The sequence below is a fragment of the Oncorhynchus keta genome, chromosome 10 (assembly GCF_023373465.1).
Source record: "Oncorhynchus keta strain PuntledgeMale-10-30-2019 chromosome 10, Oket_V2, whole genome shotgun sequence".
Lineage (NCBI taxonomy): Eukaryota > Metazoa > Chordata > Actinopteri > Salmoniformes > Salmonidae > Oncorhynchus > Oncorhynchus keta.
Window position 1 is genome coordinate 10629270 of NC_068430.1, and position 144179 is coordinate 10773448.

Sequence of the window (144179 nt, forward strand, 5' to 3'; positions counted from 1 at the left end):
AATGTATTTATCACTATCTTGATGACCTACTGACCTTAAGGTCAGGGTTAAAGGGCATATGTTATATTGTATTACCTCACATGCCATAAAGTTACATAGTAGTGTGCTTCATTTGATCTCACTCTATCGCATTACCTCTCCTCCCCTCTCCCTCTCTCCCCACCCCCTCCATCCCTCTATCATCATCTGGAGAAGCCGGCCACCCTCAACGCCAATGTTCAGCCCAGTGTGGACACGTCCCCGCTGCAGCAGGGAACAACCTGTATGGTGAGCGACTGGGGGGGGTCACTAACATCTTCAGCTACAACCTGTATGGTGAGCGACTGGGGGGGTCACTAACATCTTCAGCTACAACCTGTATGGTGAGCGACTGGGGGGGGTCACTAACATCTTCAGCTACAACCTGTATGGTGAGCGACTGGGGGGGTCACTAACATCTTCAGCTACAACCTGTATGGTGAGCGACTGTGGGGTCACTAACATCTTCAGCTACAACCTGTATGGTGAGCGACTGGGGGGGTCACTAACATCTTCAGCTACAACCTGTATGGTGAGCGACTGGGGGTCACTAACATCTTCAGCTACAACCTGTATGGTGAGCGACTGGGGGGGTCACTAACATCTTCAGCTACAACCTGTATGGTGAGCGACTGGGGGGGTCACTAACATCTTCAGCTACAACCTGTATGGTGAGCGACTGGGGGGGTCACTAACATCTTCAGCTACAACCTGTATGGTGAGCGACTGGGGGGGTCACTAACATCTTCAGCTACAACCTGTATGGTGAGCGACTGGGGGGTCACTAACATCTTCAGCTACAACCTGTATGGTGAGCGACTGGGGGGGTCACTAACATCTTCAGCTACAACCTGTATGGTGAGCGACTGGGGGTCACTAACATCTTCAGCTACAACCTGTATGGTGAGCGACTGGGGGGGTCACTAACATCTTCAGCTACAACCTGTATGGTGAGCGACTGGGGGGGTCACTAACATCTTCAGCTACAACCTGTCCCCGTGACCTGAGCTGTGGACGTCATCACCAACTCTCATATGCACATACTGTATTCTATTCTATACTTCTTAGTCTATACCGCTCTAAATTGCTCATCTATATATCTATATATTCTTATGAATTTACCACAGGTGGAATCCAATCAAGTTGTAGAGACATCTCAAGGATGATCAATGGAAACAGGCTGCACCTGAGCTCGATTTACTTATTCTCTATTTCTTAATTCTTATCAATAACTCTCCAGTTCGTAGTGAGTATTTCATCACATAACAATATCATCCTTTTTACACTGTAAAGTGTACACTTAAAGCTTGGTTTCAATCTGGAGCAGGGGCGTGTAAGGGTGTCAAATCCAATGTTTCAAGGTTCATATCGGTTTTGCAATTTCTGACTACCCATCATAAGGAACTGTTTCACGAACCCATCTGACTAAGCATTATAGTGAAGCAAGCCTGCGATGTACATACAGTATGATGTAGTTCTGTCTGTCCAAGGTCTACACTTCTGTAGATTATTTCCTCAGTCAGCATTGGAATTTAGTCAGTCAGAATTTAGTCATTCAGTCAGAATTTAGTTATTCAGTCAGAATTGAGTCATTCAGTCAGAATTGAGTCATTCCGTCAGTCAGTTAAAGTGGGCAAGAAGCCTTTTTGTGCACAAGTATAACTAACAGTCAGTAAATCAGAGTTTCAATAACGTTGATCGGAGGGGAGACCATCTAAACTAAGCTATGTCCGTGGCGTAAAGACGTGCTTTTAGCCAAACAGAGTAATTAGCATATTGGCCTGTTAGTAATGGTCAATTCATCCTTTGATTTAGCCTTGAACTTCAGTATAACATTTAGTGTCAACAACAGTCAGGCTAAGAGAGGTGGCAAACAAGTTGGTCAACAACAAGCTTGATCAAAGTAATATTAGAGTTTGTCTAGCGAGCCCATAGCCTTCTGTCTGTTATTCAAAAGGCTCATATTTGTAACCTTCTCAAGGACAAATGTATTTAAAGGACAAACGGCCTTATAGTCACCAAAAGGATTGCCGTTTTGTCATTGTTGGTCAACTACTCTGTCAATCATCAACTGTTGGAAGTTCTTTAGAGGCATACTTTCCATCTGAAACAGTTTGGAAGAGTTTGTGTATACATTGTGATGACATTGTGTGACGTTTTTGGCGTTTTGGGACTTCGGTGAGGTTATTTTTCTTTGGCTGTTCGGGCACAATATTTTTTCTCGAAACCGGCCGAAGTTCTAGGAGCCGAAATCTCAGCACCTTCGTCCGTGATTGGTCACCTGTAGAGATTCTTCAATAAAGTAATTGTTGTCATTAAACGAGAAACGACTCGTTTTCATACACATTTTTTTTATTGAGAAATACTGCACCAAACATGTTAGATGTACAATTGCGCGACTTAGATCTTTCTCTGCAGAAAAATCTTTTTTTTGAGTTATTTTAGGTTAATTCTGACTATTTTTGAGGAAATGTATACTGGCTACGGCATCGCAAATATGACAAACAGTACAATTAACCTTTTTCAAGCGAAGGTCTTTTAAGGGAGTATGGGAGTACACTCGTTCGGTTCGCTAACCGACTTCGGCTAGCAGTCAGCCGAACTGAAGCATGCTGACCAGCGTGGAAAAAATACTAAATTGTCATACTTGAGTAAAAGTAAAGATACCTTAATAGAACACGACTTCAGTAAAAATGAAAGTCACCCAGTAAAATACTACTTGATTAAAAGTCTGAAAGCATTTGGTTTTAAATATACTTTAGTATCAAATTTGGTTTTAAATATACTTTAGTGTCAAGAGTAAATGGAATTGCTAAAATATACGTAAGTATTAAAAGTCGAAGTATAAATCATTTCAAATTCCTTATACAAAGCAAACCAGACGGCCATATTTATTCTTTTTAATTGATGAATAGCCAGGGGCACACTCCGACACTCCAACTCTCCTACACTCAGACATCATTTACAAACAAAGCATTTGTGTTTAGTGAGTCTGCCAGATGAAAGGCAGTAGATGACCAGGGATGTTCTGTGTTTAGTGAGTCTGCCAGATGAAAGGCAGTAGATGACCAGGGATGTTCTGTGTTTAGTGAGTCTGCCAGATGAAAGGCAGTAGATGACCAGGGATGTTCTGTGTTTAGTGAGTCTGCCAGATGAAAGGCAGTAGATGACCAGGGATGTTCTGTGTTTAGTGAGTCTGCCAGATGAAAGGCAGTAGATGACCAGGGATGTTCTGTGTTTAGTGAGTCTGCCAGATGAAAGGCAGTAGATGACCAGGGATGTTCTGTGTTTAGTGAGTCTGCCAGATGAAAGGCAGTAGATGACCAGGGATGTTCTGTGTTTAGTGAGTCTGCCAGATGAAAGGCAGTAGATGACCAGGGATGTTCTGTGTTTAGTGAGTCTGCCAGATGAAAGGCAGTAGATGACCAGGGATGTTCTGTGTTTAGTGAGTCTGCCAGATGAAAGGCAGTAGATGACCAGGGATGTTCTGTGTTTAGTGAGTCTGCCAGATGAAAGGCAGTAGATGACCAGGGATGTTCTCTTGATGAATGACTATTTGTATGACTGTGTATGACTAGTTTCCTGTTCTGCTGAGCATTCAAAATGTAACGAGTACTTTTGTGTGTCAGGGAAAATGTATGGAATAAAAAGTACATCATTTTCTTTAGGAATGTAGTGAAGTAGAAGTAAAAGATGGCAAAAATATGAATAGTAACGTACAGATACCAACGTACAAAACGACTTAAGTAGTATTTTAAAGTATTTTTACATAAATACTTTACACCACCGATACTGACGACATGGAAATGAGTGCTGCAAAAAGGCAGAGATGATTTCATGTGTTATATTCCGTACAATTGAAAGAATCAATAAAAAAAAAATCAAATCAAATGATTGATCAATTAATCAAGCTCATTAGAGGGGACAGGTGAGACTTCTCTTCAGCTCTGCCTGCTCGACCTGAGTGTGTACCTTAGTACCGTCTGTCTACCAAAACCTACTACTGTGTACCTTAGTACCGTCTGTCTACCAAAACCTACTACTGTGTACCTTAGCACCTTCTGTCTACCAAAACCTACTACTGTGTACCTTAGTACCTTCTGTCCAAAACCTACTACTGTGTACCTTAGTACCGTCTGTCTACCAAAACCTACTACTGTGTACCTTAGTACCTTCTGTCCAAAACCTACTACTGTGTACCTTAGCACCTTCTGTCTACCAAAACCTACTACTGTGTACCTTAGTACCTCCTGTCCAAAACCTACTACTGTGTACCTTAGTACCGTCTGTCTACTGTTGCATCTGTAAAGCAGGGTCAGAGGGTTACAGGAGCTTCAAGGCCATCGCTATCGCCAGTTCATGTCGTAGGTGCTCTTGGAACTGTTCTAGTTTAACGTCATCAAATCTCTTCCATTTTTCACCGCTCTAATGCTGCCCCCTAGTGTCAGGAACGTGCTATAACGTCTTGATAACAGTCAAGCGTTCTCAAACAACTGTGTTAGCGTGGCATAGTGCAGTGTGCCAAGGATATACATTTTATTTTCATCAACTGTATTGTAAAATGTCTTGTATCTATAATATCTGCAGTGACTTAATCGACCAATTCATCTCATCATGCGGTGGCTGCAGACAGTTCATGACACGCACTTTTAAACAACCTGTGTGCCTTTGGAATGTTAATTGCTTAATTAACTCAGAAAACACACCTGTGTGGAAGCATCTGCTTTGTATCAAGTATTTCCTTTATTTTGTCAGTTACCTGTAAATCATTGAAATATAGTAGATTGAGGGTGACTGGATGTAGAATTAGAATCTAGAAAAAGGACCTATTTTTGTAGCATGTGTGGACGGGAAAGGAATGATACGCCAAAGGTCAATGAGTGTATGTTTATGCATTTTCATTGTTAATGTATATAAAAATGGTAAATAACGTTACATATTTAAGTGCATTGATCAATTTGTTGTGTATTAAATAAATACGTCAAATGTTTGTCTCATTCAGCTGGTATTATTCTTCAATCTAATTCTGTGAGTGATAGATTTAGAAGAAGTGTATTTGTGTTAGGAAGCATATAGACAATATGAAATATGTATGAACAGCACATCAAATAATTATATATTATTCACATTTTCACAAATAAACAGTACATACAAGTATTTTAAAATGGTCTACAATACTACCGATTCTCCCAAACAGCTGATGTAAAACATTAAAGGGGCAGTGCAGTTTTTTTATGGAAGGGGGTGGGCTCTAGATCGTCCTACCAGCCAATCAGGGTTGTGTATGTAAATATCTTTGAATTTGTTGCCTAACGCCCACATGATCAGACTGAACATTTCAAAGGCCACAGAAGGCTCCATTAATAAATAGTACCCACAAAACACCAGTCTCAACGTCAACAGTGAAGAGGCGACTCTGGGATGCTGACCTTCTAGGCTGAGTTGCAAATAAAAAGCCATATCTCAGACTGGCCAATAAAAAGAAAATATTAAAATGGGCAAAAGAACACAGACACTGGACAGAGGTACTGCCTAGAAGACCAGCATCCCGGAGTCGCTTCTTCAATGTTGATGTTGAGACTGGTGTTTTGCGGGTTCTATTTAATGAAGCTGAAGTTGAGTACTTGTGAGGCGTCTGTTTCTCAAACTAGACACTAATGTACCTGTCCTTTTGCTCAGTTGTGCATCGGGGCCTCCCACTCTTTTTATTCTGGGTAGAGACGTTTGTGCTGTTCTGTGAAGGGAGTAGTACACAGCGTTGTACGAGATCTTCAGTTTCTTGGCAATTTCTCGCATGGAATAGCCTTCATTTCTCAGAACAAGAATATACTGACGAGTTTCAGAAGAAAGTTCTTTGTTTCTTGCCATTTTGAGCCTGTAATTAAACCCACAAATGCTGGTGCTCCAGATACTCAACTAGTCTAAATAAGGCCAGTTTTATTGCTTCTTTAAATCAGGACAACAGTTTTCAGCTGTGGTAACATAATTGCAAAAGAGTTTTCTAATGATCAATTAGATTTTAAAATGATAAACTTGGATTAGCCTATGCAACGTTCCATTGGAACACAGGAGTGATGGTTGCTAATAATGGGCCTCTGTACACCTGTGTATCCATTTAAAAAAGAATCTGCCAATTCCAACTACAATAGTCATTTTCAATATTAACAATATCTACACTGTATTTCTGAGCAATTTCATGTTATTTTAATGGACAAAAAATGTGCTTATCTTTCAAAAACAATGACATTTTTAGGTGACCCCAAACTTTTGAACGGAAACCTGTATATATGAAGTGGGAAGTTTACATGCTCCTTAGCCAAATACATTTAAACTCAGTTTTTCACAATTCCTGACATTTAATCCTAGTAAAAATTCCCTGTTTTAGGACTGTTAGGATCACCACTTTATTTTAAGAATGTGAAATGTCAGAATAATAGTAGAGAGAATGATTTATTTCATTCATCACATTCCCAGTGGGTCAGAAGTTTACATACACTCAATTAGTATTTGGTAGCATTGCCTTTAAATTGTTGAACTTGGGTCAAACCTTTTGGGTAGCCTTTCACAAGCTTCCCACAATAAGTTGGGTGAATTGTGGCCCATTCCTCCTGACAGAGCTGGTGGAACTAGGTCAGGTTGTAGGCCTCCTTGCACACACTTTTTCAGTTCTGCCCATACATTTTCTATAGGATTGAGGTCAGGGCTTTGTGATGGCCACTCCAATACCTTGACTTTGTTGTTTCTTAAGCCATTTTGCCACAACTTTGGAAGTATGCTTGGGGTCATTGTCCATTTGGAAGACCCATTTGCGACCAAGCTTCAACTTCAAGACTGATGTCTTGAGATGTTTCAATATATCCACGTAATTTTCCCTCCTCATGCTGCCATCTATTTTGTGAAGTGCACCAGTCCCTCCTGCAGCAAAGCACCCTCACAACATGATGCTGCCACCCCCGTGCTTCACGGTTGGGATGGTGTTCTTGGGCTTGCAAGTCTCCCCCTTTTTCCTCCAAACATAACCATTATGGCCATTATGTTTGGTCATTTTTGTTTGGTCATTATGGCCAAACAGTTCTATTATTGTTTCATCAGACCAGAGGACATTTCTCCAAAAAGTAGGATCTTTCTCCCCAGCCTTTCAGGTTATGTCGATATTGGACTCGTTTTACTGTGGATATAGATACTTTTGTACCTGTTTCACACAAAAAATAACATTAGCTATGCAGCTGTAATTCAATTTTAAAAACACAGAATTATTATTATTATTAAGATCCCCTCTTGACCTGGTCTATTTGAACTGGTCCTTTGTGTGCAACTTGGTACATAATCTAGGGGGAACAACTGCTACACGTAGATCATCCGCTCACCTACTCTGCATCTCACAAAGACACGGCGGTTGGAACCAAAAATCTCACATTTGGACTCCAGACCAAAGGACAGATTTCTAAGAATCTAATGTCCATTGCTCGTGTTTCTTGGCCCAAGAAAATCTCTTCTTATTATCGGTGTCCTTTAGTAGTGGTTTCTTTGCAGCAATTTGACCATGAAGGTCTGATTCACATAGTCTCCTCTGAACAGTTAATGTTGAGATGTGTCTGTTACTTAAACTCTGTGAAGCATTTATTTGGGCTGCAATCTGAGGTGTAGTTAACTAGTGAACTTATCCTCTGCAGCAGAGGTAGCTCTGGGTCTTCCTTTCCTGTGGCGGTCCTCATGAGAGCCAGTTTCATCATTTTGCTTGATGGTTTTTGCGACTGCACTTGAAAACTTTGAAAGTTATTGAATATTCTGCATTGACTGACCTTCATGTCTTAAAGTAATGATGGACTGTCATTTCTCTTTGCTTATTTAAGCGGTTCTTGCCGTAAAACAGGCTCTTTTACCCAATAGGGCTCTTCTGTATTCCACCCCTACCTTGTCACAACAGAACTGATTTGCTCAAAGACATTAAGAAATTAAAATAAAAAAAATTAAAGAAGAAATTAAGAACACAAAAACAAATTAACTTTCAACAAAAGCATCCCTTATTATTGAAATGCATTCCAGGTGACTTCCTCATGAAGCTGGTTGAGAGAATGCCAAGAGTGTGCAAAGCTGTCATCAAGGCAAAGGGTGGCTACTTTGAATAATCTGTTTAACACCGTTTTGGTTACGACATGATTCCATTTATGTTATTTTATAGTTTTGATGTCTTTCACTACTGGGAAATCGCACACAACAAAAAAATCCATAGGCTATCATAGTCCTCCCTAGTAGAATACCTAAATCTGTAGGCTATCATAGTCCTCTCCCTAGTAGAATACCTAAATCTGTAGGCTATCATAGTCCTCTCCCTAGTAGAATACCTAAATCTGTAGGCTATCATAGTCCTCTCCCTAGTAGAATACCTAAATCTGTAGGCTATCATAGTCCTCTCCCTAGTAGAATACCTAAATCTGTAGGCTATCATAGTCCTCTCCCTAGTAGAATACCTAAATCTGTAGGCTATCATAGTCCTCTCCCTAGTAGAATACCTAAATCTGTAGGCTATCATAGTCCTCTCCCTAGTAGAATACCTAAATCTGTAGGCTATCATAGTCCTCTCCCTAGTAGAATACCTAAATCTGTAGGCTATCATAGTCCTCTCCCTAGTAGAATACCTAAATCTGTAGGCTATCATAGTCCTCCCTAGTAGAATACCTAAATCTGTAGGCTATCATAGTCCTCCCTAGTAGAATACCTAAATCTGTAGGCTATCATAGTCCTCCCTAGTAGAATACCTAAATCCGTAGGCTATCATAGTCCTCCCTAGTAGAATACCTAAATCCGTAGGCTATCATAGTCCTCCCTAGTAGAATACCTAAATCCGTAGGCTATCATAGTCCTCCCTAGTAGAATACCTAAATCCATAGTCCTCCCTAGGCTATCATAGTCCTCCCTAGTAGAATACCTAAATCCGTAGGCTATCATAGTCCTCCCTAGTAGAATACCTAAATCCGTAGGCTATCATAGTCCTCCCTAGTAGAATACCTAAATATGTAGGCTATCATAGTCCTCCCTAGTAGAATACCTAAATATGTAGGCTATCATAGTCCTCCCTAGTAGAATACCTAAATATGTAGGCTATCATAGTCCTCCCTAGTAGAATACCTAAATATGTAGGCTATCATAGTCCTCCCTAGTAGAATACCTAAATATGTAGGCTATCATAGTCCTCCCTAGTAGAATACCTAAATATGTAGGCTATCATAGTCCTCCCTAGTAGAATACCTAAATATGTAGGCTATCATAGTCCTCCCTAGTAGAATACCTAAATATGTAGGCTATCATAGTCCTCCCTAGTAGAATACCTAAATATGTAGGCTATCATAGTCCTCCCTAGTAGAATACCTAAATATGTAGGCTATCATAGTCCTCCCTAGTAGAATACCTAAATATGTAGGCTATCATAGTCCTCCCTAGTAGAATACCTAAATCCGTAGGCTATCATAGTCCTCCCTAGTAGAATACCTAAATCCGTAGGCTAATAGTCCTCCCTAGTAGAATACCTAAATCATAGTCCTCCCTAGTAGAATACCTAAATATGTAGGCTATCATAGTCCTCCCTAGTAGAATACCTAAATATGTAGGCTATCATAGTCCTCCCTAGTAGAATACCTAAATATGTAGGCTATCATAGTCCTCCCTAGTAGAATACCTAAATATGTAGGCTATCATAGTCCTCCCTAGTAGAATACCTAAATATGTAGGCTATCATAGTCCTCCCTAGTAGAATACCTAAATATGTAGGCTATCATAGTCCTCCCTAGTAGAATACCTAAATATGTAGGCTATCATAGTCCTCCCTAGTAGAATACCTAAATATGTCCTCCCTAGTAGAATACCTAAATCATATAGTCCTCCCTAGTAGAATACCTAAATATGTAGGCTATCATAGTCCTCCCTAGTAGAATACCTAAATATGTAGGCTATCATAGTCCTCCCTAGTAGAATACCTAAATATGTAGGCTATCATAGTCCTCCCTAGTAGAATACCTAAATATGTAGGCTATCATAGTCCTCCCTAGTAGAATACCTAAATATGTAGGCTATCATAGTCCTCCCTAGTAGAATACCTAAATATGTAGGCTATCATAGTCCTCCCTAGTAGAATACCTAAATATGTAGGCTATCATAGTCCTCCCTAGTAGAATACCTAAATATGTAGGCTATCATAGTCCTCCCTAGTAGAATACCTAAATATGTAGGCTATCATAGTCCTCCCTAGTAGAATACCTAAAATATAAATATGTAGGCTATCATAGTCCTCCCTAGTAGAATACCTAAATATGTAGGCTATCATAGTCCTCCCTAGTAGAATACCTAAATATGTAGGCTATCATAGTCCTCCCTAGTAGAATACCTAAATATGTAGGCTATCATAGTCCTCCCTAGTAGAATACCTAAATATGTAGGCTATCATAGTCCTCCCTAGTAGAATACCTAAATATGTAGGCTATCATAGTCCTCCCTAGTAGAATACCTAAATATGTAGGCTATCATAGTCCTCCCTAGTAGAATACCTAAATATGTAGGCTATCATAGTCCTCCCTAGTAGAATACCTAAATATGTAGGCTATCATAGTCCTCCCTAGTAGAATACCTAAATATGTAGGCTATCATAGTCCTCCCTAGTAGAATACCTAAATATGTAGGCTATCATAGTCCTCCCTAGTAGAATACCTAAATATGTAGGCTATCATAGTCCTAAATATGTAGGCTATCATAGTCCCTAGTAGAATACCTAAATATGTAGGCTATCATAGTCCTCCCTAGTAGAATACCTAAATATGTAGGCTATCATAGTCCTCCCTAGTAGAATACCTAAATATGTAGGCTATCATAGTCCTCCCTAGTAGAATACCTAAATATGTAGGCTATCATAGTCCTCCCTAGTAGAATACCTAAATACCTGTAGGCTATCATAGTCCTCCCTAGTAGAATACCTAAATATGTAGGCTATCATAGTCCTCCCTAGTAGAATACCTAAATATGTAGGCTATCATAGTCCTCCCTAGTAGAATACCTAAATATGTAGGCTATCATAGTCCTCCCTAGTAGAATACCTAAATATGTAGGCTATCATAGTCCTCCCTAGTAGAATACCTAAATATGTAGGCTATCATAGTCCTCCCTAGTAGAATACCTAAATATGTAGGCTATCATAGTCCTCCCTAGTAGAATACCTAAATATGTAGGCTATCATAGTCCTCCCTAGTAGAATACCTAAATATGTAGGCTATCATAGTCCTCCCTAGTAGAATACCTAAATATGTAGGCTATCATAGTCCTCCCTAGTAGAATACCTAAATATGTAGGCTATCATAGTCCTCCCTAGTAGAATACCTAAATATGTAGGCTATCATAGTCCTCCCTAGTAGAATACCTAAATATGTAGGCTATCATAGTCCTCCCCTAGTAGAATACCTAAATATGTAGGCTATCATAGTCCTCCCTAGTAGAATACCTAAATATGTAGGCTATCATAGTCCTCCCTAGTAGAATACCTAAATATGTAGGCTATCATAGTCCTCCCTAGTAGAATACCTAAATATGTAGGCTATCATAGTCCTCCCTAGTAGAATACCTAAATATGTAGGCTATCATAGTCCTCCCTAGTAGAATACCTAAATATGTAGGCTATCATAGTCCTCCCTAGTAGAATACCTAAATATGTAGGCTATCATAGTCCTCCCTAGTAGAATACCTAAATATGTAGGCTATCATAGTCCTCCCTAGTAGAATACCTAAATATGTAGGCTATCATAGTCCTCCCTAGTAGAATACCTAAATATGTAGGCTATCATAGTCCTCCCTAGTAGAATACCTAAATATGTAGGCTATCATAGTCCTCCCTAGTAGAATATACCTAAATATGTAGGCTATACCTAAATATGTAGGCTATCATAGTCCTCCCTAGTAGAATACCTAAATATGTAGGCTATCATAGTCCTCCCTAGTAGAATACCTAAATATGTAGGCTATCATAGTCCTCCCTAGTAGAATACCTAAATATGTAGGCTATCATAGTCCTCCCTAGTAGAATACCTAAATATGTAGGCTATCATAGTCCTCCCCTAAATATGTAGGCTAGTCCTCCCTAATACCTAAATATGTAGGCTATCATAGTCCTCCCTAGTAGAATACCTAAATATGTAGGCTATCATAGTCCTCCCTAGTAGAATACCTAAATATGTAGGCTATCATAGTCCTCCCTAGTAGAATACCTAAATATGTAGGCTATCATAGTCCTCCCTAGTAGAATACCTAAATATGTAGGCTATCATAGTCCTCCCTAGTAGAATACCTAAATATGTAGGCTATCATAGTCCTCCCTAGTAGAATACCTAAATATGTAGGCTATCATAGTCCTCCCTAGTAGAATACCTAAATATGTAGGCTATCATAGTCCTCCCCTAGTAGAATACCTAAATATGTAGGCTATCATAGTCCTCCCTAGTAGAATACCTAAATATGTAGGCTATCATAGTCCTCCCTAGTAGAATACCTAAATATGTAGGCTATCATAGTCCTCCCTAGTAGAATACCTAAATATGTAGGCTATCATAGTCCTCCCTAGTAGAATACCTAAATATGTAGGCTATCATAGTCCTCCATAGTCCTCCCTAGTAGAATACCTAAATATGTAGGCTATCATAGTCCTCCCTAGTAGAATACCTAAATATGTAGGCTATCATAGTCCTCCCTAGTAGAATACCTAAATATGTAGGCTATCATAGTCCTCCCTAGTAGAATACCTAAATATGTAGGCTATCATAGTCCTCCCTAGTAGAATACCTAAATATGTAGGCTATCATAGTCCTCCCTAGTAGAATACCTAAATATGTAGGCTATCATAGTCCTCCCTAGTAGAATACCTAAATATGTAGGCTATCATAGTCCTCCCTAGTAGAATACCTAAATATGTAGGCTATCATAGTCCTCCCTAGTAGAATACCTAAATATGTAGGCTATCATAGTCCTCCCTAGTAGAATACCTAAATATGTAGGCTATCATAGTCCTCCCTAGTAGAATACCTAAATATGTAGGCTATCATAGTCCTCCCTAGTAGAATACCTAAATATGTAGGCTATCATAGTCCTCCCTAGTAGAATACCTAAATATGTAGGCTATCATAGTCCTCCCTAGTAGAATACCTAAATAAATATAGTCCTCCCTAGTAGGCTATCATAGTCCTCCCTAGTAGAATACCTAAATATGTAGGCTATCATAGTCCTCCCTAGTAGAATACCTAAATATGTAGGCTATCATAGTCCTCCCTAGTAGAATACCTAAATATGTAGGCTATCATAGTCCTCCCTAGTAGAATACCTAAATATGTAGGCTATCATAGTCCTCCCTAGTAGAATACCTAAATATGTAGGCTATCATAGTCCTCCCTAGTAGAATACCTAAATATGTAGGCATCATAGTCCTCCCTAGTAGAATACCTAAATATGTAGGCTATCATAGTCCTCCCTAGTAGAATACCTAAATATGTAGGCTATCATAGTCCTCCCTAGTAGAATACCTAAATATGTAGGCTATCATAGTCCTCCCTAGTAGAATACCTAAATATGTAGGCTATCATAGTCCTCCCTAGTAGAATACCTAAATATGTAGGCTATCATAGTCCTCCCTAGTAGAATACCTAAATATGTAGGCTATCATAGTCCTCCCTAGTAGAATACCTAAATATGTAGGCTATCATAGTCCTCCCTAGTAGAATACCTAAATATGTAGGCTATCATAGTCCTCCCTAGTAGAATACCTAAATATGTAGGCTATCATAGTCCTCCCTAGTAGAATACCTAAATATGTAGTCCTCCCTAGCTATCATAGTCCTCCCTAGTAGAATACCCTAAATATGTAGGCTATCATAGTCCTCCCTAGTAGAATACCTAAATATGTAGGCTATCATAGTCCTCCCTAGTAGAATACCTAAATATGTAGGCTATCATAGTCCTCCCTAGTAGAATACCTAAATATGTAGGCTATCATAGTCCTCCCTAGTAGAATACCTAAATATGTAGGCTATCATAGTCCTCCCTAGTAGAATACCTAAATATGTAGGCTATCATAGTCCTCCCTAGTAGAATACCTAAATATGTAGGCTATCATAGTCCTCCCTAGTAGAATACCTAAATATGTAGGCTATCATAGTCCTCCCTAGTAGAATACCTAAATATGTAGGCTATCATAGTCCTCCCTAGTAGAATACCTAAATATGTAGGCCATAGTCCTCCCTAGTAGAATACCTAAATATGTAGGCTATCATAGTCCTCCCTAGTAGAATACCTAAATATGTAGGCTATCATAGTCCTCCCTAGTAGAATACCTAAATATGTAGGCTATCATAGTCCTCCCTAGTAGAATACCTAAATATGTAGGCTATCATAGTCCTCCCTAGTAGAATACCTAAATATGTAGGCTATCATAGTCCTCCCTAGTAGAATACCTAAATATGTAGGCTATCATAGTCCTCCCTAGTAGAATACCTAAATATGTAGGCTATCATAGTCCTCCCTAGTAGAATACCTAAATATGTAGGCTATCATAGTCCTCCCTAGTAGAATACCTAAATATAGTCCTCCCTAGGCTAAATCATAGTCCTCCCTAGTAGAATACCTAAATATGTAGGCTATCATAGTCCTCCCTAGTAGAATACCTAAATATGTAGGCTATCATAGTCCTCCCTAGTAGAATACCTAAATATGTAGGCTATCATAGTCCTCCCTAGTAGAATACCTAAATATGTAGGCTATCATAGTCCTCCCTAGTAGAATACCTAAATATGTAGGCTATCATAGTCCTCCCTAGTAGAATACCTAAATATGTAGGCTATCATAGTCCTCCCTAGTAGAATACCTAAATATGTAGGCTATCATAGTCCTCCCTAGTAGAATACCTAAATATGTAGGCTATCATAGTCCTCCCTAGTAGAATACCTAAATATGTAGGCTATCATAGTCCTCCCTAGTAGAATACCTAAATATGTAGGCTATCATAGTCCTCCCTAGTAGAATACCTAAATATGTAGGCTATCATAGTCCTCCCTAGTAGAATACCTAAATATGTAGGCTATCATAGTCCTCCCTAGTAGAATACCTAAATATGTAGGCTATCATAGTCCTCCCTAGTAGAATACCTAAATATGTAGGCTATCATAGTCCTCCCTAGTAGAATACCTAAATATGTAGGCTATCATAGTCCTCCCTAGTAGAATACCTAAATATGTAGGCTATCATAGTCCTCCCTAGTAGAATCATAGTCCTCCCTAGTAGAATACCTAAATATGTAGGCTATCATAGTCCTCCCTAGTAGAATACCTAAATATGTAGGCTATCATAGTCCTCCCTAGTAGAATACCTAAATATGTAGGCTATCATAGTCCTCCCTAGTAGAATACCTAAATATGTAGGCTATCATAGTCCTCCCTAGTAGAATACCTAAATATGTAGGCTATCATAGTCCTCCCTAGTAGAATACCTAAATATGTAGGCTATCATAGTCCTCCCTAGTAGAATACCTAAATATGTAGGCTATCATAGTCCTCCCTAGTAGAATACCTAAATATGTAGGCTATCATAGTCCTCCCTAGTAGAATACCTAAATATGTAGGCTATCATAGTCCTCCCTAGTAGAATACCTAAATATGTAGGCTATCATAGTCCTCCCTAGTAGAATACCTAAATATGTAGGCTATCATAGTCCTCCCTAAATATGTAGGCTATCATAGTCCTCCCTAAGAATACCTAAATATGTAGGCTATCATAGTCCTCCCTAGTAGAATACCTAAAATACCTAAATATGTAGGCTATCATAGTCCTCCCTAGTAGAATACCTAAATATGTAGGCTATCATAGTCCTCCCTAGTAGAATACCTAAATATGTAGGCTATCATAGTCCTCCCTAGTAGAATACCTAAATATGTAGGCTATCATAGTCCTCCCTAGTAGAATACCTAAATATGTAGGCTATCATAGTCCTCCCTAGTAGAATACCTAAATATGTAGGCTATCATAGTCCTCCCTAGTAGAATACCTAAATATGTAGGCTATCATAGTCCTCCCTAGTAGAATACCTAAATATGTAGGCTATCATAGTCCTCCCTAGTAGAATACCTAAATATGTAGGCTATCATAGTCCTCCCTAGTAGAATACCTAAATATGTAGGCTATCATAGTCCTCCCTAGTAGAATACCTAAATATGTAGGCTATCATAGTCCTCCCTAGTAGAATACCTAAATATGTAGGCTATCATAGTCCTCCCTAGTAGAATACCTAAATATGTAGGCTATCATAGTCCTCCCTAGTAGAATACCTAAATATGTAGGCTATCATAGTCCTCCCTAGTAGAATACCTAAATATGTAGGCTATCATAGTCCTCCCTAGTAGAATACCTAAATATGTAGGCTATCATAGTCCTCCCTAGTAGAATACCTAAATATGTAGTAGTCCTCCCTAGTAGAATACCTAAATATGTAGGCTATCATAGTCCTCCCTAGTAGAATACCTAAATATGTAGGCTATCATAGTCCTCCCTAGTAGAATACCTAAATATGTAGGCTATCATAGTCCTCCCTAGTAGAATACCTAAATATGTAGGCTATCATAGTCCTCCCTAGTAGAATACCTAAATATGTAGGCTATCATAGTCCTCCCTAGTAGAATACCTAAATACCTAAATGTAGGCTATCATAGTCCTCCCTAGTAGAATACCTAAATATGTAGGCTATCATAGTCCTCCCTAGTAGAATACCTAAATATGTAGGCTATCATAGTCCTCCCTAGTAGAATACCTAAATATGTAGGCTATCATAGTCCTCCCTAGTAGAATACCTAAATATGTAGGCTATCATAGTCCTCCCTAGTAGAATACCTAAATATGTAGGCTATCATAGTCCTCCCTAGTAGAATACCTAAATATGTAGGCTATCATAGTCCATAGTCCTCCCTAGTAGAATACCTAAATATGTAGGCTATCATAGTCCTCCCTAGTAGAATACCTAAATATGTAGGCTATCATAGTCCTCCCTAGTAGAATACCTAAATATGTAGGCTATCATAGTCCTCCCTAGTAGAATACCTAAATATGTAGGCTATCATAGTCCTCCCTAGTAGAATACCTAAATATGTAGGCTATCATAGTCCTCCCTAGTAGAATACCTATACCTAAGAATACCTAAATATGTAGCTATCATAGTCCTCTCCCTAGTAGAATACCTAAATCTGTAGGCTATCATAGTCCTCCCTAGTAGAATACCTAAATCTGTAGGCTATCATAGTCCTCCCTAGTAGAATACCTAAATCTGTAGGCTATCATAGTCCTCCCTAGTAGAATACCTAAATATGTAATATAATTTAAAATTAGAGTAGGCCTAGATAATGGTGATTTTATTACTTACAGGTATGTTTGATTAGGCTACATGTTATGTTGTGCACATACACACAGCACACAAGCCCTTTATTGAAAACATAAACGATGCTGGATATGTCTCCTGTCTGATGTCATTATTTTTACAGTCTATGGTCGAATCCTTTTAACGAAGCTGACTATGAAGTAGCCTAACAAGGAACCCAAACCGGCTGCAAGCGTGCGCTATCGTGCATAAATGTATTTTGTCCTCCAACACCAAACGCGATCACGACACGCAGGTTAACATATCAAAGCAAACTCTGAACCAATGACATTAATTTGGGGACAGGTCGAAAAGCATTAAACATGTATGGCAATTTAGCTAGTTAGCGTGCTGTTGCTAGCTAACGTTAATTTGTCCTATTTAGCTAGCTTGCACTTGCTAGCTAACGTTAATTTGTCCTATTTAACTAGTGTGCTGTTGCTAGCTAATTTATCCTGGGATATAAACATTGAGTTGTAATTTTACCTGAAATGCACAAGGTCCTTTACGCTGACAATTAATCCAGTCATTCTAGTCATCTCTCCTCCTTCCTGGCTTTTGTTCTTAATGGTCCTGAATGTGTCCACCAGAGGGAGCCACCTGATAAATCAGGCCTTTTGTTCTTAATGGTCCTGAATGTGTCCACCAGAGGGAGCCACCTGATAAATCAGGCCTTTTGTTCTTAATTGGTCCTGAATGTGTCCACCAGAGGGAGCCACCTGATAAATCAGGCCTTTTGTTCTCAATGGTCCTGAATGTGTGATCCACTAGAGGGCGCCACCTGATAAATCCATGTCAGGCCTTTTGTTCTTAATGGTCCTGAATGTGTGATCCACTAGAGGGCGCCACCTGATAAATCCATGTCAGGCCTTTTGGCTCCTCCACATTCCCTTTCTACCTTTTTATGATTCATAATTTTTTTCACGTGCAAAATATAAACAAAACCAAAATGCAGTCAAAATAAAAACATTTATTTCATCTTCAAGTCTATGGTTTTATCTCCAATATTGACAAATGAATAAAATAGATGATGTAGAAAACATTAAAGTAATGTCTATCATGACGTTACAGCACAAATTAAACCTGAGGGAAATGGATCACCGCAGGCCCTGGATGAATACAGCAAGGAAGAATGACAGAGCAGACAGGCCAGTTCTGAAAAATAACAGCCTTTATTTTCTAACAGTGGTATTAACAGGTGACCTGCTCTCATGGTTCTGAATGTGGGGAATCATTAAAGTACAAAGTAAACATGGTCTGTCTGTTAAAAACATATTAATCAAATAAACAACCATAACAATAGCAAAATAACGTAACCAACACTCATTGCATGATCAGCCAGATTATAAATAGTCATTTTATCTTCATTCTGCAGGATAATTGCTGTGACACACACAGAGAGAGAGAGACAGAGAGACAGAGAGAGAGAGAGAGAGAGAGAGAGAGAGAGAGAGAGACAGAGAGAGAGACAGAGAGAGAGACAGAGAGAGAGACAGAGACAGAGAGAGAGACAGAGAGAGAGACAGAGAGCTGGTTGGAGCTGGTTGGAGGACAATAACTATGTTACTGTGTCAATACAATGTTTGAGGTTTCTGTGTTACCCCTCTCTCTGTGTTACCCCTCTCTCTGTGTTACCCTCCAGCATCCTGCTGCTGTAAACATGAAAACACAAGGCTGTATCACAAAGCAGGATCAATGGGTCAGGCAACACACGTTCCTACACGATCAGAAATATCTTTCCAACATTAAGACTTGAAATGGGCATGCTATAACTGACTTGACAGTCCCAACAACTCTTAGATTTTTAAATGAGCCAGACAATCAAGAGCTGCGGTTCTAATCATTAATCCAAACAGTTGCGTTTTGCAACGAAAACAACATTTTCTATTCGACAAGTTCAGGTAGGTCCCGCCCAGTTTCATTAGCTTCCGTTACGGTTTTTAATAGTGAACTAATGAATACACCCCGGCTGTAGGCCTATCTGTTAGTGATCCTGCTATGATACAGCCCTCAAGTGGACACTCACTGATTTACACAGAAAGACCACAGCTCTGTATGTCACGAGTCTATGTTCAGAATGCAGCAAATGGTAAAACAAACATTTTGAAACATGCAATTAGAAAGCTCATTTGTTTCAAAAACGTTTTCTCCAGTTTTATGCCGAATGAACACAGAGAGACAGCTGGGGGAAGAGCTATAGGGATGGGTTCAAGTCCATTTGAAATAAATTGACTAAATAAATAAAATGACTTTGACACTGATTTTGATAGGTAGTCTACTGCTTCACAGACCCAGAAAAATCCCCACCATGAGCAGTCATAAAATAATATTAAATACAAAGTAGTTACTGTGTTAAGATTCAGGCATTGCTTTGTCTTTAACTGGAAGAGATTCTGAATATTGTCTGGTTTGAGCGCTGTACTGTATCAATTAGAAGAGATTCTGAATATTGTCTGGTTTGAGCGCTGTACTGTATACATTAGAAGAGATTCTGAATATTGTCTGGTTTGAGCGCTGTACTGTATACATTAGAAGAGATTCTGAATATTGTCTGGTTTGAGCGCTGTACTGTATACATTAGAAGAGATTCTGAATATTGTCTGGTTTGAGCGCTGTACTGTATCAATTAGAAGAGATTCTGAATATTGTCTGGTTTGAGCGCTGTACTGTATACATTAGAAGAGATAAATATGGTGATCGCTCTATGGGAATAATCACAGTACATCCTATATGGCAATATATTCCCTATTTAGTGCACTACTTTTTGACAGGTCCCTATGAGATCTGGTCCAAAATAGTGCACTATATAAGGAATAATGTGCTATTTTGGCATGCACTCAGAGACTCCCATGTACACATGAAAATATAAAAAGGGGTTAAATACAGTAGGGGGTGCTAGCATCCCACACATTTAATAGAACAGAATAACAAGATACACCTACGGACATACAGTTATTTAAAAATACATTTCAATATGATTGAAATCACATTGTCAACAACCAGGAGTGGGAATCCAGTGATTTCTGAAGACTATAGATTCCTAGAATGTTACTAATAGGATCTCTATGCCTATAGCCATCTAATGCTCACACTCTGAACCTCAAAGCCCTGCACAGAGCAGACACTCTGGAGACTTGGGGAAACCCATTCTGATTTCAGCATCAGTTTTGTGATACGGGGATGGAGGATTTTAAATACATTCTATTAAATAACATTTTGTGACAGTCACATTACCTCTCCACTCAGTTTTAATCAGACTACACAGAGGACAGGACAGAGCTCAAGGAGGCAATGATACAACAACGGAGTGAACAAAGAAACAGACAGAGACGGGTAGAAAAATGGATAAGATAAGAGGCAGGATAAGAGGCAGGATAAGAGGCAGGATAAGAGGCAGGTTAAGAGGCAGGATAAGAGGCAGGATAAGAGGCAGGATAAGAGGCAGGATAAGAGGCAGGTTAAGAGGCAGGATAAGAGGCAGGTTAAGAGGCAGGTTAAGAGGCAGGATAAGAGGCAGGATAAGAGGCAGGATAAGAGGCAGGATAAGAGGCAGGATAAGAGGCAGGATAAGAGGCAGGATAAGAGGCAGGATAAGAGGCAGGATAAGAGGCAGGTTAAGAGGCAGGATAAGAGGCAGGATAAGAGGCAGGATAAGAGGCAGGATAAGAGGCAGGATAAGAGGCAGGATAAGAGGCAGGATAAGAGGCAGGATAAGAGGCAGGATAAGAGGCAGGATAAGAGGCAGGATAAGAGGCAGGATAAGAGGCAGGTTAAGAGGCAGGATAAGAGGCAGGATAAGAGACAGGATAAGAGGCAGGTTAAGAGGCAGGATAAGAGGCAGGATAAGAGGCAGGATAAGCGAATAAACTACCAAGCCCCTCCCCCCTCCCTCTTTCTGGGTGATTGACTTAGAGAGAAAAGATGAATGTCAAAACTTCCACTATGATTAAAGTTAAAACTGGTGTACATTCTAATGGAATAATATTTAATAACAATCCCTCTGAGTATGGAACCTGCCAGTCTCTCCTAAAGGAATGCGAAGGGGCAACGTTCTAAGCCTTGAGGGTTCTATGTGCTCTATGATAATAGGGACTTCTAGGCAGTATTACTATTGGTGCACAGTATCATTTATTTACAAGAGGGCAGCCTTATTTACACATCTAAAACCCTGCCAGGCATAACAACAGCGTACAGTTTGACAACCGAGACAAGGTTTTGTCGTAGACGAGCAGGTCATGACCACTGTTGTATTTCCTACAGACTTCTATCCAAAAGGCTATAAACTACAGACCATAAATAACGGCTCCATAAGTGCAGTGGTTTGTTGGGTAAACCATGTGATTGTTTTTGCGATATTGAACGTTAAAATCTGAGCACCTTTTCCAGGAATTTAGGTAGTTTTTGGCAAATAATGTGACTTAATAAACTCTAAACACACAAACACTAGATAATATATTACAAAGTCATTTCCCCAATTCTTCCCAGGGACCCAATCAAAGACGATATAATACAGCAAGCAGGAGGAGGGTGTAGGGGGAGTCACCTTTGACCCTTGACCTCTAACCCCAGAAATGAATGACGGCAGGCACTTGAATGTCGTGGCTTCCTGTTTGTTTGTTTGAACTAGTCTGGTGAGTTGATAGTCCTCCCACAAGGTTGCGTGCTCCGGATGTAAGTTGTATCTAAGTACAGATCTAGGATCAGCTTACCCCCAGATCCTAACCTAAACCATTAGGGGATGAAATACAAAACTGGCCCTAGATCAATGTCTACATGCAACTTCTTCCTCACAGTTCAGTAAGAGAAGGAGGCGGGACTAGCAATGACTTCACCCTCGTCCCCTCAGGACTCCATCTCGTCTCCATCGAATGGCAGGGGCTCGAAACTGCAAACCTCCTCATACGTCAACCCTGGAGACAAGAGAATCAGAGGTCAGTAGACTTGTACAGCACCGAGTTAAAGAAGAGTATTTTGTTATGGCCACCTACTTTTCCACTCCTCTATCTCCAGCTCTCTGCTCTCGAAGCTCTGGTCGTATGGCTCGGACTCTGGCTCATCGTCAGGGTCATGGTACTGGGAGAAGTAGGGGTGGGCCAGGGCCTCGGACGCTGTGATTCGCGTATCAGTGTCCAGAACCAGCATCTTCTCTAACAGATCCACCGCTAGTGGCAGAGAAGGGGGTGGGTGGGACAAAGGGAAAGGGATTGTAAACAGAGTGCGTCTGATTAGACAGTGTGAGTGACTGCGTCTGATTAGACTGTGTGAGGGAGTGCGTCTGATTAGACAGTGTGAGTGACTGCGTCTGATTAGACAGTGTGAGTGACTGCGTCTGATTAGACAGTGTGAGTGACTGCGTCTGATTAGACAGTGTGAGTGACTGCGTCTGATTAGACGGTGTGAGGGAGTGCGTCTGATTAGACAGTGTGAGTGAGTGCGTCTGATTAGACAGTGTGAGGGAGTGCGTCTGATTAGACAGTGTGAGGGAGTGCGTCTGATTAGACAGTGTGAGTGACTGCGTCTGATTAGACAGTGTGAGTGACTGCGTCTGATTAGACAGTGTGAGGGAGTGCGTCTGATTAGACAGTGGGAGGGAGTGCGTCTGATTAGACAGTGTGAGGGAGTGCGTCTGATTAGACAGTGGGAGGGAGTGCGTCTGATTAGACAGTGTGAGGGAGTGCGTCTGATTAGACAGTGGGAGGGAGTGCGTCTGATTAGACAGTGTGAGGGAGTGCGTCTGATTAGACAGTGGGAGGGAGTGCGTCTGATTAGACAGTGGGAGGGAGTGCGTCTGATTAGACAGTGGGAGGGAGTGCGTCTGATTAGACAGTGGGAGGGAGTGCGTCTGATTAGACAGTGGGAGGGAGTGCGTCTGATTAGACAGTGGGAGGGAGTGCGTCTGATTAGACAGTGTGAGGGAGTGCGTCTGATTAGACAGTGGGAGGGAGTGCGTCTGATTAGACAGTGGGAGGGAGTGCGTCTGATTAGACAGTGGGAGGGAGTGCGTCTGATTAGACAGTGGGAGGGAGTGCGTCTGATTAGACAGTGGGAGGGAGTGCGTCTGATTAGACAGTGGGAGGGAGTGCGTCTGATTAGACAGTGGGATTAGACAGTGGGAGGGAGTGCGTCTGATTAGTGGGAGGGAGTGCAGTGGGAGGGAGTGCGTCTGATTAGACAGTGGGAGTGGGACAGTGGAAGGGAGTGCGTCTGATTAGACAGTGGGAGGGAGTGCGTCTGATTAGACAGTGGGAGGGAGTGCGTCTGATTAGACGGTGTGAGGGAGTGCGTCTGATTAGACAGTGGGAGGGAGTGCGTCTGATTAGACAGTGTGAGGGAGTGCGTCTGATTAGACAGTGTGAGTGACTGCGTCTGATTAGACAGTGTGAGTGACTGCGTCTGATTAGAGGGAGTGACTGCGTCTGATTAGACGGTGTGAGGGAGTGCATCTGATTAGACAGTGGGAGGGAGTGCGTCTGATTAGACAGTGTGAGGGAGTGCGTCTGATTGATTACAGTGTGAGGGAGTGCGTCTGATTAGACAGTGGGAGGCGTCTGATTAGACAGTGGGAGGGAGTGCATTAGACAGTGGGAGGGAGTGCGTCTGATTAGACAGTGGGAGGGAGTTAGCGTCTGATTAGACAGTGGGAGGGAGTGCGTCTGATTAGACAGTGTGAGGGAGTGCGTCTGATTAGACAGTGGGAGGGAGTGCGTCTGATTAGACAGTGTGAGGGAGTGCGTCTGATTAGACAGTGGGAGGGAGTGGGAGGGAGTGCGTCTGATTAGACAGTGGGAGGGAGTGCGTCTGATTAGACAGTGTGAGTGAGTTCTGATTAGACAGTGGAGTGGAGTGCGTCTGATTGATTAGACAGTGGGAGGGAGTGCGTCTGATTAGACAGTGGAGGGAGTGTGATTAGACCGTGTGAGGAGTGCGTCTGATTAGACAGTGGGAGGGAGTGCGTCTGATTAGACAGTGGGAGGGAGTGCGTCTGATTAGACAGTGGGAGGGAGAGGACAGAGTGCGTCTGATTAGACAGTGTGAGGGAGTGCGTCTGATTAGACAGTGGGAGGGAGTGCGTCTGATTAGACAGTGGGAGGGAGTGCGTCTGATTAGACAGTGTGAGGGAGTGCGTCTGATTAGACAGTGGGAGGGAGTGCGTCTGATTAGACCGTGGGAGGGAGTGCGTCTGATTAGACAGTGGGAGGGAGTGCGTCTGATTAGACAGTGTGAGGAGTGCGTCTGATTAGACCGTGTGAGGGAGTGCGTCTGATTAGACCGTGTGAGGGAGTGCGTCTGATTAGACAGTGGGAGGGAGTGTGTCTGATTAGACAGTGTGAGTGAGTGTGTCTGATTAGACAGTGGGAGGGAGTGCGTCTGATTAGACCGTGTGAGGGAGTGCGTCTGATTAGACCGTGTGAGGGAGTGCGTCTGATTAGACCGTGTGAGGGAGTGCGTCTGATTAGACAGTGGGAGGGAGTGTGTCTGATTAGACAGTGTGAGTGAGTGTGTCTGATTAGACAGTGGGAGGGAGTGCGTCTGATTAGACCGTGTGAGGGAGTGCGTCTGATTAGACAGTGGGAGGGAGTGCGTCTGATTAGACCGTGTGAGGGAGTGTGAACATTCCACTAGACAGACAGACAACCTTCTTTCTTACTGGGTAATATCAAAAGATGGACAGTATAAATGAAATGCTGTGTGTTAAACAGTGTGTATGTGTGTACATATATTACACTACACAGACTAGCCCATTATTACCTAGTGGGTTAGCGCCAACAAAAACATCAGCAAAGTTCCTCTTGAGCATCTGGGGAAGGGAGTTGATGTAGTTTCTGGCCTGTCAAAGATACACACATAGCGGCTCAAAAACACACTGGATAGAGAACACAGAATTGACTTCAACACTTCCCACTGTTTCTGAAATCACGTGATCCCCACAGGACGGCTGTGAAGAAAGCTTTCTGTACACTTAGGGCCAAAACTTGATCAGAATGCGTAAATCATGCAATGATGCCAATGGGAGGAGGACGTGTCAGTTACGGGCACAGTGGATGTACGGGTAACTGCCAAAATAAAGGAAACACTTGATGTAAACAAAGGGATAAAAAGTATATTGAAAGCAGGTGCTTCCACGCAGGTGTGGTTCCTGAGTTAATTAAGCAATTAATATCCCATCATGCTTAGGGTCATCTATCAAAAAATAAATCACCTAATCATATTTAATGAAATGTTTATCCATGTTAAATTCTTATACCACATTTCCAAACTTTTTAGGAGATCATGTCAACAACTTCCTTGTTTTTATACTTTTGGAGATTTTACTTTTTGGAACTTTGTGCTCCATTCTGCCTGACTGCTGCCTCAAACAGTCACTGCTCAAAATGATAAGTGCATCTTCTCTTTGGGCATGCTTGGAATCCAATAATATATGCATGGACTATCATTTTTCTGGGCAGGTATGCATATTGAAGTATCAACTCAACCTTAAATAGCTTTACTGATAAAAAAACAAACAAACTGAGATCTCAGTGACTTTAAAATGGGGGTCTCAAAGGAGCACAGGGGGGTTTAAAGGGTGTGTGTGTGTGTGCGTCTCAGTCATCAGATCTCAACCCAATTGAACACTAATAGAAGATTCTGGAAGCAGCACCTGAGACAGCGTTTTCCACCACCATCAACAAAACACCAAATTCTGGAATTTCTTGTGGAAGAATGGTGTCACATCCCTCCAATAGAGTTCCAGACACTTGTAGAATATATATAAAGGTGCATTGATGCTGTTCTGGCTCGTGGTGAGCCGACGCCCTATTAAGACACTTTATGTTGGCGTTTCCTTTATTTTTTGACAGTTACCAGGAATTAGGGCTTTCTGGGAAATGGTGAGATTACATCAGAGACAAAAGGCAGACTTGTGCAGAGAGAGGGTGGGAAGAGCTCTGCAGAGTGGAACAATTCTAGGGGAATATTGTCATCAAACAAAAAATAGCAAGGTTGATTGGCTTTCAGAGGGAAAAGGGCTTGGTTGATGACTCCATTTCTGTCTCTGACTGGGTTCCGTGGACAGAGAGCAATATCAAATCAAAGTTTGTCACATGACAGAATACAACAGGTGTAAACCATACAGTGAAATGCTTACGTACAAGCCCTTCCTCAACAATAAAGAGTTCAAGATCAAAAGGTGAGAAACAATCTATTTTATCTTAAAGACATGCTACGAAGGTTTTTTTTTCTTAAACATCCCACATTGGTCTGGATGTGTCAATGTGCAGTTCACACAAACATAATCTATGAGCAGAATTACTGACTTACCTCAATTAGCCACGAAATCCCTAGTTTGAAAGAGAGTGTTTTCTGGAATCTCTGCGTTATTATTTCCACCCACATGGGCCAGCCCCCTAGCAATTAGTTTCAACCAATGAGCTTCAGCCCCTCGCCATCTGAGCGACAGCTAGCAAGACGCACACGCAGCAGAGTGAGAGAGGGCATTGACGTGGTGCACATACAGTGTCTATAGAAAATATACACCCCTTTTAACTTTTTTCACATTTTGTTGAGTTGCAAAGTGGGATTGAAATATATTTAATTGCAATTATTTTGTCATTGAGCTACAGTACACAAAATACTCCGAGTCAAAGTGAAAGAAAATACTACACACTTTTACAAATTAAATAACTAAAATATAGTTTTGTTTAGACAAGAAAATAAACAGGCACCAGCAAAATCCTACAGCAAATCTTCAGTCTGCTTTACACCAGACATGGGGAGATGAATTTACCAGGACAATAACCTACAACACAAAGACAAATCTACACTGGAGTTGCTTACCAAGAAGACAGTGAATGTTCCTGAGTGGCCAAGTTACAGTTTTGAATTAAATCTGCTTGAGAATCTATGGCAAGACATGAAGAATTTTGAAAAGAATAACAGGCAAATATTGCACAATCCAGGTGTGCAAAGCTCTTATGAAACTCCCAAGAGTACTTATCTAACCAAGGTATAATAGAATTTTAATTTTCATTCACCTTTATTTAACTTTTTAAAATCTATTTTTCTTCCACTTTGACAAGAGTATTTTGTGTAGATTGTTTACAAAAAAATTACAATTAAATACATTTTCATCCCACTAAGTAAGACAATAAAATGCCCCAAGGGGGGGGATGTAGACTTTCTATGGGCACTGTATCGGCACATATGTGACGTAGTACGCAATTTCCGGGGACCACGTTTGCCCCGTGAGCTTTCAGAACTACTGGCTAAAAAGTATACAAAAGTACTGGAGAATCTCTTTAAAAAAGGAAACAACATGGGACTTGTGGGAAGCTGCAGCCTGGATGAAGTGGATGGACCTGGGAAGGCCTGCTGCAGCCTGGATGAAGTGGAGGGACCTGGGAAGGCCTGCTGCAGCCTGGATGAAGTGGAGGGACCTGGGAAGGCCTGCTGCAGCCTGGATGAAGTGGAGGGACCTGGGAAGGCCTGCTGCAGCCTGGATGAAGTGGAGGGACCTGGGAAGGCCTGCTGCAGCCTGGATGAAGTGGAGGGACCTGGGAAGGCCTGCTGCAGCCTGGATGAAGTGGAGGGACCTGGGAAGGCCTGCTGCAGCCTGGATGAAGTGGAGGGACCTGGGAAGGCCTGCTGCAGCCTGGATGAAGTGGAGGGACCTGGGAAGGCCTGCTGCAGCCTGGATGAAGGTGGAGGGACCTGGGAAGGCCTGCTGCAGCCTGGATGAAGTGGAGGGACCTGGGAAGGCCTGCTGCAGCCTGGATGAAGTGGAGGGACCTGGGAAGGCCTGCTGCAGCCTGTATGAAGTGGAGGGACCTGGGAAGGCCTGCTGCAGCCTGTGAAGTGGAGGGACCTGGGAAGTGGCCTGTAGGGACCTGGGAAGGCCTGCTGCAGCCTGGATGAAGTGGAGGGACCTGGGAAGGCCTGCTGCAGCCTGGATGAAGTGGAGGGACCTGGGAAGGCCTGCTGCAGCCTGGATGAAGTGGAGGGACCTGGGAAGGCCTGCTGCAGCCTGTATGAAGTAGAGGGACCTGGGAAGGCCTGCTGCAGCCTGGATGAAGTGGAGAGACCTGGGAAGGCCTGCTGCAGCCTGTATGAAGTGGAGGGACCTGGGAAGGCCTGCTGCAGCCTGTATGAAGTGGAGGGACCTGGGAAGGACATGTCGTAGTGCCTCACCTCGTGGCTGGGCATCTGGCTAATGAGACAGGCCGGGGGCGTTCCTGTCAGCCTCATGATCTGCTGCAGCTGGTTTATATCTTTCAGGCTCAGGGTCAAGGGTCACACACCATTCTGTCACACAGGTCAAAGTGTCCCTAAACTACAGTTGAAGTCAGAGGTTTACATACACTTAGGTTGGAGTCATTAAAAAAAACTCATTTTTCAACCACTCCACAAATATCTTGTTAACAAACTATAATTATGGCAAGTCGGTTAGGACATCTACTTTGTGCATGACACAAGTCATTTTTCCAACAATTGTTTACAGACATATTATTTCACTTATATTTCACTGTGTCACAATTCCAGTGGATCAGAAGTTTACATACACTAAGTTGACTGTGCCTTTAAACATCTTGGAAAATTCCAGAATATGATGTCATGGCTTTAGAAGCTTCTGATAGGCTAATTGACATAATTTGAGTCAATTGGAGGTGGATGTATTTCAAGGCCTACCTTCAAACTCAGTGCCTCTTTGCTTGACATCATGGGAAAATCTAAAGAAATCAGCCAAGACCTCAGAAAATAAATTGTAGACCTCCACAAGTCTGGTTCATCCTTGGGAGCAATTTCCAAACTCCTGAAGGTACCACGTTCATCTGTACAAACAATAGTACGCAAGTATAAACACCATGGGACCACGCAGCCGTCATACCGCTCAGGAAGGAGATGAGTTCTGTCTTTTAGAGATGAATGCACTTTGGTGTGAAAAGTGCAAATCAATCCCAGAGCAACAGCAAAGGACCCTGTGAAGATGCTGGAGGAAACAAGTACAAAAGTGTATATATCCACAGTAAAACCAGTCCTATATCGACATAACATGAAAAGCCGCTGAGCAAGGAAGAAGCCACTGCTCCAAAACCGGCATAAAAAAGCCAGACTACGGTTTGCAACTGCACATGGAGACAAAGATCGTACTTTTTGGAGAAATTTCCTCTGGTCTGATGAAACAAAAATAGAACTGTTTGGCCATAACAACCATCGTTATGTTTGGAGGAAAAAGGGGGAGGCTTGCAAGCCCAAGAACACCATCCCAACCGTGAAGCACGGGGGCGGAGGCATCATGTTGTGGGGGCGGAGGCATCATGTTGTGGGGGCGGAGGCATCATGTTGTGGGGGCGGAGGCATCATGTTGTGGGGGCGGAGGCATCATGTTGTGGGGGCAAGCCATCATGTTGAACACCATCCCATGTTGTGGGGCGGAGTGAGCATCATGTTGTGGGGCGGAGGCATCATGTTGTGGGGCGGAGGCATCATGTTGTGGGGCGGAGGCATCATGTTGTGGGGGCGGAGGCATCATGTTGTGGGGGCGGAGGCATCATGTTGTGGGGGCGGAGGCATCATGTTGTGGGGGCGGAGGCATCATGTTGTGGGGGCGGAGGCATCATGTTGTAGGGGCGGAGGCATCATGTTGTGGGGGCGGAGGCATCATGTTGTGGGGGCGGAGGCATCATGTTGTGGGGGCGGAGGCATCATGTTGTGGGGATGCTTTGCTGCAGGAGGGACTAGATAAGTGTTTCCCAACTCTGATCCTCCAGGACCCCCCACTTCACAAAATAGATGGCATCATGAGGGAGGAAAATCACGTGGATATATTGAAGCAACATCTCAAGACATCAGTCAGGAAGTTAAAGCTTGGTCGCAAATGGGTTTCCAAATGGACAATGACCCCAAGCACACTTCCAAAGTTGTGGCAAAATGGCTTTTAGAACAACAAAGCCCTGACCTCAATCCTATAGAACATTTGTGGGCAGAACTGAAAAAGTGTGTGCGAGCAAGGAGGCCTACTAACCTGACTCAGTTACACCAGCTCTGTCAGGAGGAATGGGCCAAAATTCACCCAACTTATTGTGGGAAGCTTGTGGAAGGCTACCTGAAATGTTTGACCCAAGTTAAACAATTTACAGGCAATGCTACCAAATACTAATTGAGTGTATTTAAACTTCTGACCCACTGGGAATGTGACGAAATAAATAAAAGCTGAAATAAATAACTACTATTATTCTGACATTTCACATTCTTCAAATAAAGTGGTGATCCTAACTGACCTAAGACAGGGAATGTTTACTAGGATTAAATGTCAGGAATTGTGAAAAACTGAGTTTAAATGTATTTGGCTAAGGAGCATGTAAACTTCCGACTTCAACTGTAAATACTGAATAAATGTTTTCCTATTTTTGTGTGTGTGAGTGTGGGTTGATGGCGGGGTAGAGAATAAGATGAGGCGATGAGAGTAAATATAGGGAGAGGAGGGAGGGGGGTAGAGAGGACTGAGAGCCATGCGGTGCTATTGAATAGAGACAACATGCTTTTAGATCACAGCCAGCAGAGAAACATGTCAGAGGAACACAGAAACATGTCAGAGGAACAGAGAAACATGTCAGAGGAACAGAGAAACATGTCAGAGAAACAGAGAAACATGTCAGAGGAACAGAGAAACATGTCAGAGGAACAGAGAAACATGTCAGAGGAACAGAGAAACATGTCAGAGGAACAGAGAAACATGTCAGAGGAACAGAGAAACATGTCAGAGGAACAGAGAAACATGTCAGAGGAACAGAGAAACATGTCAGAGGAACAGAGAAACATGTCAGAGGAACAGAGAAACATGTCAGAGGAACAGAGAAACATGTCAGAGGAACAGAGAAACATGTCAGAGGAACAGAGAAACATGTCAGAGGAACAGAGAAACATGTCAGAGGAACAGAGAAACATGTCAGAGGAACAGAGAAACATGTCAGAGGAACAGAGAAACATGTCAGAGGAACAGAGAAACATGTCAGAGGAACAGAGAAACATGTCAGAGGAACAGAGTTTCATGTCAGAGGAAGGTTCAGTTGAATCTCTGTTTCACCGTGGAACAGAGCCTCTCCTTGTAACATCTCTGTTTCAGAGGGTATGAGGTGCCTCTCCTTGTATCTCTGTTTCACCGTGGGTATGAGGTTCCTCTCCTTGTACATCTCTGTTTCACCGTGGGTATGAGGTTCCTCTCCTTGTATCTCTGTTTCACCGTGGGTATGAGGTTCCTCTCCTTGTATCTCTGTTTCACCGTGGGTATGAGGTTCCTCTCCTTGTATCTCTGTTTCACCGTGGGTATGAGGTGCCTCTCCTTGTATCTCTGTTTCACCGTGGTATGAGGTGCCTCTCCTTGTATCTCTGTTTCACCGTGGGTATGAGGTGCCTCTCCTTGTATCTCTGTTTCACCGTGGGTATGAGATTCCTCTCCTTGCATCTCTGTTTCACCGTGGGTATGAGGTGCCTCTCCTTGTATCATCTCTGTTTCACCGTGGGTATGAGGTGCCTCTCCTTGTATCTCTGTTTCACCGTGGGTATGAGGTGCCTCTCCTTGTATCTCTGTTTCACCGTGGGTATGAGGTTCCTCTCCTTGTTGCATCTCTGTTTCACCGTGGGTATGAGGTGCCTCTCCTTGTATACATCTCTGTTTCACCGTGGGTATGAGGTGCCTCTCCTTGTATCTCTGTTTCACCGTGGGTATGAGGTTCCTCTCCTTGTATACATCTCTGTTTCACCGTGGGTATGAGGTTCCTCTCCTTGTATCTCTGTTTCACCGTGGGTATGAGGTGCCTCTCCTTGTATCTCTGTTTCACCGTGGGTATGAGGTTCCTCTCCTTGTATCTCTGTTTCACCGTGGGTATGAGGTTCCTCTCCTTGTATCTCTGTTTCACCGTGGGTATGAGGTGCCTCTCCTTGTATCTCTGTTTCACCGTGGGTATGAGGTGCCTCTCCTTGTATCTCTGTTTCACCGTGGGTATGAGGTGCCTCTCCTTGTATCTCTGTTTCACCGTGGGTATGAGGTTCCTCTCCTTGTATCTCTGTTTCACCGTGGGTATGAGGTTCCTCTCCTTGTATCTCTGTTTCACCGTGGGTATGAGGTTCCTCTCCTTGTATCTCTGTTTCACCGTGGGTATGAGGTGCCTCTCCTTGTATCTCTGTTTCACCGTGGGTATGAGGTGCCTCTCCTTGTATGCATCTCTGTTTCGACGCCAAACATGCCGATGCTCTATCTGACCAAAACTTTACATTTTGGTCTCATCTGACGCACCTTCTTCCAGTCATAAGTTAAATGAGGTTTGGCAAACTCCAAGTTCCTGTGCCTGTGTCTTGGGGTCAGAAAGGGGTTTCTTCTAGCAGCCCTTCCAAAGAGCCTGTGAAGGTAGCGTCTGAATGGTTCTTCTTGAAACCCGGTGTCCCTAAGACCCCACCAAGGTCTGCAAATCTTCCAGTGATTCTTGTGGATTTTGTTGCTTCTCTCACGATCCTCCTCCCTATCCTGGGGGGCAAAATGCATGTGTCCTCTACCCGTGAGGTTTTCCATATCTTTAGAATTTGTAAATAATTCCCCTGACAGTTCTCAGTGGAATATTCAATTGTTTGTGGATCTTCTTGTAGCCATGACCAGATTTATGAAGGTCTACGACCATCTTTCTCTTTTCAACTGCCAGTTCTTTTGTTTTCTTCATGGTTTTGGACGACAAAGGGATATTGCATGTGTGTTCTAGTTTTTATACCCAAGTGAAACAGGAAGTGATGTAATGGCTCAATATAGTTCCTTAAAGACTTCATGGTTTAATTTTGGTAGATGTTATTTACAATAATCTTTAAGGGTGCCATTAATTGTGAAACCTTGATTGAGAGGACATTGACTTTGAATTAAATTAATAAATTATTTTGGTTGGTTCCATTGAAACATGAATAAAGTACAGTATTTTTCACATGTTGGAATTTTGAGTCTCTATAATCATATTGTTTATATTTTTTAAGGACTGTTTGTGCATTGCCAGTCAGGGGTGCCAGTAATTGTGTAGGCCCATGAACTGTCGGCCCATAAACATGTATATGTATATATAGGCCCATTAAAATGTACACATACTTCCTATCTTGTTTTAGATGTTCAAGAGTGGGCTGATTTTTTCTCTCTCTATTTTTTTACCCCCTTTTTCGATCTTGTTTCATCGTTGCAACTTTCCAACGGACTCGGGAGACGAAGATCGAGTCATGCGTCCTCCAAAACATGACCCGCCTGACCCGGAAGCCAACCGCACCAATGTGTCGGAGGAAACACCATTCAACTGACGACCAAGGATCAGCCTGCAGGCACAAGGCCCACCACAAGGAGTCGCTATGAGCCAAGTAAAGCCACCCCCACCCGGCCAAACCCTCCCACGCTGGGCCAATTGTACGCCGCCCTATGGGGCTCCCGATCACGGCCGGTTGTGATATAGCCCCGGTTCGAACCCGGGTCTGTAGTGACACCTCTAGCACTGCAATGCCCCCAAAAATCGTATTTTCCCCCAAATAATCATTTCCCAAACAAACAAAACAATGAAACCTCCCCCCATATTGATCGCGGGCAAGATCCATATGTTACCCACCCTTGATGTAGGGGTTAGGGGTCAATATTGAATTTGTCCATTAGAACTTTTCTCCGTCACCATGACGACAGTGAAAGGATACGGTCGGTGCCGGGGAATAACGCCCGTCCAGTGAGCAGCTCTGCCATGATGCAGCCGACTGACCAGATGTCCACTACAACAACAAAAACATTGTTACCATCCATTCATGTAGTTGTCGGTTTTCTTGTGTGTGTGTGTGTGTGTGTGTGTGTGTGTACTAGATGAGTATGTACCAGGTGTGTGTTGTATCTGTCATGTTGTAGTGATAGTTAGTATATCATTACCTGACATGTAGTAGTGATAGTTAGTATATCATTACCTGTCATGTTGTAGTGCATCCAGTTCAACATGATCTCGGGGGCGCGGTACCACCTGGTCGCTACATAACCAGTCATCTCATCATCAGTGTGTCGCGCCAAACCAAAGTCCAGGATCTGACGGATAAATGAAGAGATAGGGGTGTGTGTGTGTGTTGTATATGCGTGGGTGTATGTGAAGATAGGGTTAGCTTTAAACAAACTCCACAGCAGATTAAATCCTATGCTTCTAACCTCGTGTGTGTGGGTGGAGTGTATTAAAGCCACTCTAATAATAATGAACACACAGTACTGTAAACAGTACTATCCAACAAGAACTATTACTGCTGGTACAAATTGTGTTATTACATGATTTCTGTTGCTGATCTGAATGTTGGCGACTGTCAGGTGTTTAATTATTATTATATATATATTTTTAAAGACAACTACAGTAACATATTGCTTTCTAGCTGGAGAAGAGGAGCTGATCAGAGCAGATGCTATATCTTAATTTGTCCCTGCTTCTCACAGCACCAAGATAATTCTGCAGCAACAGGAAATGTGAATTATTATGTGGATTATAATTAATGGCCATTGTTGAAGAGGTTGATACATTTTTCGTTAGGGATAATCAAGCCTGACATTTTAAACCTTTCATACACTACAACAGAGTGATCAGATTAAGACAGCAGATCTATAGGCACTAAGCAGGGTACAGTAGGCCAATAGTTTATTTTTTTTATTTTTACCTTGAGCTCACAGTCCTCATTCACTGCCAGATTACTCGGCTTCAAATCCTGTGGAGAGAGGGAGGGAGGGAGAAGAGAGAGAGAGAGGGAGGGAGAGAGAGGGAGGGAGAGAGGGAGGGAGGGAGGGAGGGAGGGAGGGAGGGAGAAGAGAGAGAGAGAGGGAGGGAGAAGAGAGAGAGAGAGGGAGGGAGAAGAGAGAGAGGGAGGGAGGGAGAAGAGAGAGGGGGAGGGAGGGAGAAGAGAGAGAGGGAGAAGAGAGAGAGGGAGAAGGAGGGAGGGAGAGAGAAGGGAGGGAGGAGAAGAGGGAGGGAGGGAGGGAGGGAGGGAGAAGAGGGAGGGAGGGAGAGAGAGAGAGGGAGGGAGAGAGAGAGAGAGGGAGGGAGAAGAGAGAGAGAGGGAGGGAGAAGAGAGAGAGAGGGAGGGAGAAGAGAGAGAGAGAGAGAGGGAGAAGAGAGAGAGGGAGAAGAGAGAGAGGGAGAAGAGAGAAGAGGGAGGGAGAAGAGAGAAGAGGGAGGGAGAAGAGAGAGAGGGAGGGAGGGAGAAGAGAGAGAGGGAGGGAGAAGAGAGAGAGAGAGGGAGGGAGAAGAGAGGGAGGGAGGGAGAAGAGAGAGAGAGGGAGGGAGGGAGAAGAGAGAGAGAGGGGAGGGAGAAGAGAGAGAGGGAGAAGAGAGAGAGGGAGAAGAGAGAGAGGGAGGGAGAAGAGAGAGAGAGGGAGGGAGAAGAGAGAGAGAGGGAGGGAGAAGAGAGAGAGGGGGGGAGGGAGAAGAGAGAGAGGGAGGGAGGGAGAAGAGAGAGAGGAGAGAGAGAGAGGGAGAAGAGAGAGAGGGGGGGAGGGAGAAGAGAGAGAGAGGGAGAAGAGAGAGAGAGGGAGAAGAGAGAGAGAGGGAGAAGAGAGAGAGAGGGAGAAGAGAGAGAGAGGGAGAAGAGAGAGAGAGGGAGAAGAGAGAGAGAGGGAGAAGAGAGAGAGGGGGAGAAGAGAGAGAGAGGGAGAAGAGAGAGAGGGGGAGAAGAGAGAGAGGGGGAGAAGAGAGAGAGGGAGGGAGAAGAGAGAGCGAGGGAGGGAGAAGAGAGAGCGAGGGAGGGAGAAGAGAGAGAGGGAGGGAGAAGAGAGAGAGGGAGGGAGAAGAGAGAGAGGGAGGGAGGGAGAAGAGAGAGAGGGAGGGAGGGAGAAGAGAGAGAGGGAGGGAGGGAGAAGAGAGAATAGAGGGAGGGAGGAGATGGAGAGAGAGAGAGGGACGGAGGGTAGAATAAGGAAGGTATTGAGTAATATTCCCACCCTCCACCCCATGCAAGCATCTTGATTTAAATATGAAATGTAAATATGATGTAACTTACTCTGTGGATGATGTCTGCTGAATGGATATACTGCAAAACAAAACAACAATTAAGAACACTGCATACCTACGGAACCGTTACCTACTGCAGCTATGGAAAAACACAGACCAGACAGACAGACAGACAGACAAACAAGACAGACAGGACAGACAGACAAACAAACAAGACAGACAGGACAGACAGGACAGACAGGACAGAAAGACAGACAAACAGACAAGACAGACAGGACAGACAGGACAGACAGGACAGACAGGACAGACAGGACAGACAGACCTTGAGACCCCTGAGGATCTGGTATATGAGGAATTGCACATGGTCGTCTGTCAGCTTCTGACACTTCACTATGTTGTTGAGGTCCGCCCCCATCAGGTGGGTCACCAGGTAACTACCAATCAAAAAAGAAAATGAAAAAAAAAGGAAGACAAGTTGTCACCATGGCAACACAACAAGAGAGAGTATGAAAGAGAGAGAGCAGGTCTCCTTTGCCAGCACTACGAATTTCAAGCCATAAACACTGCTAAAAGCTTTACATATCCTTTAGGGTGATCCAGGGAGAGCGTTGTGTGTGTGTGTGTTTTTTATTTTACCTTTATTTAACCAGGCAAGTCAGTTAAGAACAAATTCTTATTTTCAATGACGGCCTAGGAACAGTGGGTTAACTGCCTGTTCAGGGGCAGAATGACAGATTTGTACCTTGTCAGCTCAGGGGTTTTAACTTGCAGCCTTCCGGTTACTAGTCCAACGCTCTAACCACTAGGCTACCCTGCCGCTACCCTGTGTGTGTGTGTGTGTGTGTGTGTGTGTGTGTGTGTGTGTGTGTGTGTGTGTGATATGAAGTGAAGGATATTGCGTCAGTATTCTGCACACACACTGGCAGCCATGGAGAAAGTGGAATGGTTGTTACCATGGAAATAAGGAATAATGTGTGGATGTGGTAATCCTGCATGTTCCTTAGTGAGATGAACCACACAACAAACCATACGAAATAAAGATCTGCATAAATGGGTTTGTTTAAATAAACCATTATATTCCACATGCATGTGTGTGTGTGTGTGTGTGTGTGTGCATCCGCGCATGCGTTCTGCTAGGCAATTCAAACTCCACGTGCTATACGAACTGCCAGAGAGAGAGGGGGGGTAGAAGGAGAGAAAGAAAGTGATTACTCACACGTCGTTGAATTCCTCTAGGCTGGTGGCAGGCGTGAACACATCCAACAGACCAATCACCTAACAGCAAAGGTCAAAAGGTTACACAACATTCTACACACAACAGACACGACTCACACTGGAGATAAAGGTCACACAAGAAAAAAATATTGCCCGTGTCTGAATAACCGTACTGGCGTTCTAAATTCCAAGCAGACCACCATAGTCCCTGTGCCCAAAGAAGCGAAGGTAACCTGCCTGGTGCTTTGATAGGTGCTTTGATAGGCTGGTCATGGCTCACATCAACAGCATCCTCCCGGACACCCTAGACACACTCTAATACGCATACCACCCCAACAGATCCACAGATGACGCAATCTCAATCGTACTCCATACTGCCCTTTCCCATCTGGACAAGAGGAACACCCATGTGAGAATGCTTTTCATTGACTACAGCTCAGTGTTCAACACCATAATGCCCATGAAGCACATCACTAAGCAAAGGACCCTGGGACTAAACACTTCCCTCTGCAACTGGATCCTGGACTTCCTGACGGGCCGCCCCCAGGTGGTAAGAGTAGGCAACAACACGTCTGCCACACTGATCCTTAACACTGGAGCCCCTTAGGGGTGTGCACTTAGTCCCCTCCTGTATTCCCTGTTCACCCACGACTGCATGGCCAAACGACTCCAACACCATCATTAAGTTTGACGACACAGCTGTGGTAGGTCTGATCACCGACAAAGATGAGACGGCCTATAGAGAGGAGGTCAGAGAAGTGTGGTGCCAGGACAACAACCTCTCTCAAAGTGAGCAAGACAAAGGAGCTGATCGTGGACTACAGGTAAAGGCAGGCTGAACAGGTCCCATTAACATCGATGGGGCTGTTAGTGGAGCTGATCGTGGACTACAGGTAAAGGCAGGCTGAACAGGCCCCCATTAACATCGATGGGGCTGTTAGTGGAGCTGATCGTGGACTACAGGTAAAGGCAGGCTGAACAGGCCCCCATTAACATCGATGGGGCTGTTAGTGGAGCTGATCGTGGACTACAGGTAAAGGCAGGCTGAACAGGCCCCCATTAACATCGACTACAGGGCTTAACATTGTTAGTGGAGCTGATCGTGGACTACAGGTAAAGGCAGGCTGAACAGGCCCCCATTAACATTGACGGGCTGTTAGTGGAGCTGATCGTGGACTACAGGTAAAGGCAGGCTGAACAGGCCCCCATTAACATCGACGGGGCTGTTAGTGGAGCTGATCGTGGACTACAGGTAAAGGCAGGCTGAACAGGCCCCCATTAACATTGACGGGGCTGTTAGTGGAGCTGATCGTGGACTACAGGTAAAGGCAGGCCGAACAGGCCCCCATTAACATCGATGGGGCTGTTAGTGGAGCTGATCGTGGACTACAGGTAAAGGCAGGCTGAACAGGCCCCCATTAACATCGATGGGGCTGTTAGTGGAGCTGATCGTGGACTACAGGTAAAGGCAGGCTGAACAGGCCCCCATTAACATCGATGGGGCTGTTAGTGGAGCTGATCGTGGACTACAGGTAAAGGCAGGCTGAACAGGTCCCATTAACATCGATGGGGCTGTTAGTGGAGCTGATCGTGGACTACAGGTAAAGGCAGGCTGAACAGGCCCCCATTAACATCGATGGGGCTGTTAGTGGAGCTGATCGTGGACTACAGGTAAAGGCAGGCTGAACAGGCCCCCATTAACATTGACGGGGCTGTTAGTGGAGCTGATCGTGGACTACAGGTAAAGGCAGGCTGAACAGGCCCCCATTAACATCGATGGGGCTGTTAGTGGAGCTGATCGTGGACTACAGGTAAAGGCAGGCCGAACAGGCCCCATTAACATCGATGGGGCTGTTAGTGGAGCTGATCGTGGACTACAGGTAAAGGCAGGCTGAACAGGCCCCCATTAACATCGACGGGGCTGTTAGTGGAGCTGATCGTGGACTACAGGTAAAGGCAGGCTGAACAGGTCCCATTAACATCGACGGGGCTGTTAGTGGAGCTGATCGTGGACTACAGGTAAAGGCAGGCCGAACAGGCCCCATTAACATCGATGGGGCTGTTAGTGGAGCTGATCGTGGACTACAGGTAAAGGCAGGCTGAACAGGCCCCCATTAACATCGACGGGGCTGTTAGTGGAGCTGATCGTGGACTACAGGTAAAGGCAGGCTGAACAGGTCCCATTAACATCGACGGGGCTGTTAGTGGAGCGGGGAGAGTTTCAAGTGCCTTGGTGTCCAACATCACCAGTGAACTAACATCACCAGTGAACTAACATGACCAGTGAACTAACATGACCAGTGAACTAACATGACCAGTGAACTAACATGACCAGTGAACTAACATGACCAGTGAACTAACATAACCAGTGAACTAACATGACCAGTGAACTAACATGACCAGTGAACTAACATAACAAAAATTCTATAGTGAAAACATCACCTAATGGACATGATGAAATCAGTGAACTAACATGACCAGTGAACTAACAAAACATAACCAGTGAACTAACATGACCAGTGAACTAACATGACCAGTGAACTAACATGACCAGTGAACTAACATGACCAGTGAACTAACATGACCAGTGAACTAACATGACCAGTGAACTAACATGACCAGTGAACTAACATGACCAGTGAACTAACATGACCAGTGAACTAACATGACCAGTGAACTAACATGACCAGTGAACTAACATCACCAGTGAACTAACATGACCAGTGAACTAACATCACCAGTGAACTAACATGACCAGTGAACTAACATGACCAGTGAACTAACATCACCAGTGAACTAACATGACCAGTGAACTAACATCACCAGTGAACTAACATCACCAGTGAACTAACATGGTCCAAACATACCAAGACAGTTGTGAAGAGGACAGTCGTGAAGAGGACAGTCGTGAAGAGGACACGTCAAAACCTTTTCCCTCTCAGGAGACTGAAAAGATTTGGCATGGGTCCCCAGATCCTCAAAAGGTCCTACAGCTGCAACATTGAGAGCATCCTGCCCGGTTGCATCACTGCCTTTAGATTTGTTTAACACTTTTATGGTTACTACTTGATTCCATATGTGTTATTTCATAGTTTTGATGTCTTCACTATTAATTCTACAATGTAGAAATAGTCCAAATAAATTTAAAAACCCTTGAATGAATAGGTGTGTCCAAACTTTTTACTGGTTCTGTATATTTTAGACTGCTTGTCGGATCTTGGTCGACCAACAGCCTATCGACCAGTTGACTAAATGGGGTCAGCCCTAAGGACGATTATCACACCGTATGTAACTTTAGTAAGTAGTAGGCAAGACCGATTCGGACATGGCCATTGACACTGACACAAAACAAACATGTGGTCTTTTTTCAATTGCTAAAAACCCTTCAGGGTGAATGAGGCAATGTGCAGAGTGCACAAATAGAGGGGATGGTTTCCAACGTGGTCTCTCAAGGAAAACAAGCAACGTCATGGTGAGACTGTGCTACCACCCGGTGTCCTTGAAATGATCTATCACTTTGTTTTAACTGACAACATCACGTTTCATTTAAACAAAGATGATGGATTTTAGACTCCAGTAACGTGGGGTTGTTCTCAAAGTTCTGGAACAGCCTACACCACCGTTCTCCTCTCCTCACAAGGCAGAACATCCAATCAAATGTTATCGTAGGTGCAGCGAAATTCTTGCGTTTCTAGCTCCAACAGTGCAGTAACACCTAGCAATACCTAGCAACACCTAGCAATACACACAACAGAACGAAATAGCAGAACGAGCAATGTCAGGAATATAAAACAGTATGTGGACACCCCTTCAAATGAGTGGCTATTTCAGCCACAACCTTTGCTGACAAGCACACAACCATACAATCTCCATAGACAAAAATTGGCAGAAGAATGGCCTTATGGAAGAGCTCAGTTACTTTCAAACCGCCTCTGGAAGCATCGTCAGCACAATAACTGTTTGTCGGGAACATCATGAAATGGGTTTCCATGGCTGAGCCTAAAATCACCATGCACAATGCCAAGCGTCGGCTGGAGTGGGGTTAAGCTCACCGCCATTGGACTCTGGAGCAATGGAAACGCTTTCTCTGGAGTGATGAATCACGCTTCACCCTCTGGCAGTCCGACCGACAAATCTGTGTTTGGTGGATGCCAGGAGAACGCTACCTTCTCGCATGCATAGTGCCAACTGTAAAGTTTGGTGGAGGAGGAATAATGGTCTGGGGCTGGTTTTCATGGTTCGAGCTAGGCCTCAGTTCCAGTGAAGGGAAATTTTACGCTACAACATACAATGACATTCTAGACGATTCTGTGCTTCCAACTTTGTGGCAACAGTTTGGGGAAGGCCCTTTCCTGTTTCAGCATGACAATGCCCCCGTTCACAGAGCGAGGTCCATAAAGAAATGGTTTGTCAAGATCTGTGTGGAAGAACTTGACTGACCTGCACAGAGCCCTGACCTCAACCCCATCGAACACCTTTGGGATTAATTGTAACGCAGACTGCGAGCCAGGCCTAATCACCCAACATCAGTGCCCGACCTCACTCAGCAATGTTCCAACATCTAGTAGAAAGCCTTCCCAGAAGAGTGGAGGCTGTTATAGCAGAAAAAGGAGGGACCAACTCCATATTGATGTTCATGATTTTGGAGAGCAGGTTACATAGTTTTGGCCATGTATATAAACGAAATATAAACAAATAAATATAAAGGCAACATGTAAAGTGTTGGTTCCATGTTTCATGACCTGAAATAAATTATCACAGAAATGTTCCATACGCACAAAAAATGTATTTCTCTCAAATTCTGGGAACAAATTTGTTTACATTCCCTGACAGGTGTGGCATATCAAGAAGCTGATTAAACAGCATGATCCTTACACAGGTGCACTTTGTGCTGGGGACAATAAAAAGGCCACTCTAAAATGCACAGTTTTGTCACACTAAACAATGCCACAGACACCTCAGGTTTTGAGCGATCGTGTAATTGGCATGCTGACTGTATGAATGTCCACCAGTGTTGTTGCCAGAGAATTGAATGTTCACTTTCTATCATAAGCCACCTCTGTCATTTTTTAAAATTTGGTGGTACGTCCAACCTGCCTTACAACCGCAGATCACGTGTGACCACTCTAGCCAGGGACCTCCACATCCTGCTTCTTCACTTGCTGGATCATCTGAGACGAGCCACCCGGATAGCTGATGCAAATAAAGAGTATTTCTGTCTGTAATAAAGCCCTTTTGTGGGGAAAAACAAATTCTGATTGGCTGTGCCTGTCTCTCCAGTGGGTGGGCCTATGTACTCTCACTCTCCTATGCACCACCCATGGCTGGGTACCTGCCCAGTCATGTGAAATCTATAGGTTAGAGGCTAATGAATTTATTTCAATTTTCTGATTTCCTTATATGAACTGTAACTTAGTACAATTGTTGAATATACATGTTTGTTCAGTATAGTATTAGTGTGTGTAGATTTTAATCTAAAATTGATTAAATTAGTGTTCCTCATCAATCTACACACAATAACCCATGATGATACATTTCAGAACCTGTTTTGGGTTATGAAAAATGAAAAACAGAAATACCTTACTTATATAAATATTCAGACCCTTTGCTATGAGACTCAAAATTGAGCTCAGGTGCCTCCTGTTTCCATTGATCGTCCTTGAGATGTTTCTACATCTTGTTTGGAGTCCACCTGTGGTAAATTAAATTGATTGGACATGATTTGATAAGGCACGCACCTGTCTATAAGGTCCCACAGTTGTCAGTGCATGTCAGAGCAAAAACCAAGCCATGAGGTTGAAGGAATTGTCCATAGAGCTACGAGATAAGAGTGTGTCGAGGCACAGATCTGGGGAAGGGTACCAAAACATTTCTGCAGGATTGAAGGTCCCAAAGAACACAGTGGCCTCCATCATTCTTAAATGGAAGAAGTTTGGAACCACCAAGACTCTTCCTAGAGCTGGCCGCCTGGCCAAACTGAGCAATCTGGGGAGAAGGGCCTTGGTCCGGGAGGTGACCCGATGACAGATCTCCAGAATGCCTCTGTGGAGATGGGAGAACCTTCCAGAAGGACAACCATCTCTGCAGCACTTCACCAGTCAGGCCTTTATGATAAGAGTGGGCAGGCGGAAGCCACTCCTCAGTAAAAGGCACATGACAGGCCGCTTGGAGTTTGCCAAAAGGCACCTAAAGACTCTCAGATCATAAGAAACAATATTCTCTGGTCTGATGAAACCAAGATTGAACTTTCGCCTGAATGCCAAGTCTCAAGTCTCAATGTCTGGAAGAAAGCTGGCACCATCCCTATGTTGAAGCATGGTGGTGGCAGCATCATGCTGTGGGGATGTTTTTCAGCAGCAGGGCCTGGGAGACTAGTCTGGATCGAGGGAAAGATTAACAGAGCAAAGTACTGAGAGATCCTTGATAAAAACCTGCTCCAGAGTGCTCAGGACCGTAGACTGGGGTGAAGGTTCACCTTCCAACAGGACAACAACCCTAAGTACACAGCCAAGAAAAATGCAGGAGAAGCTTCGGGACAAGTATCTGAATGTCCTTGAGTGGCCCAGCCAGAGAGACTTGAACCCAATCAAATATCTCTGGAGACCTGAAAATAGCTGGGCAGCGAGGCTCCCCAGCCAACCTGACAGAGCTTGAGAGGATCTGCAGAGAAAAATGAGAGAAACTCCCCAAATACAGGTGTGCCAAGCTTGTAGCGTCATGAAGACTCAAGGCTCTAATCGCTGCCAAACGTGCTTCAACAAAGTACTGAGTAAAGGGTCTGTATAATGATGTATTATGGGGTATTGTGTGTAGATTGATAAGGGATAAAAAATGATTTAATCCATTCTACAATAAGGCTGTAATGTAACAAAATGTGGAAAAAGTCAAGGGGTCTGAATACTTTCTGAATGCACTGTGTGTGTGTGTGTAAATATATATATACACAGTGCCTTGCGAAAGTATTCGGCCCCCTTGAACTTTGCGAACTTTTGCCACATTTCAGGCTTCAATCATAAAGATATAAAACTGTATTTTTTTGTGAAGAATCAACAACAAGTGGGACACAATCATGAAGTGGAACGACATTTATTGGATATTTCAAACTTTTTTAACAGCCCCTTTACTTTCAGTGCAGCAAACTCTCTCCAGAAGTTCAGTGAGGATCTCTGAATGATCCAATGTTGACCCAAATGACTCTCCGTATAAATGCACCTGCACTGTGATAGTCTCAGAGGTCCGTTAAAAGCGCAGAGAGCATCATGAAGAACAAGGAACACACCAGGCAGGTCCGAGATACTGTTGTGAAGAAGTTTAAAGCCGGAATTGTATACAAAAAGATTTCCCAAGTTTTAAACATCCCAAGGAGCACTGTGCAAGCGATAATATTGAAATGGAAGGAGTATCAGACCACTGCAAATCTACCAAGACCTGGCCATCCCTCTAAACTTTCAGCTCATACAAGGAGAAGACTGATCAGAGATGCAGCCAAGAGGCCCATGATCACTCTGGATGAACTGCAGAGATCTACAGCTGAGGTGGGACACTCTGTCCATAGGACAACAATCAGTCGTATATTGCACAAATCTGGCCTTTATGGAAGAGTGGCAAGAAGAAAGCCATTTCTTAAAGATATCCATAAAAAGTGTTGTTTAAAGTTTGCCACAAGCCACCTGGGGAAGACACCAAACATGTGGAAGAAGGTGCTCTGGTCAGATGAAACCAAAATTGAACTTTTTGGCAACAATGCAAAACGTTATGTTTGGCGTAAAAGCAACACAGCTCATCACCCTGAACACACCATCCCCACTGTCAAACATGGTGGTGGCAGCATCATGGTTTGGGCCTGCTTTTATTCAGCAGGGACAGGGAAGATGGTTAAAATTGATGGGAAGATGGATGGAGCCAAATACAGGACTATTCTGGAAGAAAACCTGATGGAGTCTGCAAAAGACCTGAGACTGGGACGGAGATTTGTCTTCCAACAAGACAATGATCCAAAACATAAAGCAAAATCTACAATGGAATGGTTCAAAAATAAACATATCCAGGTGTTAGAATGGCCAAGTCAAAGTCCAGACCTGAATCCAATCGAGAATCTGTGGAAAGAACTGAAAACTGCTGTTCACAAATGCTCTCCATCCAACCTCACTGAGCACTGAGCTTCTAGATGGTAGCGGGATGAAGAAGCTGTGGCTCAAGAGGCTGAGGTCCTTGATGATCTTCTAGATGGTAGCGGGATGAACAAGCTGTGGCTCGAGAGGCTGAGGTCCTTGATGATCTTCTAGATGGTAGCGGGATGAACAGGCTGTGGCTCGAGAGGCTGAGGTCCTTGATGATCTTCTTGGCCTTCCTGTGACATCGGGTGTGTGCCCCCCGGTGATGTGTTGGGCTGACCGCACCACCCTCTGGAGAGCCCTGCTGCTGCAGACGGTGCAATTGCCGTACCAGGCGGCGAAACAGCCCGACAGGATGCTCTCAATGGTGGATCTCTAGAAGTTTGTAATGGTCTTAGGGGCCGAGCCAAACCTCTTTTGCCTCCTGAGGTTGTAGAGGAGCTGTTGCGTCTTCTTCGCCACACTGTCAGTGTGGAGGCAACATTTCAGGTCCTCAATGATGTGCACACAGAGGAACTTGAAGCTCTTGACCCTCTACACTGCGGCTCCGAAAGATGTGGATGGGAGCATGCTCTCTCTGTTGTCTCCTGTCGTCCACGATCAGCTCCTTTATTTTGTTGACTTTGAGGGAGAGGTTATTTTCCTGGCACCACCTTGCCAGGGCCCTCACCTCCTCCCTGTAGGCTGTCTCATCGTTGTTGGTAATATGGCCTACTAATGTTGTGTTGACAGCAAACTTGATGATTGATTTGGAGATGTGAAGCAAATGTTTGCTGTGTGTGTGGACGTGTTTAACTAGTCTTGTGGGGACCAAAAGTTACGAGCTATGGTTAGTTTTAGAGTTAGGAGCTACGGTTAGTTTTAGAGTGAGGGTTAGGAGCTGGGTTAAGGTTAGGTTTTTTGTTTAGGGTTAAGAGTACAGGTTACGGTAACTAGGTTTTGAATGGGACTGAATTATGTGTGAGGCTGTTAACACATAGGGAAAGTAATGAATGAACTCAGAACAGGAAAATCATCCAGAATGCAAATAGAGAGAGAGGCCGTGGAGAGAGAAAAAGACATGGGGAGAGTGTGTGAGCAGAGCAAGCATGCAGGCAGAGTGTGAGCAGAGCTAGCATGCAGGTAGAGTGTGAGCAGAGCTAGCATGCAGGCAGAGTATGAGCAGAGCAAGCATGCAGGCAGAGTGTGAGCAGAGCTAGCATGCAGGCAGAGTGTGAGCAGAGCTAGCATGCAGGCAGAGTGTGAGCAGAGCTAGCATGCAGGCAGTGTGAGCAGAGCTAGCATGCAGGCAGAGTGTGAGCAGAGCTAGCATGCAGGCAGTGTGAGCAGAGCTAGCATGCAGGCAGAGTGTGAGCAGAGCTAGCATGCAGGCAGTGTGTGGGTGACTAGAGAGGGGGGGAGAAAAGGAGACATCGTGCCAGACCCAGTGTGCCCCCTTCTAGAGAAAGGGACTGCGGTGGGTGGGTTTCATAACAACACGGCTCCACACCGCCCACGCAGGGTAGTGACCGCTGCGATTGGTGGACTCCAGCCAAAGCAAACAGTGATTGGCAGACTCAGGCTTTCCAAAAAAGCATAACCAACCGTGTAACCAGGCAACAGTGGGGAAATCAGCTCAAAGAATAACCGGGTCAAGAGCTGCGTCAGGTAGATCAGTGTTTTGTACTGTTACCTCACCCTGCTGCTGAGAGAGTTACCTCACCCTGCTGCTGAGAGAGTTACCTCACCCTGCTGCTGAGAGAGTTACCTCACCCTGCTGCTGAGAGAGTTACCTCACCCTGCTGCTGAGAGAGTTACCTCACCCTGCTGCTGAGAGAGTTACCTCACCCTGCTGCTGAGAGAGTTACCTCACCCTGCTGCTGAGAGAGTTACCTCACCCTGCTGCTGAGAGTTACCTCACCCTGCTGCTGAGAGTTACCTCACCCTGCTACTGAGAGTTACCTCACCCTGCTGCTGAGAGTTACCTCACCCTGCTGCTGAGAGTTACCTCACCCTGCTACTGAGAGTTACCTCAACTCAGAGAGAGGTTTTTAAAACTTTTAAAAACTTAAACACACACTCTTTCTGTCAGGTGTAGCGTACTATTTTGTAGCATACTATCAAACACACACACTCTCTGTGGATCATACTGTATTCTCCTGTCCCTTCCTGCAGCTGAGTTACCTCAACTCACAGAGAGACAAGTTTGAAAGTTTGGGTAGACCTTCTGCACAATCACCACCAACATTGTCAGATTCAGATTATTAGTTAAACTCCGACTTCACGCTCACACACAGCGGTTGACCCAGTGTGTTACCGTTGTAAACACCCCTGAAGCATTCAGTGAAACCACACACCCCTGAAGGAAGAGAACGGTGTTGTTTACTCCTGATCTACAGAAAACTTCCCTTCACACCAGAAGCACGGCTTTAACAGGGCTGAGGGGGCTTTGTCGGTTCTAGTGATTGTGGTTCTATGGATGTGACACAGATCTGTTGACGGCTGAGAGAAGCTACACTGTTAGAAGCTAGAGGATCATGTATCAGCTCAGAGAGAAGCTACACTGTTAGAAGCTAGAGGATCATGTATCAGCTCAGAGAGAAGCTACACTGTTAGAAGCTAGAGGATCATGTATCAGCTCAGAGAGAAGCTACACTGTTAGAAGCTAGAGGATCATGTATCAGCTCAGAGAGAAGCTACACTGTTAGAAGCTAGAGGATCATGTATCAGCTCAGAGAGAAGCTACACTGTTAGAAGCTAGAGGATCATGTATCAGCTCAGAGAGAAGCTACACTGTTAGAAGCTAGAGGATCATGTATCAGCTCAGAGAGAAGCTACACTGTTAGAAGCTAGAGGATCATGTATCAGCTCAGAGAGAAGCTACACTGTTAGAAGCTAGAGGATCATGTATCAGCTCAGAGAGAAGCTACACTGTTAGAAGCTAGAGGATCATGTATCAGCTCAGAGAGAAGCTACACTGTTAGAAGCTAGAGGATCATGTATCAGCTCAGAGAGAAGCTACACTGTTAGAAGCTAGAGGATCATGTATCAGCTCAGAGAGAAGCTACACTGTTAGAAGCTAGAGGATCATGTATCAGCTCAGAGAGAAGCTACACTGTTAGAAGCTAGAGGATCATGTATCAGCTCAGAGAGAAGCTACACTGTTAAAAGCTAGAGGATCATGTATCAGCTCAGAGAGAAGCTACACTGTTAGAAGCTAGAGGATCATGTGTCAGCTCTGAGAGAAGCTACACTGTTAGAAGCTAGAGGATCATGTAACAAACTTGTTACAAAGACATCTTACACTTGACCCCCTTCACACACAGACACACAGGTGCACACACACTTCTCCATCTGCTCTTTAGTTTAAGAGACAGCGATCTATAGCCTTTTTATAGAACACAGACATTCAGTACCACAGTCAGATACAACTCCTCTCACTCGAGGTCAGGTCAGCTTGCTCAAGAGTGAAGGCAAGTCCACTCATGCAAGCACGTGCACATGCACACGACAGATTTCCCCCCGAAATCTCGGTTGGAGGACTCTTGGAAGGCTCAAAATGGGATTCGTGAAAACCTGGGAACTTTGGAACAGTTTCTAGAATTTCTTCACCCCAATGATGGATCAGTAAAAGGTCATGGAGGGGTTAACTCATACGTCTGTGTGTGTATGTGTGTGTGTGTGTGTGTGTGTGTGTGTGTGTTGGGGTTAACTCACATTCTCGTGTTTCATGTGTTTCAGGAGCCTTAGTTCTCTGTAGGTCCTCTTAGCGTGGATAATTGACTGGAACGGCCTGGACAGCTTCTTTACCGCCATCTTCTGCCCAGACTTCACGTCATACGACGAGCTGCAGTATTGAAGAGCACGCACACACACACACACACACACACACACACACACACACACACACACACACACACACACACACACACACACACACACACACACACGCACACACGCACACACACACACACGATACCTTACGACATGGTAATGACAACATTCATATCATTCCTGATATCACATGAAATTCCTGTTATAACATTCATGACATGTTGTACATCAATAATTCAACACTAACATGGCTTTTATTCCGTGTGTGTATGCTACTTTCAACCAAACTTTTAATTCAACAATGATGTAATATTGTGTGAAGAGGCGCTGTAAACATGGGACCTGGAGAGGTCACGCCCAGAAATATGCTCCTTTTATTCTCTGTCCCCAACGCACTAGACGACCAGTCCGTATAGCCTTTAGCCATACCCTTATCCTACTCCTCTGTTCCTCTGGTGATGTAGAGGTTAACCCAGGCCCTGTAGCCCCCAGTTCCACTCCTATTCCCCAGGCGCTATCATTTGTTGACTTCTGTAACCGTAAAAGACTTGGTTTCATGCATGTTAACATTAGAAGCCTCCTCCATAAGTTTGTTTTACTCACTGCTTTAGCACACTCTGCTAACCCTGATGTCCTTGCCGTGTCTGAATCCTGGCTTAGGAAGGCCACCAAAAATCTTGAGATTTCCATCCCCAACTACAACATTTTCCCCCCAAGATAGAACTGCCAAAGGGGGTGGAGTTGCAATCTACTGCAGAGATAGCATGACAGAACTCTGCAGGCTATCCAGGTCTGTGCCCAAACAGTTCGATCTTCTACTTTTAAAAACCCATCTCTCTTCAATGCCATACAACTCTCCTTCCGCTGCCTCCAACTGCTCTTAAATGCAAGTAAAACTAAATGCATGCTCTTCAACCGATCGCTGCCCGCACCTGCCCGCCCGTCCAGCATCACTACTCTGGACGGTTCTTATTTAGAATATGTGGACAACTACAAATACCTGGGTGTCTGGTTAGACTGTAAACTCTCCTAGCCTCCAACACTCAGCAAATTGGATGTAGTCTATCACAGTGCCAACCGTTTTGTTTATATCTCCCTCTCTAACTTTAAGCACCAGCTGTCAGAGCAACTTACCGATCACTGCACCTGTACACAGCCCATCTGTAAATAGCCCACCCAACTACCTCATCCCCATATTGTTGTTTATTTTTTGCTCCTTTACACCCGTGTCTCTACTTGAACATTCATCTTCTGCACATCTATCACTCCAGTGTTTAATTGCAAAATAATTACAATTTAGCAACTATGGCATATGTATTGCCTTACCTCCCTAATCTTACCTCATTTGCACACACTGTATATATATTTTTCTATTGTGTTATTGACTGTACATATGTTTATCCCATGTGTAACTACATATGTTTATCCCATGTGTAACTACATATGTTTATCCCATGTGTAACTACATATGTTTATCCCATGTGTAACTACATATGTTTATCCCTACATTTATCCCATGTGTAACTACATATGTTTATCCCATGTGTAACTACATATGTTTATCCCATGTGTAACTACATATGTTTATCCCATGTGTAACTACATATGTTTATCCCATGTGTATGTGTAACTACATATGTTTATCCCATGTGTAACTACATATGTTTATCCCATGTGTAACTACATATGTTTATCCCATGTGTTTATCCCCCATGTGTAACTACATATGTTTATCCCATGTGTAACTACATATGTTTATCCCATGTGTAACTACATATGTTTATCCCATGTGTAACTACATATGTTTATCCCATGTGTAACTACATATGTTTATCCCATGTGTAACTACATATGTTTATCCCATGTGTAACTACATATGTTTATCCCATGTAACTACATATGTTTATCCCATGTGTAACTACATATGTTTATCCCATGTGTAACTACATATGTTTATCCCATGTGTAACTACATATGTTTATCCCATGTGTAACTACATATGTTTATCCCATGTGTAACTACATATGTTTATCCCATGTGTAACTACATATGTTTATCCCATGTGTAACTACATATGTTTATCCCATGTGTAACTACATATGTTTATCCCATGTGTAACTACATATGTTTATCCCATGTGTAACTACATATGTTTATATCCCCCATGTGTAACTACATATGTTTATCCCATGTGTAACTACATATGTTTATCCCATGTGTAACTACATATGTTTATCCCATGTGTAACTACATATGTTTATCCCATGTGTAACTACATATGTTTATCCCATGTGTAACTACATATGTTTATCCCTACATATGTTTATCCCATGTAACTACATATGTTTATCCCATGTGTAACTACATATGTTTATCCCATGTGTAACTACATATGTTTATCCCATGTGTAACTACATATGTTTATCCCATGTGTAACTACATATGTTTATCCCATGTGTAACTACATATGTTTATCCCATGTGTAACTACATATGTTTATCCCATGTGTAACATATGTTTATCCCATGTGTAACTACATATGTTTATCCCATGTGTAACTACATATGTTTATCCCATGTGTAACTACATATGTTTATCCCATGTGTAACTACATATGTTTATCCCATGTGTAACTACATATGTTTATCCCATGTGTAACTACATATGTTTATCCCATGTACATATGTTTATCCCATGTTTATCCCATGTGTAACTACATATGTTTATCCCATGTGTAACTACATATGTTTATCCCATGTGTAACTACATATGTTTATCCCATGTGTAACTACATATGTTTATCCCATGTGTAACTACATATGTTTATCCCATGTGTAACTACATATGTTTATCCCATGTGTAACTACATATGTTTATCCCATGTGTAACTACATATGTTTATCCCATGTGTAACTACATATGTTTATCCCATGTGTAACTACATATGTTTATCCCATGTGTAACTACATATGTTTATCCCATGTGTAACTACATATGTTTATCCCATGTGTAACTACATATGTTTATCCCATGTGTAACTACATATGTTTATCCCATGTGTAACTACATATGTTTATCCCATGTGTAACTACATATGTTTATCCCATGTGTAACTACATATGTTTATCCCATGTGTAACTACATATGTTTATCCCATGTGTAACTACATATGTTTATCCCATGTGTAACTACATATGTTTATCCCATGTGTAACTACATATGTTTATCCCATGTGTAACTACATATGTTTATCCCATGTGTAACTACATATGTTTATCCCATGTGTAACTACATATGTTTATCCCATGTGTAACTACATATGTTTATCCCATGTGTAACTACATATGTTTATCCCATGTTTATCCCATGTAACTACATTTGTTTATCCCATGTGTAACTACATATGTTTATCCCATGTGTAACTACATATGTTTATCCCATGTGTAACTACATATGTTTATCCCATGTGTAACTACATATGTTTATCCCATGTGTAACTACATATGTTTATCCCATGTGTAACCATGTGTAACTACATATGTTTATCCCATGTGTAACTACATATGTTTATCCCATGTGTAACTACATATGTTTATCCCATGTGTAACTACATATGTTTATCCCATGTGTAACTACATATGTTTATCCCATGTGTAACTACATATGTTTATCCCATGTGTTTATCCCATGTGTAACTACATATGTTTATCCCATGTGTAACTACATATGTTTATCCCATGTGTAACTACATATGTTTATCCCATGTGTAACTACATATGTTTATCCCATGTGTAACTACATATGTTTATCCCATGTGTAACTACATATGTTTATCCCATGTGTAACTACATATGTTTATCCCATGTGTAACTACATATGTTTATCCCATGTGTAACTACATATGTTTATCCCATGTGTAACTACATATGTTTATCCCATGTGTAACTACATATGTTTATCCCATGTGTAACTACATATGTTTATCCCATGTGTAACCCATAACATATGTTTATCCCATGTGTAACTACCCATATGTTTATCCCATGTGTAACTACATATGTTTATCCCATGTGTAACTACATATGTTTATCCCATGTGTAACTACATATGTTTATCCCATGTGTAACTACATATGTTTATCCCATGTGTAACTATGTTTAACTACATATGTTTATCTACATATGTGTAACTACATATGTTTATCCCATGTGTAACTACATATGTTTATCCCATGTGTAACTACATATGTTTATCCCATGTGTAACTACATATGTTTATCCCATGTGTAACTACATATGTTTATCCCATGTGTAACTACATATGTTTATCCCATGTGTAACTACATATGTTTATCCCATGTAACTACATATGTTTATCCCATGTGTAACTACATATGTTTATCCCATGTGTAACTACATATGTTTATCCCTATGTTTATCCCATGTAACTACATATGTTTATCCCATGTGTAACTATATGTTTATCCCATGTGTAACTACATATGTTTATCCCATGTGTAACTATAGATCTTTTATCCCATGTGTAACTTTTTTATCCTATGTCTATTTCCATGAACTGTTTATCCCATTGTAACTACATATTTTATCCATGTGTAACCCATGTGTTTTATTTGTGTCTACACTGTGTAACTTTGTTTATCCCATTTATCTTGGCCAGGTCTACAGTTGTAAATGAGAACTTGTTTATCCCATGGCCTACATACCTGGTTAAATAAACTACCTATGTTTATCCCATGTGTAACTGCTGTTTGTTTATTCCATGTAACACATGGGACCTGGAGAGGTGCTGTACACATGGGACCTGGAGAGGTGCTGTACACATGGGACCTGGAGAGGTGCTGTACACATGGGACCTGGAGAGGTGCTGTACACATGGGACCTGGAGAGGTGCTGTACACATGGGACCTGGAGAGGTGCTGTACACATGGGACCTGGAGAGGTGCTGTACACATGGGACCTGGAGAGGTGCTGTACACATGGGACCTGGAGAGGTGCTGTACACAGTTTCTCAAAACTCCCCTGATTTCTCCCCCTTCTACCACCTACACAGTCTCTTCCCCAACCCACCTCCCGACTGATCTTTGAAACAACAATGGGTCTCCCTACTAGGTTGCCATGGCAGCAGGAGCTGGCGTGGTCAGAATTCTGTGAAATGGTTTTTTCCAGGAAGTCGTAAGTAGGGCAGTAGTTGTAACATTCAGAGTGCCATAAACACACTTCTACCGCACACTAGAGCAAACAAACATTGGCTACAAAACCCAGGCAACAACATTTTAGGGAATCATACTCTGGTAGGCCAGGAGAGAGATATGCTTCTGGCTGGTTGCTGGTCATTGACCCTTTCCTAATTCTGTTCTGCTTATGGGCTATATTCAGGGAGGCTCGTTATTGCACTTAGTTTCATCATAGGGTAATGAGATCGTACGTCCAGACCGGCCTGTTAGTTCTGCAGATTGCCTACTGCTTTGTAGATGGATGGTGTCCTGTGTGTGTGTGTGTGTGTGTGTGTGTGTGTGTCAGACTCTCAGCATTGTTGTCTGTGTCCTGTAGTCTCCTCAGCCATTAAGCAGGCTAAAGAAGGCAGTGCCACTCAGCCAGCGCCTGCATGCAGTGAAACACCAAACGCTCCTCATGTTAGATTATCTGAGATGGTCGATCATGTTGTATGTGTATGTTTGAAAGAACATGTCTGACCGTCTGTAGGGGAGATTCTTGGGGCAACCTTTGACCTACCAAACTGACAGATGAGATACAACATGGTCTATCAACACATGGTTTTAGTATACGTTAACAGCTACAGCTACTGCACCCGTCTCATAACAATCCCATCAGCTCCTGACCATCCGGTTCCTATAGCAGCTGACTGTTAACAGATTACAGCACCACTGTAACAGGAAATACAGTGATGTCACTATCCATGGGGAGCCAGAGCTGACCATCTGGCAGTCAGAGTCTCTAGAAGCTCCTACTTTACTGGTCTCAATGGGGCCAATCATAACTTGCACCTAAAGTCACATTTTTCACTCACCTAGTCTCCCATTGACAGTGATGCTTTAGGATTTGCCCCTTTGTTATGTTACTGTCTGCTAAGAGGTGGATGTGACGGATAGTGACTCTGCTTCATCAGGACAGTCCATACGTACAACAGTAACCAGGCTTGGCTGTAACACACACGCGGGGCTTGGCTGTAACACACACGCGGGGCTTGGCTGTAACACACACGCGGGGCTTGGCTGTAACACACACGCGGGGCTTGGCTGTAACACACACGCGGGGCTTGGCTGTAACACACACAGGGCTTGGCTGTAACACACACGCGGGGCTTGGCTGTAACACACACGGGGCTTGGCTGTAACACACACGGGGCTTGGCTGTAACACACACAGGGCTTGGCTGTAACACACACGGGGCTTGGCTGTAACACACACGGGGCTTGGCTGTAACACACACGGGGCTTGGCTGTAACACACACGGGGCTTGGCTGTAACACACACGGGGCTTGGCTGTAACACACACGAGGCTTGGCTGTAACACACACGAGGCTTGGCTGTAACACACGAGGCTTGGCTGTAACACACACGGGGCTTGGCTGTAACACACACGGGGCTTGGCTGTGCTCCCTGCTACAGTAATTCCTCAGCATGTCCACACCCTGAGACTGAACAGAGAGTACAGAGAGCAGAGGTTGAGTGGGTGTTAAACCTGCCCTGCCCATCTGAGTCTCACACACACACACACACACACACACACACACACACACACACACACACACACACACACACACACACACACACACACACACACACACACACACACACACACACACACACACACACACACACGATTTGTATCAGTGATATATTGGGGCAGTGACAGCTATGGCATGTCTCCTGACAAACACTTTCCTATAAACTACCTCTCTATATATACACACCATGTTGCCAAATACAGACACTGTTGCGTTTCCCCTTCAAATACCAAGGAAGCAAGTTCCTAGGAAGAAGTCTGACATGTATAGGAGCTGCTTTCTTTTCTGAGAGTAAACTTGCTACCACAACTACACACCCATGTGGTCATGTTCAAGAAAGCAGAGGCCTATCATGGGTTGTCTCGTCTCCACTGTTTACTTTCCATAATGAATTAATGTGATTTTGGGAAGCTTCAATCAGTGTAGATGAAGGAGAGGAGACAGGTTTAAGAAAGATTTTTAAGCCTTGAGACAATTGAGACATGTATTGTGTTTGTGTGCCACTTGAAGGCTGAATGGGCAAGACAAAATATCTAAGTGTCTTTGAACAGGGTATGATAGAAGGTACCAGGCGTACCGGTTTGTGTCAAGAACTGCAATGCTGCTGGGTTTGTCACACTCAACAGTTTCCTGTGTGTATCAAGAATGGTCCACCACCCAAAGGACATCCAGTCAAATTAACTGTGGGAAGCATTGGAGTCAACATGGGTCAGCATTCCTGTGGAACGCTTTTGACACCTTGTAGAGTCCATGCCCCGACTAATTGAGGCTCTTCTGAAGACAGAAGTGTGGAGGGGGTGCAACTTAACGTTAAGAATAACTCTGAACACTCTTTTAATAAACTTGCATAGACAACCAACCAATTCCTGGATGGCTTCCACCTTCTGAGAACAGATCAGGAATAAAGTGAGGTCTGAGATGGGAGTGGTTTTCTCAGGATGACTTTGAGAGTGACAGATGGGGTAAAATCTAGCATGCTTAACATGGTGCTTTTACATTCCTCCAAGCAGGCAGAGGTCAAACTGAGGCCTAGGAGGGGGGGACAGCCAAGCGGCAGGAACAAAGGCATACATACATTAACTCTGACTGGCTGAAAGGCTGGCATTCCACGTTGTTGTGTTGTGCTGCGCATATGATAAGATCACTACAATGTGTTAAAGTGGTTCCTGGTATGTTAGATCACTCCAGGTGACGTGAGATCTGATCATCTGAATAGCAGGACGGCAAAAAAGAAAACCTGGAACACAGCCAAAGAGTGACTGGACTGGACTGACCAACAGTCTGGCAGGGCGACCAACTGACTGGCCTGACCAACAGTCTGGCAGGGCGACCGACTGACTGGACTGACCAACAGTCTGGCAGGGCGACCGACTGACTGGACTGACCAACAGTCTGGCAGGGCGACCGACTGACTGGACTGACCAACAGTCTGGCAGGGCGACCGACTGACTGGACTGACCAACAGTCTGGCAGGGCGACTGACTGACCAACAGTCTGGCAGGGCGACCGACTGACTGGACTGACCAACAGTCTGGCAGGGCGACCAACTGACTGGACTGACCAACAGTCTGACAGGGCGACCAACTGACTGGACTGACCAACAGTCTGGCAGGGCGACCGACTGACTGGACTGACCAACAGTCTGGCAGGGCGACCGACTGACTGGACTGACCAACAGCCTGGCAGGGCGACTGACTGACCAACAGTCTGGCAGGGCGACCGACTGACTGGACTGACCAACAGTCTGGCAGGGCGACCAACTGACTGGACTGACCAACAGTCTGACAGGGCGACCAACTGACTGGACTGACCAACAGTCTGGCAGGGCGACCGACTGACTGGACTGACCAACAGTCTGACAGGGCGACCAACTGACTGGACTGACCAACAGTCTGGCAGGGCGACCGACTGACTGGACTGACCAACAGTCTGGCAGGGCGACCGACTGACTGGACTGACCAACAGTCTGGCAGGGCGACCGACTGACTGGACTGACCAACAGTCTGGCAGGGCGACTGACTGACCAACAGTCTGGCAGGGCGACCGACTGACTGGACTGACCAACAGTCTGGCAGGGCGACCAACTGACTGGACTGACCAACAGTCTGACAGGGCGACCAACTGACTGGACTGACCAACAGTCTGGCAGGGCGACCGACTGACTGGACTGACCAACAGTCTGGCAGGGCGACCAACTGACTGGACTGACCAACAGTCTGACAGGGCGACCAACTGACTGGACTGACCAACAGTCTGACAGGGCGACCGACTGACTGGACTGACCAACAGTCTGGCAGGTCGACCGACTGACTGGACTGACCAACAGTCTGGCAAGGCGACCAACTGACTGGCCTGACCAACAGTCTGGCAGGGCGACCGACTGACTGGACTGACCAACAGTCTGGCAGGGCGACCAACTGACTGGACTGACCAACAGTCTGGCAGGGCGACCGACTGACTGGACTGACCAACAGTCTGGCAGGGCGACCAACTGACTGGACTGACCAACAGTCTGGCAGGGCGACCGACTGACTGGACTGACCAACAGTCTGGCAGGGCGACCAACTGACTGGACTGACCAACAGTCTGACAGGGCGACCAACTGACTGGACTGACCAACAGTCTGGCAGGGCGACCAACTGACTGGACTGACCAACAGTCTGACAGGGCGACCAACTGACTGGACTGACCAACAGTCTGGCAGGGACTGGACTACCAACAGTCTGGCACTGACTGGACTGACCAACAGTCTGACAGGGCGACCAACTGACTGGACTGACCAACAGTCTGACAGGGCGACCACTGGACTGACTGGGGCGACCAACTGACTGGACCAACAGTCTGGCAGGGCGACCGACTGACTGGACTGACCAACAGTCTGACAGGGCGACCGACCACCACTGACTGGACTGACCAACAGTCTGACAGGGCGACCAACTGACTGACCAACAGTCTGGCAGGGCTGACCACCAACAGTCTGACAGGGCGACCAACTGACTGGACTGACCAACAGTCTGACAGGGCGACCGACTGACTGGACTGACCAACAGTCTGACAGGGCGACCGACTGACTGGACTGACCAACAGTCTGGCAGGGCGACCGACTGACTGGACTGACCAACAGTCTGACAGGGCGACCGACTGACTGGACTGACCAACAGTCTGGCAGGGCGACCGACTGACTGGACTGACCAACAGTCTGACAGGGCGACCAACTGACTGGACTGACCAACAGTCTGACAGGGCGACCGACTGACTGGACTGACCAACAGTCTGGCAGGGCGACCAACTGACTGGACTGACCAACAGTCTGGCAGGGCGACCAACTGACTGGACTGACCAACAGTCTGGCAGGGCGACCGACTGACTGGACTGACCAACAGTCTGACAGGGCGACCAACTGACTGGACTGACCAACAGTCTGACAGGGCGACCAACTGACTGGACTGACCAACAGTCTGGCAGGGCGACCAACTGACTGGACTGACCAACAGTCTGGGGCAGACTGGACTGACCAGTCTGACAGGGCTGACTGGACTGACCAACAGTCTGACAGGGCGACCAACTGACTGGAACAGTCTGAGGGCCCGAACTGGAGACCAACAGTCTGACAGGGCGACCGACTGACTGGACTGACCAACAGTCTGGCAGGGCGACCGACTGACTGGACTGACCAACAGTCTGACAGGGCGACCAACTGACTGTGCGAACGACTGATTGACAACTAACTGAGTGGAGACAGGACGACAGGAACTGACCCATGGAAGAAGTCTAATGTTGCATGCACACATACTGTGAAATGCCTTTCTTGCAAACTCAAACCCAACAATGCAATAATCAAATCAAACTTTATTTGTCACATGCGCCAAATACAACAGCTATTTGTGAAAGGCTTTACTGACAAGCCCTGAACCAACAATGTAGTTCAAGAAAGAGTTAAGAAAAAATATTTACCAAATTAACTAAAGTAAAAAATAACAAAAAGTAACACAATAAAATAACAATAAGGAGGCTATATACACTGAGTCAGTGTGTGGGGGTACAGGTTAGTAATGAGACTATATACAGGGGGTATGGGTACTGAGTCAGTGTGTGGGGGTACAGGTTAGTAATGAGACTATATACAGGGGGTATGGGTACTGAGTCAGTGTGTGGGGGTACAGGTTAGTAATGAGACTATATACAGGGGGTATGGGTACTGAGTCAGTGTGTGGGGGTACAGGTTAGTAATGAGACTATATACAGGGGGTATGGGTACTGAGTCAGTGTGTGGGGGTACAGGTTAGTAATGAGACTATATACAGGGGGTATGCGTACTGAGTCAGTGTGTGGGGGTACAGGTTAGTAATGAGACTATATACAGGGGGTATGGGTACTGAGTCAGTGTGTGGGGGTACAGGTTAGTAATGAGACTATATACAGGGGGTATGGGTACTGAGTCAGTGTGTGGGGGTACAGGTTAGTAATGAGACTATATACAGGGGGTATGCGTACTGAGTCAGTGTGTGGGGGTACAGGTTAGTTGAGGTAATTTGTACATGTAGGAAGGGGTAAAGTGACTATGCATAGATAATAAACAGGGAGTAGCAGCAGTGTAAAAATAAGTGTGTGTGTGTGTGTGTGTGTGTGTGGGGGGGGGGGCAATGTAAATAGTCTGAGTGGCCATTTGATTAATTGTTCAGCAGTCTTCTGGCTTGGGGGTAGAGGCTGTGAGGCACTGCAAGCTGTGCCACTAGAGATTCTGGATTTGAGTCCAGACTGTCGCAGCCGGAAGAGCCATGGGGTGGCGCACAATTGGCCCAGCGCCGTGCGGGTCACAGGAGGGTTACGCCGGCAGGGAGTCCTTGGCCCATCGGACACTAGCGACTCCTGTGGTGGGCCGGGCACAGTGCACGCTGACACGGTCGCCAGGTGTACGGTGTTTCCTCTGACACATTGGTGCAGCTGGTTAAGTGAGCATTGTGTTTCGACCTTCGCCTCTCCCGAGTCCATACAGGAGTTGCAGCGATGAGACGAGACTAACTACCAATTGGATAAAACGACATTGGGGAGAAAAAGGGGTCAAATTAAAAAATAAGCTGTTAAGGAGCCTTTTGGTCCTAGACTTGGCGCTCTGGTACCGCTTGCCTTGTGGTAGCAGAGCCTTGTGGTAGCAGAGCCTTGTGGTAGCAGCAGTATTATGGCTTGGGGGTAGAAGCTGTTAAGGAGCCTTTTGGTCCTAGACTTGGCGCTCTGGTACCGCTTGCCTTGTGGTAGCAGAGCCTTGTGGTAGCAGAGCCTTGTGGTAGCAGCAGTATTATAGCTTGGGAGTAGAAGCTGTTAAGGAGCCTTTTGGTCCTAGACTTGGCGCTCTGGTACCGCTTGCCGTATAACAATGTAATACTAAATATAACAAGGTAGAATAAAACACACCAGATTTAAAAATAAGAAGAACACAAAGTATGTAAGCATACTTTATACAGAGTCAGTTTCAGTAGCATATTTACAATGTGCAGGGATATTGGTTAGTATGTATAGAGGCAAGGTGACTCGGCATCAGGATATATGATAAACATAACACCATGATGATTGTATGCGAGTGGGTGTGTGTAGAGTCAGTATAAATGTTGGTGCATATTATGTGTGTGTGAGCAAATGATGGAGTGAGTGTTTGTGTGTATGAGTGAGTGTGCAGGGCCGTGTGAGGTGTGCAGGGCCGTGTGAGGTGTGCAGGGCCGTGTGAGGTGTGCAGGGCCGTGTGAGGTGTGCAGGGCCGTGTGAGGTGTGCAGGGCCGTGTGAGGTGCGCAGGGCCGTGTGAGTGTGCAGGGCCGTGTGAGTGCGTAAGGCCGTGTGAGTGTGCAGGGCCGTGTGAGTGCGTAAGGCCGTGTGAGGTGTGCAGGGCCGTGTGAGTGCGTAAGGCCGTGTGAGTGTGCAGGGCCGTGTGAGTGCGTAAGGCCGTGTGAGTGTGCAGGGCCGTGTGAGTGTGCAGGGCCGTGTGAGTGTGTAGGGCCGTGTGAGTGCGCAGGGCCGTGTGAGTGTGTAAGGCCGTGTGAGTGTGCAGGGCCGTGTGAGTGCGCAGGGCCGTGTGAGTGCGTAGGGCCGTGTGAGTGCGTAAGGCCGTGTGAGTGTGCAGGGCCGTGTGAGTGTGCAGGGCCGTGTGAGTGCGTAGGGCCGTGTGAGTGCGTAGGGACGTGTGAGTGCGTAGGGACGTGTGAGTACGCAGGGCCGTGTGAGTGCGTAGGGCCGTGTGAGTGCGTAGGGCCGTGTGAGTACGCAGGGCCGTGTGAGTGTGCAGGGCCGTGTGAGTGTGTAGGGCCGTGTGAGTGCGCAGGGCCGTGTGAGTGTGTAAGGCCGTGTGAGTGTGCAGGGCCGTGTGAGTGCGTAGGGCCGTGTGAGTGCGTAGGGCCGTGTGAGTACGCAGGGCCGTGTGAGTGTGCAGGGCCGTGTGAGTGTGCAGGGCCGTGTGAGTGTGTAGGGCCGTGTGAGTGCGCAGGGCCGTGTGAGTGTGTAAGGCCGTGTGAGTGTGCAGGGCCGTGTGAGTGTGTAAGGCCGTGTGAGTGTGTAAGGCCGTGTGAGTGTGCAGGGCCGTGTGAGTGTGTAAGGCCGTGTGAGTGTGCAGTGCCGTGTGAGTGCGTAAGGCCGTGTGAGTGTGTAAGGCCGTGTGAGTGTGTAAGGCCGTGTGAGTGTGTAAGGCCGTGTGAGTGCGCAGGGCCGTGTGAGTGTGCAGGGCCGTGTGAGTGTGCAAGGCCGTGTGAGTGTGCAAGGCCGTGTGAGTGTGTGAGTGTGTAAGGCCGTGTGAGTGTTTAGGGCCGTGTGAGTGTGTAGGGCCGTGTGAGTGTGCAGGGCCGTATGAGTGTGTGAGTGTGTAAGGCCGTGTGAGTGTGTAGGGCCGTGTGAGTGTGTAGGGCCGTGTGAGTGTGCAGGGCCGTGTGAGTGTGTGAGTGTGTAAGGCCGTGTGAGTGTGTAGGGCCGTGTGAGTGTGTAGGGCCGTGTGAGTGTGTAGGGCCGTATGAGTGCGTAGGGCCGTGTGAGTGCGTAGGGCCGTGTGAGTGCGTAGGGCCGTGTGAGTGCGTAGGGCTGTCTGAGTGTGCAGAGCCGTGTGAGTGTGTAAGGCCGTGTGAGTGTGCAAAGGTTGTGTGAGTGTGCAGGGCCGTGTGAGTGTGCAGGGCCGTGTGAGTGCGTAGGGCCGTGTGAGTGCGTAGGGCCGTGTGAGTGTGCAGGGCCGTGTGAGTGTGTGAGTGTGTAAGGCCGTGTGAGTGTGTAGGGCCGTGTGAGTGTGTAGGGCCGTGTGAGTGTGTAGGGCCGTGTGAGTGCGGAGGGCCGTGTGAGTGTGCAAGGCCGTGTGAGTGTGTAAGGCCGTGTGAGTGTGTAAGGCCGTGTGAGTGTGTAAGGCCGTGTGAGGGTGCAAGGCCGTGTGAGTGTGCAAGGCCGTGTGAGTGTGTTAGGCCGTGAGAGTGTGCACAGAGACTAATAAAGAACCAAGGTCAACTCAGATAGTCTCTGTAGCCATTTGTTAGCTATTTAGTAGCCTTATGGTTTGGGGATAGAAGTTGTTCAGGAGCCTGTTGGTGTCAGACTTAATACACCGGTACCGCTTGCCGTGCGGAAGCAGAGAGAACAGTCTGTGGCTGGAGTCTAACGATTTTCCCCAGGCCTTCCTTTCACACCGCCTGATATAGAGGTCCTGGATGAGGCAGGGAGCTCAGCCCCAGTGACATACTGGGCTGTCTGCACATCCCCTCTGTAGTGCCATGCGATCTAGGGTTGTGGTATTGCCATACCAAGCGGTGATGCGCAGACAGTCAAGATGCTCTCAGTGGTGTAGCTGGATAACGTTTTGAGGATTTGAGGGCCCAAGCCAAACCTTTTCAACCTCCTGAGGGGGAAGGTCACACCTTCTGTGCACGTGGATCCTTTTAAGTTCTTAGTGATTTGAACAGCCAAGACAACTGGGAGGAGGTAGAGTTAGTCTATTAATACCTCACTACTCTCCCATTATACTGTTTCCTACTGCCTCTCTCACCACTGCATTAAATCAGTATACATCTGCTGTGTCCAGGAGAGCAGAGAGATGCAGCAGGTCATCAACATGTGGTTATCATACTGAGAGAGACATTCTGAGGTTAGCTAACCTAACATTAAATTAAGCCTTGCAGCTACCCTTACTACTATCCCTAAACATCTCATATATTTCCTAATCAGTTCAGTTGCTTCTCACTTTCTGATGATAAATCGCCCTTAACATAGTCTTTTATAGAATGACCACCCAGTGACAGACAGTCAAAGCATCATTCTCCAACTGAAAGCAAAATGAGACATCTGCAGCTGCGACTGTACAAAACAACCCAGTAGTGACACACACACTTATCCTGTCCAGAAGAGAAAATAACTATTCTCGAAGGGCACGAGGATTAAGTAATAATAGTACATATAATGAGGTATTCTTGTCAAAGGGACATTGAATAGGATGACTAAACTAAATCAGTGCTGAGGAGTCTAGGCTACCTAAGCTTGAGGCTATGACTCATCCCTGTAGACACAATGGGTAATTATGACATCATTCTAGAATCCCCCCCCAAAGTCTGAGCCAAATGTTTCTTAAATGTTGTATTACTATTGGACATCAACAACTAAACACACCAGGAAATCAGCTCCAAGTCATTTTAATTGAGGAAATCTTGTCAAGTATTCCCACGCATAACAGGGTGACTTGATTGTATACAAATGTAAGCCTCTGCCCGAATACCATGTGACTTACTGTCAGTCACACACACTGCTGGCTTGGAGTGGAGTACTAGAACGAACATGCATGGATGGATGTTAAAGGAGGCACAGGGCTATTGGGCACAGGGGTGATGTAACTAGAAGCTTAAGTTCAGTTTCAGTCACTTTAAGCTTACATACAGGCGCAAAGCACAATGAATTAGCCAAGATCAAGAAACATAATGTGGGACAAATCTAATAGCCTATGTATGTATAGCTTGTAAAAACCATGCAGAAAATGTTGTTCCATTTAGAACACTAATCAATTTTATGACCCTAGTCATTCAGCAGACGCTCTTATATGGAACAATTTACAGGAGCAATTAGGGTTAAGTGCCATGCTCAAAAAGCACGCACATCGGCAGTTTTTCCATCAAGTCGGCTCGGGGATTCGAACCAGCAAGATACAGACGTCACAGTTGAAAACACACTTATTTTTATCCAACATTTTGGAGATAGACACCAGAACCATATAGGCTACACATTCTGATTCTACAATCTTGACAGATGATGCATTAGCTTTGTTGTTTGTGTGCTGCTGGCAACGACATGCGATACGTGCGTGCACTCATTGGCACACTGCGTTCTCACGGATAAATAGGCTGTTAACGATAACAATCTGCACCATTTAACACATTCCTCGAAAACTATTCCGATTGTGCCTTAATGTTTACTTGAGAGTCAATAGTGAATAGCCTTTCTTCTGTCAGCTAAACTTCTCGCAAATGACAATCTATTTTTGTTTACAGGATGTTGTGCACCATGACAAACATCCCCGTCAAACAAAAATGTTTCGATCAGCACAAAAACAAAGATAATCCGAGACAAACCCGAGGCACCCCGAAACGTGCGTAGGACAACCATCTGGTTTGAGTAACATTAGTCGAATAAATTGTTACACTGGCTGAAACTTTGTAGATTCCCTGCACGATTTGTGATTTGATGCATATTGCTACACTGATGCTATCGTTTATTGGTAGATCATCACAGTAGATTGAGCAAGTTTTGGATTTCCCCAGGCCCTATAACTATGGGGTTGGGCGTTAGGTTAAACCTCAGCCAACTCTGATATTTGTTATGCAACAGTCAACTCTATAGTCCTCTGAGATATTGTTATAATGCACGGTATTTACCAGACTGATCCATAGGCTCCAGAGCCGACCGGGGACAGGGATTGATACCGCTCCGGGACCTCCCATATCGTTTTGTTCAGCTCCTGTCTGTAGAAAGTGGGTCTCTCCTCGTGAGACATTCCTGCAGAATTCAGAGACTACGAGACAAACAAGCCAGTCGTAACTTCGGTTTCCTCCTTCGCGTGGCAGTAGAGCCTCTCTGAAAACTAAAAACTCAATACAACGAGAACTATTGTTGACCCAACCGATACATAAATTGGATGTCGCGCATTCCGGGCAGTGCAACTGTGCAAACGTTATCCCGTGCACTATATATGAGGACGTCTCTTTGAGGACAGCAGACTCCTAAAACAACACGTTCGATCAGCGAGCTATAGTAGATTTTCCCTCTATGCAGATTCCAATCTGTTTCTTGTGTTGAAGAGGACATAAACTGAACATAATTCTCGCTCCCTCAAAGACGAAGCGCGCTCCCGTCCCGATTCCCACTTCTCGCGCGATTTGAGTTCGGTAGCTGGGGAAATCCCGCTGTGGGGATTCCTGATCTCTTTTTACTGCAGGCTACGTAATATGTTGACATTAATTACATAGCCCTGTGAAATAGAGTGATTGATATTTGCGCGTTGCCACAATATATATATATATTAAATCACAAATCTTATGATGACCAAACCCTTCAAAGTGTATGATTCCTTATTATCGTGATGGTCCTCCTATATTTTGAATTGCCCCGGGACAAGCATTCTGCATTCATTTTTACTTGCAGTAAGAGTAGGTATTAACTGTTCGTTTAATTCGTTAATAAGTACTGATTAGCCTATGTATCCTATACGTTTATATCAAAGACACTCATTACACCCTATTTCTTTTGCTATATATACTGAACAAAAATGTAAATGCAACCTGCAAAGTGTTGGTCCCATGTTTCACGAGCTGAAATAAAAGATCCCAGAAATGTTCCATATGCACAAAAAGCTGGTTTCTCTCCAATTGTGTCAGGAAGCTGATTAAACAGCATGATCATTACACAGGTGCACTTTGTGCTGAGGACAATAAAAGCCCCTGACGAAACCCAACATTATGCCACAGTTTTTGAGGGAGCGTGCAATTGGCATGCTGACTGCAGGAATGTCCAACAGAGCTCTTGCCAGAGAATTGAACGTTCAAATCAATTCAATTCAATTCAATTCAAGGGCTTTATTGGCATGGGAAACATGTGTTAACATTGCCAAAGCAAGCGAGGTAGATAGTGAAATAAACAATAGAAATTAACAGTAAACATTACACATACAGAAGTTTCAAAACAATAAAGACATTACAAATGTCACATTATATATATATATATATATATATATATATATATATATATATATATATATATACAGTGTTTTAACAATGTACAAATGGTAAAGGACACAAGATAAAATAAATAAACATAAATATGGGTTGTATTTACAATGGTGTGTGTTCTTCACTGGTGGCAACAGGTCACAAATCTTGCTGCTGTGATGGCACACTGTGTAATTTCACCCAGTAGATATGGGAGTTTTTCAAAATTGGATTTGTTTTCGATTTCTTTGTGGATCTGTGTAATCTGAGGGAAATGTGTCTCTCTAATATGGTCATACATTGGGCAGGAGGTTAGGAAGTGCAGCTCAGTTTCTAATTTAAGCCGCCTCCAATGTCATTTCAGAGAATTTGGCAGTATGTCCAACCGGCCTCACAACCACAGACCAGGTGTTACCACGTGTAACGGATGTGAAATAGCTAGCTCGTTAGCGGTGGTGCGCGCTAAATAGCGTTTCAATCGGTGACGTCACTTGTTCTGAGGCCTTGAAGTAGTCGTTCCCCTTGCTCTGCGAGGGCCGCGGCTTTTGTGGAGCGATGTGTAACAATGCTTCGTGGTGTGACTGTTGTTGATGTGTGCAGAGGGTACGGTCTAAAGTTATACTGTTACACACACAAGCCCTAGCTTCTTCACCTCTCTATAATTTCTGTAATAAAGAGCTTTTGTGGGGAAAATTAATTCTGATTGGCTGGGCCTGGCTCCCCTACCCCTGCCCTGTCATGTGAAACCCATTAGCATCTAATACATTTATTTCAATTGACTGATTTCCTTATATTGAACTCAATAAAATCATTGAAATTGTTGCAGGTTTCGTTTATATTTGATACACAACTGGCTGGGACATAAGACCACCTTTGAGGTCTGACACTATTTGACAAACTTTGATTTTGGAGTGGATTGTCCCTTTTAATGTGGAGGAGACCATCGATTACAAATTCAAATGTTGAAATACTTAATAAAAAACATTACACACACAGTTGGCCTCTGTTCCTAACAATATCCGAGTTCCATTGCTCTGTCCTGATGAATCCGGATACGTCGCTTGATTGGTCATCCTGGCTGCTGCCTGTCACAGGGAAGGGAGGACAACATTTAACAACATGGATGATTGAAAATACCTGAGAATTCGACACAGTCTTGGATAACAGCAAACTGCAAACATGACAAATGGTCAGTTTGATGAGACGTGTGTCATTTTATAGGTAATCTTGCAGGAGATGCACTGTTTTGAAAGGAAAGAAGTAGACATTGGCTGTCTGGCTGGACGGACGTTAGTTAAGCTCTGATTCCATTTCTGCTACTTTTGTAACTAGCATAGATTTCTGGTGACGTGGCTGCAGACCGTCGCCAGCCAACATCAATTAGATAACGTTTGGATTTATTAACATAAAAAGTGCATGGTCAATTTGGAACCAAAAACGAGTTATGGGCAAGGATACGTCCAGTTGGTGGCTATCTAACGTTAGCTATAGGCCAGTATTGGAGTGAAGGAGCCTAATGGGACCTGTTCTGTTTAAATGGCGAATTGGCTCTGGAAGCCTAAACAGCCGAATACTCCCATCTAAACGGGAATCGATTCTAGAAACAACCCTCTACTTTCACATCACATCACATACATCATCAACAACAACAAAACAAATTCAGCGGTTACTGTACACTGTTTTAACAGTTGCAGTCAACACTATTTTACATTTCCAACACATTTATGGTGTCTGTCTTCCGTTGACACAAAGGTGTCCGGAGAAGCAGATAACGAATAAGCACAGGTACAATAGTCCACTCACGTCTTCTCCGTAAACAAGCGCTGTAACATGGACATATGGGAACCCTACTCCTATCAAGCTGTGTGTCAATATTTAGTTTTTTGAAAAATTATTTCTCGCCCATATTATAGATACGATCCATATGCTCCCAAACCTTACCGCAAGCGATGCGTGTTAATGTTCAGACCGAACATTTAGGCTCTTACCAAAACCCTTTACAGAAGACTCGTTTGTCCAATGACGCTTGTGTAATGGAACTGAGACTTGATCAAGGGCTAGCTGTATCTGGCTAGTTTGCTATCTACCTACCTATCTATGTGATGTTTGGTGGCCAGTTTACTGACTCCTACAGCCATCTATGCAACACTGCTTTTGTACATTATATTAACATAAGTGACAATTGTTTGTAATGGTATCTAGCTGTGGTTCCACACAGGTATCAAGTGTAGCCTAGCTGTCGAACAGGTTTAATTGGCAATGTTGTTTTTTTTACCATTGCTGTAGACCTCAACGTTATTGTGTGCCAGCTACATCAAGATGCAATCTGTCAAACTATTGTTGTCGTTGAAATATTCAACTATCCTAAGTAATGCTAGTTCATCTTTGAATATTGAATGACCAGCCATGTGTACAGATGTCATCTTCAAACCAAATTCTTATTATTTTCTCTTCTCCACCCGTCAGTGTACTCGTTCGATGGGATTGTGGTGTTTGGGCTTCTGTACATCTGTACGTGTGCGTACCTCAAGAAGGTGCCTCGCTTAAACAGTTGGCTACTTTCTGAGAAGAAGGGAGTGTGGGGGGTGTTCTATAAAGGTAAGACCTCAATCAATCTGTCATCTATGTAATAGAACAATGGAAAATAAATACTGGTTATGTGTTTCTGACTACAATCAAAGAGCTATGCTACAGCTTCACCACAGTGAAGCAGAGAGGTCCACTACTACAGCTTCACCACAGTGAAGCAGAGAGGTCCACTACTACAGCTTCACCACAGTGAAGCAGAGGTTCACTACTACAGCTTCACCACAGTGAACCAGAGAGGTTCACTACTACAGCTTCACCACAGTGAAGCAGAGAGGTTCACTACTACAGCTTCACCACAGTGAAGCAGAGAGGTCCACTACTACAGCTTCACCACAGTGAAGCAGAGAGGTCCACTACTACAGCTTCACCATAGTCTGAAGTAGAGAGGTTCTCTACTACAGCTTCACCATAGTCTGAAGTAGAGAGGTTCACTACTACAGCTTCACCATAGTCTGAAGTAGAGAGGTCCACTACTACAGCTTCACCATAGTCTGAAGCAGAGAGGTTCACTACTACAGCTTCACCATAGTCTGAAGCAGAGAGGTCCACTACTACAGCTTCACCATAGTCTGAAGCAGAGATGTCCACTACTACAGCTTCACCATAGTCTGAAGCAGAGAGGTTCACTACTACAGCTTCACCATAGTCTGAAGCAGAGAGGTCCACTACTACAGCTTCACCATAGTCTGAAGCAGAGAGGTCCACTACTACAGCGTCACCATAGTCTGAAGCAGAGAGGTCCACTACTACAGCTTCACCATAGTCTGAAGCAGAGAGGTCCACTACTACAGCTTCACCATATACCAATTTGTAAGTCGCTCTGGATAAGAGCGTCTGCTAAATGACTTAAATGTAAATGTAAATGTAATAGTCTGAAGCAGAGAGGTCCACTACTACAGCTTCACCATAGTCTGAAGCAGAGACTGTCTGTCTTTTTTTCTCCCTTGTTCTCTCTCCCACTCTTATCTTCCTGTTTCTCTCTGTCCATCTCTCCACTCTGTATCCCTCTCCTCAATCTCACTCTTCCTCTCTCCCCCTCTATCTTCTTCTGACTCTCTTTCTCTCTCTGTCTTTCTGCCTCTCAGCTGCAGTGATTGGGACCAGACTCCACCATGCTGTGGCTATAACCTGTCTGTCGATGGCATTGTACCTCGTTTTCTTAAAGTGACAGCGTCAGTCTGGACTGAGATGGACTGATCCAGGGCAGGCTTGGCTGGGCTTTGCAGAGCTGGATTGGGCTGCACTGGGTTGCCACCCATGGAAACTTAGGACCGTGTGCCCCCAGAACACCAATTCATTCACCCAGTAACCTCAAAGGACATGTATAAAGGACAAGCTAATACTGCCCCCAGGTGGTGATAAAGATCCCAGTCACTCTCTGCACTCTTCTACACCTGTGTGCGTCCCAAAAACATCTCCTTTCTCCTGAAGTGAGCACTCGTTCACTACACCCCACATATAAAAGCATTGGATTGGGGTTGGCATGGGGCTAGGACGTTTCCATATACCAGTGATTTCTGTTCAGAGATTATGAAGGGGAGTGTTCAAGTGCACATTTAGGGAGAAAGGAGAGACGACAGGGACGCAGGCATTGTATCCATCCCTGCACGACACCACCGGCACCCAGTTAAACCTGTGCTTTCTGTACACATCCCATTAGAACACGGTTTGTCAATCTATTCTCCAGGGGCACATTTTTGTCTTAGCTCAGCACTAACACATCATTTCCCTCCATGTCTTTTTCCCCACACCAAATACACACACAACAATTTATAGACAAACAGAAACAACTACGACATTTCCCGTGCCCAGACCCGCATGCTCACACACCCATCCCTAGTGCCTGCATTGTTTGCCACATGGCCTGAAACGGCACCATTTTGTTTCTCTGTAGCCCACGCACTTTCAATATTCAAATAATAAATCATAGATATTTCCATTGTGTTAATGATGGTGGATTGATTCATTTCCAAGTTTTTAGTATGTGTTTTTCAAGATGAGAATTACCAAACCCATCGGGTATCTCACTAAACCCCCAAATGCATATCTTGAAATATGCCGACAGACACGTTCAACGGATTTAACAATATTTAACTTTTTTTTTTACTAGGCAAGTCAGTTAAGAAAAAATCTTATTTACAATGACTGCCTACCCCCTCAGCCAAACTTTCCCCTAACCCGGACCACGCTGGGCCAATTGTGCGCTGCCCTATGGGACTCACAGGCGATTGTGACACAGCCTGGGAACGAACCAGGGTCTGTAGTGATGCCTCTACCACTGCAATGCAGTGACTTAGACCGGTGCGCCACTCGGGAGGCCTGGGAGGCTTCTGTATATGCATGATGATCAGTCATGATAGCTGATGTCGGTGGTTTATGACAACTAACTTAACTCTGCCATCATGGCACGAACCAGTTATATGTGGCCGTGAGCCTGCTGGAGGTCAGCCATCAGTGTGTCAAGCCAATTAGCTGACCCAAACAATGGTCTATACAGGGACAGTGGCTTTTTTTTCTCATTCTGATATTATGTTTTACCAGGCTCACAATATACTGTACTTATAATAATTAATTTGCTCTCTCACTCTCTCACTCTCTGTGTGAGCAGTTGCAACACCGGTTTCCCTTGAAAAGAGAGGGATGGATGATTAGACGTAATCACATTTGACCTGCATAGGGCTGTAAACTGCACCTGTTCAACATGTCACAACATTCACTGCTGCTGCTGCTCAAAGCTACTGCCGAGTCCACTCTCAGAGGAGAGAGAGCTTCTTCTGAAGACAACACCAACATTTTGCTTTGAAGTGTGTGCATGTCTGTTTGAAAGAGAACGTGTACCAGAATTAAGATCTATCAAGATAATACATGCTTTCTTCTCTCAGAGCAGCAGTCTATCTAAAATGTGACTGTAAAACTGCGCACAGATAAGGCTGTTCTTTTAGGATGTACTGTACGGTGCATTCAGAAAGTATTCAGACCCCTTGACTTTTTTCCACATTTTGTTACGTTACAAACTTATTCTAAAATGTATCAAATAAAAAATGTTCCTCAACAATCTACACACAATACCCCATAATGACCAAATGATACGTTTTTAGAAATGTATAAAAAATAACAAATACCTTATTTACATAAGTATTCAGACCCTTTGAGACTCGAAATAGAGCTCAGGTGCATCCTGTTTCCGTGGATCATCCTTGAGATGTTTCTACAACTCGATTGGAGTCCACCTGTGGTAAATTATATTGATTGGACATGATCTGGAAAGGCACACACCTGTCTATATAAGGTCCCACAGTTGACAGTGCATGTCAGAGCAAAAACCAAGCCATGAGGTCAAAGGAATTGTTCGTAGAGCTCCGAGACAGGATTTTGTCGAGGCACAGATCTGGAGAAGGGAACCAAAACATTTCAGCAGCATTGAAGGTCCCCAAGAACACAGTGGCCTCCATCATTCTGCAGCATTGAAGGTCCCCAACAACACAGTGGCCTCCATTATTCTGCAGCATTGAAGGTCCCCAACAACACAGTGGCCTCCATCATTCTGCAGCATTGAAGGTCCCCGACAACACAGTGGCCTCCATCATTCTTAAATGGAAGAAATTTGGAACCACCAAGACTCCTCCAAGAGCTGGACGCCCGGCCAAACTGAGCAATTCGGGGAGAAGGGCCTTGGTCAGGGAGGTGACCAAGAACCTGATGATCACTGACAGAGTTCCTCTGTGGAGATGGGAGAATCTTCCAGAAGGACAACCATCTCTGCAGCACTCCACCAATCAGGCCTCTATGGTAGAGTGGCCAGACGGAAGCCACTCCTCAGTAAAAGGAACATGACAGCCAGCTTGGAGTTTGCCAAAAGGCACCTAAAGACTGACTATGAAAAACAAGATTCTCTGGTCTGATGAAACCAAGATTTAACTTTTTGGCCTGAATGCCAAGCGTCACGTCTGGAGGAAACCTGGCACCATCCCTATGGTAAAGCATGGTGGTGTTAGCATCATGCTGTGGAGATGTTTTTCAGCGGCAGGGATTGGGAGATTAGTCAGGATCAAGGGAACGATGAAGGGAGCAAAGTACAGAGAGATCCTTGATAAAAACCTGCTCCAAAGCGCTCAGGACCTCAGACTGGTGCGAAGGTTCGCCTTCCAACAGGATAACGAATCTTAGCACACAACCAAGACAACACAGGAGTGGCTTCGGAACAAGTCTCTGAATGTGTTTGAGTGGCCCAGCCAGACTCCAGACTTGAACCCGATCAAATATCTCTGGAGAGACGTGAAAATAGCTGTGCAGCAACGCTCCCCATCCAATATGACAGAGCTTTAGAGGATCTGCAGAGAATGGAAGAAGTACCCAGAACCAGGTGTGTCAAGCTTGTAGCGTCATACCCAAGAAGATTCTAGGCTGTAATCACTGCCAAAGGTGCTACAACAAAGTACTGAATAAAGGGTCTGAATACTTATGTAAATGTGATGTTTTAATTTTTAATTTTTTTATTTTTTGCTTCGTCATTATGGAGTATAGTGTGTAGATTGATGAGGGGGAAATAAACAATTGAATTCATTTTAAAATAAGGCTGTAACGTGATGAACTGTCAAGGGTTCTGAACACTTTCCGAATGCACTGTATGTGTGGGGTTTGATCATGATACAGTGTGTTTTGTGTGGGTTCAAAGGAGAGTAGAACGAGAAATCTTGCGACTTCATTACTGTTGTGTGAACTCTAACATAATGCTCCTCTACATAATGCTCCTCTACATAATGCTCCTCTACATAATGCTCCTCTACATAATGCTCCTCTACATAATGCTCCTCTACATAATGCTCCTCTACATAATGCTCCTCTACATAATGCTCCTCTACACAATGCTCCTCTACATAATGCTCCTCTACATAATGCTCCTCTACATAATGCTCCTCTACATAATGCTCCTCTACATAATGCTCCTCTACATAATGCTCCTCTACATAATGCTCCTCTACATAATGCTCCTCTACATAATGCTCCTCTACACAATGCTCCTCTACACAATGCTCCTCTACATAATGCTCCTCTACATAATGCTCCTCTACATAATGCTCCTCTACATAATGCTCCTCTACATAATGCTCCTCTACATAATGCTCCTCTACATAATGCTCCTCTACATAATGCTCCTCTACATAATGCTCCTCTACACAATGCTCCTCTACATAATGCTCCTCTACATAATGCTCCTCTACATAATGCTCCTCTACATAATGCTCCTCTACATAATGCTCCTCTACATAATGCTCCTCTACATAATGCTCCTCTACATAATGCTCCTCTACATAATGCTCCTCTACATAATGCTCCTCTACATAATGCTCCTCTACATAATGCTCCTCTACATAATGCTCCTCTACACAATGCTCCTCTACATAATGCTCCTCTACATAATGCTCCTCTACATAATGCTCCTCTACATTATGCTCCTCTACACAATGCTCCTCTACACAATGCTCCTCTACACAATGCTCCTCTACACAATGCTCCTCTACACAATGCTCCTCTACACAATGCTCCTCTACATAATGCTCCTCTACATAATGCTCCTCTACATAATGCTCCTCTACATAATGCTCCTCTACACAATGCTCCTCTACACAATGCTCCTCTACATAATGCTCCTCTACATAATGCTTCTCAGATGCTACAGAAGCCAAAGGAGAGGTGAGTTGGATTCTTGATCATAAACCGTTAATATTGGGAATAACAGTACAACTTGCCAAAGAGCATGACTAGTAATGTAAAACAAAAATGTATTATGTTAAATATGACCCAAACCTTCTTCCAATACGAAATGTAGTGTCCCATTCTTCCCCCCAGCAATTACTATTTATTAAATAATAACGATGTATCAGTAAAAATACCACGTCAGAATGAAACATCTCTTCTTTCTCGAGCAGGGAGCTACGGCTGCCAGAAGGGCCCTGTCGGGAGGCCCCGTTGGGAGGCCCCGTCGGGAGGCCCTGTTGGGAGGCCCCGTTGCCTCCTCTGTCCGTCCAGGTCCACACTGGACGGACAGTGGACGGACAGATGACCTCATCTGTCCCCGGGAGCCGACCAAACCCGTCCTGGAGTCTCCCCTACACTGTGACCTTCGCATCTGCTGTGGAAGGTGGCTGAGCTACAGCAGTGTTTGTCAGACCAGGAGACGTACCGAAAATCAGTCTTCTCACTAAAACGGCCAACAATATGGAAAGATGAGACTCATGATGGTGTTCTGTTTTGCTCTACAACACCCACAAGCATCACAGGACTTGTGTGAAGTCAGTTCCGCCGATCTGCCAACTTCTGTCTGTAGCATCCGAACAGTTTGGGCATCCGAACAGTTTGGGCTACAGAACAGTTTGGGCATCAGAACAGTTTGGGCTACAGAACAGTTTGGGCTACAGAACAGTTTGGGCATCAGAACAATTTGGGCATCAGAACAGTTTGGGCATCAGAACAGTTTGGGCATCAGAACAGTTTGGGCATCAGAACAGTTTGGGCATCAGAACAGTTTGGGCATCAGAACAGTTTGGGCATCCGAACAGTTTGGACATCAGAACAGTTTGGGCTACAGAACAGTTTGGGCTACAGAACAGTTTGGGCTACAGAACAGTTTGGGCATCAGAACAGTTTGGGCTACCGAACAGTTTGGGCATCAGAACAGTTTGGGCATCAGAACAGTTTGGGCATCAGAACAGTTTGGGCTACAGAACAGTTTGTGCAAATCAAATCAAATTTTATTTGTCACATACACATGGTTAGCAGATGTTAATGCGAGTGTAGCGAAATGCTTGTGCTTCTAGTTCCGACAATGCAGTGATAACCAACAAGTAATCTAACTAACAATTCCAAAACTACTGTCTTATACACAGTGTAAGGGGATAAAGAATATGTACATAAGGATATATGAATGAGTGATGGTACAGAGCAGCATACAGTAGATGGTATCGAGTACAGTATATACATATGAGATGAGTATGTAGACAAAGTAAACAAAGTGGCATAGTTAAAGTGGCTAGTGATACATGTATTACATAAGGATGCAGTCGATGATGTAGAGTACAGTATATACGTGTGCATATGAGATGAATAATGTAGGGTAAGTAACATTATATAAGGTAGCATTGTTTAAAGTGGCTAGTGATATATTTACATCATTTCCCATCAATTCCCATTATTAAAGTGGCTGGAGTTGGGTCAGTGTCAATGACAGTGTGTTGGCAGCAGCCACTCAATGTTAGTGGTGGCTGTTTAACAGTCTGATGGCCTTGAGATAGAAGCTGTTTTTCAGTCTCTCGGTCCCAGCTTTGATGCACCTGTACTGACCTCGCCTTCTGGATGATAGCGGGGTGAACAGGCAGTGGTTCGGGTGGTTGATGTCCTTGATGATCTTTATGGCCTTCCTGTAACATCGGGTGGTGTAGGTGTCCTGGAGGGCAGGTAGTTTGCCCCCGGTGATGCGTTGTGCAGACCTCACTACCCTCTGGAGAGCCTTACGGTTGAGGGCGGAGCAGTTGCCGTACCAGGCGGTGATACAGCCCGCCAGGATGCTCTCGATTGTGCATCTGTAGAAGTTTGTGAGTGCTTTTGGTGACAAGCCAAATTTCTTCAGCCTCCTGAGGTTGCTACTCGCTACACTCGCATTAACATCTGCTAACCAAATAAAATTTGATTTGGAAACTGCTATTGACTATGCATGATGATACTTTAAGAGTCGAAACAAGATGTTTGCTTTGTAAACAGCTGGATGTTACCTTTCCTTAACTAGGCAAGTCAGTTAAGAACAAATTCTTATTTGCAATGACGGCCTAGGAACAGTGGGTTAACAGCCTGTTCAGGCGCAGAACGACAAATTGTTTGATACCTTGTCAGCTTGCAACCTTCCGGTTACTAGTCCAACGCTCTAACCACTAGGCTATGCTGCCACGGATGTGAGTGTGTCTGTTTAATCTTTTCCTGAGATGGGGATATAATGCTCGGGACAAGATCGAAGACCGTGGTCCTGAAGGGAAGACATGCTGAAAGATCCAAAGTCAGGAAACTGGTATGTTACATCTCACATTGGTTCTGGGAACAACCAATCAGATACGTATTTGCCTCTAAAAAAACATTGATAAGTAGCCTGAGGCTCTGCTTGCAAAAAGGCTATTGTTTGAGGTCAAACAGTTGCTTTAGGGATTATTAGGCTACTGTTGGGGAACCCTGCTGTAGGGGGTATTAGGGTTGAGGACCCCCACTGTTGGGGGTATTAGGGTTGAGGAACCCCTGCTGGGGGTATTAGGGTTGAGGAATCCCTGCTGGGGGTATTAGGGTTGAGGAACCCCTGCTGGGGGTATTAGGGTTGAGAAATCCCTGCTGGGGGTATTAGGGTTGAGGAATCCCTGCTGTAGGGGGTATTAAGGTTGAGGAACCCCTGCTGTAGGAGGTATTAGGGTTGAGGAACCCCTGCTGGGGGTATTAGGGTTGAGGAACCCTGCTGTAGGGGGTATTAGGGTTGAGGAACCCTGCTGTAGGGGGTATTAGGGTTGAGGAACCCCTGCTGGGGGTATTAGGGTTGAGGAATCCCTGCTGGGGGTATTAGGGTTGAGGAATCCCTGCTGGGGGTATTAGGGTTGAGGAACCCTGCTGTAGGAGGTATTAGGGTTGAGGAACCCTGCTGTAGGGGGTATTAGGGTTGAGGAACCCTGCTGTAGGGGGTATTAGGGTTGAGGAACCCTGCTGTAGGAGGTATTAGGGTTGAGGAACCCTGCTGTAGGGGGTATTAGGGTTGAGGAACCCTGCTGGGGGTATTAGGGTTGAGGAACCCTGCTGTAGGAGGTATTAGGGTTGAGGAACCCTGCTGTAGGGGGTATTAGGGTTGAGGAACCCTGCTGTAGGAGGTATTAGGGTTGAGGAACCCTGCTGTAGGGGGTATTAGGGTTGAGGAACCCTGCTGGGGGTATTAGGGTTGAGGAACCCTGCTGTAGGAGGTATTAGGGTTGAGGAACCCTGCTGTAGGGGGTATTAGGGTTGAGGAACCCTGCTGTAGGGGGTATTAGGGTTGAGGAACCCTGCTGTAGGAGGTATTAGGGTTGAGGAACCCTGCTGTAGGGGGTATTAGGGTTGAGGAACCCTGCTGTAGGGGGTATTAGGGTTGAGGAACCCTGCTGTAGGGGGTATTAGGGTTGAGGAACCCTGCTGTAGGGGTATTAGGGTTGAGGAACCCTGCTGTAGGGGGTATTAGGGTTGAGGAACCCTGCTGTAGGGGGTATTAGGGTTGAGGAACCCCTGCTGGGGGTATTAGGGTTGAGGAATCCCTGCTGGGGGTATTAGGGTTGAGGAACCCTGCTGTAGGGGGTATTAGGGTTGAGGAACCCTGCTGTAGGGGGTATTAGGGTTGAGGAACCCTGCTGGGGGTATTAGGGTTGAGGAACCCTGCTGTAGGGGGTATTAGGGTTGAGGAACCCTGCTGTAGGGGGTATTAGGGTTGAGGAACCCTGCTGTAGGAGGTATTAGGGTTGAGGAACCCTGCTGTAGGGGGTATTAGGGTTGAGGAACCCCTGCTGGGGGTATTAGGGTTGAGGAACCCTGCTGTAGGGGGTATTAGGGTTGAGGAACCCCTGCTGGGGGTATTAGGGTTGAGGAATCCCTGCTGGGGGTATTAGGGTTGAGGAACCCCTGCTGGGGGTATTAGGGTTGAGGAATCCCTGCTGGGGGTATTAGGGTTGAGGAATCCCTGCTGGGGGTATTAGGGTTGAGGAACCCTGCTGTAGGGGGTATTAAGGTTGAGGAACCCCTGCTGTAGGAGGTATTAGGGTTGAGGAACCCCTCCTGGGGGTATTAGGGTTGAGGAACCCTGCTGTAGGGGGTATTAGGGTTGAGGAACCCTGCTGTAGGGGGTATTAGGGTTGAGGAACCCCTGCTGGGGGTATTAGGGTTGAGGAATCCCTGCTGGGGGTATTAGGGTTGAGGAATCCCTGCTGGGGGTATTAGGGTTGAGGAACCCTGCTGTAGGGGGTATTAGGGTTGAGGAACCCTGCTGTAGGGGGTATTAGGGTTGAGGAACCCCTGCTGGGGGTATTAGGGTTGAGGAACCCTGCTGTAGGGGGTATTAGGGTTGAGGAACCCCTGCTGGGGGTATTAGGGTTGAGGAACCCCTGCTGGGGGTATTAGGGTTGAGGAACCCCTGCTGGGGGTATTAGGGTTGAGGAACCCTGCTGTAGGGGGTATTAGGGTTGAGGAACCCTGCTGGGGGTATTAGGGTTGAGGAACCCTGCTGTAGGGGGTATTAGGGTTGAGGAACCCTGCTGTAGGGGGTATTAGGGTTGAGGAACCCCTGCTGGGGGTATTAGGGTTGAGGAACCCCTGCTGGGGGTATTAGGGTTGAGGAACCCTGCTGTAGGGGGTATTAGGGTTGAGGAACCCTGCTGGGGGTATTAGGGTTGAGGAACCCTGCTGTAGGGGGTATTAGGGTTGAGGAACCCTGCTGTAGGGGGTATTAGGGTTGAGGAACCCTGCTGTAGGGGGTATTAGGGTTGAGGAACCCTGCTGTAGGGGGTATTAGGGTTGAGGAACCCCTGCTGGGGGTATTAGGGTTGAGGAATCCCTGCTGGGGGTATTAGGGTTGAGGAACCCTGCTGTAGGGGGTATTAAGGTTGAGGAACCCCTGCTGTAGGAGGTATTAGGGTTGAGGAACCCCTCCTGGGGGTATTAGGGTTGAGGAACCCTGCTGTAGGGGGTATTAGGGTTGAGGAACCCTGCTGTAGGGGGTATTAGGGTTGAGGAACCCCTGCTGGGGGTATTAGGGTTGAGGAATCCCTGCTGGGGGTATTAGGGTTGAGGAATCCCTGCTGGGGGTATTAGGGTTGAGGAACCCTGCGGTAGGGGTATTAGGGTTGAGGAACCCTGCTGTAGGGGGTATTAGGGTTGAGGAACCCCTGCTGGGGGTATTAGGGTTGAGGAACCCTGCTGTAGGGGGTATTAGGGTTGAGGAACCCCTGCTGGGGGTATTAGGGTTGAGGAACCCCTGCTGGGGGTATTAGGGTTGAGGAACCCTGCTGTAGGGGTATTAGGGTTGAGGAACCCTGCTGGGGGTATTAGGGTTGAGGAACCCTGCTGGGGGTATTAGGGTTGAGGAACCCTGCTGTAGGGGGTATTAGGGTTGAGGAACCCCTGCTGGGGGTATTAGGGTTGAGGAACCCCTGCTGGGGGTATTAGGGTTGAGGAACCCCTGCTGGGGGTATTAGGGTTGAGGAACCCCTGCTGGGGGTATTAGGGTTGAGGAACCCTGCTGTAGGGGGTATTAGGGTTGAGGAACCCTGCTGGGGGTATTAGGGTTGAGGAACCCTGCTGTAGGGGGTATTAGGGTTGAGGAACCCTGCTGTAGGGGGTATTAGGGTTGAGGAACCCTGCTGTAGGGGGTATTAGGGTATTGGGGGGGGTGGGGTGTACAGTAGGTATTTTTCTTCTGTGTTTATACCCATTTATTAGTCATAAATATTTTTCACAAAAATACATGTTTCAAAAACATTTTAATAGGTCCAAATATTGTAAACATTCATATTGAAGTAGTTTGACAGTAGGTTTAAAACAACACTGGTGATGAGGTCACACAATAATACAACGGTTGGTTTCTTCAACGACAGTAACAGAAGCAGTCTTTTTTGGGGGGTTTAAAGGTAACCGAATATCAGCTGGAAAATTACCCGTAGAGTAGCTCAGCTGAACACAAACAGCTCTGTTGACCATCACTGCACTTAGTAAATACGTCAACCAAACACAGACAGCAGGTAAATCTCCCAACTGAACAGAACTCTCAGGAAGCAGGGGAGAAAGAGGCCTACAATATTACACATGGTCTCAATGCAACTCCAAATACCACCAACCCATGACTGGCTCATTCTGTACCATTGTTCTGAAGCGATACACCCCACTTCCAACGCATTCATAAATAGGGCCACTTCCACTTAAAGAGAGTCTCCAGGACATTTTAAACAGATTCAGGAATGACTCGAGTCTTTTCATTGTCCAACCAGAAAGCTGAATACTGGTTCCTTTAAGTACACTTTCTCCCAACATACATGTGCTGTTATTAATAAATGACGGTGTCCTGTCGTGTTGCTGCACCCAGTCAGGTCCACTCTCCCAGTCCTGTACCAGTGTGCTTTAGGACAGTCAGCAAAGGCTCCAGAATAAATAAATAAATAAACAGATAGAAAAAGGGGGATCAGTGTTTTCCTCAGGTCTTTTCATAGGCGGGCTGCCATAACAGACATCTTCTATGGAGGTCAACTGAAGGCAGCACAATATTTTACAGGGAAGGGGGGAGGCACCACAGAACGGAGTAAGGCTTAGGGGGAGCACCACACCGCCTGGGTAACCGTAATAGGGGAAACACTGATGAGAATTACATGGGTGGACAAAGTGAGGAAGGTTAGGGGTTATAGGTCAGGGTATTCCATCCTTCCTCTGGCAGCACTGTGAGGGCGGGACGCTCCAGTCGTACACGTAGCTCAGGCGGAGTTTAACCTCTTCCTTACACAGCCTCCCGTCTCTCTGCAGCGTCTGCTGTTTCTCCAACATATCCTCCAGGCTCTGCTTGTGAGTCACCATGTATTTATTACTACACCCCCGAGACTTGTACTCCGTGTCGAATCGAGGGTCGTGTGTCCGTTTGACGTCCACCGGGGCTAGCCACGCCCCCAGTGACACGTCCTCGCTCTGCCACACCTTGAGGTAGGCCGTGTTGATTCGGATGTAGTGTACGAGGTCGCAGGAGAGCAGGTAGCCTCCACCCAGGGCGTAGGGTAGGTAGTAGTCACACAGCTCCCAGGCCGACTCCCTCCACTTCCCTGCTGTCTTCACGCGACCGCGGCCTGAGAAGAAGCCCCAGTACAGCCGGCTGGGTTCTTTAGACTTCAGCTCCTCCTATAAGATTCGGAGAGATTATACGTTATTGGGTGTTTGCACATACATTTGTTTTACAGCACAAACTCTATATTTAAGCAATAAGGGCCGAGGGGGTGTGGTACATGGCCAAAATACCACCGCTAAGGGCCATTTTTAAGCACGTAATTAGAGCAGGAAAAGTACATGTTTTGTCATACACCTAGTATACAGTCTGATATACCACAGCTTTCAGCCAATCAGCAATGAAGGCTCAAACCATCCAGTTTACAATACACATTATGTTCCAAATGGCACCCCATTCCCTATGGACCCTTGTCAAAAAAAAAATAGCACACTACATAGTGAAGAGGGTGCCATTTTGGATGCACCCCATATCAAACACATACCTTCAACAGGTCCAGACGAGCAAAAGTGTCATCGTCCGCTTTTAACACAAACTTGAAGTCTACGTTGTGATCTAGCCAGGAATACATATGCAGCAGCTTCAGGGTCAGGTTCTCATACGAGTCTCGCAGCGCGGGGAGTAAGAGCAGGTCTTTGTGCCGCCCCTGCTCTGTGTTGATGTTCTGCATATCCTCTGCGGGCAGACCCTCGGTTCCCACCACGAACATAGCTAGAACCTCCGGATCCTTCTTAGCCAGCCAGGTACTACGGATGATGCTCCTGCGCTCTGTGTACTTGGGTCCTGTGGTGATGAGGACCACCAGGAAGGCCGAGAGGTCTTTGGGGCGTGAGGGGAGCTCAGGGTGCTCTGCTCGGGGCTGGGAGTGGGCAGCGTGGGGTGCTAGGCCTGGAGGGTCGGCCTGGCCCTGTTTTAGGGTCTCCGAGGTACACTTGGCAAGGAAAAGGAGGACAACAGCAAAGAGGCATACTCCTCCGATGGCCAGGGCCGTCTTGTGACGACACACGACGCGGACCAGGCTCATGGTGCTGAGACTGAGAGAGAGACGGGATGGAGAGATGGGGGGGGGGGGAAGAGAGACAAGAGAGATCTGTAAGCAACAATGCATGTCTGTTCATTCAGTTAACAATAAAGACCGCAGTCAATGAATGTCTCCCAGAGAAATGAGGTAGCTAGAGAAAAATACATTCTAAAGTTAATCAACAATTGAACAGACAGCTAACTTAACATTACCTAATCGAACTCGGCAAAACAAATCAGTGTTAAGCAGACCACCCACAGCTTGCCAACCTAACGATAACATTACCCGATCAATCTCATTCCATGTAAGCAACGGAAAGCCTGCCCATTGCATCAAAACAAAGGCGGGAATATAGACTACAGTACCTGATTGTGTCACACAACGATAGATGTTTAATGCATCGATGACAGTTACATGGACATTGCCTCTGTCTGCAGCTAGCTAGTTAGCTAGCCGAGATAGCACAAATGGGGATACGTTAGCAGGCTCGCTAGCTAGCTTAATAGCTATCGAGGATTTGATTTACTACTCACTTCGCTAGCTGCAAAATTACGCGAATGAATAAAATCATTAAAGAAAAAGAGCAATCCTTTTGTGTAGCTAGATGAACAGCTAGCTAGTGAACTACCTCCGCTAGACGTTATTTTGGACTCAACTGGTGACACGCAGTAAATACAAGACAGACGGTGAGTTCAAGACAACACGGAAATCGGAAATATTGGACCTCAGACTTCAGTTTATTTAACACAAATGGAAAAGTCGGAAAAAAGACTGCGAAAATATTTTTGTTTAAATTCATAAAATCGAAATTACAAATCGGAAACTCAGGCATCATCCGAGAGCTACAATTTCTCCAATCTGGACATCACTGACGTCACCGTCACAAGTGTTTTTCTTAGTCTGACTTTGTTTTTTCCGAGTTACCAGTTGGTTTGAAGGCAGTAGTATGTGATGACACAAACACTTCACTGCTGGAAAGACACGCCTTTGGTGCCTCCCAGTGGATACAATTAGAATGAGTTAAACATCTGAACTGCAGCACAGCACTGATTCTAAATCCTATGGAATGTACTGTGTGCAGTGGTGTAAAGTACTCAAGTAAAACTCCCTCTGATCTGGTGGACTCACTAAACAGACTCACTAAACACATGCTTTATTTGTAAATTATGTCTGAGTGATGGAGCATGTCCCTGGCTATTTGTAAATAAAAAAGAACTGGAAAATGTGTCCATCTGCTTTGCTTAATATAAGGAATTTGATATGATTTATACTTGTACTTTTAGTTTTGATACTTCAGTATATTTTAGCAATTACATTTACTTTTGATACTTAAGTATGTTTAGAACCTTTTGTTTATACCAGTAGCTGACACAGCCAGTCTGTCAGGCTCTTGTTTCTACCAGTAGCCGACACAGCCAGACTGTCAGGCTCTTGTTTCTACCAGTAGCCGACACAGCCGGACTGTCAGGCTCTTGTTTCTACCAGTAGCCGACATAGCCAGACTGTCAGGCTCTTGTTTCTACCAGTAGCCGACACAGCCGGACTGTCAGGCACTTGTTTCTACCAGTAGCCGACACAGCCAGACTGTCAGGCTCTTGTTTCTACCAGTAGCCGATACAGCCAGACTGTCAGGCTCTTGTTTCTACCAGTAGCCGACACAGCCAGACTGTCAGGCTCTTGTTTCTACCAGTAGCCGACACAGCCAGACTGTCAGGCTCTTGTTTATACCAGTAGCCGACACAGCCAGACTGTCAGGCTCTTGTTTCTACCAGTAGCCGACACAGCCGGACTGTCAGGCTCTTGTTTATACCAGTAGCCGACACAGCCAGACTGTCAGGCTCTTGTTTCTACCAGTAGCCGACACAGCCAGACTGTCAGGCTCTTGTTTCTACCAGTAGCCGACACAGCCAGACTGTCAGGCTCTTGTTTATACCAGTAGCCGACACAGCCAGACTGTCAGGCTCTTGTTTCTACCAGTAGCCGACACAGCCAGACTGTCAGGCTCTTGTTTCTACCAGTAGCCGATACAGCCAGACTGTCAGGCTCTTGTTTATACCAGTAGCCGACACAGCCAGACTGTCAGGCTCTTGTTTATACCAGTAGCCGACACAGCCAGACTGTCAGGCTCTTGTTTCTACCAGTAGCCGACACAGCCAGACTGTCAGGCTCTTGTTTCTACCAGTAGCTGACACAGCCAGACTGTCAGGCTCTTGTTTATACCAGTAGCCGACACAGCCAGACTGTCAGGCTCTTGTTTCTACCAGTAGCCGACACAGCCAGACTGCCAGGCTCTTGTTTCTACCAGTAGCCGACACAGCCAGACTGTCAGGCTCTTGTTTCTACCAGTAGCCGACACAGCCAGACTGTCAGGCTCTTGTTTCTACCAGTAGCCGACACAGCCAGACTGTCAGGCTCTTGTTTCTACCAGTAGCCGACACAGCCAGACTGTCAGGCTCTTGTTTCTACCAGTAGCCGACACAGCCAGACTGTCAGGCTCTAGTTTCTACCAGTAGCCGACACAGCCAGACTGTCAGGCTCTTGTTTCTACCAGTAGCCGACACAGCCAGACTGTCAGGCTCTTGTTTCTACCAGTAGCCGACACAGCCAGACTGTCAGGCTCTTGTTTATACCAGTAGCCGACACAGCCAGACTGCCAGGCTCTTGTTTATACCAGTAGCCGACACAGCCAGACTGTCAGGCTCTTGTTTCTACCAGTAGCCGACACAGCCAGACTGTCAGGCTCTTGTTTCTACCAGTAGCCGACACAGCCAGACTGTCAGGCTCTTGTTTCTACCAGTAGCCGACACAGCCAGACTGTCAGGCTCTTGTTTCTACCAGTAGCCGACACAGCCAGACTGTCAGGCTCTTGTTTCTACCAGTAGCCGACACAGCCAGACTGTCAGGCTCTTGTTTCTACCAGTAGCCGACACAGCCAGACTGTCAGGCTCTTGTTTCTACCAGTAGCCGACACAGCCAGACTGTCAGGCTCTTGTTTCTACCAGTAGCCGACACAGCCAGACTGTCAGGCTCTTGTTTCTACCAGTAGCCGACACAGCCAGACTGTCAGGCTCTTGTTTCTACCAGTAGCCGACACAGCCAGACTGTCAGGCTCTTGTTTCTACCAGTAGCCGACACAGCCAGACTGTCAGGCTCTTGTTTATACCAGTAGCCGACACAGCCAGACTGTCAGGCTCTTGTTTATACCAGTAGCCGACATAGCCAGACTGTCAGGCTCTTGTTTATACCAGTAGCCGACACAGCCGGACTGTCAGGCTCTTGTTTCTACCAGTAGGCGACACAGCCGGACTGTCAGGCTCTTGTTTATACCAGTAGCCGACACAGCCGGACTGTCAGGCTCTTGTTTATACCAGTAGCCGACACAGCCGGACTGTCAGGCTCTTGTTTCTACCAGTAGCCGACACAGCCGGACTGTCAGGCTCTTGTTTCTACCAGTAGGCGACACAGCCGGACTGTCAGGCTCTTGTTTCTACCAGTAGCCGACACAGCCAGACTGTCAGGCTCTTGTTTCTACCAGTAGCCGACACAGCCAGACTGTCAGGCTCTTGTTTATACCAGTAGCCGACACAGCCAGACTGTCAGGCTCTTGTTTCTACCAGTAGCCGACACAGCCAGACTGTCAGGCTCTTGTTTCTACCAGTAGCTGATACAGCCAGACTGTCAGGCTCTTGTTTATACCAGTAGCCGACACAGCCAGACTGTCAGGCTCTTGTTTATACCAGTAGCCGACACAGCCAGACTGTCAGGCTCTTGTTTCTACCAGTAGCCGACACAGCCAGACTGTCAGGCTCTTGTTTCTACCAGTAGCCGATACAGCCAGACTGTCAGGCTCTTGTTTATACCAGTAGCCGACACAGCCAGACTGTCAGGCTCTTGTTTCTACCAGTAGCCGACACAGCCAGACTGCAAGGCTCTTGTTTCTACCAGTAGCCGACACAGCCAGACTGTCAGGCTCTTGTTTCTACCAGTAGCCGACACAGCCAGACTGTCAGGCTCTTGTTTCTACCAGTAGCCGACACAGCCAGACTGTCAGGCTCTTGTTTCTACCAGTAGCCGACACAGCCAGACTGTCAGGCTCTTGTTTCTACCAGTAGCCGACACAGCCAGACTGTCAGGCTCTTGTTTCTACCAGTAGCCGACACAGCCAGACTGTCAGGCTCTTGTTTCTACCAGTAGCCGACACAGCCAGACTGTCAGGCTCTTGTTTCTACCAGTAGCCGACACAGCCAGACTGTCAGGCTCTTGTTTCTACCAGTAGCCGACACAGCCAGACTGTCAGGCTCTTGTTTCTACCAGTAGCTGATACAGCCAGACTGTCAGGCTCTTGTTTCTACCAGTAGCTGATACAGCCAGACTGTCAGGCTCTTGTTTCTACCAGTAGCCGACACAGCCAGACTGTCAGGCTCTTGTTTCTACCAGTAGCCGACACAGCCAGACTGTCAGGCTCTTGTTTCTACCAGTAGTCGACACCGCCAGACTGTCAGGCTCTTGTTTCTACCAGTAGCCGACACAGCCAGACTGTCAGGCTCTTGTTTCTACCAGTAGCCGACACAGCCAGACTGTCAGGCTCTTGTTTCTACCAGTAGCCGACACAGCCAGACTGTCAGGCTCTTGTTTCTACCAGTAGCCAACACAGCCAGACTGTCAGGCTCTTGTTTCTACCAGTAGCCGACACAGCCAGACTGTCAGGCTCTTGTTTCTACCAGTAGCCGACACAGCCAGACTGTCAGGCTCTTGTTTCTACCAGTAGCCGACACAGCCAGACTGTCAGGCTCTTGTTTATACCAGTAGCCGACACAGCCAGACTGTCAGGCTCTTGTTTCTACCAGTAGCCGACATAGCCAGACTGTCAGGCTCTTGTTTATACCAGTAGCCGACACAGCCAGACTGTCAGGCTCTTGTTTCTACCAGTAGCCGACACAGCCAGACTGTCAGGCTCTTGTTTCTACCAGTAGCCGATACAGCCAGACTGTCAGGCTCTTGTTTATACCAGTAGCTGACACAGCCAGACTGTCAGGCTCTTGTTTCTACCAGTAGCCGACATAGCCAGACTGTCAGGCTCTTGTTTATACCAGTAGCCGACACAGCCAGACTGTCAGGCTCTTGTTTCTACCAGTAGCTGACACAGCCAGACTGTCAGGCTCTTGTTTCTACCAGTAGCTGACACAGCCAGACTGTCAGGCTCTTGTTTATACCAGTAGCTGACACAGCCAGACTGTCAGGCTCTTGTTTCTACCAGTAGCCGACACAGCCAGACTGTCAGGCTCTTGTTTCTACCAGTAGCTGACACAGCCAGACTGTCAGGCTCTTGTTTCTACCAGTAGCCGACACAGCCAGACTGTCAGGCTCTTGTTTATACCAGTAGCCGACACAGCCAGACTGTCAGGCTCTTGTTTCTACCAGTAGCCGACACAGCCAGACTCTCAGGCTCTTGTTTCTACCAGTAGCCGACACAGCCAGACTGTCAGGCTCTTGTTTATACCAGTAGCCGACACAGCCAGACTGTCAGGCTCTTGTTTCTACCAGTAGCCGACACAGCCAGACTGTCAGGCTCTTGTTTCTACCAGTAGCCGACACAGCCAGACTGTCAGGCTCTTGTTTCTACCAGTAGCCGACACAGCCAGACTGTCAGGCTCTTGTTTATACCAGTAGCCGACACAGCCAGACTGTCAGGCTCTTGTTTCTACCAGTAGCCGACACAGCCAGACTGTCAGGCTCTTGTTTATACCAGTAGCTGACACAGCCAGACTGTCAGGCTCTTGTTTATACCAGTAGCCGACACAGCCAGACTGTCAGGCTCTTGTTTCTACCAGTAGCCGACACAGCCAGACTGTCAGGCTCTTGTTTATACCAGTAGCCGACACAGCCAGACTGTCAGGCTCTTGTTTCTACCAGTAGCCGACACAGCCAGACTGTCAGGCTCTTGTTTATACCAGTAGCCGACACAGCCAGACTGTCAGGCTCTTGTTTATACCAGTAGCCGACACAGCCAGACTGTCAGGCTCTTGTTTCTACCAGTAGCTGATACAGCCAGACTGTCAGGCTCTTGTTTATACCAGTAGCCGACACAGCCAGACTGTCAGGCTCTTGTTTATACCAGTAGCCGACACAGCCAGACTGTCAGGCTCTTGTTTCTACCAGTAGCCGACACAGCCAGACTGTCAGGCTCTTGTTTATACCAGTAGCCGACACAGCCAGACTGTCAGGCTCTTGTTTCTACCAGTAGCTGATACAGCCAGACTGTCAGGCTCTTGTTTATACCAGTAGCCGACACAGCCAGACTGTCAGGCTCTTGTTTCTACCAGTAGCCGACACAGCCAGACTGTCAGGCTCTTGTTTCTACCAGTAGCCGACACAGCCAGACTGCCAGGCTCTTGTTTCTACCAGTAGCTGACACAGCCAGACTGTCAGGCTCTTGTTTCTACCAGTAGCCGACACAGCCAGACTGTCAGGCTCTTGTTTCTACCAGTAGCTGATACAGCCAGACTGTCAGGCTCTTGTTTATACCAGTAGCTGATACAGCCAGACTGTCAGGCTCTTGTTTCTACCAGTAGCTGATACAGCCAGACTGTCAGGCTCTTGTTTCTACCAGTAGCCGACACAGCCAGACTGTCAGGCTCTTGTTTATACCAGTAGCTGATACAGCCAGACTGCCAGGCTCTTGTTTATACCAGTAGCTGATACAGCCAGACTGTCAGGCTCTTGTTTATACCAGTAGCTGATACAGCCAGAATGTCAGGCTCTTGTTTATACCAGTAGCTGATACAGCCAGACTGTCAGGCTCTTGTTTATACCAGTAGCTGATACAGCCAGACTGTCAGGCTCTTGTTTATACCAGTAGCTGATACAGCCAGACTGTCAGGCTGACTGTCAGACATGGACAATAAAAAGGCAGCAGAGGATCTAACTGATTACTTTAAAACATTCTTTGGGAACAATCTTCAAAAAGAGCTACTGTAAGTAGTATAGAACATCTGCAGGATTTGTTTTTCCGTTGGGATTACGCTCCTTACCAAAATAGATGCTGAAGGAAGCTGTACATTTACACAATAAATCACATTTAGTTGTTTCTGTGTTGTTGTTTATCAGGAAAGCTCCCCCATCCACTGATGATGTCTTGGCTCCCACCACTCACATTTACATTTACATTTAAGTCATTTAGCAGACGCTCTTATCCAGAGCGACTTACAAATTGGTGCATTCACCTTATGACATCCAGTGGAACAGCCACATCAGGAAGAGAAGAGAGGAACTGGACATAAACAAGGCCATGGAGGCCCTCCAAGAGGTGATACACACACACACACACACACACACACACACACACACACACACACACACACACACACACACACACACACACACACACACACACACACACACACACACACACACACACACACACACACACACACACACGCACACGCACACGCACACACACTGACTTCTGACCCTTTGCCCACTCCTCCTGTGTCTGTGTCTATCAGGACTTTGCCATGACCCTGATGGCCCAGCGTGTCAGAGATAAAGAGCTGAAGGAGAGGGAGGTTAACTTAAAGGAATACCTCAGTAACTTCAACACATTTCTCCAGGTAAGTGGAGAGGTCTGATAGTAGGACCTTAGTAGTAGGACGTCTCAACCTATTTCATGTTCTGACTCTTTCAACCAATCACATACTTTATTGGTTTATTTTAGGCTTGTGTATCAGTTAATATTTTCCATTGAACTCAGAGACAGTAGTTCCACATCACACAAACTGATTCCACTCAGCAATCCCCTCCTGCCTTTTTCAGGAGAATAAATTGAAAAACGGCCGTGCATTGAAGACAGCAGTGAAGGAGAGAGAGCTAGCTCGTCAGAAAGCAGCGAACCTACTCACCCTGAGACAGGAGCTCAAGGCTCTCACTAAAGAGAGAGAAAAGATTGCCGCTCTTGTCGAGAAACATGAAATCTACCCCCACTTTCTAGATAAAGTGGTCAAAGCCAGCAAGCAGGTATTTTATTTATTTATTTATTTCACCTTTATTTAACCATGTAGGCAAGTTGAGAACAAGTTCTCATTTACAATTGCGACCTGGCCAAGATAAAGCAAAGCAGTTCGACACATACAACGACACATGGAGTAAAACAAACATACAGTCAATAATACAGTATAAACAAGTCTATATACGATGTGAGCAAATGAGGTGAGATAAGGGAGGTAAAGGCAAAAAAAGTCCATGGTGGCAAAGTAAATACAATATAGCAAGTAAAACACTGGAATGGTAGATTTGCAGTGGAAGAATGTGCAAAGTAGAAATAAAAATAATGGGGTGCAAAGGAGCAAAATAAATCAAATAAATACAGTAGGGAAAGAGGTAGTTGTTTGGGCTAAATTATAGGTGGGCTATGTACAGGTGCAGTAATCTGTGAGCTGCTCTGACAGTTGGTGCTTAAAGCTAGTGAGGGAGATAAGTGTTTCCAGTTTCAGAGATTTTTGTAGTTCGTTCCAGTCATTGGCAGCAGGGAACTGGAAGGAGAGGCGGCCAAAGAAAGAATTGGTTTTGGGGGTGACTAGAGAGATATACCTGCTGGAGTGTGTGCTACAGGTGGGAGATGCTATGGTGACCAGCGAGCTGAGATAAGGGGGGACTACCTAGCAGGGTCTTGTAGATGACATGGAGCCAGTGGGTTTGGCGACGAGTATGAAGCGAGGGCCAGCCAACGAGAGTGTACAGGTCGCAATGGTGGGTAGTATATGGGGCTTTGGTGACAAAACGGATTGCACTGTGATAGACTGCATCCAATTTGTTGAGTAGGGTATTGGAGGCTATTTTGTAAATGACATCGCCAAAGTCGAGGATTGGTAGGATGGTCAGTTTTACAAGGGTATGTTTGGCAGCATGAGTGAAGGATGCTTTGTTGCGAAATAGGAAGCCAATTTTAGATTTAACTTTGGATTGGAGTTGTTTGATGTGGGTCTTGAAGGAGAGTTTACAGTCTAACCAGACACCTAAGTACTGTATTTGTAGTTGTCCACGTATTCTAAGTCAGAACCGTCCAGAGTAGTGATGTTGGACAGGCGGGCAGGTGCAGGCAGCGATCGGTTGAAGAGCATGCATTTAGTTTTACTTGTATTTAAGAGCAATTGGAGGCCACAGAAGGAGAGTTGTATGGCATTGAAGCTTGCCTGGAGGGTTGTTAACACAGTGCTCAAAGAAGGGCCAGAAGTATACAGAATGGTGTCGTCTGCGTAGAGGTGGATCAGAGACTCACCAAGCAGCAAGAGCGACATCATTGATGTATACAGAGAAGAGAGTCGGTCCAATAATTGAACCCTGTGGCACCCCCATAGAGACTGCCAGAGGTCCGGACAGCAGACCCTCCGATTTGACACACTGAACACTATCAGAGAAGTAGTTGGTGAACCAGGCGAGGCAATCATTAGAGAAACCAAGGCCGTCGAGTCTGCCGATGAGGGTGTGGTGATTGACAGAGTCGAAAGCCTTGGCCAGATCAATGAATACGGCTGCACAGTAATGTTTCTTATCGATGGCGGTTAAGATATCTTTTAGGACCTTGAGCGTGGCTGAGGTGCACCCATGACCAGCTCTGAAACCAGATTGCATAGCAGAGAAGGTATGGTGAGATTCGAAATGGTCGGTAAACTGTTTGTTGACTTGGCTTTCGAAGACCTTAGAAAAGCAGGGTAGGATAGATATAGGTCTGTAGCAGTTTGGGTCAAGGGTGTGTCCCCCTTTGAAGAGGGGGATGACCGCAGCTGCTTTCCAATCTTTGGGAATCTCAGACGACACGAAAGAGAGGTTGAACAGGCTAGTAATAGGGGTGGCAACAATTTCGGCAGATAATTTTAGAAAGAAAGGGTCCAGATTGTCTAGCCCGGCTGATTTGTAGGGGTCCAGATTTTGCAGCTCTTTCAGAACATCAGCTGACTGGATTTGGGAGAAGGAGAAATGGGGAAGGCTTGGGCGAGTTGCTGTGGGGAGTGCAGTGCTGTTGACCGGGGTAGGAGTAGCCAGGTGGAAAGCATGGCCAGCCGTGGCCAGCTTATTGAAATTCTCAATTATGGTGGATTTATCAGTGGTGACTGTGTTTCCTATCTTCAGTGCAGTGGGCAGCTGGGAGGAGGTGTTCTTATTCTCCATGGACTTTACAGTGTCCCAGAACTTTTTTGAGTTAGTGTTGCAGGAAGCAAATTTCTGCTTGAAAAAGCTAGCCTTGGCTTTTCTAACTGCTTGTGTATAATGGTTTCTAGCTTCCCTGAACAGCTGCATATCACGGGGGCTGTTCGATGCTAATGCAGAACGCCATAGGATGTTTTTGTGTTGGTTAAGGGCAGTCAGGTCTGGGGAGAACCAAGGGCTATATCTGTTCCTGGTTCTAAATTTCTTGAATGGGGCATGCTTATTTAAGATCGTTAGGAAGGCATTTAAAAACAATACCCAGGCATCCTCTACTGATGGTCGATTAGAAAGGCCTGCACGCTGAAGTATTTCAGGGAGCGTTTGACAGTGATGAGTGGAGTTGTTTGACCGCTGACCCATTACGGATGCAGGCAATGAGGCAGTGATCCCTGAGATCTTGGTTGAAGACAGCAGAGGTGTATTTAGAGGGCAAGTTGGTTAGGATGATATCTAAGAGGGTGCCCAATGTTTACAGCTTTGGGGTGGTACCTGGTAGGTTCATTGATAATTTGTGTGAGATTGAGGGCATCAAGCTTAGATTGTAGGATGGCTGGGGTGTTAAGCATATTCCAGTTTAGGTCGCCTAGCAGCACGAGCTCTGAAGATGGATGGGGGGCAATCAGTTCACATATGGTGTCCAGAGCACAGCTGGGGGCAGAGGGTGTTCTATAGCAGGCGGCAACGGTGAGAGACTTGTTTTTAGAGAGTTGGATTTTTAAAAGTAGAAGTTCAAATTGTTTTGGTACAGACCTGGATAGTAGGACAGAACTCTGCAGGCTATCTTTGCAGTAGATTGCAACACCGCCCCCTTTGGCAGTTCTATCTTATCTGAAAATGTTGTCGTTTGGGATTAAAATTTCAGAATTTTTGGTGTTCTTCCTAAACCAGGACAGACACAGCTAGAACATCCGGGTTGGCAGAGTGTGCTAAAGCAATGAGTAAAACACACTAAGGGAGGAGGCTTCTAATTTTAACATGCATGAAACCAAGGCTATTACGGATACAGAAATCATCAAAAGAGAGCGCCTGGGGAATAGGAGTGGAGCTAGGCACTGCAGGGCCTGGATTCACCTCTACATCGACAGAGGAACAGAGGAGGAGTAGGATAAGGGTACGGCTAAAAGCAATAAGAATTGGTTGTCTAGAACGTCTGGAACAGAGAGTAAAAGGAGGTTTCTGGGGGCGATAAAATAGCTTCAAGGTATAATGTACAGACAAAGGTATGGTAGGATGTGAATACAGTGGAGGTAAGCCTAGGTATTGAGTGATGAAGAGAGTGATATTGTCTCTAGAACCATCATTGAAACCAGGAGATGTCATCGCATGTGTGGGTGGTGGAACTAATAGGTTGGATAAGGTATAGTGAGCAGGACTAGAGGCTTTACAGTGAAATAAGCCAATAAACACTAACCAGAACAGCAATGGACAAGACATATTGACATTAAGGAGAGGCATGCTTAGTCGAGTGTTCAAAAGGGTCCGGTAAGTGGAGAGGTTGGTTGGGGTCACGGCGATGTAGACAGCTAGCCGGGCCATCGGTAGCAAGCGAGCATAGGATGGAGGTCTGTTTTTATCCACCTCGTGCGTTTCCGTCGGTAGGATTAGTGGGGTTCCGTGTGGTAGAGGGGATGAATCCTAATCACACAAAGGTAATGAGAGATATGATAAGATGGAAGAGACCATCTCCCCGTAGAGGGGGTTCCGTGTGGTAGAGGGGATGAATCCAAATCACAAAGGTAATGAGAGATATGATAAGATGGAAGAGACCATCTCCCCGTAGAGGGGGTTCCGTGTGGTAGAGGGGATGAATCCAAATCACACAAAGGTAATGAGAGATATGATAAGATGGAAGAGACCATCTCCCCGTAGAGGGGGTTCCGGTTTGTACTGTATAGTTGAGGAGGCAGTGTGAGCTAATTCTCTGGTCTGATGTTGGCTTGGTGTAACTGACACCGATACTGAGATTTCTAAGACTCTCCATGAGTTTATAACATATTTAATGGAACTAACTCCCATTATTAAGCCATTGAGAGAAGTATGTGGTAGATAGTCAGGTCAGGTCAGGTCAGAGGTGGCCAATGCTATCCATAAGGTTAAACTAATAAACTGCTCATCATGATGTGTAATGGTCGAATCAGAGGTTTTCGAGCAGGGCTGGAAAAAAGCCTATACACCAAGTAGCTCTCCAGGAGGAGGATTGGCCATCCCTGACCTAACCTGACCCTCAGTCTAATAGGCATGGGTGGAGTGAGTACCCCTAACCTAGAGTAACCATTTTGTGAACCTTATTCTAACTGTGTTAGAATCCTCTCAGTTCCAGGAGGCGTGGCAGGTGATGTCCAGGGTGGACAGTCTGGTCCAGACCAGGGAAGAACTACTGACCAGCATCAAGCAGAACCAGGAGTGTTGTGAGACGGCCCGGACCCAGCTGACCCAGTACCTGGAACAGAACGACGACCGCCTGCTGCACTACAACAACAGGCTGGCCAAGCTACAGAGGATTCTGGACAGAGTACACAGTGAGACCATGCTATGGGTGAGGGGACAGCAGTGAACAGACATGAGGCTGTGCAGATCAATCAGCATGGTTTGCCCCAAAAATATATTCAACCTTTATTTCGAGACCTGGGTCTCTTTCATAGATGAGCCCTATATACACATCGATATACCGTACACACATCACTACACACCTCAATATACACATCACTTTACACATCATATTTACACCAATACACAAAAAGCTAAACACAATTATAGAAAACAAACACATTTTCCAGTAAAAAGGACCTCAAGCAGCCTTTTGTAGAATAAAATAAAGGTTGTATTGCCCGAGAGGCACCAAACTTCAGAACGTCTTGGAGATCATTTCACAAGCAAGGTGCTAAGAAAACTAAAAGCAGATGTATCTAATTCGGTGGAGATCAAGACACTGGCACTGGGATGTCTGTAAGTTTAACAATTTGTATTTTTACTAGGCAAGTCAGTTAAGAACAAATTCTTATTTTCAATGACAGCAGGTTAACTGCCTGTTCAAGGGCAGAACAACAGATTTTGTACCTTGTCAGCTCAGGGGTTTGAACTTGCAACCTTTGGGTTACTAGTCCAATGCTCTAACCACTAGGCTACCCTGCCGCCACAATGAACTAAGGTATGGAGGAAATTTATGCAGGAGGGGTTTATAAACCAGATGAGTGCATTGCATTGACCTACAGACTTCAAAGAGGGTTAGTCTACCTTTTGATACAGAATGCATTGATGTGTACTGAACCTATCGCCCCTAACAAAGCAAAGTGGCAGCTGCATTCATATAGACAATATCTCCATAGTCTATAACCGGTATGAATGCTGACTGAATTATTTGTTTGCTGCTATTTAATGAAAGGCATGACTTATTCCTATAAAATAAGCTCATTTTAATTAATAATTTCTTAACTCATCAACATAATAGCTTTTCGTCAACCCAGATACCCAGATGTATATAAGCGGTGACACAATCAACGAGAGCACGATCCAATGTACATATGTATAAATCATCAGATACAGTTGTTACATGATTTGGAGAATAACAAAGGCTTTCTACAAACCAATGAAGGCAGAGACTGGTCAGCGTGGGGGCAAGAGCATACACAACAGTGTCATCTGCATAGCGTTGTACTGTATGTAAAACATTTTTTTACATATAGACAGTAACAAGTACAAGACTAAAATTGATTCCTGTGGGACACCCTTCGTAAAATGAAGGAAACCTGACTCAACACCATCAGAAAAAACACGTTGTTGCCTTCCGAGTGGCACAGCGGTCTAAGGCACTGCATTGCAGTGTTGCGGCATCACTACAGCCTGGGGTTCGATAACAGTCAGTGACTGGGAGTCCCATAGGGCTACGCACAATTGGCCTAGCGGCGTCCTTGGGTAAGGGAGGGTTTGGCCGGGGGGGACTTTACTTGGCTCATCGCGTTCTAGCGACTCCTTGTGGCGGTCCGGGCACCTGCAGGCTGACTTCGGTTGTCAGTTGAACTGTGTTTCCTCCGACACAGCTGGTTTCCGGGTGTTAAGAAGCGCTGCTTGGCGGGTCTGGTTTTGGAAGACGCATGACTCCACCTTCACCTCTTCCCGAGCCCGTTGGGGAGTTGTAGCGATGAGACAAGATCAGAATCACAAAATTGGGGAGAAAAAGGGGGCGAAAAAGCCACATTGTGTCCTGTATGTCAAGTAATGTTTTAACCAATTATATGACACATGATCCATTCCGATTGCAGACAATCTTTGAATCAGTAAAGAGTGATTCATCAGTATGGAAAGCCTTGGATAAGTCAATAAAGAGGGAAGCACAGTGAAACCAGACACTTAAAATACACCTTGTTGCTAGGAAGGATCTAAACTGACAGATGATTCATGATTCTAAAATTGTTGCTATGCAAGACAATTTTGAGACAGGGCGATCATTATTTAGGTTGGAGGGGTCACTACCTTTGTGGAGAGGGAGCACAAATCCTGGGGATAGCACCAGAGATGAGCGCCAGACTCTGCAATCAGGAGAGCAGAAAGATACAGCCGGAAAAGATTAAGCAAATCAGCCACAGTTGATTTATTTTTTACATCAATCTTAACCCATCTAGTAGATCACAAGTAGAAAGTTGTTGAAATGAAAAAGATTCAGTAGACTGATCTCCCACTGAGCCAACTGGAGGTTGGGAGAGGGAAGAGCAGTCGACTGATTGACCTGGGTCAATTAAACCAACATTTCTTTCAAATAAAAAGCCTGCAGAGATAAAATGCTGATTAAAAGCATCACTTATCTAATTTTTCTCAGTAACGATTCGAGAGTCTGACACAACTTGCTTAGGCAGGAAAGGGGATGGAATTCCCAGGCTTCAGTGTTATAACTGTTTTCCAAAATATAGACAATGAGGGCTGCACACACAGACCAGTCTTTCCTTTAACTCTCTCATTGTCACGTTCGTCGTATAAAGCGGACCAAAATGCAGCGTGGTATGTGTTCATGATGATATTTTAATAAAATAAAACACTGAATACAAACTATACAAAACAATAAATGTGACGCTATAATGAGAACTGTGCTGACACAAGCAACTAACATAAACAATCACCCACAAACAAACAGTGAAACCCAGGCTACCTAAGTATGATTCTCAATCAGAGACAACTAATGACACCTGCCTCTGATTGAGAACCATACTAGGCCGAAACATAGAAATCCCCAAATCATAGAAAAACAAACATAGACTGCCCACCCCAACTCACGCCCTGACCATACTAAATAATGACAAAACAACAGAAATAAAGGTCAGAACGTGACACTCATCTCTCCCTCTTCATGTGTGTTTCTTCACTCAGGAGTCCCGGTGGGCTCACATCCAGAATTCGGCAACTACGAAGGCAATGCTCCTGGGCACCATCAAGATGGCCACCGCCAACCTGTACCAGACTACCAGCAAGAAGGCCCAGGATGGGTGGGGTGAGGTCGCTCTGAAGGACACTCTCAAACAGCTGGATAAGGTGTGTGTGTCTGTGTGTGTGTTACCATGCTAAATGTGCAGTTTAGTAACAGTCTGTCTACAGACCACTCTGCAGATATACTGTAACTATTTATATTTGTTATGTCACTGAAGATCCTTCTGGGAAAAATAAAGTTAATCTATTCAATTCAATTCTATTCTATTCTATTGTCTTGGCACTGTTGTACGGAAAGTCCTAATGACATATCAGACAAGAAATGACCAGAAACCTTGTAGGCTATCAATGACTGATCTTTCAAACGATGTCCTTCACCTGCAGGTTCAGAAATTCCTCTCCAACCTCATCTGTATTTGGGAGGAGGTCAACCAAGTACAAACAAGACAACATTTCCAACCCTAACCGGCCTTACCCTGAATCATATTCACACTCTAAAGCCTCTTACTAAAGACTGACATAAAAGGACCTGACTTACCTGTCATTTAAGACTATTCATTCAATTGATCTAAAATACAGTAGGATTACTACAGATAATAGTGAGTTTCCTCACAGTGACCAGTAGAGGGGGCCATTGTTATTCTGAATAGACAGTGTTTAAACTAGGTAGTTCTCTTTTTCTCCCTCCATCTCTGCCTCTCTCTCTCTCTCTCTCTCTCTCTCTCTCTCTACTACTGCCTCTCCTCCTCTTCCCTTCCTTCCCCTCTCTCCCACTCTCTGGTTTTATAACTGCAATAACGAACTAAACAAATTAAGTATATATGAAGTGTGGTCTCAGGGAGCCAGTCAGTGGCCTCATTATGATGCTGTGACAGTCTTTAGAATCCAGAGACAGACTGCAGAGTCGGTAGTCAGTAGGAGCTCAGGCTACTTTGAAGGCTACAGTGTGGGTGGTGCTCTAAGCATGTTAAAATGTTCTCATCTGGCACTAAATATGCATTTGGTGACTAGTGAAATGCAGGCATAAACTCATAAAAATGAGACACGCCGACTGCTCTACTGCCTACGTTCTCCTGGTGCTGTTCAACACAAGCACAAAGTGATGAAGACTGGCTGTGACATGTTCACTGTGTACAGGTTGCAGGTATATTGCTTGAAAAATGAGACTGATTATTAATGATGTGCCTCTGCTCATAAGTCAGATAGACTAACAGAACGTGAACAGCGGCCCTCCCTTTCTCTATGTGACAGGACCTAGATGTAGCGTTATGAGCAATGATATATACAGTACCAGTCAAAGGTTTGGACACACCTACTCATTCAAGGGTTTTTCTTTATTTGTACTATTTTCTACATTGTAGAATAATAGTGAAGACATCTAAACTATGAAATAACACATATGGAATCATGTAGCAACTAAAAAAGCGTTAAACAAATCAAAATATATTTTATTCAGCCCAAATTACGGCGTGCCGTGTAAAGGCACAGGGACAAAGACCAAACAAACACATAACTTAACACAGGGTAGAAACCCAAAACAAAAGAGCGAGGAGTACCTTTAATAAATACACGTGGAATAGGTAACAGGTGTGCACAATGAAAGTTCCAGAGGGATCTGTGACAGTAACCCACCCCCTCGACGTGCTGCCAAAGCAGCGCAATGACACTGGCCTGGGCGATCACAGGAACGCAATGCGGGTCGATGAGGAGCCGATGCAGCTGACAAAGTTGCGTCGTTAGACGGACCCATTGTGGCGACGTCGGCCGACCCAGTTGCAGTTGCCGAAGTTGCTGCGGTGCCGGACGGACCAATCGCAGCGTTGTCAGACGGGCCATTCCTGCTGTCTCCCTCAATGGTCGATTACACTGTCACGTTGGTATGAAGTATCGGGAGACAAGGGCAGGAATGAGTAATAAGGGTTTTTATTCAGCTCATATTACGGCGTCCGTGTAGAGGCACCGGGACGAAGACCTAACAAACACGGACACAAAACACAGGGTTGAAACCCAAAACAAAAGAGCGAGGCGTACCTCTAATAAATACACACAGGATGAGACCTGTAATCATCTGAGCAATTCACAAGGGCACGAAAGCCCAAAATCCCCAGCACAGGTACTCACATGTGCCAACGGACATTGTAACAATAATCATCAAGACCATGGAGAAAAAAGGGAACATATATAGAAATACAATCAGTGGGAATAGGGGACAGGTGTGTGCAATGAAAGTTCCAGAAGGGATCAGTGACATTTATATTTGAGATTCTTCAAAGTAGCCGACCTTTGCCTTGATGACAGCTTTGTACTCTCTTGGCATTCTCTCAACCAGCTTCACCTGGAATGCTTTTTCAACATTTTGAAGGAGTTCCCACATATGCTGAGCACTTGTTGGCTGCTTTTCCTTCACTCTGCGGTGCAACTCATCCCAAACCATCTCCAAATATTTCTGACAATGTTGGGGGAGTCCCCAGATGGATGCATGGTGGCTTAAATAAAAGTGGTTATGAATCATTGGTTATGAGTCAGGGTTATGAGTCAGGGTTATGAGTCAGGGTTATGAGTCAGGGTTATGAATCATTGGTTATGAGTCAGGGTTATGAATCATTGGTTATGAGTCAGGATTATGAGTCAGGGTTATGAATCATTGGTTATGAGTCAGGGTTATGAGTCAGGGTTATGAGTCAGGGTTATGAATCATTGCTTATGAGTCAGGGTTATGAGTCAGGGTTATGAGTCAGGGTTATGAATCATTGGTTATGAGTCAGGGTTATGAGTCAGGGTTATGAGTCTTCTGGGGCTTTGTGCCATCAGCTGTAGATGGCGTTGTTTCCTTTAAGACCTCTACCAATTCAGCTCTCAGAGGATCCACTCCTTCATAACCAGTGAAGAAACACTGCCCCCTCTCATTTAAGCCGCGGTACTGCAGCCATTGTTTGCAGAAAACAGTGAATGGGAAAATGGAAATCTTCGTGGTCAATTTTTGAGTAAATGAAAATGTTTTTCAAAGACAATCGTGGTACCAATAATTACTTCTAATACACCAGATTTATGTCCTTGAACTGATTATTTTAAAATCGCTCACAGGATAGTTTCAGTTGCCGATGACAGCCTGCTGTACGCCCGTCTGCCTTCAACTTGACTCAATGAGAAGGGACAGCGCTGAGCTTGCCTCCACTTCCAGGAGTAGCTCAAACTACGCCTGTTATGTATCCATGAGACGCCATCTTTACGGTATTCATTTGGCTTCAACGCAAAAGTGAGTCTTCACATAGGAATGAATGGTGTCTACATGTATGCATGTGTCTGTGCCTATGTTTGTGTTTTCTTCACAGTCCCTCCTGTTCCATAAGGTGTATTTGTATCTGTTTTTAAATCTGATTCTACTGCTGCATCAGTTACCTGATGTGGAATAGAGTTCCATGTAGTCATGGCTCTATGTGGTACTGTGCGCCTCCCATTGTCTGTTCTGGATTTGGGGACTGTGAAGAGACCTCTGTTGGCATGTCTTGTGGGGTATGCATGGGTGTCTGAGCTGTGCACTAGGTGGCAGGTAGCCTAGTGGTTAGAGCGTTGGGCCAGTAACTGAAAGGTTGCTATATTGAATCCCCGAGCTGATAAGGTACAAATCTGTTGTTCTGCCCCTGAATAAGGCAGTTAACAGTAAATAAGAATGTATTCTTAACTGACTTACCTAGTTAAATGAAACATTAAACACACATATCTGTGCTTTCAACATGTGAATACCTTTCACAAATACAAGTAGTGATGAAGTCAATCTCTCCACTTTGAGCCAGGAGAGATTGACATGCATATTATTAATGTTAGGTCTCTGTGTACATCCAGCCGTGCTGCCCTGTTCTGAACCAACTGCAGTTTTCCTAGGTCCTTTTTTTTGTGGCACCTAACCACACGACTGAACAGTAGTCCAGGTGTGACAAAACTAGGGCCTGTAGGACCTGCCTTGTTGATAGTGCTGTTAAGAAGGTAGATCAGCACTTTATTTTGGACAGACTTCTCCCCATCTTAGCTACTGATGTTTCAATTATTATTATTATTATTATTTTTTAAACATTTTATTTCACCTTTATTTAACCAGGTAAGCTAGTTGAGAACACGTTCTCATTTACAACTGCGACCTGGCCAAGATAAAGCAAAGCAGTTCGAGACATACAACAACACAGAGTTACACATTGGATAAACAAAACATACAGTCAATAACACAATAGAAAAAAAAGAAAGTTTACAGTGCCTTGCGAAAGTATTCGGCCCCCTTGAACTTTGCGACCTTTTGCCACATTTCAGGCTTCAAACATAAAGATATAAAACTGTATTTTTATGTGAAGAATCAACAGCAAGTGGGACACAATCATGGTGGAACGACATTTATTGGATATTTCAAACTTTTTTAACAAATCAAAAACTGAAAAATTGGGCGTGCAAAATTATTCAGCCCCCTTAAGTTAATACTTTGTAGCGCCACCTTTTGCTGCGATTACAGCTGTAAGTCGCTTGGGGTATGTCTCTATCAGTTTTGCACATCGAGAGACGGACATTTTTTCCCATATCCTCCTTGCAAAACAGCTCGAGCTCAGTGAGGTTGGATGGAGAGCATTTGTGAACAGCAGTTTTCAGTTCTTTCCAAAGATTCTCGATTGGATTCAGGTCTGGACATTGACTTGGCCATTCTAACTCCTGGATATGTTTATTTTTTAACCATTCCATTGTAGATTTTGCTTTATGTTTTGGATCATTGTCTTGTTGGAAGACAAGTCTCAGGTCTTTTGCAGACTCCATCAGGTTTTCTTCCAGAATGGTCCTGTATTTGGCTCCATCCATCTTCCCATCAATTTTAACCATCTTCCCTGTCCCTGCTGAAGAAAAGCAGGCCCAAACCATGATGCTGCCACCACCATGTTTGACAGTGGGGATGGTGTATTCAGGGTGATGGGCTGTGTTGCTTTTATGCCAAACATAACGTTTTGCATTGTTGCCAAAAAGCTCAATTTTGGTTTCATCTGACCAGAGCACCTTCTTCCACATGTTTGGTGTGTCTCCCAGGTGGCTTGTGGCAAACTTTAAATAACACTTTTTATGGATATCTTTAAGAAATGGCTTTCTTCTTGCCACTCTTCCATAATCCCATGGACAGAGTCTCCCACCTCAGCTGTAGATCTCTGCAGTTCATCCAGAGTGATCATGGGCCTCTTGGCTGCATCTCTGATCAGTCTTCTCCTTGTATGAGCTGAAAGTTTAGAGGGACGGCCAGGGCTTGGTAGATTTGCAGTGGTCTAATACTCCTTCCATTTCAACATTATCGCTTGCACAGTGCTCCTTGGGATGTTTAAAGCTTGGGAAATCTTTTTGTATCCAAATCCGGCTTTAAACTTCTTCACAACAGTATCTCGGACCTGCCTGGTGTGTTCCTTGTTCTTCATGATGCTCTCTTCGCTTTTAACGGACCTCTGAGATTATCACAGTGCAGGTGCATTTATACGGAGACTTGATTACACACAGGTGGATTGTATTTATCATCATTAGTCATTTAGGTCAACATTGGATCATTCAGAGATCCTCACTGAACTTCTGGAGAGAGTTTGCTGCACTGAAAGTAAAGGGGCTGAATAATTTTGCACGCCCAATTTTTCAGTTTTTGATTTGTTAAAAAAGTTTGAAATATCCAATAAATGTCGTTCCACTTCATGATTGTGTCCCACTTGTTGTTGATTCTTCACAAAAAAATACAGTTTTATATAATAATATAATAATAATAATATATGCCATTTAGCAGACGCTTTTATCCAAAGCGACTTACAGTCATGTGTGCATACATTATGTTTGAAGCCTGAAATGTGGCAAAAGGTTGCAAAGTTCAAGGGGGCCGAATACATTCGCAAGGCACTGTATATACAGTGTGTGCAAATGGCGTGACGAGGTAGGGCAATAAATAGGCCTTAGTAGTGAAGTAATTACAGTTTAGCAAATTAACACTGGAGTGATAGATGAGCAGATGATGATGTGCAAGTAGAAATACTGGTGTGCAAAAGAGCAGAAAAGTAAATAAAAACAATATGGGGATGAGGTAGGTAGATTGGGTAGGCTATTTACAGATGGGCTATGTACTGCTGCAGTGATCGGTTAGCTGCTCAAATAGCTAATGATTAAAGTGAGTGAGGGAAATATGTCTCCAGCTTCAGCGATTTTTGCAATTTGTTCCAGTCATTGGCAGCAGAGAACTGGAAGGAAAGGCGGCCAAAGGAGCTGTTGGCTTTGGGGACAACCAGTGAGATATACCTGCTGGAGCACATGCTACGGGTGGGTGTGGTTATCGTGACCAGTGAGCTGAGATAAGGTGAAGCCTTACCTAGCATAGACTTATAGATGACCTGGAGCCAGTGGGTCTGGCGACGAATATGTAGTGGGGGCCAGCCGACTAGAGTATACATGTCGCAGTGGTGGGTGGTATAAGGGGCTTTGGTGACAAAACGGATGGCACTGTGATAGACTGCATCCAGTTTGCTTAGTAGAGTATTGGAAGCTATTTTGTAAATGACATCGCTGAATTCGAGGATCGGTAGGATAGTCAGTTTTACTAGGGTAAGTTTGGCGGCGTGAGTGAAGGAGACTTTGTTGTGAAATAGAAAGCCGATTCTAGATTTAATTTTGGATTGGAGATTAATATGAGTCTGGAAGGAGAGTTTACAGTCTAGCCAGACATCTAGGTATTTGTAGTTGTCCACATATTCTAAGTCAGAACCATCCAGAGTAGTGATGCTAGTCGGGCGGGCTGGTGTGGGCAGTGAACGTTTGAAGAGCATGCATTTGGTTTTACTAGCGTTTAAGAGCAGTTGGAAGCCACGGAAGGAGTGTTGTATTGCATTGAAGCTTGTTTGGAGGTTAGTTAACACAGTGTCCAAAGAAGGGCCAGATGTATACAGAATGGTGTTGCCTGCATAGAGGTGGATCAGGGAATCACCAGCAGCAAGAGCGACATCATTGATATATACAGAGAAAAGAGTCGGCCCGAGAATTGAACCCTGTGGCACCCCCATAGAGACGGCCAGAGGTCCAGACCACAGGCCCTCCGATTTGACACACTAAACTCTGTCTGAGAAGTAGTTGGTGAACCAGGTGAGGCAGTCATTTGAGAAACCAAGGCTGTTGTGTCTGCCGATAAGGATACGGTGATTGAGAGAGTCGAAAGCCTTGGCCAGGTCGATGAAGACGACTGCACAGTACTGTCTTTTATTGATGGCGGTTATGATATCATTTAGTACCTTGAGCGTGGCTGAGGTGCACCCGTGACCAGCTCGGAAACCGGATTGCACAGCAAAGGTACGGTGGGATTCGAAATGGTCGGTGATCTGTTTATTAACTTGGCTTTCGAAGACTTTAGAAAGGCAGGGCAGGATGGATATAGCTCTATAGCAATTTGGGTCTCGGACGATACGGATCTCAGACGATACGAAAGAGAGGTTGAACAGACTGGTAATAGGGGTTGTGACAATGGCGGCGGATAATTTTAGAAAGAGAGGGTCCAGATTGTCTAGCCCAGCTGATTTGTATGGGTCCAGGTTTTGCAGCTCTTTCAGAACATCTGCTACTTGGGTGAACGGGAAGCTGGGGAGGCTTGGGCTTATAGCTGTGGGGGGTGTGGGGCTGTTGGCCGGGGTTGGGGTAGACAGGAAGAAAGCATGGCCAGCCGTACAGAAATGCTTATTGAAATGTTCGATTATGGCGGATTTATCGGTGGTGACAGTGTTACCTAGCCTCAGTGCAGTGGGCAGCTGGGAGGAGGTTCTCTTATTCTCCATGGACTTTACAGTGTCCTAAAACATTTTGGAGTTAGAGCTACAGGATGCAACTTTCTGTTTGAAAAAGCTAGCCTTTGCTTTCCTGACTGACTGCTTGCATTGGTTCCTGATTTCCCTGAAAAGTTGCATATGGCGGGGACTATTCGATGCTAGTGCAGTCCGCCACATGAATATTTTGTTCTGGTCGAGGACAGTCAGGTCTGGAGTAAACCAAGGGTTATATCTGTTCTTAGTTCTACATTTTTTGAAAGGGGCATGCTTATTTAAGATGGTAAGGAAATTACTTTTAAAGAACAACCAGGCATTCTCAACTGACGGGATGAGGTCAATATCCTTCCAGGATACCCATGCCAGGTTGATTAGAAAGGCCTGCTCGCAGAAGTGTTTTAGGGGGTGTTTGACAGTGATGAGGGGTGGTCGTTTGACCGTAGACCCATAGCGGAGCAGGCAATGAGGCAGTAATCGCTGAGATCCTGACTGAAAACAGCAGAGGTGTATTTGGAGGGCAAGTTGGTCAGGATAATATCTATGAGGGTCCCCATGTTTATGGATTTAGGGTTGTTCCTGGTGGGTTCCTTGATAATTTGTGTGAGATTGAGGGCATCTAGCTTAGATTGTAGGACTTCCGGGGTGTTAAGCATATCCCAGTTTAGGTCACCTAGCAGAACGAACTCTGAAGATAGATGGGGTGCAATCATTTCCCATATGGTGTCCAGGGCACAGCTGGGAGCTGAGGGGGGTCTATAACAGGCGGCAACAGTGAGCGACTTATTTCTGGAGAGATTCATTTTTAAATTAGAAGCTCGAACTGTTTGGGCATAGACCTGGAAAGTATGACAGAACATTGCAGGCTATCTCTGCAGTAGATTGCAACTCATCCCCCTTTGGCAGTTCTATCTTGATGGAAAATGTTGTAGTTGGGGATGGAAATCTTTGATGGCCTTCCTTATCCAGGGTTCAGACACTGCAAGGACATCAGGGTTGGTGGAGTGTGCTAAAGCAGTGAGTAAAACAAACATAGGGAGGAGGCTTCTTATGTTAACATGCATGAAACTCAACACGATACAATATGTTTTGACCATGACAGTTTACAATCCAGGGTTACTCCAAGCAATTTAGTCACCTCAACTTGCTAATTTTCCACATGATTTATTACAATTTTTAGTTGAGGTTCAGGGTTTAGTGAATGATTTGTCCCAAATATGTAGGACTAACTTATTCCTTGCCATCCATTTTGACACTAACTGCAGCTCTTTGTTAAGTGTTGCAGTCATTTCAGTCGCTGTAGTAGCTGACGTGTATAGTGTTGAGTCATCTGCATGCATTGACAGACAGGCTTTACTCAAAGCCAGTGGCATGTCGTTTGTAAAAATTGAAAAAAGAAAAAGGGGCCTAGACAGCTGCCCTGGGGAATTCCTGACTCTACCTGGAATAGGTCGGCAAGGCTACCATTAACCTCACTAGGGTACGTGGGACGCTAGCGAAATTGCAGAGCACCAGATTCAAAAAGACAAATACTCATTTAAAAATTTTATAAAACATACAAGTGTTATACATAGGTTTAAAGATTAACTTCTTGTTAATCCAACCACGGTGTCAGATTTCAGAAAGGCTTTATGGTGAAAGCATACCATGCGATTATCTGAGAACAGCACCCAGCAGACAAATCATTACAAACAGTAACCAGCCAAGTAGAAGAGTTACACAAGTCAGAAATAGAGATCAAATTAAACACTTACCTTTGATGATCTTCATATGGTTGCACTCAGAAGACATTCATTTACTCAATAAATGTTTGTTTTATTCGATAAATTCTCTCTTTATATACAAAAACCTCAGTTTTGTTTGCACATTTTCTTCAGTAATCCACAGGCTCAAACGCAGTCACAACAGGCAGACAAAAAATCCAAATAGTATCCGTAAAGTTTGTAGAAACATGTCAAATGATGTTTATAATCATACCTAAGGTTGTTTTTAGCCTAAATAATCAATAATATTTTAATCGGACAATAACGTTGTCAATATAAAAGGTAAACAAGAAAGGCACTCTCTCTGGTCGCTCGCATGAAAAAGCTCTGTGACACGGCAGGGTCCACTCATTCAGACTGCTCTTACTCACTAATTTTTCAGAATACAAGCCTGAAACAATTTCTAAAGACTGTTGACATCTAGTAGAAGGCATAGGAAGTGCAATTTGAGTCCTAAGTCAATGGATACTATAAAGGCATTCAATAGAAAACTACAAAAATCAAAGAATCCTACTTCCTGGATGGATTCTTCTCAGGTTTTTGCATGCCATATCAGTTCTGTTATCCTCACATACATTATTTTAACAGGTTTGGAAACTTTAGAGTGTTTTCTATCAATTATATGCATATCCTAGCTTCTGGGCCTGAGTAGCACATAGTTTACTTTGGGCACGCTTTTCATCCAAAATTCCAAATGCTGCCCCCTACCCAAGAGAGGTTAAGTTCCTTGCTTAGAACATGAGAACATATGAAAGTTGGTGGTTCCTTTTAATATGAGTCTTCAATAATCCCAGTTAAGAAGTTTTAGGTTGTACTTATTATAGGACTTTCTCTCTATACCATTTGTATTTCATATATATTTGACTATTGGATGTTCTTATAGGCAATATAGTATTGCCAGCCAGTGAAGTTAAAGAACACCCTCTGTGTTCTGTTGGACAGGTAACTAACTTTATCCACAATATTGCAGGGGATGTAAAGCCATAACACATACGTTTTTTTCCAGCAGCAGACTATGATCAATAATGTCAAAAGTCTAACAAAACAAACCCTAGAATATTTCTATCATTATTTTTTCTCAGCCAATCATCAGTCATTTGTGTAAGTGTTGTACTTTGTTGAATGTCCTTCCCTATTAGTGTACTGAAAATCTGTAACATAGCATTGTATCTGGTCGAACACAATTTTTTCCCCAAAACTTTACTAAGGGTTGGTAACAGGCCAGTAAACTGAGCTTTTTATTCTTGGGTAAAGCGGAATGACTTTAACTTCCCTCCAGGCCCGAGGGAACTTTCTAGTAGGCTTCAATTGAAGATGTATTTTTCTTTAAAAAAAAAAAAATCAAATTTCTTGTAAATGAACTGCTGCAGTGCCTTGGGTAACAAGATCCTCACTTCTGTAGATGTTAAATATATAGCCTATATCATTGAGAAAAATAATGACTAACCAGTTCAATAATTGTTATGCATGAATTGTAAATGTGTTTCATTTCCTGTGAATTACCACCCAGTGGCCTGCGAGCTGGGTGTTTCATCAGTGCACCACTTTTTACACTTGAGCCGGTCTTTCAGCTCTGGAGTGCAATGGAATTTGCCCGTCTAATAAATGAATAAAATTAATCCAATTGACAGTGTGAGATTAGATTCTAGATTGCAAACTGCTATAGATACAGTTTCAGTAGACAATGATACACTGGTAATGGATTGTTAGAGAGTCCACACACACACACACACACACACACACACACACACACACACACACACACACACACACACACACACACACACCCACACACACAAACACACCCCCACACGCACACGCACACACACAGAGGACTATAGAAAAGACTTGGACAGAAAGAGATAAAGAAACAAATAAAGAAAGTTGAGTAGAACCTGAACATTTTGTACTGGAACATATTTACCTCAGGAAACAGGAAATAGGAAACAGGAAATAGTCCTGTGAACAGATGATCAAATATTTCATGTGGAGTTGACCGCTTATGTTCTTACCTCCCACGTTAAAAGGACCAATCAGTCTCTCTCTCTCTCTCTCTCTCTCTCTCTCTCTCTCTCTCTCTCTCTCTCTCTCTCTCTCTCTCTCTCTCTCTCTCTCTCTCTCTCTCTCTCTCTCTCTCTCTCTCTCTCTCTCTCTCTCTCTCTCTCTCTCTCTCTCCCTCTCACTTTCCTCCCCTCCATTTGTCTCTGACTGTGTCCATTAGCTCTGGCCATCGGAGTGAGGAAATGGTTTTAAAGCGTGTGTACCACTCTCATGTAGTGGCAGTGTGGCCGTGTATTTTTTCAGAGGACAAAACCTGATGCAACCAAATGCTGTTAGAAAGGAAGATAATTCACAACTTTCACTGTGAACTAACAGCTATGGCGTTATTCATCAATAATGCATATGTGTGTGTGTGTGTGTGTGTGTGTGTGTGTGTGTGTGTGTGTGTGTGTGTGTGTGTGTGTGTGTGTGTGTGTGTGTGTGTGTGTGTGTAAGTGTGTGTAAGTGTATGTATGTGTGTGTGTGTGTGTGTGTGTATGTATGTATGTATGTATGTATGTATGTATGTATGTATGTATGTATGTATGTATGTGTGTGTGTGTGTGTGTGTGTGTGTGTGTGTGTGTGTGTGTGTGTATGTATGTATGTGTGTGTGTGTGCGTGTGTGTGTGTGTGTGTGTGTGTGTATGTGTGTGTGTGTGTGTGTGTGTGTGTGTGTGTGTGTATGTGTATGTGTGTGTGTGTATGTGTGTGTGTGTGTGTGTGTGTGTGTGTGTGTGTGTTTGCTTCCTCCACTGGATTATTTATTGGTTATTCAGACCAGAGGAGGTTGGTGGAAGGAGCTATAGGAGGATGGGCTCATTGTAATGGAGTCAAACATGTTGCTTCCATGTGGTTGATGTGTTTGATATCATTCCATTGATTCCGTTCCATCCATTAAAATGAGCCCGTTCTCCTACAGCTCCTCCCACCAACCTCCACTGATTCAGATGTCCTTCTGAAAGAAACTCGTCCCCTGTTACCTTCCAGGAACCACAAACACAATGACATTGTGGTTCCTATCTACATGGTCTCATTAGAAAACATTTCAAGATAGTGACGTTTAACTATTGTAGTTAGTCACATAAACTGACATTAGTTAAACGTAAAATGTATAGTGACATATTACTTCCAGGTTTATTTACAGATTAGTACTTGTGTTGAAACCATGGAAACCATGTTAATATGATGATGTCATATTTTCTGCGATAATCAGAATCTTTGACACCGTATCAACGGAATAGAGTGCTCCTCGTGTCTATAACCAGGTTTGAATGTCTGATAGTGACACCCAAGCATTCCCTGCATTCCCTGTTTATTTCCATGGTGTGTCTGTATCAAAAGTGTGTGTCCTTCTGTGGCTCAGTTGGTAGAGCATGGCGCTTGTAACGCCAGGGTAGTGGGTTCGATTCCCGCGACCACCCATACGTAGAATGTATGCACACATGACTGTAAGTCGCTTTGGATAAAAGCGTCAGCTAAATGGCATATATTATATTATTATTATTAAAAGCTATCTGCTCGTTGATGTCGGGAAGCTTCTCAAGAAGGCACAGGGACAGTTGTGCAGCACCCAAGGAAGTTGTCACATCAAGGTCAAGGGTCAACACTGCCTGGACAGCTGAGCTGTTGGGTGTCTGGGCTGGCATACATCTGGTCACACACATCTCTGCCCTACCCTGATTCACAATTGGACAAGGCAGAGATCTGGCACATTAGGTTCAAGGGTCACCCATTAGCCCAGGCATGGGAACACACTGTTACTGTCTTGTCTGGCCCTTCAACTAGATGTGCCATCTCCTGAGTGTGGTGGTACTATCCAGGTTAGTTCTCAACGTGGCCAAGGTCAACGCTGCTGGGTGTCTGGGCTGTCACACATCAGACCACACTTTGGGCAGGTCAGAGATCTGGCAGAACAGATATAGAGAAGTTAATGTGGTGTTCTGATGATATAACTTTGAAGGTGTTCCATTTTTCTGTGAAAGTGTTGGAGTTCTGGGAAATGTGACAACAACACTGAGCTGGACCAGGGAAGCTGATCACTGGACTAGTTAGTGTCAATGAGAACAGACCTTCTTTATAGGATGTTTTAGGAATTACTCCTTTACATGCTGACCAGACCGGACACGTCGCATCCGCGAGCGTCGCAAAATAAATGTAGAAATCCATGTTATTCAATAATTGCACCCACACTGCTCACACGCGCCAACGAGCGTCTGCGTTACCAAGGGCTAAAATAGAAGTCATTCCTATTTCTGACACAGATCGCGCTGAAAGTCCTGCCTCTCCCATCTCCTCATTGGTTTATAGAAGCAGGTACCCACGTGCATCTCCTCATTGGTTATACCCACTTGGGTGATTGAAAGGCAAACTTTGTTGCCGGTTGTCGTGGTAATACTATGAAAGTTTAGATGCGATCACCATGTAAGTTCAAAGATGAAAAAGCCTGGAAGGAGGAGAGATGACTAGAAACGATTTGGTTGTCTGTTTTATGTGTGAATTAATTGTCGGAGTAGAGGACCTTGTGCATTTCAGGTAAAATAACAACTCAATGTTTATATCCCATGACAAATTAGCTAGCAACCGCAAGCTAGCTAAATAGGACAAATTAACGTTAGCTAGCAAGTGCAAGCTAACTAGCTAAATTGCCATACATGTTTAATGCTTTTCGACCTGTCCCCAAATTAATGTCATTGGTTCAGAGTTTGTTTTGATATTTTAACCTGCGTGTCGTGATCACGTTTGGTGTGGGGGGGGGGGACAAAACAAATGTATGCATGACAGCGCACGCTGGTGCACGCACACAGCCGGTTTGAGTTCCTTGTTAGGCCTTAGTGTTCTGGTTGGCAATGGGAGATTAGGCAACGCGAGACAAATCAACTTATAGCCTTTTCCTGCAGTCAAATGACCTAGTGGCCTCATGGGTGGAATTTCATTATTTTTTATTTTTTTATTTCACCTTTATTTATTTAACCAGGCAGGCCAGTTGAGAACAAGTTCTCATTTGCAATTGCGACCTGGCCAAGATAAAGCAAAGCAGTTCAACACATACAACAACACAGTTACACATGGTGTAAAACAAACATACAGTCAATAATACTGTAGAAAAAAAAGAAGTCTATATACAGTGAGTGCAAATGAGGTGAGATAAGGGAGGTACGGCAATAAACAGGCCATGGCAGCGAAGTAAATTACAATATACCATTAATTAATAAACATTATTTAAAAAAATATGTCGAAAATTTGTTTCCGGTTTAGTTTAGTTATATTTCAGTCTTCTGTGATGTGTATAAAGTGTAATATTGGGATGCAAACTCAAAACGTAACACATTTCAACTCTACATCTGACATGGTACAGGTGTCTTCCTGTTTTTACACCCATAACCATGTGTGTGAGGTGTATACTTTTCTTTCAGAGTAGATTTGTTTAAGACAACCAATAAACACTCTGTGTGACCCTGATTTAGCCCACTGCTGTAAAAACTGTCCACAGGCAAACATATTTGAATTAGCCTCATAAAACAAATCGTGATCCAGTAATTTCACAATTTGTTTTAGGAAGGACTACAGTATATTGTTAGTGGCAAAACGTCTACAGTCCTTACAGTACAGTCTGTTGAGTGAAATAACTAATAGGTTACCAAAGTAAAGGACCCGAATGGAACCGAGGACAATCAGACCCGGACCCGAGCGGACCTGATGACAACCAGACTTAGACCCTACCCGTAATGTAATGGGTCCGGGTTAGACCAGACACGATTGGACCCAGCTGACAACAAAAGTATGTTTATCAGCCAAGTTGCTCTTCTGGTTTATGTCTTTGTATGTTGGCTAAGCCTTATAGAAGTCAATCAATCTTCTTAGCGTAAATTAAATATGTTCCAGGCTATGCAGAGCCGTGGTTTATCAGCTTTAATTACATAGACCCCGAGACCCAATGACAATGAAACAGGACCCAACCCGACAAGACAGAAAAGTTAGAATTTTGTAACCTTCCTGGTATTCGGGTGGACCCGTGAAGACCTCTACATCAAAGTGCAACTCTCCAACAACTTTTATAAAAAGTAGTCATCCGTTTTTTGGGGGGGGGGAATTCATTTTAATTTATGGCCAATGAAAGCCTTTTACAACACACCGTATGACAACGTGTACAATTAAAACCGCTTCAAAGAAACAAAAAGGGGAACCATGCAATTTAGAAACCCAGAGAGTTAAACAACAAACATGGAAAGAGGTGTATATAAAAAAAACACATATTTTAAAAAGTATTAAACGATGGACTGTGCAACATGCTGGTCGGCTACAGTTTCCCCATGGGTGATATGTCCTACCTAGAGACCCTAACTACAGAAATGGCCAGGCACGAGAGACCAAACAGAAGAGAAAGCAAACAGTCCACTGAACTTGCTGCCATTACTTGCCACTGCCATGCACATGATCTGGATAAGATGGTGTCGATGTTACAGATGTCGGCATGACACGTAAAACACTGTCTTGCCTTTGTGCCCCAGGTGAGTGGATGGATGTGCAGTACACAATCTGGCAACCCTACAGATCAGGATTTGATGAGAGATGTTGTCTTTCTATATGGAAATAGAACTACTAGAATGAACCTGCCTATTCAAGTCAATGTGCAATTCCATTCACTTTTATTGTAATGTACTCTGCAGATTAAATGGCTTATCATCACACACATTCCAGAACAAAACAAACAAGGATATTACCATGTGATACAGTGCCTTGCGAAAGTATTCGGCCCCCTTGAACTTTGCGACCTTTTGCCACATTTCAGGCTTCAAACATAAAGATATAAAACTGTATTTTTTTGTGAAGAATCAACAACAAGTGGGACACAATCATGAAGTGGAACGACATTTATTGGATATTTCAAACTTTTTTAACAAATCAAAAACGGAAAAATTGGGCGTGCAAAATTATTCAGCCCCCTTAAGTTAATACTTTGTAGCGCCACCTTTTGCTGCGATTACAGCTGTAAGTCGCTTGGGGTATGTCTCTATCAGTTTTACACATCGAGAGACTGACATTTTTTCCCATTCCTCCTTGCAAAACAGCTCGAGCTCAGTGAGGTTGGATGGAGAGCATTTGTGAACAGCAGTTTTCAGTTCTTTCCACAGATTCTCGATTGGATTCAGGTCTGGACTTTGACTTGGCCATTCTAACTCCTGGATATGTTTATTTTTTAACCATTCCATTGTAGATTTTGCTTTATGTTTTGGATCATTGTCTTGTTGGAAGACAAATCTCCGACCAAGTCTCAGGTCTTTTGCAGACTCCATCAGGTTTTCTTCCAGAATGGTCCTGTATTTGGCTCCATCCATTTTCCCATCAATTTGAACCATCTTCCCTGTCCTTGCTGAAGAAAAGCAGGCCCAAACCATGATGCTGCCACCACCATGTTTGACAGTGGGGATGTTGTGTTCAGGGTGATGAGCTGTGTTGCTTTTACGCCAAACATAACGTTTTGCATTGTTGCCAAAAAGTTCAATTTTGGTTTCATCTGACCAGAGCACCTTCTTCCACATGTTTGGTGTGTCTCCCAGGTGGCTTGTGGCAAACTTTAAACAACACTTTTTATGGATATCTTTAAGAAATGGCTTTCTTCTTGCCACTCTTCCATAAAGGCCAGATTTGTGCAATATACGACTGATTGTTGTCCTATGGACAGAGTCTCATACCTCAGCTGTAGATCTCTGCAGTTCATCCAGAGTGATCATGGGCCTCTTGGCTGCATCTCTGATCAGTCTTCTCCTTGTATGAGCTGAAAGTTTAGAGGGACGGCCAGGGCTTGGTAGATTTGCAGTGGTCTGATACTCCTTCCATTTCAATATTATCGCTTGCACAGTGCTCCTTGGGATGTTTAAAGCTTGGGAAATCTTTTTGTATCCAAATCCGGCTTTAAACTTCTTCACAACAGTATCTCGGACCTGCCTGGTGTGTTCCTTGTTCTTCATGATGCTCTCTGCGCTTTTAACGGACCTCTGAGACTATCACAGTGCAGGTGCATTTATACGGAGACTTGATTACACACAGGTGGATTTTATTTATCATCATGAGTCATTTAGGTCAACATTGGATCATTCAGAGATCCTCACTGAACTTCTGGAGAGAGTTTGCTGCACTGAAAGTAAAGGGGCTGAATAATTTTGCACGCCCAATTTTTCAGTTTTTGATTTGTTAAAAAAGTTTGAAATATCCAATAAATGTCGTTCCACTTCATGATTGTGTCCCACTTGTTGTTGATTCTTCACAAAAAAATACAGTTTTATATCTTTATGTTTGAAGGCTGAAATGTGGCAAAAGGTCGCAAAGTTCAAGGGGGCCGAATACTTTCGCAAGGCACTGTATATCAATACGATCATCATCTCCCCTCCAAAATAATAAAACACATACTCTGGAAGTACCAGTACACCTTTAAGGAATAGAATGAAGTGCTTTCCTTAAAGTTGATGGGGAGGAATATGTATTGTTGTAAAGTACTAATTATTAACACTTTAGGTCTAAATCACTCTAACTCGTAAGAGGAGAGAGTTGTATAACGGATGGAAAAATGAACTTTCCCAAAATTACCCCTTCTGATTCCAGAAAATCTTCCACCAGGGATTTCTGGAAAACCTCTACATTTTTGGTATATAGTTACCGTAATTATGCAGCCCTAGTTCTTTATCAGGCTTGGTTGGAATGCGGTCTACAGTATTATTAAGGCCTACAGAGTATTGATCTAGCTGAGGAGATCTCTCTGACTTTGTATGCTGCACTGAGGGTGACCAGACTATGTCTATACTTCGCAACTTCCTCACTCCGATGGCCAGAGCTAATGGACACAGTTAGAGACAAATGGAGGAGAGGACAGGGTGTGAGTGAGTGAGAGAGAGAGAGAGAGAGAGAGAGAGAGAGAGAGAGAGAGGGAGAGGGAGGGAGAGAGAGAGAGAGAGAGAGAGAGAGAGAGAGAGAGAGAGAGAGAGAGAGAGAGAGAGAGAGAGAGAGGGAGATAGAGAGAGATAGATAGAGAGGGAGAGAGAGAGAGAGAGGGAGAGGAGAGGGAGAGGGAGAGGGAGAGGGAGAGGGAGAGGGAGATAGATGGAGAGAGAGAGCGAGAGAGAGGGAGAGAGAGAGAGATAGAGAGAGATGGAGAGGGAGAGGGAGAGAGAGAGAGAGAGAGAGAGAGAGGAGAGAGAGAGAGAGAGAGAGGGAGAGAGAGCGAGAGAGAGAGAGAGAGATAAAGGACTGGTGGGCGAGTTATTGTTGATCATGAAAAGGATTCATAGAATAAAATATTCATTCATAGAATAAAATATTCTTCAAGTGGATACATTTATCCGGAGAGGTTTAATATCAATAATCAAAAATCCATTCTCTATGGAAAGAGAGAGATGAAAAGAGAGAAGAAAAAATGGAATAGTTGAAAGAGTATTAGATTTTTTTTTTTGTGCTTTTGAATTGCGTAATAATTTGTATATTTTAAATATCTTTGACTGATCCCAAATATGACCTGGTCAACTATCAAAACCAATACTTATGATGATGTATGTTACAGGTGTGGTTATGTATGTCACAGTTACGATGACGTCACAGACAGGTTCTACCAATTGCTGTGGTGGTTGAAGTATCTCGCCCTTGTGCTTAATCGTATTGCTAACTGTCTAACTAACTGTGTGTTGTGGAGAAATCTAAACTGGGAAGGTACCTAGAAATGATAAAATAACTAAACAAATACAAATTCATTATATATCCTTATATATCCATGCCACATTGATACATTATAAATACAGGCATACAGGCAAATTCCATCCTACACAAACATGCTTTGAAATGTAAAGCAAGAGAAGAATCAATAACTTATGGGAGTAAGAAAAACTTAGTGAAGCAATGAAACAAAAAATTACAAATACTTTTCTTTTTTTCACCTTGAATGATGAAGCTACAAATCAATATATAGACATGTCTGAGGGCCAAAACAAACTAGAATGATGAAGCTACACATCAATATATAGACATGTCTGAGGGCCAAAACAAACTAGAATGATGAAGCTACAAATCAATATATAGACATGTCTGAGGCCCAAAACAAACTAGAATGATGAAGCTACACATCAATATATAGACATGTCTGAGGCCCAAAACAAACTAGAATGATGAAGCTACACATCAATATGTAGACATGTCTGAGGCCCAAAACAAACTAGAATGATGAAGCTACAAATCAATATATAGACATGTCTGAGGGCCAAAACAAACTAGTAAACTGATGGAAAGTTTTCTAAAAACATCACCACCTTAACACACGCGCTCCAATACACCAATCACATGCAAGATCAAAGGTGGAAGGTGAGATGTCAGTGTTCACACGAGGGTTCCACTTGGTCGGTTAGATGACCCCTCTACAGACAGGCACAAGTTTCAACCACAACATGACCCCTCGATCACACCTGCTCTTTAACAATACAAGAGAAAACAGTCACAGGCCCATGTATGTTGATAAAAAGACAAGTCATCGATCACCATAGTCCTTGTATGGCACAGCTACATATAATCTCTCCATGGTGGTCTCTCTTCTCCTCCAGAGAGACAAACAGAATAGATAGAACCACAATGAACAGAAACACTGTTGTCTTCCCCAGTCCAGAGAGTTACCTGTCCGGGAGAGTTCTGACACAAACACCTGTAGCTTTAATAGCTTCCTCTTACATCACGTCCTGTCTCGATGTTCCAATCAGGAAGTAGACAGAGATTCCTAGGGGTTGCAAATCTTTGATGGTGTCTCTCTCATCAGTACTCAGTGTAAAGGTGTGTGTGTGAGGTGGTCAGATCTGTGTGTGGTGTGTGTGTCCAGAGGGTGTGTAGGGGGGCGGTGCAGGGTTGGGTTTGATGCCCCGACTCTTCATATAAGAGATGAACTGATCAGGGATCTCAGCCAGGACATCCTTGGCTAGCCGGGCCATACTGAGGACATGGTTCCCTGTACGATCCATGTAGTCTCTGAATGGGACAAACTGGCAAGGAGAGACAAAATACCTTATGACAACTTCTCATAACATCTCATGAATATGACATTATAAATAAACACTTCAAATGTACAGTTTTTTTTAACCTTTTTTTTTTTTACAATCGCTAGGACCCATTTTTCAATACTTAGGTCAAAACCCTTCACACAGTGAGCACAACAGCAGTCTATGTGGGCTAAACTGTGGATAATGTTTCATTGCTTTGGCACAAAATGCATTCAATGACTAGATCAAATTTCATGATTTCTTTTCTCCCTCAGACACAACCACCACCAAAACTCTATGTACCTACAGGCCAATGTGCACATGTTTACATACTCATTTCAAAACTGTTCAACCTATGTTCAAAACCTAAAATAACACAAAATTGAATAAGACAGAAATTTGCTACATTTCTACAGTAATACCGTATGGAAATATATTCCAAATCTAAAACATTAAATACTACCAAAACAATTAGACCAACCACAGCTGATTCCCATTGTAGCTGAACACCTACCCAGGGGTTAGTCTTTCAATGTCATTACCATCTATACAAAAGGGATCATTTTAGGAATAACGCTGTACTGTAATGTAAACATGGACCCAGCCAGAGATAGAGAAGTGGCTGACAGAGGAAGAAGAGTGGCTGGGAGAGGAAGAAGAGTGGCTGGGAGAGGAAGACGAGTGGCTGAGAGAGGAAGAAGAGTGGCTGGGAGAGGAAGACGAGTGGCTGGGAGAGGAAGAAGAGTGGCTGGGAGAGGAAGAAGAGTGGCTGGGAGAGGAAGAAGAGTGGCTGGGAGAGGAAGAAGAGTGGCTGGGAGAGGAAGAAGAGTGGCTGGGAGAGGAAGAAGAGTGGCTGGGAGAGGAAGAAGAGTGGCTGGGAGAGGAAGAAGAGTGGCTGGGAGAGGAAGACGAGTGGCTGGGAGAGGAAGAAGAGTGGCTGGGAGAGGAAGAAGAGTGGCTGGGAGAGGAAGAAGAGTGGCTGAGAGAGGAAGAAGAGTGGCTGGGAGAGGAAGAAGAGTGGCTGGGAGAGGAAGAAGAGTGGCTGGGAGAGGAAGAAGAGTGGCTGGGAGAGGAAGAAGAGTGGCTGGGAGAGGAAGAAGAGTGGCTGGGAGAGGAAGAAGAGTGGCTGGGAGAGGAAGAAGAGTGGCTGGGAGAGGAAGAAGAGTGGCTGGGAGAGGAAGAAGAGTGGCTGGGAGAGGAAGAAGAGTGGCTGGGAGAGGAAGACGAGTGGCTGGGAGAGGAAGAAGAGTGGCTGGGAGAGGAAGAAGAGTGGCTGGGAGAGGAAGAAGAGTGGCTGAGAGAGGAAGAAGAGTGGCTGGGAGAGGAAGAAGAGTGGCTGGGAGAGGAAGAAGAGTGGCTGGGAGAGGAAGAAGAGTGGCTGGGAGAGGAAGAGGTAGAGGAGTACGTATGTGTGGTGGAAGAAGACTGAGAGGAAGATCAAGAGCTGTAGTCTCAGATGAGATTAGAGCTACTATACTTGATCATGTAATAAATCATGGTCTATCAATGAGAGAGGCTGGTCTGAGAGTGCAGCCAAATCTGCAACACTCAACAGTGGCATCTATTGTGAGAAATTTCTGGCAAAACAACAGGTGAGACGTGCATTCTGCAAGGTCATCTGACTGAACTGCTCATTACAGAAGTAAATTGAGCAAAGCCTCCAAACCCACTGGTGTGTAATTGTTTTCGTATTTCTGCTTAGGACCCAACGGTTACCTCACACAGGCAGGAGAGGTAGGATTTTCACTGCTGTGCAGGAAACTGCAGTCGTTGATATGGTCATCAGAAACAACGGCATAAAACTCACAGAGATTCGGGACAGAGTGTTGGCAGACAATGTAAGCATGACAACTATTTCTAGAGTCCTGAAACAACATAAAGTCAGGATGAAGCAGTTGTACACTGTCCCCTTGGAGAGGAACTCTGATGGAGTCAAGCAACTCAGGAACCAATAAGTCCAGGTAAAATGATCATAAAATACAGAACTGGTTTTGAACTAAACCAAACAGGGCAGAGGCACATAATGGCAGGTTTTTAGGTATATTTCTTATGTTGCCTTGTGGATTTATTTTAGAGAGTCATTGAGAATGAAACCAGGCAAACACCCCACATATTCATCTTTGTGGATGAGGCTGGTTTCAACTTGGCCAAAACACTGTGGCGAGGAAGGAATGTGATTGGGAAAAGAGCCACAGTGGATGTCCCGGGCCAGAGGGGACAACATCACAATGTGTGCAGCAATATCCTCTGATGGATGGCTGTTACACAAACTGCTAATTGAGTCATACAACACCGGCCAACGTTTGTACTTGTATGGGACAATGTGGCATTTCCCCACTCCAGTGCAGTCACAGAGTGGTTTGCAGACCATCCAAGGATGGTGTTTCCTCCCATCTGTCTCTCTATTCCTCAACCCCATAGAGGAATTATTTTCCTCTCACCTTGGTGGTTTTAGTGCATTTTGGATGTGAAATTCACTGCTGTGCTCAAGCTGAAAGTTGGTTACGAGAACTGTGTGAAGAGTTTTGAAAAAGTGAAAAAGTGACCTAAGTATTGAGAAATGGGTCCTAGTGATCGTTAAAAAAAATCCAACAATACCCCTCACTGGATAAAGACCTCCTAGGGAGAGCCATGACATTTCAACGGGTCAAGAAAAGCTGTGTTTGTTCGTAGCTGTGTTCATGGCCTGTGAGACTTATTAAAGTGTGTGTGTGTGTGTGTGTGTGTGTGTGTGTGTGTGTGTGTGTGTGTGTGTGTGTGTGTGTGTGTGTGTGTGTGTGTGTGTGTGTGTGTGTGTGTGTGTGTGTGTGTGTGTGTGTGAGTCACCTGGACAATGTCTCTCTCTGCCAGCTTCCCTCTGGAAGAGATTCTGATGTCACCTGGACAATGTCTGCAGGGTTAAGAGATCAAACACGCTGCCAGCTTCCCTCTGGAAGAGATTCTGAAACACGCATCATCACCATCCAACACGCATCAAACACAAACACGCATCAAACACGGCTCAAACACGCATCAAACACGCATCAAACACGCATCAAACACGCATCAAACACGCATCAAACACGCATCAAACACGAGATCAAACACGCATCAAACACGCATCAAACACGCATCAAACAATCAAACACGCATCAAACACGCACAAACACGCATCAAACACGCATCAAACACGCATCAAACACGCATCAAACACGCATCAAACACGCATCAAACACGCATCAAACACGCATCAAACACGCATCAAACACGCATCAAACACGCATCAAACACGCATCAAACACGCATCAAACACGCATCAAACACGCATCAAACACGCATCAAACACGCATCAAACACGCATCAAACACGCATCAAACACGCATCAAACACGCATCAAACACGCACCAAACACGCATCAAACACGCATCAAACACGCACCAAACACGCATCAAACACGCATCAAACACGCATCAAACACGCATCAAACACGCATCAAACACGCATCAAACACGCATCAAACACGCATCAAACACGCATCAAACACGCACAAACACGCATCAAACACGCATCAAACACGCATCAAACACGCACCAAACACGCATCAAACACGCATCAAACACGCAAAACACGCATCAAACACGCATCAAACACGCATCAAACACGCACAAACACGCAAAACACGCATCAAACACGCACCAAACACGCATCAAACACGCAAACACGCATCAAACACGCATCAAACACGCATCAAACACGCACCAAACACGCATCAAACACGCATCAAACACGCATCAAACACGCATCAAACACGCATCAAACACGCATCAAACACGCACCAAACACGCATCAAACACGCACCAAACACGCAACAAACACGCATCAAACACGCATCAAACACGCATCAAACACGCATCAAACACGCATCAAACACGCATCAAACACGCATCAAACACGCACCAAACACGCATCAAACACGCATCAAACACGCATCAAACACGCATCAAACACGCATCAAACACGCATCAAACACGCATCAAACACAAACACGCATCAAACAAAAACACGCATCAAACACGCATCAAACACGCACCAAACACGCATCAAACACGCAAAACACGCACAAACACGCATCAAACACGCACACAAAAACGCATCAAACACGCATCAAACACGCAGCAGCTACGCATCTTCCACGCATCAAACACGCATGGGCTCACGCACAAAAACACAAGATATGACAAGGAACAAAACACTGATGATACACGCATAATAAACAAGCACCAAACACGACAGTCACACAACTGTAAACACGCACCAAACGATGTACAAAACAATACAACTTTTAAAAAATCAATGTTATGACAAGGAACAAAACACTGATGATTTGTCACACAACTGTAAAATACGATGTACAAACAATACAACTAAAAAACAATGTTAGTGTGTTTGTGTGTGTGTGTGTGTGTGTGTGTGTGTGTGTGTGTGTGTGTGTGTGTGTGTGTGTGTGTGTGTGTGTGTGTGTGTGTGTGTGTGTGTGTGTGTGTGTGTGTGTGTGTGTGTGTGTGTGTGTGTGTGTGTGTGTGTGTGTGTGTGTGGGTGCGTGTGTTTGTGTGTGTTTGTGTGTGTTTGTGTGTGTTTGTGTGTGCGTGTGTTCGTTGTGTGTGTTTGTGTGTGTGTGTGCTCGTTGTGTGTGTTTGTGTGTGTTTGTGTGTGTGTGTACTCGTTGTGTGTGTTTGTGTGCTTCACATGAAATATTTGATCTATTTCCTATTTCCTGTTTCCTGAGGTAAATATGTTCCAGTACAAAATGTTCAGGTTCTACTCAACTTCTGTTTCTCTATTCGTTTCTTTATCTCTTTCTGCCCAGCTCTTTTCTATAGTCCTGTGTGTGTGTGTGTGTGTGTGTGTGTGTGTGTGTGTGTGTGTGTGTGTGTGTGTGTGTGTGTGTGTGCGTGCGTGCGTGCGTGCGTGCGTGCGTGCGTGCGTGTGTGTGTGTGTGCGTCCTCACAGTCCCACCATTCCATTAAATGTTGATTAATCCATTTTTAAAGGTCATTTTGCGTGAGTCATTGGAGATTTCGTATAACACTGTGCGTTGCCGTGAATTTGTTCTGGACTCGGGGACTGTGAAGAGACCCCTGGTGACATGTCTTGTGGCGTATGTATGGGTGTCGGAAGAGACCCCTGGTGACATGTCTTGTGGCGTATGTATGGGTGTCTGAAGAGACCCCTGGTGACATGTCTTGTGGCATATGTATGGGTGTCTGAAGAGACCCCTGGTGACATGTCTTGTGGCGTATGTATGGGTTTCTGAAGAGACCCCTGGTGACACGTCTTGTGGCGTATGTATGGGTGTCTAAAGAGACCCCTGGTGACATGTCTTGTGGCGTATGTATGGGTGTCTGAGCTGAATGTTATTTGATTATGTAGACAATCTGGAATTTTCATCACAGTAATATTTATCATCAAAACTACAAGAGAAGCAGTTCATCTCTCGTCAACCCTCAACCAGGAAAGACATGGCATGTTGTTGATGTTAGTTCTGTATGTGCAGTTAAGGGCAAGGTGTGCTGCTCTGTTCTGAACCAGATGCAGCTTTTCTAGGTCTTTCTTTGCTGCACTTGACCATATTACCAGACAGTAATCAAGATGGGACAAGACCAGAGCCTGGACAACTAGTACAGAGGATTTTTGTGTCAAATCGTTTTAGACATACATCAGTACAACAACTTGGTCTCATTGAGATGAAAATCTTGTTTTCAAGAGCAATGACGAACTTGATGAAAAACTATTTATGTGATTTAAGCATTATCAAATGTGTGTGCCTAGTATTTAAAATAAAATCATGTTTTATTGGTCATGCTTCGTAAACAACAGATGTAGATTAACGGGGAAATGCTGACTTTTGTGCCCTTCCCAACAATGCAGAGAGAAAGAAAATAGTAACACGAGGAATAAATACACAATGAGTAAAAATAACTTGACTATATACACAGGGTACGAGTACTGAGTTGATGTGTAGGGGTACGAGGTAATAACTTGACTATCTATGTACACAGGGTACGAGTACTGAGTTGATGTGTAGGGGTACGAGGTAATAACTTGACTATCTATGTACACAGGGTACGAGTACTGAGTTGATGTGTAGGGGTACGAGGTAATAACTTGACTATCTATGTACACAGGGTACGAGTACTGAGTTGATGTGTAATGTGTAGGGGTAAGAGGTAATAACTTGACTATCTATGTACACAGGGTACGAGTACTGAGTTGATGTGTAGGGGTACGAGGTAATAACTTGACTATCTATGTACACAGGATACGAGTACTGAGTTGATGTGTAATGTGTAGGGGTACGAGGTAATAACTTGACTATCTATGTACACAGGGTACGAGTACTGAGTTGATGTGTAGGGGTACGAGGTAATAACTTGACTATCTATGTACACAGGGTACGAGTACTGAGTTGATGTGTAGGGGTACGAGGTAATAACTTGACTATCTATGTACACAGGGTACGAGTACTGAGTTGATGTGCAGGTGTACGAGGTAATAACTTGACTATCTATGTACACAGGGTACGAGTACTGAGTTGATGTGCAGGGGTACGAGGTAATAACTTGACTATCTATGTACACAGGGTACGAGTACTGAGTTGATGTGCAGGGGTACGAGGTAATAACTTGACTATCTATGTACACAGGGTACGAGTACTGAGTTGATGTGCAGGTGTACGAGGTAATAACTTGACTATCTATGTACACAGGGTACGAGTACTGAGTTGATGTGCAGGTGTACGAGGTAATAACTTGACTATCTATGTACACAGGGTACGAGTACTGAGTTGATGTGCAGGGGTACGAGGTAATAACTTGACTATCTATGTACACAGGGTACGAGTACTGAGTTGATGTGCAGGGGTACGAGGTAGATATGTACAGTACCAGTCAAAAGTTTGGACATACCTACTCATTCAAGGGTATTTCTTTATTTGTATATTCTTTACTATTTTCTATATTGTAGAATCATAGTAAAGACTATGAAATATATAAATATATATATATAATATATAATATATAATATAATATATATATAAAAACTATGAAATAACACATATGGAATCATGTAGTGACAAAAAAAGTGTTAAACAAATCAAAATATATTTTATATTTGAGATTCTTCAAAGTAGCCACCCTTTTGCCTTGATGTCTTCACTATTATTCTACAATGTAAAGTAGTAAAAATAAAGAGAAACCCTAGAATGAGTTGGTGTGTCCAAACCTTTGACTGGTACTGTACATCTAACTAGGAATAAAGTGACAGATATTAAACAGTAGCAACATGTGATGAGTCAAAAAGTCAGTAATAAAAAGGGTCAATACAGAGAGTTAAATAGTTCACCACAGCTACCCGGACTAACTATTTAGCAGTCTTATCGCTATAAGAAATCTGTCCTTCGGTCTGATGAGTCCAAATTTGAGATGTTTGGTTCCAACCTCAGTGTCTTTGTGAGACGCAGAGTAGGTGAACGGATGATCTCCACATGTGTGGATCAGCCATTCACCTACTCTACACAGGTACATCTTATGTCTTGGGGGTAGAAGCTTTACCGGGTCCTGTTGGTTCCAGACTTGGTGTATCGCTCCCACTTACCGTGTTGATGTGAATTAGGGCGTGGCTCAGCCCTCTGTTTCTTATAGTTCACAATCAGCTCCTTTGTCTTGCTGACGTTGAGGGAGAGGTTGTGGTTCTGGCACCACACTGCCAGGTTACTGACCTCCTCCCTATCTCCTTATCTCATCGTCTTCGGTGTTCAGGCCTAATCCATTGCGTCGTCTGCAAACTTAATGATGGTGTTGGAGTCGCCTGCGGCCACAGCCACGCAGTCGTGGGAGTCCAGGAAGGGACTAAGCATGGAGCCTTGAGGGGCCCCTGTGATAAGGGTCAGCATGGTGGACGTGTTGTTGCCTACTTCACCACCTGGGGGCAGAACGTCAGGAAGTCCAGGATCCAGTTGCAGAGGGAGGTGTTTAGTCCCAGAGTCCTTTGCTTAGTGATGAGCTTTGATGGCACTATGGTGTTGAACGCTGAGCTGTAGTCAATGAATAGCATTCTCACATTGGTGTTCCCCTTGTCTAAGTGGGAAAGGGCAGTGTGTGGAGTACAATAGAGATTTTGTCATCTGTGGATCTTTTGAGGCGGTATGTGAATTGAAGTGGATCCAGCCTTTCAATGTTTTTCATGGCTACAGATGGGAGTGCTACGATGCGGTAGACATTTAGACAGTTTACCTTGGCGTTCTTGGGCACAGGCACTATGGTGGTCTGCTTGAAACATGTAGGTATTACAGACTCAGACAGGGAGAGGTTGGAAATGTCAGTGAAGACACTTTCCAGCTGGTCAACTCATGCTCTGAGTACACGTATGTTTATTAATTGATTTCTTAATCACTTTATTTTTCTCTTTCTTACTGGCAAAACACAAACATGTTATTTTCATAAACTCTTCAGATTCTACCTCCGACAGGAACCACATTCATGTTGAGATAACCTGTCTCAATTCTAATCTATTCTGCCTGACGATAGAGCATCTAATAATCCTCAGCTCGTTAATCAGAACTCTAATTGAAATTCATAAGAACTCCGATGAACCCAGCCATTAGTCCTGACCACTTCAAACTACATTACACTCAACACCATACTACGATACATACTCTCTCTCTCTCTCTCTCTCTCTCTTCAAACTCTCTCTCTTACACTCAACACCATACTACGATCTCTCTCTCTCTCTCTCTCTCTCTCTCTCTCTCTCTCTCTCTCTCCCTCCCTCTCTCTCCCTCTCTCTCCCTCTCTCTCTCTCTCTCTCTCTCTCTCTTTCTCTCTCTCTCTCTCTCTCTCTCCTCTATTGAATCAAAATTAGTTGCTAATTGTCTTGCAGGTCATTCGTCTGGCTAATTGCTAGAAACGAGGGAGCAACACAGCACCTGGCTACAACACAGCACCTGGCTGCTGCATGTCTGAATTGTATAAATTGAATCAGTTAATCGTGGACTCACTCTCAATCAATTATCTTTCAGGGCAGGCGAATGGTAATGATGGGAACGTGGAGCGGCTGCAGAGTGCCTTTTGATTAGTTGTCTGAATGTATTAAAGGTCAGTGTCATTACATTAAATAATATATCAGCAGATCTGGTTAAAGTTTAAACATCAGTTAAAGGTTTAAACATTAAGGCTAAACAGGTCTTTAGAACATTTTAGGTCCAGCACCCAGAGAACAGCAAATGTGATTATTAAGCAATAATACCAGGTAGTCATTTTTTAAATTGATATTGTTATTGAAAACTACTACAACAACAGGTATTGTAAACTACAACGACAGGTATTGTAAACTACATTGACAGGTATTGTAAACTACAATGGCAGGTATTGTAAACTACAACGACAGGTATTGTAAACTACATTGACAGGTATTGTAAACTACAATGGCAGGTATTGTAAACTACAACAACAGGTATTGTAAACTACATTGACAGGTATTGTAAACTACAACGACAGGTATTGTAAACTACATTGACAGGTATTGTAAACTACAACGACAGGTATTGTAAACTACAACAACAGGTATTGTAAACTACATTGACAGGTATTGTAAACTACAACAACAGGTATTGTGAACTACATTGACAGGTATTGTAAACTACAACAACAGGTATTGTAAACTACAATGACAGGTATTGTAAACTACATTGACAGGTATTGTAAACTACAACGACAGGTATTGTAAACTACATTGACAGGTATTGTAAACTACAACGACAGGTATTGTAAACTACAACAACAGGTATTGTAAACTACATTGACAGGTATTGTAAACTACAACAACAGGTATTGTGAACTACATTGACAGGTATTGTAAACTACAACGACAGGTATTGTAAACTACATTGACAGGTATTGTAAACTACAATGGCAGGTATTGTAAACTACATTGACAGGTATTGTAAACTACAACGACAGGTATTGTAAACTACAACAACAGGTATTGTAAACTACATTGACAGGTATTGTAAACTACAACGACAGGTATTGTAAACTACAACGACAGGTATTGTAAACTACAACGACAGGTATTGTAAACTACAACAACAGGTATTGTAAACTACAACGACAGGTATTGTAAACTACAACAACAGGTATTGTAAACTACAACAACAGGTATTGTAAACTACAACAACAGGTATTGTAAACTACAACAACAGGTATTGTAAACTACAACGACAGGTATTGTAAACTACAACAACAGGTATTGTAAACTACAACGACAGGTATTGTAAACTACATTGACAGCTATTGTAAACTACAATGGCAGGTATTGTAAACTACATTGACAGGTATTGTAAACTACAACGACAGGTATTGTAAACTACAACAACAGGTATTGTAACCTACAACGACAGGTATTGTAAACTACAACGACAGGTATTGTAAACTACAACGACAGGTATTGTAAACTACATTGACAGCTATTGTAAACTACAATGGCAGGTATTGTAAACTACAACAACAGGTATTGTAAACTACAACAACAGGTATTGTAAACTACAACAACAGGTATTGTAAACTACAACAACAGGTATTGTAAACTACAACGACAGGTATTGTAAACTACAATGACAGGTATTGTAAACTACAACGACAGGTATTGTAAACTACAACAACAGGTATTGTAAACTACAACGACAGGTATTGTAAACTACAACAACAGGTATTGTAAACTACAACAACAGGTATTGTAAACTACAACAACAGGTATTGTAAACTACAACAACAGGTATTGTAAACTACAACGAAAGGTATTGTAAATTACAACAACAGGTATTGTAAACTACAACGACAGGTATTGTAAACTACATTGACAGCTATTGTAAACTACAATGGCAGGTATTGTAAACTACATTGACAGGTATTGTAAACTACAACGACAGGTATTGTAAACTACAACGACAGGTATTGTAACCTACAACGACAGGTATTGTAAACTACAACGACAGGTATTGTAAACTACAACGACAGGTATTGTAAACTACAACGACAGGTATTGTAACCTACAACGACAGGTATTGTAAACTACAACAACAGGTATTGTAAACTACAACAACAGGTATTGTAACCTACGATGACAGGTATTGTAAACTACAACAACAGGTATTGTAACCTACGACGACAGGTATTGTAAACTACAACAACAGGTATTGTAAACTACAACGACAGGTATTGTAACCTACAACGACAGGTATTGTAAACTACAACAACAGGTATTGTAAACTACAACAACAGGTATTGTAACCTACGACGACAGGTATTGTAAACTACAACAACAGGTATTGTAAACTACAACGACAGGTATTGTAAACTACATTGACAGGTATTGTAAACTACAATGGCAGGTATTGTAAACTACATTGACAGGTATTGTAAACTACAACGACAGGTATTGTAAACTACAACAACAGGTATTGTAAACTACAACAACAGGTATTGTAAACTACATTGACAGGTATTGTAACCTGTAAGTGAAAAGGTTTCAGGTCCAACTGCAGTATGTGTAGTAATGCTGTACTGATCATCTGGATCTCAGTTAGTAGATCATGACACTGGCGGGTTCTATTCCCGGGGCCAGCCGTACGTAAAATCAGTACACTCATAACTGTAAGTTGCTATAGCATCTATAAGTGGCTATAGCATCTGTTACATGGCATATAATATAATTATATTAACAGCAATAATGTCAGGAAGAGATGTAGCTTCTTACCGTCAAACTCAGCCTGTCCCACTCCAACAATGATGATGGACATGGGCAGTTTAGCCCCCTGAGGAGAAGAACAGGAACACACCATTACATTATACATGCTCTGCTATAGGTACATCCCAGCTCTGCTATAGGTACATCCCAGCTCTGCTATAGGTACATCCCAGCTCTGCTATAGGTACATCCCAGCTCTGCTATAGGTACATCCCAGCTCTGCTATAGGTACATCCCAGCTCTGCTATAGGTACATCCCAGCTCTGCTATAGGTACATCCCAGCTCTGCTATAGGTACATGCCAGCTCTGCTATAGGTACATCCCAGCTCTGCTATAGGTACATCCCAGCTCTGCTATAGGTATATGCCAGCTCTGAACACAGGTACATCACAACTCTGAACACAGGTACATCACAGCTCTGAACACAGGTACACAGGTACATCACAGCTCTGATCACAGGTACAACACAGCTCTGAACACAGGTACATCACAGCTCTGAACACAGGTACATCACAACTCTGAACACAGGTACACAGGTACATCACAACTCTGAACACAGGTACACAGGTACATCACAACTCTGAACACAGGTACACAGGTACACCACAGCTCTGATCACAGGTACATCACAGCTCTGATCACAGGTACATCACAGCTCTGAACACAGGTACATCAGAGCTCTGAACACAGGTACATCACAACTCTGAACACAGGTACACAGGTACACCACAGCTCTGAACACAGGTACATCACAACTCTGAACACAGGTACATCACAGCTCTGAACACAGGTACATCACAACTCTGATCACAGGTACATCACAGCTCTGATCACAGGTACACAGGTACATCACAGCTCTGATCACAGGTACATCAGAGCTCTGAACACAGGTACATCACAACTCTGAACACAGGTACACAGGTACACCACAGCTCTGAACACAGGTACACAGGTACATCACAGCTCTGAACACAGGTACATCACAACTCTGAACACAGGTACATCAGAGCTCTGAACACAGGTACATCACAACTCTGAACACAGGTACATCACAGCTCTGAACACAGGTACATCACAGCTCTGATCACAGGTACATCACAACTCTGATCACAGGTACATCACAGCTCTGAACACAGGTACATCACAGCTCTGAACACAGGTACACAGGTACATCAGAGCTCTGAACACAGGTACACAGGTACATCACAGCTCTGAACACAGGTACACAGGTACATCACAGCTCTGAACACATACACAGTATATCTTTCTGTTTCTCTCTGTTTCTCTCTCTCGTTCTCTTTTTGTTTCTCTCTCTCCGTTTATCTCTCTCTCTTTCTGTTTCTCTCTCCATTTATCTCTCTTGCTCTCTCTCTCTTTCTGTTTCTCTCTCTCCATGTCTCTCTCTCTCGCTCTCTCTCTCTTTCTGTTTCTCTCTTTCTGTTTCTCTCTCTCCCACTCTCTCTCTCTTTGTTTCTTTCTCTTTCTGTTTCTCTCTCTCTCTTTCTGTTTCTCTCTCTCCCCTCTCCCTTTCCTCTCTCTCTTTCTCAACAATGGTCCTCAGCTTAATAAATGCAGGAGGAATTGTCTCAGGATCTTGCTAAATTGGTTGACAAAACACCTGTCTCCCCATGAATCCTGAGTGGACGTTTAACACCTAACTCTCTTGTTCCTCTGGTGTTTTTAGAACCCAAATACAATTCTCCTGCTTGTCCCCCTGTCGTTGCCCTTATCTTCAAGAGACAGTGTGTGTGTGTGTGTGTGCGCGTGTGCGTGTGCGCGTGCGTGTGTGTGTGTGTGTGTGTGTGTGTGTGTGTGTGTGTGTGTGTGTGTGTGTGTGTGTGTGTGTGTGTGTGTGTGTGTGTGTGTGTGTGTGTGTGTGTGTGTGTGTGTGTGTGTTTAATCAGTAAATTTAAGGCTGGTTATTCTCTGGACGGTAGTGATGAAACTCTCCTCATCCACTGACGAAACTGAACGCGTTCCCTGTGCAGAGAAGACAGCCTAAAGCCAATGTGAGTTTGACAAAAGTGTGAGCATTTTTTGAAAATGTTTGGTATTTTCATTTGTCAAAAAAGGCATAACATAATATTCCAAAGCACAAAAGATAGCAAGATAAAATGAAGTAAAAAAACAACCACAGAAGCACTCAGACATGTTGGGAGCAAACATAAGATATACACAGAACACCTCTGTTTCCTAAGGCAGTGATAAAACACTGGTAAAGTGTTGATTAGATAGGAGTTGGGAGACTGAAGATGCTTGTGAGGTAGGAGTGGAGAGATGGGGGGGAGGGGCCGCTTCTCTATCACCACGGCAACCCATCCCACCAATCACCTTCCCAGCCACTTCTAAGACACGCCCTGCGGAGCAGGAACAGGAGATGGAGGAGTTGCTCCTAGACGCTGATCTTAGGAGACCATTAACCCTAATGTTTAAGTTTAAGGATGGGGTAGCTAATCTGAAATACTTGTTCATTGTTTGTAACTAAATAATTTTTATGTTGAGTTTATTTCACAGGTCATGACTAACATATAGGACGAGCTTCTTCTGTTTCTGTCTTGTCCTTTCTGTTTTTAGCCCAAAATAGATAATAATAATATATGCCATTTAGCTGACGCTTTTATCCAAAGCGACTTACAGTCATGTGTGCATACATTCTACGTATGGGTGGTCCCGGGAATCGAACCCACTACCCTGGCGTTACAAGCGCCATGCTCTACCAACTGAGCCACAGAAGGACCACCATTTTCCCTCCACCTGTCCCCCTTAACTGTCCTGTTACCCTAGATAAATGACCCCAAAGTATCAGTGTTCAACAGAGCCCCTGTCACAGTCCCTGTCCTCCCACGCACACGCACACACACACACACACACACACACACACACACACACACACACACACACACACACACACACACACACACACACACACACACACACACACACACACACACATACACTCATCAGTGCATCACACGTCAGCCAGAAATAACCCGTCTTCCATGTCCCATTTATGCCAACCCCTCTCATCATGCTGATTGACAGCTGAGTTCCACAGCCATAAGAAAACAAAACACACACAGTCAATCTTCCCTAGTTACCATACCCTTACAAAAAGAAAAACATGAAAAAAACGATGTGAAAAAAAACATGTGAAATATTGATTTATTTATTTTTAAATCTTCAATCAGACACGTTGTGAAGTTTCACATGTATGTTTTTCACTTTTCTCCCTTGTGAATTTTTTTTTCCCGACTTTTATTTCTCCACACGTTTATTTTTCACACGTATATTTGCAGCACTTCCAGCTCCATCCGTTTTCTCCTCCAGGGACCCCAAAGATGTTTTATAACTAACTCAAGATAGTCCACAGCCTGTTGTTACCAATGGGAGCAAATCAATCATAGTGGGCAGAACAAACAAGGAGGTGGGCAGAGGCAAGCAACAGCAAGCGAGATCCTATTGGTGCGTTCTAGCACGTATTTTCCTAGGGGAGGCAGGGTAGGCTAGTGGTTAGAGCGTTGGACTAGTAACCAAAATGGTTGGAAGTTCATATCCCCGAGCTGACAATGTACAAATCTGTCATCCTGCCTCTGAACCCACAGCCCCCCTAGGCTGTCATTGAAAATAAGAATTTGTTCTTAACTGACTTGCCTCGTTAAACAATAAAATTAAGGAACACCTGCTCAATTTGCCCTTTCTAAACAATTATATTTTTTCAAACTTTGGCAAAGGGTAAAGTCTACAAAACATAGTCCACTCTGTTCATAACAGATTCTAGTTTTAGGAACAGAAAACTATATTGAGACTAAATCGTTCTTCAATGAGAAAATTTGCAGTGAGTGGGAAATGCCAACCCGATGCCTGAGATTTAAGCATTCGGGGAAACATCTGGTTCATTGTTCTACCTGTGCCGACCCTGCTTGGCTTCAGAGGCAAATCAGCAGTGGGAAGCTGGGTACTACAGTATGTTGTTGGAATGAATGTGACAAAACTTGCAACTTGAAAAAAGGCAGAGAAAGCAAAGGCCATGGTAACATAACCAATGATAGTAAAGACAGGGTAACATAACCAATGATAGTAAAGACAGGGTAACATAACCAATGATAGTAAAGACAGGGTAACATAACCAATGATAGTAAAGACAGGGTAACATAACCAATGATAGTAAAGACAGGGTAACATAACCAATGATAGTAAAGACAGGGTAACATAACCAATGATAGTAAAGACAGGGTAACATAACCAATGATAGTAAAGACAGGGTAACATAACCAATGATAGTAAAGACAGGGTAACATAACCAATGATAGTAAAGACAGGGTAACATAACCAATGATAGTAAAGACAGGGTAACATAACCAATGATAGTAAAGACAGGGTAACATAACCAATGATAGTAAAGACAGGGTAACATAACCAATGATAGTAAAGACAGGGTAACATAACCAATGATAGTAAAGACAGGGTAACATAACCAATGATAGTAAAGACAGGGTAACATAACCAATGATAGTAAAGACAGGGTAACATAACCAATGATAGTAAAGACCAGGGGAACATAACCACTGATAACAAAGACCAGGGGAACATAACCAATGATAACAAAGACCATGGCAACATAACCAATGATAGTAAAGACCAGGGTAATGATAGTAAAGACCAGGGTAACATAACCAATAATAACAAAGACCAGGGGAACATAACCAATGATAGTAAAGACCAGGGTAATGATAGTAAAGACCAGGGTAATGATAGTAAAGACCAGGGGAACATAAACAATGATAACAAAGACCAGGGTAACATAACCAATGATAGTAAAGACCAGGGTAATGATAGTAAAGACCAGGGTAATGATAGTAAAGACCAGGGTAATGATAGTACAGACCAGGGTAACATAACCAATGATAGTAAAGACCAGGGTAATGATAGTAAAGACCAGGGTGATGATAGTAAAGACCAGGGTGATGATAGTACAGACCAGGGTAACATAACCAATGATAGTAAAGACCAGGGTAATGATAGTAAAGACCAGGGTAATGGCAGTAAAGACCAGGGTAATGATAGTAAAGACCAGGGTAATGATAGTAAAGACCAGGGTAATGGTAGTAAAGACCAGGGTAATGATAGTAAAGACCAGGGTAATGATAGTAAAGACCAGGGTAATGATAGTAAAGACCAGGGTAATGTTAGTAAAGACCAGGGTAACATAACCAGTGATAGGGAAAATTGCAGGAAGGCGGGTGCCATTTGATTTAAGCACGTTGCCCCCCCACACACACACAGAATGTTTTTTATTTACAAATAGTTTGTTCTCGGATTTCAAAATTATTTCCTTGCAATATTTTGTTTTCGCAACCAATACTTCTTGGGGTTCATGTTTTGCTTTAAATATCATTATTTTTGTTTGCAATACTAAGATGGTTGCATCATAATAACACTATTACTCTATTACATGTGTTTCTACGCCACAATCCTTACATTGAAACACTGACAGTGTTTCTACGCCACAGTTTCAGTAAAAAGCTGAGGGACAGGGGCTGGAGAAATGCAACCACTCTTAAATCCATGGACTACGCTATGGATGCAAGGACTGACCATCCATGATATCAACATTCCTGTTTTAACCATGTTTTCATTTACTTTGTTTTCAAAACATTGGAGTTAAACAATCTTATATTTTTGGGTTCTGATGGGTTGTGACAGTAGAGCTAAATGAAGCATTTATACATAATATTCTCCATAAATCATTGGGTACACATCTTTCATTCATAAGTCCAAAAATGTAGGTATACCAAACAAAAATATGAGCATATAGTTGATCAGGCTGCTGATTGTGGCTTGTGGAATGTTGTCCCAGTTGTCTTCAATAGTTGTGTGAAGTTGCTGGATATTGGCGGGAACTGGAACACGCTGTCGTACACACTGACCCAGAGCATTCCAAACATGCTGTGTGGGTGACATGTCTGGTGAGTATGCAGACCATGGAAGAACTGGGACATATCCAGCTTCCAGGAATTGTGTAGAGATCCTTGTGACATTGGGCCGTGCATTATCATGCTGAAACATGAACAGATCCTTGTGACATTAGGCCGTGCATTATCATGCTGAAACATGAACAGATCCTTGTGACATTAGGCCGTGCATTATCATGCTGAAACATGAACAGATCCTTGTGACATTGGGCCGTGCATTATCATGCTGAAACATGAACAGATCCTTGTGACATTAGGCCGTGCATTATCATGCTGAAACATGAACAGATCCTTGTGACATTAGGCCGTGCATTATCATGCTGAAACATGAACAGATCCTTGTGACATTGGGCCGTGCATTATCATGCTGAAACATGAACAGATCCTTGTGACATTGGGCCGTGCATTATCATGCTGAAACATGAACAGATCCTTGTGACATTGGGCCGTGCATTATCATGCTGAAACATGAACAGATCCTTGTGACATTGGGCCGTGCATTATCATGCTGAAACATGAACAGATCCTTGTGACATTGGGCCGTGCATTATCATGCTGAAACATGAACAGATCCTTGTGACATTGGGCTGTGCATTATCATGCTGAAACATGAACAGATCCTTGTGACATTGGGCCGTGCATTATCATGCTGAAACATGAACAGATCCTTGTGACATTGGGCCGTGCATTATCATGCTGAAACATGAACAGATCCTTGTGACATTGGGCCGTGCATTATCATGCTGAAACATGAACAGATCCTTGTGACATTGGGCCGTGCATTATCATGCTGAAACATGAGACAGGGGAGGAATGGCACAACAATGGGCCTCAGGATCTCGTCACGGCATCTCTGTGCATTCAAATTGCTATCGATAAAAATGCAATTGTGTTCATCATCCGCTCATAACACATGGAACCAACACTTTAAATGTTGCGTTTATATATTTCGGTTCAGCGTCTAAAGATGGTCCTTTTAACAGGCAGTGATTTTCATACAGCAGAACTATGGTGCTATGAGTTCCATTAACTCCCCTGAAAACATTTGATTCTGTCCACTCTACCACTAATGTCCAGCAAAACGACGTGGTCACCTTCATTCCACAGGTGAATGTGAGATTTTCACATTTTGAGGTTTTTTACATGTGAAACTGCATATCTGATTTTCACATGTGTTTTTTTTCTTCCTATAATTGATTTATATAAACAAGGTCTCATTAGAATATGTCAAAACAAGTCATATGGAGAAGCCCTTTCCTCCACTAGAAACTAACAGGAACACATTTGATATATTAATGAATGATATGAATAGAGGAATGAAAGGGGGCTAAACTTCCGATATTGTGTATTCAGGTCCTGTTGATTTACCACCTGGTCGGGGAACCTGGGTCCACTCAGCTGCCGATGAACAATGTACGTGTTTTACTGCTTTATTATCCACACACACACACACACACACACACACACACACACACACACACACACACACACACACACACACACACACACACACACACACACACACACACACACACACACACACACACACACACACACACACACACACACACACACACACACACACACACACACACACACACACACACACACACACACACACACACACACACACACATCTCATTAAATATTTATGTTGGTTTTACAGCTCTGCTATCCTGGACCAGCCCCATGTTTAATGTGAAGCCTCTGGGACAAAACCAAGCACTGCTATAATTAAACACACCAAAGGATATGTGTGTGTGTGTGTGTGTGTGTGTGTGTGTGTGTGTGTGTGTGTGTGTGTGTGTGTGTGTGTGTGTGTGTGTGTGTGTGTGTGTGTGTGTGTGTGTGTGTGTGGTGGGGGGGTTGGGGTTGGGCTGAAAATGTCTCAGATGAATTCAACTACCACAGTATACCAACAGAGAAGTACAAACACTAGGTACAGTATAAATGCAAGTTTTTTTTGTTTTTACAAGAAACTTTAATATGTTTGAGAAGCCTGTTTTAGTATCCTTTCTATCACTCCCCCCTCGCACCCCCTCGCTCACCTCGCCCCCCCCCTGTCAGTGACTGAATGAAAGGATTAAACACTGTCTGTTGAACCTATCAATTAAAAACACTCAACCTGACAGTATCTTTAATTAAAGATAGGTAGGCTACCATGGTAGGTAGAGGTGAGGAGGAAACTGACACTATCATTGTCTGAATTAAAGGGAGTTCTGAATTAAAGGGAGGTATGAATTAAAGGGAGGTCTGAATTAAAGGGGGGTCTGAATTAAAGGGAGTTCTGAATTAAAGGGAGGTATGAATTAAAGGGAGGTCTGAATTAAAGGGAGTTCTGAATTAAAGGGAGGTCTGAATTAAAGGGAGGTCAGAATTAAAGGGAGGTCTGAATTAAAGGGAGTTCTGAATTAAAGGGAGGTCTGAATTAAAGGGAGGTCTGAATTAAAGGGAGTTCTGAATTAAAGGGAGGTCTGAATTAAAGGGAGTTCTGAATTAAAGGGAGGTCTGAATTAAAGGGAGGTCTGAATTAAAGGGAGGTCTGAATTAAAGGGAGATCTGAATTAAAGGGAGGTCTGAATTAAAGGGAGGTCTGAATTAAAGGGAGGTCTGAATTAAAGGGAGGTCTGAATTAAAGGGAGGTCTGAATTAAAGGGAATTATGTTGGCCCAACGTGTCTCAGAGCAGGAACACCGATCTCCTAGTCTTGTCCCCCTGTCCATGTAATCTTATTCGTGATAATCTAAAATAACAAACAAGTCCCACCACCACTCCTAACCTGAGACTACAGAGGAACAGGCCTTCCTGTGAGGCACAGTGGGGCTTTGGGGAGTTAAATGGAAGTTGGTGAAAGGACAGGAAGTAATGTCATAGTAATTTAAGTCATCTGCCACTCAGGTACTCTGAGATCCCTGTAACAGAATGGAAGCATGGGGCTGTCTGACTGATGAGTCCTGTTTGTGTCAAGCTCATTCAGGGACCACATACGCCTGTGTGTGTGTGTGTGTGTGTGTGTGTGTGTGTGTGTGTGTGTGTGTGTGTGTGTGTGTGTGTGTGTGTGTGTGTGTGTGTGTGTGTGTGTGTGTGTGTGTGTGTGTGTGTGTGTGTGTCAGAGCCTAAGAAGACGTTCACACCCACGCCTGATTCTGTGACTCATCAATAACTTCCCTCACAAGTCGTCAATTATGTCCTGTGATGTCCCACTGACAGAGACAAAAGGCCTCCCCAGGCTCTGGCATATGAAGACATTAGGCCTAGTGCATCAGACTCATTTTGAGGGTTTCAATCTAGAACTGACCTTTGAGAACCACAGCTTGATACCCCAGCTAGCACACAACGTTCTGAGAACCACAGCTTGATACCCCAGCTAGCACACAACGTTCTGAGAACCACAGCTTGATACCCCAGCTAGCACACAACGTTCTGAGAACCACAGCTTGATACCCCAGCTAGCACACAACGTTCTGAGAACCACAGCTTGATACCCCAGCTAGCACACAACGTTCTGAGAACCACAGCTTGATAGCCCAGCTAGCACACAACGTTCTGAGAACCACAGCTTGATACCCCAGCTAGCACACAACGTTCTGAGAACCACAGCTTGATACCCCAGCTAGCACACAACGTTCTGAGAACCACAGCTTGATAGCCCAGCCAGCACACAACGTTCTGAGAACCACAGCTTGATACCCCAGCTAGCACACAATGTTCTGAGAACCACAGCTTGATACCCCAGCTAGCACACAACGTTCTGAGAACCACAGCTTGATAGCCCAGCTAGCACACAACGTTCTGAGAACCACAGCTTGATACCCCAGCTAGCACACAACGTTCTGAGAACCACAGCTTGATAGCCCAGCTAGCACACAACGTTCTGAGAACCACAACTTGATACCCCAGCTAGCACACAACGTTCTGAGAACCACAGCTTGATACCCCAGCTAGCACACAAAATTCTGAGAACCACAGCGTGGTACCCCAGCTAGCACATATCGCTCTTAGAACCACAGTGTGATACCAAAGTGGCAATTGAATATTTGAATCGAGTTTAAACCTAAAGGCTGTCACTATAGTTACTGTAGTCATGACAACAACTATAACATGGAAGACATTGAAGTTGCATGACACAATCTAACCAATCTAATTAACCTCTTGAACCTCTGGGGGCAGTATTTCATTTTTGGATGAAAAACATTCCCGTTTTAAACAAGATATTTTGTCACGAAAAGATGCTCGACTATGCATATAATTGACAGCTTTGGAAAGAAAACAATCTGACGTTTCCAAAATGGCAAAGATATTGTCTGTGAGTGCCACAGAACTAATGCTACAGGCGAAACCAAGATGAAATTTCATACAGGAAGTGAGCCAGATTTTGGAGGTGCTGTGTTCCAATGTCTCCGTATATGGCTGTGAATGCGCAAGGAATGAGCCTACACTTTCTGTCGTTTCCCCAAGGTGTTTGCAGCATTGTGATGTATTTGTAGGCATATCATTGGAAAATTGACCATAAGAGACTACGTTTACCAGGTGTCCGCTCGTTGTCTTCCGTCTAAACTATTGCGTAATCTCCAGGTGAGTGCATTTTTCCATTTTGAACAGAGGAGAAACCAAACTGCAACGAGTGATTTATCATCGAATAGATATGTGAAAAACACCTTGAGGTTTGATTCTAAACAACGTTTGCCATGTTTCTGTCGATATTAAAAGTTTGTGTTGTAATGACTGAATTTTAGGGTTTTTTTCTTAGCCAAACGAGATGAACAAAACGGAGCGATTTCTCCTACACAAATAATATTTTTGGAAAAACTGAACATTTGCTATCTAACTGAGAGTCTCCTCATTGAAAACATCCGAAGTTCTTCAAAGGTAAATGATGTTATTTGAATGCTTTTCTTGTTTTTGTAAAAATGTTGCCTGCTGAATGCTAGGCTTAATGCTATGGTAGCTATCAATACTCTTACACAAATGCTTGTGTAGCTATGGTTGAAAAGCATTTTTTGAAAATCTGAGATGACAGTGTTGTTAACAAAAGGCTAAGCTTGTGAGCCAATATATTTATTTCATTTCATTTGCGATTTTCATGAATAGTTAACGTTGCGTTATGGTAATGAGCTTGAGGCTATAATTACGCTCCCGGATACGGGATTGCTCGTCGCAGCAGGTTAAGTCTGGGATGTAATGGTCTGACCTGGAGTAGCCTACAGGACAGATCTACAGGGGGAACTGTCTGGTCTTGACGGATGAACGCTGCCTTAAACAGGTGAGAATCAGAGGGAAACCAATACTGAGAAAACCACACCTCAAAACCCCAGCAGGCGGTCACAGACTGAGAGAAACAATGTGCTAGACACTGAAGCTAATCTCTATGGCAGGGTGTCAAACTCATTTTTCCCCTCAGGCCACATTCGGTCTTCACCGAGGTCTGTAGTGCCGCACTGAAAAACCACCTGAAACCACCCGCGGGCCACATTGAATCAGCTCGTATGTTTGACACCCCTGCTCTCTATTAAAGCCATGTTTTAAAGTGTGAGAGACAGAAACAACATTAAAGTGATGTTGACAGTAGGCCTCCCCAGACATTACATTTTTTAGTCAACTAATCATCAAGCATTTGACTAATTGAATCAGTTTAAAGTTAAACAAAACAAAAAATGCCTGGGGGGCCCATGGAGAGGGCTGGGAAATCTTTCTGTAGGGTGTTGAGGGGGCAGACATAGAATCATGTATGACACAATGAATCACGGAGTGGAGAAAGAAATGTCAACGTGTCTTATTTGCTAGGGGCCTGAAATGACATGTTTAACCATGACATGAACCAGAGCAAACCAGAACAAATAAAAGATGGGAGGTAGGGAGGGAGGGAGAGAGAGAGACAGAGAGAGGGAGGGAAAGAGAGAGAGAAACACAGAGAGAGAGAGAGAGAGAGAGAGAGAGAGAGAGAGAGAGAGAGAGAGAGAGAGAGAGAGAGAGAGAGAGAGGGAGAGAGACAGAGAGAGAGAGAGAGACAGAGAGAGGGAGGGAAAGAGAGAGAGAAACACAGAGAGAGAGAGAGAGACAGAGAGAGGGAGAGAGAGAGACACAGAGAGAGAGAGAGACAGAGAGAGGGAGGGAAAGAGAAACAGAGAGAGAGCGAGAGATACAGAGAGAGGGCGGGAAAGAGAGAAAGAGAGAGAGAGAGAGAGAGAAGGAAGGAAGGAAGTGAGGAAAGAGAAACAGAAAGAGAGAGAGAGAGAAAACAATAACCAAAGGAAAGAGTGAAAGTGGAGAGTGAAAT

The 144179-nt window shown here is 44.3% G+C and overlaps 4 protein-coding genes and 3 long non-coding RNA genes across 46 annotated transcripts in view; 3 read left to right on the plus strand and 4 right to left on the minus strand.

The window, feature by feature from the left end:
* The first annotated feature begins 20681 nt into the window (after window positions 1-20681).
* LOC127932106 (uncharacterized) lies at window positions 20682-21424 on the plus strand. 13 transcript variants are annotated; one of them, XR_008144054.1, is made up of 4 exons: window positions 20682-20837; window positions 20874-21053; window positions 21090-21257; window positions 21294-21414. It is a non-coding gene; the product is annotated as an uncharacterized LOC127932106 (long non-coding RNA). The 13 variants fall into 13 exon arrangements; XR_008144059.1 differs by having other exon boundaries at window positions 21102-21257; XR_008144060.1 differs by having other exon boundaries at window positions 21114-21257.
* A 121-nt stretch (window positions 21425-21545) lies between these two features.
* Window positions 21546-66683, minus strand: LOC118389610 (mitogen-activated protein kinase 14A-like). The gene is made up of 12 exons (XM_052526476.1): window positions 66180-66683; window positions 49419-49548; window positions 37610-37668; window positions 36716-36827; window positions 36443-36472; window positions 35108-35155; window positions 34382-34496; window positions 34124-34195; window positions 28607-28686; window positions 25190-25268; window positions 22429-22602; window positions 21546-22350 (listed from the first exon to the last, which is right to left on the minus strand). The coding sequence occupies exons 1-12, from the start codon at window positions 66296-66298 to the stop codon at window positions 22283-22285; spliced, it is 1086 nt and encodes a 361-aa protein (XP_052382436.1). The 5' UTR covers window positions 66299-66683; the 3' UTR covers window positions 21546-22282.
* Window positions 27817-28597, minus strand: LOC127932107 (uncharacterized). 2 transcript variants are annotated; one of them, XR_008144064.1, is made up of 3 exons: window positions 28501-28597; window positions 28306-28383; window positions 27817-28089 (listed from the first exon to the last, which is right to left on the minus strand). It is a non-coding gene; the product is annotated as an uncharacterized LOC127932107 (long non-coding RNA). The 2 variants fall into 2 exon arrangements; XR_008144063.1 differs by lacking the exon at window positions 28501-28597 and having other exon boundaries at window positions 28306-28446.
* Window positions 31546-34104, plus strand: LOC127932108 (uncharacterized). Of its 27 annotated transcripts, none has more exons than XR_008144067.1 (4): window positions 31614-31748; window positions 31787-31903; window positions 32066-32147; window positions 32191-34104. It is a non-coding gene; the product is annotated as an uncharacterized LOC127932108 (long non-coding RNA). The 27 variants fall into 27 exon arrangements; XR_008144080.1 differs by having other exon boundaries at window positions 32230-34104; XR_008144081.1 differs by having other exon boundaries at window positions 31787-31825.
* A 1873-nt stretch (window positions 66684-68556) lies between the features above and the next one.
* On the plus strand, window positions 68557-72045 carry LOC118388199 (protein kish-B). Its single transcript, XM_035777016.2, has 3 exons — window positions 68557-68697; window positions 69975-70106; window positions 71183-72045. The coding sequence occupies exons 1-3, from the start codon at window positions 68688-68690 to the stop codon at window positions 71263-71265; spliced, it is 225 nt and encodes a 74-aa protein (XP_035632909.1). The 5' UTR covers window positions 68557-68687; the 3' UTR covers window positions 71266-72045.
* A 9560-nt stretch (window positions 72046-81605) lies between these two features.
* On the minus strand, window positions 81606-84781 carry LOC118388200 (beta-1,3-galactosyltransferase 6-like). Its single transcript, XM_035777017.2, has 3 exons — window positions 84457-84781; window positions 83387-83936; window positions 81606-83018 (listed from the first exon to the last, which is right to left on the minus strand). The coding sequence occupies exons 1-3, from the start codon at window positions 84492-84494 to the stop codon at window positions 82539-82541; spliced, it is 1068 nt and encodes a 355-aa protein (XP_035632910.1). The 5' UTR covers window positions 84495-84781; the 3' UTR covers window positions 81606-82538.
* Window positions 84782-118205: 33424 nt separating this feature from the next.
* The window catches only part of LOC127932611 (copine-8-like), a 472696-nt gene continuing 446722 nt past the window's right edge, over window positions 118206-144179 (minus strand). The window contains exons 19-23 of the mRNA XM_052528628.1: window positions 131939-131996; window positions 127972-128059; window positions 127781-127851; window positions 122975-123027; window positions 118206-120151 (exon numbers count right to left, since the gene is read on the minus strand). Coding sequence (XP_052384588.1) covers window positions 119963-120151; window positions 122975-123027; window positions 127781-127851; window positions 127972-128059; window positions 131939-131996 — 459 coding nt within the window. The 3' untranslated portion in view covers window positions 118206-119962. The remainder of the gene's footprint in view (window positions 120152-122974; window positions 123028-127780; window positions 127852-127971; window positions 128060-131938; window positions 131997-144179) is intronic.

Bases quoted from the DNA above. Each gene is read 5' to 3' on its own strand.
- LOC118388200 (XM_035777017.2), bottom strand. From the start codon at position 84,494: ATGATTTTATTCATTCGCGTAATTTTGCAGCTAGCGAA. The intron at 83,937-84,456 runs GTGAGTAGTAAA...TCTCTCTCTCAG, and splicing joins GTAATTTTGCAGCTAGCGAA to TCTCAGCACCATGAGCCTGG. The intron at 83,019-83,386 runs GTATGTGTTTGA...CGAATCTTATAG, and splicing joins CTCGTCTGGACCTGTTGAAG to GAGGAGCTGAAGTCTAAAGA.
- LOC118388199 (XM_035777016.2), top strand. The intron at 70,107-71,182 runs GTAAGACCTCAA...TCTGCCTCTCAG, and splicing joins GTGGGGGGTGTTCTATAAAG to CTGCAGTGATTGGGACCAGA.
- LOC118389610 (XM_052526476.1), bottom strand. From the start codon at position 66,298: ATGTCTCACGAGGAGAGACCCACTTTCTACAGACAGGAGCTGAACAAA. The intron at 49,549-66,179 runs GTAAATACCGTG...TCAATACTGCAG, and splicing joins GGAGCCTATGGATCAGTCTG to CTCGTCGTATGACGTGAAGT. The intron at 25,269-28,606 runs GTGAGGCACTAC...TATCTTTGACAG, and splicing joins GCCAGATGCCCAGCCACGAG to GCCAGAAACTACATCAACTC.